We start from the raw sequence: 128,195 nt of genomic DNA, 5'->3' as shown, positions 1-128,195 counted from the left end.
CCGGAAGCTTGCGCTGCGCACTAAAATGCTAAATCCCAATGAACTTGTTCGTGTCATCAGTTTTCCCGTTGAAAAACAAAACATGAAAGCTGCTGAGCTGAAACCACGGGAGATCATCCCAATTGAACTTACTGCTCACCGCATGCGCAGAATAGAATGGCCTCTGAGCAGGGGCGTCAACCGCTTCTCAAAAGTGGGGGGATACCTTCACCAGCAATGCGAGCGCCAAGCTAGCGCGAAGCCCTTTCGGCGTGGGTTCGGGGCCCCGAAAAAAAGTGATTCTAACTGCGCTCTTGGTGGTGCGATCTGAGGCGATTTCTGACCACTATGACCTATTTTTGTTGGCAAAAGATAATCATTTAAACATCATTTAATCGAGGTTGGAGTAATTGAATCAGCTACTCTGAGCTATATGCGTGGGGTTCGGGCCCATTTATATTAAGGGCCCCGAAAATGTGGCATGGTGCGATCTGAGACAGCAAATGAAAGATACATTGTAGTAGTACACAGGGCCCTGTAAAATAATGAGACACACGTACGAGTTCAAAAATCTGGGGGCCGGGGGCATTTGAAGTTGTGTCCCCCATCCTTCAAAACGGGGAGGGGGGATGTCCCCGGTCCCCGGTCCCCCCAGGACACAATGCCTCTGGGATTCATTTACGGAAGGGACCTGAAACGAGGCAAGCAAATAGAAACAAAAGACCAACAAAATACCTATACAACACTGATTGTACTGGTTTCTTGGGGAAGGGGGACCCCGATATCTATCCCCCCGCACAGTTCTCGAGATTGTCGACACTAAACGATATTTGTTCTCTTTCAAATCCCCTTAAAAGTTGTTTTGTACAATCCAAAAGATGAAGAAATATAAGAAATATGCAGTGCAAAACGATTGAACGATTGCCATTTTTTGGGGGGGGGGGTCGTGATTTTTCAATTGGGATTTTTCTCCTCGTGACGATCTCATCTAGTGACGATCCCCTCCCCTTTCAACTTGTTACGTCATATTTTCTAATTCCAAAACATTCTTAGCACAGAAAATATCGCCGAGAAAAACCTCGGTTTTAAAAAAATAAAATAAATACTGTATAAGTGGTCTCAACGATCAAGTTTAAAACAAATAGCTATGCCAGGCTTCTCCGCATTATTGTTACTTTGCCATGCGACATTTATTCTGAATATTTTTTAGAATCATTAAATTGCCAATTTGAAAAGACCTAAGACATAATGACGTCACGCTTTGTTTACATGCACGTGTTGCTATGGGAGCCAGGTAGGATTGGCTGTCGTCCTCATCTGGTTCACATATAAAAAAGCGCCAAAACAAAGTGTGTCGGACGTCATTATGTCTAGGTCTTATGACATGTGATGCAAGCAATAATTAATACAAACATTCAGTTAGTCATGGACTAATCCTACTTTTGGTACATTACGATTTTAAAGGAATCATAAATTTAGAGATATATCCTCGATAAGTCCTTAGTTTAAAATTATAAAGAAAGGAAACTCACCCAAACTATAACTTTACATAAGAAAATACTGTTGCATTAGAAAAAAATAGCATGAATGTCATGTATGAAGACCTAAAAGAAGGCAACTCAATAATGTTCCCATTTTCTGCTAAAGCGAGTTTTTAGGGTTTTTTGTTAAGTCTCGCCACCCATGTTATTTTTAATCTTCTGCTAGCAGAAATTTGTATTTTAGCTCCACGACTCTTTTGGCACACCCCAAAAGTGGACATTTTCCCGGTTTTTTTGCTGGCAGAATTTTAGATGTTTATTTTTTTAAGTCACGCCTTCCTGTTTCTGCCAGCAGAAATTTGGATTTTACTTTGACGACACTCGGAGCGCCCCAAAAATGGACAGGCAACTATAAAAGAAAAATACTAACAATGTAATAAAATAATAATAATAATAAATGCACAAAAACAAATAAATCTCAAATTTCCACCAGCAGAACTTTACGAAGCTCCAAAAGTGGACAACCCAATATAATTTCCCATTTTCTGCTGGCTATACGATCTGAAGCCCTCAAAAGGGACAACCAAATTTCTGCAATATTAGTATATAGTCGCGTCACCCTTTTTTTTTCTTCAAAATAATGTCAAATTTTTTGCTAGAAATTTGGATTTTACTTTGACGACTCTCTCGATGCCCAAAAGTGGACAATTCTCAAAAGCCAATAGACAGACAATTGGGTTGAACGTATTGCAGAGATCCAAATCTCCTATTCAGTGCCGGGTGGATATTATTTTGGTCGTGGACCGAAAGCGGACAAACGAAAAAAAGGGAAAGTTTTCTAACGGCAAAAAAAAAAATTGGTTGAATAAAATGTGCATGGTTTCTTTTTCAGACCATATAACTCGTCCGTTGACTAATCGGTTGCGTAGTGGCTACACGCTTGCCCTGACTACAAACAGAAATATGAATACACTTGGACTGTATTCGGGGGAAATATTTCATAACTGTGGAATGTTTAGATGCTTTTGTCCACTCAGGGGCGGATCTAGCTTTCAGAATACAGGGGGGTTGATATAAAGGGGGAGGGGTTAAGTTTTTAAATCTATGACGCTTTCTCCTGAATTCGAGAATAAATTTAGGAACTTTAGCAATCAAATTATTATTTTTTGCCCCATTTTACACAGTATCAGCAAATGGGAAAATGGAGTTGTCCAGTTTTGGGGCTTCATAGGGCCTACTCCAAGTGGAAGATCTCATCGTGTACGGAGGGATGCAATATTATGTCGTGTCTTAAAAAAAACTACTTTCGGGTTAACAAATAGAAAATTCGTAGAAAATTTGAGAAGTTCTGGTTTTAGTAAAAGCGTTAAAAAATTTGACATTTTAAGTTGTTCTCGTTTGGTCCATCACACGACCCAAAATTTTCCATCAGCGCAATTGGATCTGAGATTTTGCTTTCTGCATGCAATACGCTCAACCCATATATGTCTGCTAGTACTGGGAATTTCAGATTTTTAGTTGTCCACTCTCCGGGCGCCGATATATAGACTCGTCAAAGTAAACTCCAAATATTAGGCAGAGTAAAAAAAAAAATAGTTTCTCGTCCGGGGTTTTTGAAAAAAGGGAGGAAGCGGGTTTTTTTTTTTTTTTTTTTTTTTTTTCAAGATGACCGCCTTTTCAAAATTTCCTGCAACCGTTGGTGTTCCACTGTTCAAAGACACTTTTAAAGATGAAAGGCAAGTTGGACAAGAGAACTGAACATATTTACAGTGTCGTGTAGAGTTGTATTGGTATTGGTATTTATTTTCCAATGAATTTGTAGACTCAGTTTTCGTTGTTTTTCTACTTCATTTTTCAAAAATTAAAAATAATAAAAAAATCCAGGCGGCCTCCAAAAAGGAAGCGGGCTGGGACGAGAAACTTTTTTTTTTTACTTCGCCTTAGGCTGCTATAGCAGACTTGCCATATTTCAAAAACAGCTGGTTGCGCACCTTCAAAAAGTTAGAAATTCTGCCAGCAGAAAATTGGAAACTCGGTTTTTTTTCTTTTTTGGGGCTCTATGTCATGGTTACGTCATATTAGAGAAACAAACTAAGATACAACGAGGTTTTGGACACCGATTAAGTTGCCACTGCAGGCTTTCATATCCAAATTCGAACGAAAGGCATAAAGAATCATTTGCATTTATCCCAAAAGTAACCGTATACCGAATTGTCATCAAAAGCTTACTTAGGTTAATAAAGATCGCATACTAGACACTACACGTGAAAATAATGATTCGTTCCGACATGGTGTCATTCAGAAGGAATCAAGAAAATGTAAATGACCAGTCAATATTGACTGATTGTTGGAAATAAATTTATATCTACTGACGAAATTGTGTTTTGTAATCAAAAGTTTGTGCATGCGGGGTTTTTTTACCATTTATTCTGAAAAATTTAATATCTACTAAGCTGAAACTTTTACATGTTAGGTTATGAACATTCTCGATTGGATTTTGAGTGGTGATATTATTCGAAACGAACAAAATGCATGAAATGCAAATGATGCCTTTAAATTTGGTATATACGTGCTTTTTAAAATTTCGATTTTCTCTTCCGAACGAAATTTAAAGGAATATGCCTACATGTCCTGTAACAAACATATTGTCTTGTTTGATTTGGCAGGCCTTTATACAGCTTTAAAATTGGTTTTAAATGGCGCGCTCCAGTTCAGAAATTGCGCACACTATTCAGAACGGATTACAGGAGGGTCCCGCTCTTAAATCAACATTTGAAATTAATTAATTGACTACTTGTCATGGACCGATTTTTTTTCGTGCGATATCTCATTGGAAAGCTCATAACTAATGCAATGCCAGAAAATTATCAATTGAATTTGAAAATCTGTTTTTCAAGGTGCACACCTAAAAAGCCTGTATACACCAACTTCAATCGCGTTTGACGGCGCAAATCTCAAACGGCAGAGGCGAGAAGGTGATGCTGGATTTTCCCTCCAGAGTATACGGCGGTGCGTCGGCAGGTTTCTGGAAGGTGAACTGATGCATGAAATAGCTGAAGAAGATGAAGAGCTCCATCTTGGCCAGGTGCTCACCCAGACAGATACGGCGACCTGCAAGAACAGAGTCAAGGCCCAAGACATTTATGGATGTACATACATGCATTTACCAAGCAATCACAAATCAATGCCCCGAAGTTTTTGTTACAGAAAAAATAAAGAGAATTTGGTTTACATGTACAAAAAAATCCACCCTGTAGCTTTAGGCAAAGCATTCATTTAAGTACTGGGAGCAACCTCCAATGGTTTCTGTCTACAGTTCCCCTTCCAAAAAAAAACAAGAATGGGGGAATACTAGTCTTGGCCCAAGAAGTCAGGGTGCACACCTGTAAATAGGCCTAAGCCCATCCGCCGAGCTTATGAATAAAAGTTATACCCTCAAAATATTCTATATTAGAGAGTTCCGAGAGCCATAACATTGGGGAATTGAAGAGATATGGCAATGAACCTCTGGCCCGGACTCGGGGCTTCCAATTCTGAGCATTTTGGATACAATGGGGCTCGAAAGTGGCGCTATTTTGCCATGTTGTGGAGGGATCGTAGTTTTCAAGATGGCTACCGTTCCGCTTTGGGGAAAATAGGGGTCGTCTTCTTTGGGCGAGAATTTCTCGAAAAGTCAATGGTCAACCCACCAAAAAATGAAAAGAAATTGAAAGATGACATGTCGATCATCATTTTTCTGTGTAGCTTAAATACCTGTGAGAGTTCTGAGTATTTTTAAAAGAATTTTGAAGCATGGGCATTTAGCACTAGTGGCTATGGGGATTTTTTTGCACTGTTGCACCTGTCAGTGATCGATGGTGATTTTAGTTATTGCTGTATATAGAGCGCCCTCACACAACTGTTTTTGACTTTCTCTGCAAACAGGGGCAATTTCGCCCAAGAACTATTGTGGACCATATTGGTTAACCATAGTTAGCCCGAACTCTGTCTAGTCAAAGGTGGTTGACTATTTGGAACCAACCTATTGGGGCTGGTTGAATCGCTGGTAACCCATAGCCGCGCGCATTCATAACGTACAGCAGGGAGTCAGGGTCCAGAAGTTTTGTGATGACATTTTGACCAGCGTTTGACTAGAGACGTTCGCACGTTGCTATTAGTGCGCTGTCGTAAGGTACGTCACAAATCAACCACTAGTCGCCTAATGGTCCTTGCCCGAACTTGGCCCAGGGTGGCGGTACGAGCGAAGAAGCGCTGGTCTAATTATTGTATCGTTATAGAGGGCACACTATGCACAACCCACTATCAAAAACTAGCGTCTTGGGCCAAGACTAAGAGAAGACCCCCCCCCCCCCAAGTCAAGCCATACCTGCCTAATCATAAAACAGTGGAGGATATACCGAAGAAAAACGCGGATGAAACTTGTGTATGGTCACAATAATAGCACAGCGCAAAAACTCCCTCAAAATAATTCTTACTCTAGCTAGTGGCTAGCTTTTAAAACAATACTCACCGACACCAAAAGGTATAAACTCTTCTGGTTTGAAAGCCTTGCCCTCGTCATTCAGAAACCGTTCCGGCTTGAACTTCTCCGGCTCCGGCCAAAGTTTCGGGTCCCGATTAATCCGCCACAGGTTGGACACAAGAATCGTGTCTTTTGGGATCAAGAAGCCTTGGAACTGCGTGTCGGAGGCGGCAACGTGAGGAAGACCCAAGGGGACGATGCTGGCCATGCGTTGGACTTCCCAGATCACGGCACGGGTGAGATTCAGCCCCGGCTTGTCGGCCAGCCTGGGCAGCCGGTTGCGACCGACCACGGCGTCGATCTCGGCCTGGACTCGCTGCTGGATCTCGGGGTGGATCGCCATGTAGAGAAGGCACCACTCCATCGTAGTCACCGTGGTCTCCGATCCCGCTGAAAACAGATCATTCACCGTGTAGAGGAGGTTTGTCTCGTTCAGGTGGCTGTACTTTTCGGGTTTGGCTGTCGCTCCGTTTGCAACCGTAGGAGTGGCATTTCTCGAGGCATTTCGTTGGACCGCCATGAGATAAACATCGATGAAGTCGCTGGGATTGTGCGGATCGAGTTCGGAGCGGTGGGAGTCGATGATGCGACGTATGAACGCATAGATGTCAGCGTGATCAGCTCGCATCCGTTTAAGCTTCGACTTGAAAAACGGCAGACGAGGGAAGCCTTTAGTAAACACCACGATTCCACCAGTTCCGGACGAAAGGATCACTTTGTTCAACAAGGCCAAAAGTCGCTTGAAGTCTTGATCTTCATAATCGTAGCGTTTCCCGAACACGACCGAACAGATGACGTTGGACACGGCGCTGCCGAACGGGGGTCTCGGGTTGAAGGGTTTGCCCTGGAACGCAGACATTTCCTTCAGTAGCTCCTCACCCTCGGCTCCGATCTTCTCTTCGAAACTCGACTTGCCCACGCCGAAACTGCGGAGGACATTCAGGCAGAATCGGCGCATCTCGATCCATTGCTCTCCTGAGGTCCCCGATACTCCTGAGAAAAAGAAAAAAAAATCAGAAGTAAAGATCAGTGAGTAACTTTAGAAAAGAACGTTCGTTTCCCGTACTGTAAATTTCCACTCAGCGTTTCTATAGAAGAAAGACGTTATTACCCTATCATGACCTGTAGCTCCTCCGATAACACGGAACACTGCAGAATGCCTCAGTCGATCGGCATGATATTTGGGGGGATTTACAGGCCGTCCATAGTTTTTAGGCCAAAAAAAAAAATAAGTCGGTCTCTGGTCAGCGCGCGCGTCGATTTTAATCATGCGCGTCGATCTTTTTTTTTCCAAAATGTTCCGCGGTAGCTCCAACAGCGCCCTCTATTTCCGCACCTCCTCATTTTTTTTTTTACCAAAGAGCACCAAGGAATGGGAAATTGAACCAAGGCATGATCGAAAGCACCAAGGCAAATTATGAAGGACACCAATGTACATGAGGGCACCAAAAAAGCAAAATAGTACCCCACCTTGTCTGTACAATCCAAGCTTGAAGAAAAAAAAAAAAGCCGCGTGGCCGCGTCAATTCCGGAACTTTGGTCTGACCAGAGACCGAATATTTTTTTTTTTGGCCTTATGGCAACCGATTCAAAACATGGATTTTGTCCTGAACCTTGAGTGATTACCTTATTCACCTTCCACGCGGTCACGCGATCAACTGCAATGATCCAATGAACCTTCACCTGCTCGAAAACACATTTATTTTGAGCATTTTCTGCATGATATACGCTGTGTTTGGGACAATTGGGACAACATTGCATATTATCAGTGGCGTAGCCAGGTATTTTTCAGTGGGGGGGGGGGGGGGGGGAGCTGGGGAGGCTGGAACATTTCATGGGGGGCGTCATGTAGATCAATGATAATTTTTTTAGAAACTAAAAATCTCAGTGGGGGGGGGGGGGGGGCGACTGGGGGGCGACAAGGTTTCATGGGGGGCTGTCGCCCCCCCCCCCCCACGCCCCCGGCTACGCCACTGCATATTATGAAAATCCAAACTAGTAACAAAAATCGAGCTATCATTGTAAGTTTCAGCCCAATTCAAATTTTACAATTTCGAAACATTGTGACGACACGCGAAAAACGCATGCACATGTCCAGTTACAATGCTATAATAGGACATGCGCATAAAATATTCACTCGGTACAAGGCTGCTGTGGTTAAAGGGCCTGTCACACTGTCACGTCCATTCATGGCGTTCATATTGCGTTGTTGAGATTCTTAAAAATGTAACAAAACGCCATGAAGACGCAAGACCAGTGGCTTGCAATGCGTCTCTGTGAAGTCCACCGAAAGTCTAAGACGTCCCTGTGGCGTTCTATAGCGTCCTTGCGGCGTTCTCTATGAGTTTCATTGAAGACCAATTAGAAGTCTGCGCTGCGTCCTTGCGTCCTCGCTGCGTCCTCATGGTGTCCAATAAGTTCGTACGACGTTCGTGGGTCCTTATCGCGCGCTTGATGCGACCTTAAAACGTATACGTGTGACTTCAGCAGCCAGAAGCGCGGCGTGTATACTCGGGCCAAAACGGGCGATATTCAGCATGAGTCTTCGCATTTTTAAAGGCAAAGACGCAGGGAACGCAGAGGAGACGCGCAGTTCTGATGCATGCACGTTCGTGAAGTTCTCACGACGTCGCTCCCGTCGGCCTGCACGTTGCCAGTGCGTCACGGCCGTTCGCGAGGAGTTCGCACAGAGTCTTTACCGCGTTCTTGTCAAAACGCCGAGGCGCGGCGTTTGTTTTGTGCATGTCCGAAACGAACGTGGCAGTTTGGCGTTCAGCGAAGTCGTTGGAGTCCCTCTGAAGTCCTCAACTAGTATCAATGAGTCCCCACGCCGTCATCAGCGTTCCCACCGCGTTTTAGTCGATTTTCTTGGTCGCGGTACGAACTCCATGCCAGAACGTGACAGTGTGACAGGCCCTTAACTCTTACAGGATGGGAGTCAATAAGAAAGTGGCCTGGATTAATTTTTTTTTTCTTAAAAAGCTACCAACTTTAAACACGAAAGAAGTATGTCTTAAATAAGCATGTTCTTCCACTGGTCTGAAAAAAAACCCCAAAATAGAATTACTGAAATTGATTCATGCTATCAGAAGTTATGTATGTTTTTACTAAAATAATCTATTTTTGTAGCTAGGGAAGCTATATCGAGCGAGCTGAGTGAGAATTACAGATTACACACAGGCATTCAAATACAACATAAGATTTTAATCGTTTCAGCCATTACTGAAACATTATTTGTACTGTCAGAGTTTCTGTTTGGAATAATTTATGAGGAACAAGTCCACTCTTTTTCCCCCGAAATGTTGAGGTCGCGGCGATTTTGGTCTGTTTTCCTTAACAAGTTTTCGTTCATTCAGGGAGGTGGGAAAACGTGTATGTTCACCAGTTCGCAGAACGGTATACGATCAGTGGTGGACAGCTGAATTTTTGTTTTTTATTTAACTAGTCACAACTTGGGAATATGCAACTTGCACTTTATCCCTATGTTATTTGTGTGAAAAAGACCTCATTTTGCCGATCGATTTAGGCGTGCTTACCTTTTCCCAATGCCCCAGGTGGTCTGTCATTCAACTGTGGGTGCTGAAATGCCGCCTTTGTCGACTTGAAATCATCCAGCATCACCACCGTCTTGTTGAGCAAGTTGACGCGGAACACCGGGCCGTACCGTTCAGCGAACCTCCCAAGAACATGGTGCGGCTGTAAGCCTCGCCTCATCAGCCCCCAGACGATGGCCGGAAGAGACCCGATGAACGGTAGCTCGCGGGGACCGGGTGGGAGGTTTTCTGACCGGCGGAAAAACCAGCGAAGAACCAGAAAGAGAAGAACGAACGGCGAAACCGCTCGTGCGACGCTTGAAAGAAACCACAGCAAATTCATAAGCACTCCCATTTTTTTCTTCTAAGACTTTATTTCTGAATTATAGCAGACTCTGCAACAGAACATACTATCACAATGAGACATGAGATTCAGAATCGTGCGACTTGTGTCATTGTGTGACTTTTATCGTTCAATTTGATCACGCATATGCGGCATGTCGATTATGTCATCAAAAAAGCAAAGATCGTTAGGGTTGCAGGCAGTAAATCGGTCCAAAATCGCCTACGCCGGCCAAATCACGATTTGCATGCCCTCAAATTCTTCGCTATTTGAGCATATTGTGAGCCGTGAACTTGATGGTTTGTAAAAAAAATATGGGTGGAAGCCGTGCACAGGACTGTGAGCTTGTAGTTCTGTGCAATTTGGATTAAATTTGAGCCCTGAAAGCGCTCAATTTTGCAATAAAGTGTAGGCGTCGTTTTTCAAATTGGCGATGGATTCAGGACCATTTTTAGGGGTGATCATCTTCGGATGGACATTTCTCCTAAAAGTCATCAGTTAACCCCCAAAAATTGAAAAGAAAATGAAAGATGGAATACCCTGGAGAGTTGTGAGTATATTTTTTCTGAATTTTTGAAGTGGGGCATTTATCATTGGGGTCTATGGCAGTTTATTTACTGGTCTGCAACCTTAGGGGAAGACATTTCGCTGAAAAAAGGTGCAACAGGAAGCACTTGCTCAGAGGTCAAGAGGGGGAGGGGCGCCCCTAGCGGTAGGTAGGTAAAAAGCAGATTTGCTCGGTGCCCTCGATATATTCGTCAGTTGTGCAAAACCGCTGAACTATTTTTTCTTTGGTTAAAGGGAAAATACAACATTTGCAAACATCAAAAAAACAAAAAAAAATACCAAATCATTTTGAAATACCTTGCTGGACTGTTGGTGAATGACAGTGTAAAGCATCCTGTAAAATCATGGCACCTGGTATACTGTCATTTTCAAGAAAAGTGGTATTTTTGTATCAATTTCCAACGTTGGTCGGCCGACCAGCGTTGGAAAAACTGGCTTTTTTCAAATACTGGCCCCAATTGACCATCGCACTTGTTTGCAATCGATTACACACCTATGAACGGGTACAAGCCAGCTAGACTGCTGGTTCCCTGACCTTACAATTCCCCAATGTATGTAAACTGCTCTGTTTCTTCTTATATGGAGTCAGGGAACCAGACTACAGGAAAATGATTGTTTTTCTTGGTTTTTATAGCATTTTCGAACCCAAAACCTCAAAAAAGTCAGTGTAACTATATTTGCTATATATTTCCAACCCCCCAATTCCATCCATTTCTGAAAATTACAGCAAAAGCAAATGATGTAAAGTAGTTTATTAGTCTGGTTACTAGTTCTCATGTGCTTCATGGGGAAATACCTAAAAGTGCCTAAAAACTTGTTTGACAGTTTACAGTATTATGCAAAGTACTGTACAGGATTCATCAGAGATATGGGGTGGTAATATAAACAACTTCCCCCATTCTTTCTCAAGTTGTTTATGGTATATTCCCAACAGGATTTTGATGGAAGTATAAACGAAATATTTTTAAAGTAATTGTTAAATTAATTAATTAAATTATAAATGACTTTATTTTTTTGGTTTTTTTTTTGGTTTCTAATGTACGGCACATTCTGGAAAAAGTTTTAAAAATAATGTGAATTATTATTACACTGTCACGAAATTGAAGGGGATTGGGTTATACATGTACTTGGAAAATGATTTATTCATAATTAACAATAGAAAATGAAATGCGGATTTTTTTTTTCAAGGCAAAACAACTTGAAGCTGGTTTCCATATTAAATTTTGTGAACAACTTCAGGAAAGTTGTAGACTTTTGAGCATTCGCCGCCATTGGTTACAGTATCTATAGTATCTGTCCCCCTCCCCCCCCCCATTTTTTTTAAATAACCTACAAGATTATTGTATTCTCTAATATTGATCATGCATTGCTAAATCTCAACATGTCACCATTTTCTCCGACAGGTCTTGTACCCCCCCCCCCCCATTTTATTTACTTATTCAGATTTTGCCACATGGTGCTACCGCAACAACCTACCTTCGATCTTTGGTACGATCTTTGGTAAAAGTCAGTTTGGGCCAATAGGCGACAGTATGGTCTCATTTTTGTCGCGCGATCGCGCTCGCCTGAACTTTGTTCGGGAAAGAAGAGAGATTATGCGATCATCATGTACGTAGCATGTACATGTATGTACTTGTATGAGGTATTTTGGTTAATGTTTCGTAACATATTTTAGTCTCATTTCAAAAGTTGAAGTCCAATTGTTACCAAACTTGAATCAAATAGGGCAAGTTTGCACAAATAGTTCGACTAAACTTAGCCCGAACTCCGTCTGTTCGACGATGGTTGACTACGCTAGTCGACTATTTGGAAGCAGCCTACTTGGGTTGGTCGCACAACGATTTCCCTTACAAAAAAATCAATGGTATACCAATGAAAATTACCATTCACTTTACCATTGATTGAGACAATGGTTTACCAATGATAATTACCATGAACTGACCGTAGATGTATACCATTGATTTACCATTGATTACCATTGCAATGGTGTTTTGGAACGCTACCATTGGAATACCATTGAGTTTACCATTTGTACCACTGATAATACCATTGGATTCACTATACAATGTAGCTGGTTATCAATAGCAATTTCCATAGCACAGTGCAGAGGGGACTAACTACAAATGTATCAACAATTTAATGGCCGAAAAGGAAACTGTGAGCGCAACCTTTGCATATAATCATGAGGTCAAAGGTCAATTACCACGGTCAAAGGTCATCTGAGGTGAAGTTGTAAAATATGCTGAACATGTAAAATTGGTCTCATTTGAAAAGTTGAATTCCAATTGGAACCAAACTTGGGTCCTGCAACGTAGCAACATTCATACTGATTAGTCACTTTTTAAAGATAATCGCAAAGCATGCAAGACGCATGGTTCAAGAACCATCTTGTTAAACCTTTGTGGCGAACTTCGAGAAGTGAACGGGTCACAAGCTTTTTCACTAACTCGGTTGGTTGACAATGCCCACGCCTGCGCATTGAAACAGTTTCGGCCATCTTTTATGGGTCACCATAAAGGATGCAGATCTGTAAATAGGCCCAGAATTGCCTACGCGGGCCAAATCAAATTTGTATGCCCTCAGATTCTCAGGTATTAGAGCATTTTGAGGGCCGTTAACTCGAGGATTTATAAAAGGCAGAGGCGCGCCAGCAGGGCACCGCGGTCGGGCAGCGCAGACTCAGTAGGGTTTCTTAGATAAAGCACGCTGTTGTGTTGTGAGCTACAAGAAGTGAGCCGCTTTGTGTAAAAATTTGGCCAGGCTGCAGGTGGAAGCCTTGGAACCCAGTCCCAACCGATGCTAGCAGAGGAGGGAACACAGACGGAGTCCCCCGCATCCCTCGAGACCCCCATACCACTGTTGAATGGGCGGACCCGAGTTTCGCCTGCTATTAGCCCGCTGGTCTCACCTGAATTTCCCGGACGGGACCAGGCTTCCGTTGGATACGGCCAGCACAATCAGGCAACCAAGCGCCACCAGAGTGGCCAACACACACACAAGGAGGTCCCCCTCTGTGAGCACATGGCGGCTGGAAATGACAGCTCACGGTGTGGACGCCGACAGCCATCGGTCGTCAGGGGCGGATCCAGGAAGTTTCGCAGGGAGGGGTTTCATCAGCAAAAACAATCTGAAAATGTACACAGGTTTTTTTCTCCGGACACTTGGCCTCCGTAAAATCAAAAACTGGGGGAGGGGGGGGGGGGGGAGGCTGGTACCATATTTCAATAGGAGGCGCTGTTCAAATTCCACGATTATTAACACTAGATTACAGAATGGTGTACCGTATTTTGAACAGGCGGACATTATACCAGTATAATTTTTGGGGGGCGTCACATTTTTTAGGAATTTGTATGACATTTTTTTTTTTTTTGACAGAGCTGTTTTTTTGTTGTTGACCCTCAACCCCCCCCCCCCCCCTCTGGATCCGCGCCTGGTCGTGACAGATGCAGGTGAACCACATGTACGAGGTCCCTATAGGCGTCAACTTCAGACATACCAGAGACAGCAGTACGCCGAGTATTACAGTGGACCCATTCGTGTCAACCCACAATTGGAAGATACTCCCATCAGGAGCACCACCGCCTCCACGCTACCCAGCTTATGTCCCTCAGGCCTTTTGGGAGCAACTGTTAGGCGGGCGGGCTAAATACCCCCTGTTCATTTACCGTGGGACGGTATTGTTACTGAGGAAGTGTGGGACCCTTCAAGCCAAAGCGGGAGACGGTCCACGCATGAACGCACACGGTACAGCCGTGCATGGTAACAGTTTGCAGTGGGGCTTGTATGTTTAGGGCAGACAAAAGATCAGAGGATTAGCAATGTACCAGGTCTTTGCGGTCGGTGAGTAGAAGCCGCCACTGATGGGTATGAAACCGCAGGATTCATTGTTACAAAAATGGTTATTTGTAGCGGGAGCCGGGAGTGCCAACCGTGGGACGGTTTGTAGAAACAGGTCACCCGCTTTCTTTTCAAGCGGGAGCCGATAAAAGAGGGGCTCCATTGAAAGCGGCTCCCGGTAAGTGAACAGGGGGTATTTAGCCTGTCCGCCTTACGGCAGACGGAAGTGCAGTGAGGACCACCGCCTACCACAAGGCCCTAACCATCTACGAACATTCTTGGTTTGTGGTTTGATTGTTTTTGTTGTTTTCATTTCTTTTCTCACTTTCTGTATGCACGGCACCCTGTTGGAGCCCCTGTTGGTCGGCCTGGGAGACCCGTTGCCGGGCGGCACCGACTCAGTAGGGTTTCTTAGAAAAAAATGAGTTGTGTTGTGAGCTAAAAAAGGGAGAGAGCCGAGCTTTGTAAACAGTGTGCTTAAATAAACGGCCTAGAGCCTGGAGAACCTGAGAATTAATTGCATCTGTGATTCCTTCTGTCTCGTGTGTAAGGACCCAGGATTTGGTCAACGTTACATTGGTGGCAGCGGCAGCACGTTTGACGAAGGAAAAACAGGTAAAACTTCTAGTGTTTTTCACCATGAATACAACAGGTCCAGTTAGTCTGGTGTCCGACTCGCAACACGGCGGGGACGCAGGCTGGATCAAGGTCTCGCAGAAGGTAGGCCAGCCTAGTAAGATGTCAAGACCCGAGACACCCCACATATTTTACAGCAGCACAAGTGTCAGGGCCCACGAGAGGTCGCCCCCCGGTGTTACCAGAAATGCAACCGGCACAGCCTCCCCCATGGGGTGCCCCTAAGCTGAATCTGCCAATGAACCGGGGGCAAGAAACTTTTCAATTACATCCCAGGCTCTGCACCCTGGAATAGGTGGCGGGTCCCCCTCAGCACAACCCTTGTTTGCAGTGCCCCAGTGTGGCAAGCCCAATTCTCCAGTCGGAGCAGGTACTCGCTGCTCGGGTTGTTGATACGGAGCCGACGCAGTCGCTCCGCACGGGAGTCTATAGAGCTGAGCAGGTGGAGCTGCCCCGCACGGGAGTCGCAGCCGGTGCAGTTGCTCTACATTGGAGTCAATGGAGCGGAGCTGGTGGAGTTTCTCCGCATGGGAGTATATGGAGCGCAGCCGGCGCAGTTGCTCTGCACGGGAGTCAATGGAGCGCAGCCGGCGCAGTTGCACCATATGGGAGTCAATGGAGCAGAGCCGGTAGAGCTGCTCCGCACGGGAGTCAATGGAGCGGAGCCAGTGGATCTGCTCCGCACAGGAGTCTATGAAGCGGAGCCGGTGCAGCTGCTCTACACAGGAGTCAATGGAGCGGAGCTGGTGGAGTTGCTATGCACGGGAGTCAATGGAGCGGAGCCAGTGGAGCAGAGCTGATGGAGTTACTCCGCACGGCAGTCAATGTAGTGGAGCCGGCGCAGTTGCTCCACATGGGAGTCAATGGAGCGCAGCCGGCACAGTTGCTCCGCACGGGAGTCAATGGAGCGGAGCCAGTAGATCTGCTCCGCTCAGGAGTCTATGGAGCGGAGCCGGTGCAGCTGCTCTACACAGGAGTCAATGGAGCGGAGCTGGTGGAGTTGCTATGCACGGGAGTCAATGGAGCGGAGCCAGTGGAGCAGAGCCGATGGAGTTACTCCGCACGGCAGTCAATGTAGTGGAGCCGGCGCAGTTGCTCCACATGGGAGTCAATGGAGCGCAGCCGGCACAGTTGCTCCGCACGGGAGCCAATGGAGCGGAGCCGTTGAAGCTGCTCTGCACAGGAGTCAATGGAGCAGAGCCGGTGGAGTTGCTCCGCACGGGAGTCAATGGAGTAAAGCTGGAAGCCCCAAACCAACAATCTTGATCAAAAGGGTTGGAGACCGCTGATGCTCCCTGATAAGTTCGACGGAAGCTCTGCATGGTCTCACTGTTTGTGCCATTTTGAGAGCGTAGTGGCAGTCAATCATTGGAGTAAGGCCGAAAAGGCGATGTTCCTCGCCTCCCATCTAAGGGGGACGGCCCAAGAGGCACTGGGGGATATGGCGCCAGAGACGCAGAAGGAATACTCCTCCATCCTGGACATTTTTGAATAACGGTTTGGGGTGACATAACAGATTCCACTTCATCAGGCTCAATTATCGATGTGCACACGAGGACGCGATGAGTCATTCAGTGACCTGGGACAATCAATTTGACCTTTGGTAGCCAATAGCTACCCAAAGCTACCCATGCAGTTCCGCAAAGATTTAGCGGTGGAAGCCTTTCGCAATGCACTGGGGGACGAGCAATTGCAGCGCCACATTTTCTCGAGGAGAACAATGACGTTGACTGAGGCAGTCACCCTTACGACCAAGATGGAGGCATTTCTGGAGTCACAGGCACAACTTCAATAAGGGAAACCAGGGGCAGTAGAACAGCCTCCCTGAAACTCAGCTGTTGGGGCTTGGAGCACACCGAGTGCCCGCCCCAAAGTACAGTGCGCTGGGTGTCATGAACTCGGACACATCGGACGCAACTGCCCTCACTAGAAGCGAAGGTAAGCCCCCGACCCACAACGGGAACTGACAGAAGAGCAGTTGGAGGGACCGCTGGTGGGAGCAGTCGATAGTACTAGACAAGACAAGACCACAGATCCGGACGGGCTCTTGGGAACCTGGGACCACGAACAACTGAAACAAGAACAACACAATGACCCTGAGCTGCGCAGAATCATGCGGTGGCTAGAAGAGGGAGTCCCCAGTCCTAGCTGGAAGGACGTCTCGGTGTTGGATAAGGGCACGAAGTATTGGTGGGCCAAGTGGGAGACATTGCGACTGTCCCAAGGGGTCTTGCAGGTGAGATGGGAACAGCCCAACAGTGGGCGGCCAGTGTTGAAGGTCGTGGTCCCACGGGGGAAGGTTGAAGATGTCCTGAGACTGGCCCATAACAATACGACTTCAGGCCACATGGAGATCGCCCGGACCGTCGCGCGGTTGTGGCAGGCTCCCATGTACTGGAGGAGAATGCGATGTCAGGCGGAGGAATGGTGCTGGAAGTGCCATAAATGCGGATCCAAGAAGCCATCGCCACATCCTCCGAGAGCTCCACTCCAGCAATACGTGGTGGGAGCTCCGATGGAGCGCCTTGCATTTGACCTCACGGGTAGGCTTTTGAGGACGAAGGCCGGGAATACAAGCATCATGGTCTAGATCAATGCGCATGTGCGTCTATATTTCATATGAAGCTTAAAGTGAGACATTCCGGAACCGTGCAAGAACTTATTGGTTTTTTTTTTTTTTTTTAAACCATATCGTTTGGAAATCAAGAAACAAACAGACACACTTCTTTTTCATTGTCACTTTTTTATTCATCGATGACATTTGCAGCAATTAGATCTCGCAGTTCAGTATACTTCCTTTCTTTTAAAAAACTTGGATAAAAAAAAATGCTTTCACACTTTTACACATTTTGTGTCAAGATGAAACTAAAAATCAAAGGAAAGCTTGTAAAAAAAAAGGGAAAAAAAATGGCCAAATAAAAAATATCAAAAACGAAATACATTTTCTTTCATCCATTAAAACAAAGGTTTGGAATTTCCTAATCCAGAAGCTGAATACAACATTCTTCAACCCCAGGCAGAATGGAACAAAATCCAAGAATAGGCAATATCTAATAAAATTTGGTTCACACTTCCTAGAAATTCATCCCCAAAAGAGCAACACCGAAAACAAATTGGGGGTAACAGTGTTAAAACTCATGTTGCCGAAAAAAGTACCCAAGTATTAAAGAAGAACACTTAAAATACATGTTGAAGAGATCACTACAAAACTACAAATGCAATTTATTTACAATGTTGGTGTAATGCTGACAAACAAAACAAACTAATAAAATCAATTAAAAAATGTGATTGAGCCCTGAAGAAAGAGTCAAAAATGAGTTTCACAACAGACTGCCTGTAGCTACTTGCATTAATTTTAACAAAACTTTTGACTTGAAACATCTACTGAGAATGACCTTACTGTACATGTACATATCCACCACTAAATCTATTAAACAGAAATTGTGAAGTCCACTTGTGCTTAATAAAATAGAAGCGCATTTACAGCTTCAGGACGAGAATAAATTTCCGGTTAAGCAATACAGTGGTTTTTTTTTTTTTTTTACATTCATTACCAACACTTTTAAAAACAGATTGTGACAGCAATATATATTACATAGACGCTTACCAGTTGTATGTCGTTAAACATTCAAGGTAATTGCCAACATGAAACGATCCTGAGAAATTTCATTTTTTAGGCTTGCGTTTCGTACTATTGGGAGATAGGGTCTGTACGGCAACAAGTGTAATAAAAGTGTCTTCGCATTCTGCGGATAAGCGTATTTGCCTGCTTGAGCTTCAGAACAGAATTGACTTGCGAGGTGCACGATTCAGAAATTATGTACATGAGGTCAAAGGGAACAATGCAAACCTCGACTTTTAAATTGAAGCTCACCGTGTCAGGAATATTTCATACTCTTTCAATCTTTTCAATATTTGAATCGGATGGCATTGACGGCAGCAATTTGTACAACACACCAGCCATGTCCACAAATTTCCTATATGCCCCATTTTTTTAATACTGAAAAACATTTGATTAATTGAAGCACTTTATTATTTTGACTCAACTCTCGTATTTAGAGATTGTAAAAATGTATCGTTTGAGCTTTTGCTCTCTTGCGCTCAAAATCGAAATTAAGGCCTATTAAATGTCAAGTTTGGACCAGTGTTCTTCGTACAAGTGTGAGGTATTTGCCAGAGTGGTATACAGGTTTGTTTGTCTCTTTTTATCGCCTGTAGGGGTGGAACGGCAAGGCAGCGTTGTTACCCCCGCGGGCAAAGTTACCAGGGGCGGCGGGACCCCCACTGTACATGTCTTGGGTGTTGTCTTGTTGCGGCTGGTAGTTCTGCTGCTGGGTCTGCTGCTGATGCTGCTGCGGCTGCTGTTGCTGCTGCTGCTGCTGCTGCTGAGGGGCTGGGGCCGTGAACCCGCCGCTCATGTCAGCACCATACCCACCGCCTGCAAAGGAGCACTGGTCAATTATTTACGGCAACAACACCTCGGCAATTTTCAAGAGGCCCGAAAAATGTTCCCGAGTCTGCTGTCTCTCGAATAGTCTTTGGAAAAATAGAAACCTTGTAGAATGCCATGGTCCACTGGTTACGGCGTTTGACTCATGTACAAAGGTGTGTGGGTTCGAACCCTGCCAGGAAGGTGTTTGTTCCCTGGGGCGAGACACTTAACTACAATTGCCTCTCTCAACCCAGGAGTACCTGTGAGGCTGCTGAGTGGTCCCATGGCCTGATGAATGGGGTAATAACTGTAAAGCGCTTTGAGATTGTTGATAAGATGTTAAGCGCCATACAAGCACAATTATTATTAACCATCAAACACTCGAATCAGAAGCTAAAGCCAACAGATGAAATGAAAATGACAGTTGAGTACATCTTCACGTCTTTTCTCCATCCGTGTTGAACTCATACATATTTATGAGCCAAACGCAGTCTCCTATTGGCCAAAATTCAATCAAGCTCAAGGGAAATACATGAATCTTTCATGCAAACGCGTAGCACCACGGAAGTTGTCCTCTACATGATTATCAAATTGCGAGACACAACATTCCATCGTTTGTTAATTACGCTAATTGCACAAAGTGTTGAAAGTGCTACACACTAACTTTTTCGTTTTGACGAAGTGACAGATCTCGATGTGTCACTTAGTCTCATTGATTTTACACGGGGGAGAAATGTAGATTAAAATGCAAATTGAAAAATCCACCAACTTCAAACGCAATTTTCTCAAAACTCGGTTTTCGACTGTCTGCACAGATGTGTCACTTCGTCAAAACGGTGACGATATGTAGGCGAGACTTTCCATGAGATTTTGTCAACTTTTGATCAGGAAGCTAAAAACGAAATTTCATCAACAAATACATGGTTAATTTCGGCAAAGAAAAGCAAAATTACTTGTCCAACAGTGAAAAACGCAAGCGAACTTGTCACAAACTTACCCTGGGGTTGGGTGAAGTTGGTCTGGGGTTGGTTGTAGTTGACCCGCTGCGGACCATAGCCAGAGGCCTCCTGGGGGTAGTTGCCCATATTCCCTGCTGTAAAAAAAGTCGCAATCGATAAACTTCATGTCAGAAAACCATTAACAGCAAAGCCTCTTTTCAGATACATTGTTTGTTTTATTCTATGGATAATTGTTCAAATTAACAGTTTTGAAAGTCAATAATAGGTTTTTGCCCTTCACCGATGCATTAACACTGTATACTCAGTGTGTTACCTCCAGAGTGAAAGTTGGGAAAAAAGCACTCGGTGGGACTCAAACCCACGGCTTTTTATTCTAGTGCAGATATTTACCACTCGACCACCAAGCCCGATGCAAATTCCATCTTATGAAAAGTATTGAGTGTGAAAAAAAATATTAAAAAATTCAAATAAACCAGTGTTTTTGGTCTTCATATCAGGCTATGGAGCTCAGTCAAGCGGATGGAATAAAGCCGTTCGTGGACAAACAGGTTTGGCACATGAACTTTTTAAAGTACCATATCTCAGAGACAAAATATGCATTTGCAATCATTTTTTTGGTCACTTATGTTTAAAGATCAATATTTTAATCAATTAAATTGAATTTTTGAAACATGCTCAACAAGTAGGTGAAAATTGCTGTCAAAAGTGGGTTTAAATTAACTTGTTTTTTTATTTTTTTATTAAATAAAACAAACACATCTTCCAAACTAATTTAGTAATGCTCAGATATACTACAAATAAGGAAGTCTTTTTCAGGCAAAACTCTTAACTATTCTACGGATAAATTCTAAATATGTGAAATGAGACTCACCACTTTGGGGATATGTACCTTGTGTCTGACCCCCATAGTTGCCGGTATTGTAACCCTGGTTGGTCTGGGCTGGGGCCTGGTTTCTGTAACTGTCCGGCTGTTGTTGCTGTTGGCTTGGCTGCTGCTGGCCGTAGTTCCCATAGCTGTTGTAGTTCTGTGGCTGGCCTGTTTGGGGAATTAATCAGAAAAAACAAATTATCAAATTGGAATTCGAGCTGGCAAAGAAACTCTCCACACCTGAAACAACACTGGTGTAAGTATGAAAAACAGCAAGCATGCAAACTCTGTGATTTATTAAAATTCTATTTTTAAAATAGAATTAATTTTTAAAATTCAAAACAAAAACAAAGTAGGCAAGCCTCGTAAAGCCGTTCCGAGACCAATGAGCTCCGTGCGCTATCAAAAGAGGGCGCCCTTTTACCTAGCAACAACGTCCCATGGGCGGGACATTTCGCTGGTTGACGCGCACCGTTCCTTGTGTGTGACGCGCGTACACAAGGGGATTTGTTCTATGTACACGCAGTGGCCGCGCTCAGCAAATGAATTGCAGTCAGGCAAGATGGCGTCGGTCGATCACCCCCAACTGTACTTCCTTTGCCGGTGAGGGGGTGCTTGTGAACAGAGCAGATACCCTTTGGGACTTAAATCTGAAAAATGTCTGGCACACTGACTCGCTCAGAATGCTTGGCACATTTTAACTTTGAACTCTCCAGACCAAAGACACTGTTGCTAATCAAATGATTCAGGGCAAGCTCTTGCACAGTTACGTAAGAGACGCTCAGCACCAATACATTGTTCACAATGGGCGAGAATGGCACAAAGACACCAGACCATGCAGGAGCTGGGGTTTGCTAGCATAAGGCTTGCCCCGACTCACGTGATGTAGTAACAGTCTCTTTGGTTGGGAGAATACGAAGTTAAAACATGCAAATCATTGGATTAAGTCAGTGTTCCAGGTTTTATGCAAATTTAACTCGCAAATGGCTCATTCGGTCTATAAAGGAACATTATGGGCTCGGCAACTTAGCTCGGCCATAAAACATGGAGTAAGCAAACCCTCGTGCAGACAAATTACAGAGGGGGAAAAAAACAACAGTGGACAGAGATTTCAACAAAGTTCAAATGTAGGATAATCATTGAAACCCACCTGTACAAAAGACAGTGAACTTTCAACAAAGGAAAGAATTAAAAAAACAAAAAAACAAAAACACAACTGTTGACAGTGTGTTCCGACTGCAAAATGTGGCGTGCAGAAATGTCACCAAAGTTCTAAATGTTGGTCAGTCGATGTAAAACCAACGTTACAAAACACACAAACTATCAACCAAGGGAGGAGAACTCACCAATAAATCATGAGATTATTCTCTCTTTCGGTCATTTACCTTGAAGACCCAACCATTCAATGCATGTTTACTTGAATTACTCTGGCATTCTAATCCTCCTTTCTTGGTAGACTCAAGAAAGGTTCCGAGTCCCAATTCAATTGCAGTTTAATAGTTAGGGTTATTAAAGGGTAACGTGTTAGTTGAACCAACGCCATCTACAAACGGGAAACACTTCAATGAGGAACGAAGTCCAGCGATCTCACCAGGCATGCCAAAGGGTGGCACATACCCCTCCCCCCTTCACTTGCTGTCAAATTTTCCCCCCATGCTCCAAAAAAGGAACTGTAAAAATAAACAGTCTTAAGTTAACCCTAACCCCCTAGTAGTTCCCCAGGACTACCCTGCTAACTCCAACAGAATCCCGCAGTTACTCGTGTGAGTTTCCTGCTCAATCCAACAAAGTCCCACACAACCCAACTTGGCAAGTTGCTTGGTACCTGAACATGAGAAATGACTGGCAAGCTCAATCCAACAGAATCCAACTGTGCCTTATTTTTCTGTTTCCTGTCGGATCCAACAGAGTCCAACTTGGCGGTATTTACCAGAACCAAATAGAATCTGACTCTGAAAGTTTTCAGTTGCCTACTGAATCCAACAGATTTCAACAGGAATATATACAACATGTACAAGGGGTTTACTGCTCAATCCAACAGGACCCAGTGGGTATGTCAAATAGTTGGATCCTGATGGATTGAGCACGGTTTAGGGATAATTCCACGCCTCCTTTAATACAGGCAAGTTCTCATCTCAATTCCATTAAAAGCTACCATTTTAAATTTGCCCCATCCCTAAATAAAATTCCTGGTGACACCGCTGGCACTGTCTACCTAAGGATTTAGCAAATCGTGGACTCTTGGGAGGATGGCCGTCACCCCTTGCATTGGGCCGTCCTAGAGAAAAGACAGGGAAAGTACATGTACACACCAATATAATACACACAGGGGCTAATGATCCATGCAATGCATTCATTCAAATCATGCACACGCAGTCGTGTTTTACTATACTTCACAGAGGACTCTTCCCTAAGGTTTGTACACGACAACCTTCTGAGGACTTAACTCAGGTCCTCTGAGTCATTGTTATCACAGATAACCTACTGTTCCGAGTCCTCAGATGTAAAGGATATCAAGATAAAGTACAGAGTACAGTTACAAGTATAGAGAACTTTAACTTTTTCTCGACATGTTCCCTAGGGTTTGCACACGAAAACCTTCCGAGGACTTGGCTCAGGTTCGCTGAGTTATTGTTATCAGAGGTAACCTACTGTTCCAAGTCCTCAGATGTAAAGGATAACAAGATAAAGTACACAGTATTACAAGTATAGAGAACTTAAACTTCTTCTCAACATGTTCCATAAGGTTTTTACACGAAAACCTTCTGAGGACTTGGTTCAGGTCCTCTGAATTATTGTTATCAGAGGTAACCTACTGTTCCAAGTCCTCAGAGATAACAAGATAAAGATGGTTTTGAAAATGCTGCAGTTCAGGACGATTGTGGTTATTTATAACAAAAATTAAAAATAAGTGTTTACAAATAATAGACTTGTTGAGATTTGGTCTAGAATAATAACTTTTTGAGATCGAGTCATTTTTTTGTCGGAGCAGTTTTTGTGTGATTTCACCTTTCGTGCAAGGTTAGTGACTCACGCCTAGCCAGGTTATGCTGATGATTTGAATTAACCCTCCTTTGCAAACATGTATTCTGTGCAAAGTTGTCCTTTCAGTCAAAATCAATCAAGTGGCCGTTTTTAACAGTTAAGAGCTCCCAGCCAAAAAGGCAGGATTGACTGGCTGTGGCTGTTTATGTCACTTGATGCAGCTATGCTTCGACTGCCGGTGATTTATAAGCCAGCTGTGGCTACCACTTGCCTGCTTTTGTCTCTGACTGAATTTGGCTGTTCACAGTGCTCGCTTGCAATATGATCCGACTGTTGGTGACTAGCCTGCCTAAACGGCATGGCAGGGGAGATGATTGAATTTTTTTTTATGTCGGTGGCTGTACAGACAGCAGGAGGGTTTAAGTACCTGAAATGTTTCGATTATATTTACAGTTGAAACAGTGTGGAGCAATTGTTACATTCGTTTGAAACGACTCCAGAAAGATAACCCCACACATGTGGACATCTTTACCGACCACTTACCATAATTTCCCTGCGGCTGTTGTTGCTGCTGAGGAGGTTGCTGCTGTGGCAGCGGTTGCTGCTGCTGCTGCGGTTGTTGTTGCTGCGGCTGTTGCTGGTTGTAACCATACCCCCCTTGCTGGGGCTGAGGTCGCTGTTGGTTGTACCCTGCGTTGCCGTTGTTGTACTGTCCCCCAAAGCCCCCCTGGTTGGGCATGGTTCCGCCGCGGGGCATGAAGCCGCCTTGCTGCTGCTGCTGCTGTTGGGGTTGCTGGCCATAGTTGCCTGTAGGTTAAGGGTTCATACAGGGTGAGTAAAAAAACAACCCAAAAAACCACCAAATGTCGGAACCATTGTTTTATTGAAGTTCTGCATGTAGCTCTCTCAAAATCTAGTATATGAAAGTCTAATTCATAAGCTTTCTTTTAGTATAAGACTCAGTCAAATCACTTATGTACTTTTCAAGTTACGGAATTTTAAACACAACCACCGTTTTAAGGTTCTGTCCACGGATCACCAAAAAGGTGTGTGTTCTTTCAGCAAAACGAAAACAATTCACACACATCCCTATGTGATTTGTTTTCGTTTTGCTGAAACAACACTGAACTTTTTTGCGATCCGTGGACAGAACCTTAAAATGGTGGTTGTGTTTAAACTCCGTAACTTGAAAAGTACATGAGTGATTTGAATGATTCTTGTACTGAAAGAAAGCTTATGAATTGGGCTTTCATATCATAGATTTTGAAAATGCTACATGCAGAACTTTCCTAAAACAATGGTCCCAACATTTGGGTTTCGTTTTTTTTTTACTCACCCTGTATATTTGAAATGCCCCAGTCAAAGTAAATCCAAATACTATGAGAACCTACTTGCTTGTATACACGACAGCCCTTTCTTTTTACCCTTGCTATACATATTTCCATTTTCCAGTGGTGAATAAACACAGGGTGAGTAAACAAAACCAACGCATCCCAAATGGCAGGACCAATTCTTGAATGAAGTTTTGCCTGTAGCACTTTCAAAATCTAGGATACATTTCAGAGACTAAAAGAGCACATATTGGACAACAGGGTTCCTTTTCAAAGCCTCTACTCACCCATGGGTGGCTGTTGTGGCTGTCCACCCCAACCTCCTGGAACAATAACAGAAAGGTTTAGATTAATTAGATAGATCAATGCACAAAAAAACCCCCAAAAAACCAACTCAGCCGAAAAATGAGGAATTCTTAACAGTATTATTATCCCTAAGAATTGACATTTTTCAACATCTGGTGTTGTTATTGATTCATGTGCACTACGTTTGTTTGACATTGGAATTTTAATCACGTGGGCAAATACAACTTGACCACTTTAACCCCAACCCTTCTTGGTCCCCCAAAATCAACCAGGTGCTTGTGGAGTTTTTTGAGGATGGAGGCTGTATGCCTGTATAGTGCCCGTTGTATTTGAAGGTCTTAAGCTGTTCCTTGTTGAGTAGTTTGTGCTTAGCCGCGCATACATTTCTGCCTACATTTTTCTGGATATCATCCGCACTGCTTCTGGATATATCATCAGCACGGCCTCAACGTGTATACAGTGATTGCTGGAGGATTTTGAAGAATTGAGGCAGTGGTAAACCCTCCACCGATCAAATTCAAGAAATAACGGCTGGTTTTGGAGGATTGAGGCTTAATCCAATCTTACAGAGATGGAGGGTACCAGCTGGCCCATGTGTATGACCGCCTCCCATCGTGTGACCAAGCTTGGTCATGTGACGTCACATGACCAAGCTTGGTCATGTGACGGGTCACGTGAGGGCCTCAACAACGCCAGTTGATAAAGACACCGTGATGTTGTCGCAAGCTCCTGATACGAGCTCTGTAACTTAAGTCCCAAAAATGTGTCTTTTATCTACTTGATATAATAGTGGGACTGGAAACGAACATTCATGCTCGATCCAACGATGTAGCTTCAGAGAGTGTTGTCACAACGTGCCCAATAGGGGCCAACGCCACACAACTAAAAAGCAAGTTCAACGCAAGTTCACCTTGTTGTCCATAGTTGCCGCCGCCTTGGTTGAACTGGTTGTTGCCATAGTTGGGGTTTTGGTTCCAGCCCTGGTTGTAGCCCCCGCCCATATTGGGCCCCCCACCGTGGGGCCCGCCCCTCTGCATCTGGTTGAAGTTACCCCCGGGCCCGCCAGGACCCCCGCCGTGGCCGGGCCCCATGTCATGCTTGCCGCCCCTGGGCTCCGCCTTCTTGCATTCCACCTGTTGCGGAGGAAGATTACAAGGGTTCTCTTCTTAATAATATAAACAATCTGACATTTCAGGGAACTTAATCTTAAAAAAAAAATACAGAGGGTCCCCATTTTGCTACTCAACAGAAATCCTTTAAACACTTTTTTTTTTCTGCAAACATTCTTGTAAAAAAAAAAATTGTATAAAAAAGGCTGCTGAAGCCAGATATAGGAATTAATTGAGCATAATTTTGTGAATTATTAGTAAAATAAGTGTTCATTTTTAACAAGTTTGAGAATGGCGAAATGAGAATATGTACAATGATTTGTTCGGTGGTAACCACGTTGATTTATAAAAAAATCCACTTTTTCCCCGAAAGAGAGAAAACAGTCTAGGGAGACGTGTCGTACAATTTTTTTACTTATGGTTTTTAGTTTTCAGTTAAACGAGGCCAAGACTGACTCCGAGACCAAAGCTGCATTGAAAGTGCGTGTTTCCTTGGCAACCAATGGTTTCTCGCAACGTTATCAAGAAAAAAGGTCCGCCATTTTCAAACAAGACTGTGATTTAACTAGCACCCATCTACGCACACACCAAAAAATAGCAAATTCAATACAGCTTCTTGTTTTGAATAAACTCATATGATTTGTGTAAAAAACAATTTTGGGTAATAAATCAAACTACTTGGAGCACAGAAGGCTTAAAGGTGCTTTATTTTTCCATTCTAAATTAAACATTACAAGCACACACACATGCGACTTTTGATAAAAATACTTTACATCCTATGATAACCTGTCTTCTATTCGGTAAATTTTCAAAGAAAACAAAATATCTACAAGCGATGAAAAAAAAACCATGCAGAAGTTTTAATCGCTATCTACCAAACCTTGGTTCGCCAAACAAAACATTACTTCAAGATTTATGTATCACTACAATTACTGCGATATCAGAGCCGTGCTATAACTAAGCTAATACCAAAATGTTTCCAGAACTCAAAATGTGTGTGACATATTAGAGCGTGGTCTACATGTACATACTGAATAATATACAGGTATATACCGCTATCTAAATTAAGTGCGGATATGTAAAGCAAATATTTTATTAAAAGATACTTTGATTTTACATTGGCTCCAAGTAGTTTGAGATATTTTTCAATAAAAAAAGGCCCCCACCCTAAAAAAAAAAAGGTAAGTTCTGCTAAAGATAGCTTAACACCGCCTAAATATATTTTAGGTACCGTTAAACAAATGCTAGCACAATACATTATACATAACATTCATCGGAACTACATGTACGCACACAACACAGCCACACACTACCTCACAGTATTTCGGGGATAACTTTTGTGACAAAACAAAGTCGTGCTTGTCTGTGAAAATGCAAAAATTTCGCTCATTTAACCCTAACGTACCTGAATCCATCAAAATCCTCACCCCTGTTTTGGAGGAACTCGGCGGATTCAGGATACCTCCATATTGAAAAAGTTGGGGGACTTTGATGGATTCAATATGTAAGCCTAGCAGAACTGCATGATTTTGATGGATTTAGGATACCTTCATATTGAGCAGTTGGTAGATTTTGATGGATTCAGGATCTCAACAGTTCAACTCCTTGGATATGTTTGGTGTACACGAGGTATGTACTACACTGGTAGATTCTGATGGACTCACTGTGGGTTCTGATGGACTCAGGACACCAATCATTTTTTTGCATGACAAAATTAGTGGATTTGGCGGATTCGGGATACTTTCTAGTAAAAGTGCTCAAGGAGGGTTAATGGTACGCATACTTGCCATCAGTACTTTTGTACGTCCATTATGAGGCGCACTGTCATTACGCATGAGCCACGTAAACAGGGTCACCTATAGTTTCTATATGGAGTTCATATAGTCTCATAATCACTTGATTACTTGGTTTGTTTTTTTCTCAAAAGTGTTTCCTTTTTGCAAATGTATAAACCAACCCAGCCTATTTCTGCACGAAGCAATTTTTTGAAATTTGTGATGGTAAGTTCAGACCTCTTCCCAGCTTCCCATCTTACCTCTCACCGCACTCACTCTACACTCATAGCACACTGGCTTGTTTTAGGGTGTACAACAAGAATGTCGACCTTAACCCTAACCCTCCACAATCCTACAGGCGGTTTTGGAGGATTGAGGCTGAATAACCAAAAAAGTGTCCGTTGAATTTGGAGGATGTATTCAGAGAACTGTGACTTCACCATATGATATTAACGTTAACCTGTCGGTGTTATTTTATATCTTCTTTGTTGCAGATGCTGTAGTCATTGCTTGAGCGCGAATAAACAAACATTGAACTTGAAGAGCAAATAGTGTCATACTTATTTAGTATTGTGTCGAGTTCGTAGGCTGTACATACTCAGCATTGTTTATGTTCAGCCATGCATAATCGAGCCCTGCATTATGCTCGATATCATCAGCACTGCTTCCGAATGTCAGCAACACTGCTTGAACCCATTAACAGTGATTGTTGAAGGATTTTGAAGGATTGAGGTGATGGCCACCCCTCCACTGAACAAATTCAAGAAATAACGAATGATTTTGGAGGATTGAGGCTGAATCCAAGTTTTACATACTGGCAATTGGAGGATATTGCAGGATTGAGGATGGTTCCTAGCCAAAAGGGCCTAGGGGGTTAGGGTTACGGTTTGCTTTTTTCTTCAAATAACACAAGGATTCTTTGGTTATAAAAACTCCATCCTCGGTGTACACCATAAAACACCCAAAACACATCGCAACACTAAAACACATTAAGAAGTTAAAATGGGAACATAGAACTGCACCGTTTTGTTATCAATGTTGAAAAATCGCTGCCTGCAGACACTTTCCACCGTGGCGTCGTCAAGGAAGGTGACAAACCCGAAACCTAGGCATGCGAGGTAGTAGTAAATGGTAGATACGTAGGGGCAGTTGCCAAGTATACGGCTGGTTCAACTCTCGGCTTTTTTCACGACAAATCAACCCTTTTTCTTCATTTTTTTTTTTATATAATGCAAATTCATTGTGACCATCAAAAGATGAATTTTCACGAACTTGCTTCTAATGCTAGGTTCACACATTCCCGATTTTTAAGCCGAATCGCCGCGAAGAGCAATTCTTGTGTAAATCGGGGACTGGTTTTTGGCTGCCTCGGGATGATTCTGTTAGTTCGGTGAAAGATCGTTAAAGATCGGGAAGCGCCCCGACAATTTTGGACTTGCTCAAAACTGTCGGGGTGATTCAGGAACCAATGTCAGTTCTTGGTTTATTCTTGTTGTATTTGTAACTAATTCTGGATATTTTTTACAGCATTCTGGATATTTTTTACAGCATTCTGGATATTCTAACAGCATTCTTACAAGTTTCGTTGAGTTATTCTTGGTGGTAACAGTCCAGAATCATGCCGAATCATTACGAATGTATCAAGAAATGTACGAAGAATAACTTACATACAATTTCTCCCGATGCCATCAAGAAATTTTATTCGGGATAGATCGGGGTATTCGTGGCAATAATTTGGGAATGTGTGAACCTATGCACATGTGACTACAATACATGTGACTAGAATACATGTGACTAAATCAGTCTTCGTGTTTTTACACATGTACCAATTTCAGGGGTTGGGGAGGGGGGGAACCAAAATTTGGTCTTTTCGTAAGGCCAACAGCAGTATTACCTAACAGGAAAATAAGGGAACTGGACTAAAATTCAGAGAATCTGGACGATAGATCACAAGCAACGAGTAACCAGCCGATACTTATTAACCGCACTTAGCTTATCTTACTCTGGAATACCTACACAAAAATACAATTTATTAATAAGGGGGAAAACAATGGTTAAAGTTACAATAATAAATACAGTTGTATACAATGTATACAGATATGAATACATGATCATGGCAATGCAATATTACTGCTGCTTAACTATTACCAGATGCATTACAACTTTTACTCGATATAATTTAAGTTTTTACCAATATGTCTTCTACTTGATGACAATGATATTTCGATGGTAGCTAATTTTGAAAACTAGAATTGCCCAATTTGAAAAATTGAACTATAAAAGCTACATGTACGTAGGGAATTTTCATTTCAAAATCTGGTTAGAAATGCAGCATATACAATGTACGTGCATTTTTATGTCACAACGAAAGTTTGTCTCAATGGCTCATACACACATTACGGTTATTGTAGTTTACTAATGCACTCTTCGTAATTTCAATTCTACACGAAGGTGGTATAGGGCAGCTACTTACGCAAGTTACATATGTACACCTTACACTTACGTTTAAGAGTAGTACTTTATGTACACATACAAGTAGCTACTATGGACGGGCTAGAAATACCACGTTTACTGCAAACACTACTGATAATTATAGGACAGAGCTGCAAAGGAATTTCATTTGCACTCGTAATTTTCTGGTTCATGGAAAAGACAATCTGGTGCGTTTTAAGAAATAGCCCTATTTTGCAATGGCAGCAATTTGAAAATGCGGCCGGAGAAAGTTGCGCATGCAAGTATGAGACCGGCACTTACCTCTGCTCTTCAATGTTAGGTTGTCATGCATGAGCACCACTTCTTTGACCTGAAGGCAAAAACACAAGATGCAAATTAAAAATCATTACGTTGCGGAAAATTATTGCTCACTTGCCGACGTCTAAGGCAACAATAATGATGATAATAATAATGTTGTGCGCTTTATACCAAAGGTCTCAAAGCGCTTCACAATTATTACCCAGGGATGTGATTGGTCTGCGACAAAAAAACCTGAAAAATTTACGCATGAAATGCAAACTCCGGCGAGCGCGAAGCCATTACGGCGTGGGGTCCGGGGCCCGCTTAAGGGCCCCGGAAAATTTTTGATTTTAGATGCTCTGTGGTGCAATTTGAGACAATTACTGGGCACTTTCCTCTGAAATTCTGAAGCAGAATTTGTTTTAATTTTATTAAATTTAATTTTTAATTTTCCTTTATTTGTTAAAATGTACTCTTATTCTAATAAAGTTTTTTCTGTACTCAAAGTTGAGAACCATGCTGTTCTCCCCAGGATTTTTTTAAACCTGTGGGGGAATTTTTGTTGTGATACAACAACCTGCGAAGCCACGGCATGGGTTCGGGGCCCGCTTAAGGGCCCCGAAAAATGTTGAACTTCAGAAGCTTTCTGGTGCATTTTAGAGCATTTCAGAGGAGATCTTGTAATATTTTTGTAAAAAAAAAATCAAAATTGTAAACTTAAATCACTTCTGCTTCCGATAACATGCCTTTCAAAATAGCGTCGGTAGTATTGTTGGAAAAAAAATTATTTCACCATTTCTATATTTGTAGTAAAGCAAGGAATCGTTTATATTTCATGTATTTTGTGCCTGGATTATTCTCATTTGCGCCACAAAAATTATCAAGACCAGCTATCAAAAGGATTAAAACTTGCCTCACCTAATTAAAAATATATTTGAGGTGGGTCATTCCACAATTATGCTTAACGTACATCACGGCCGCTAGCTCCGCAAACATTCAGTCTGGCCGGCCGTACATCGCGCCGTACACACGGCCGGCCCGTCGCAGTATCAGTGTGCATTGCTGCAATGTGTACGGCCCATCCCAAGTGGCCAAAAATTCTGCAGGACTGCAGAAACACGCTACGATGTTTCTCCACAGGTTCGAGTTTTGCAATCTCGTCATTTCAATGGAAAATGCATACACAGAAAATGAAGATCACGTTCTGTGAATTAATTTGCAGAAATCCTCTTTTTCCATCGATGGTTGTTTGGTATTTTTACTATTTTTACGATCCAACTTCGGCCGATTATACGCACGGAAAACGAACCTGTGAGTACTTGCAGTAGTCACTGGTTCCGGTCCTTCATCATAGCATTGATTCTGTTAGCACGCGAAGGGTACCAGTGTACCATGCTGCACTCGTCTGCACACCTGACCAGCGTAACACGTGCATCTCAAGTACCGACACAGGAACTAGACCTACATAACCACAACCTCGGCCCCGAGCGAAAAATCACATAATCGCACTAATGGCAACGCATGGTCTTCAACTTCGTTCTCACATTGGGTGTTCAATATGTGCGTGCGGCATACATATCGATCAACGAAGTTTATGTCCGTAAGTAAATTTCGGATATTTCGGCAAGCAAAACTCATTATGAATAATTAATTAGCACATTCTACCCCCCTATTTTCTCAACGGATTCACACGATTCACGTTGGTGGACTTTTGAGGCCCAAAAAAACGGATTTCCGGAAAAAAACGGAGAAATCACATCCCTGATTACCCCTGTTCATCAGGCCATGTGACCATTTTTCCCTGCGGTAGCTTGAGATCAATGCACTCTGGTCTCTACCTTCACAGGTACCCATTTATACTCCTGGGTGGACAGGCAGTTGTAGTAAAGTGTCTTGCCCAAGAACACTTGTTCCCAGTCAGGGTTTGAACTCACATACCACGGCACATGAGCACTGTAACCATTGGACCACAGCGCTCCAACACTGTTTCAACTCTGACCCTCTTGGGTGTTTTGGCAAGATACTCTGCTGAGGGGTGCGGAGGTACAAAAATATGAAAAGTACCATCTCACCGGATAATTGTTGCTGTTGAAATAATTCTTGAGGGCTGCGTCGTCGGTGCTCTGGGAGACCCCGCCCACGAAGACTTTCTTGTCCAGGCTTCTATTCTGCGGCGGCCGATCAGGGGGAGGGACCAGCTGTCCCCGCTGGACGCTAGGTTTGGGGTCGAGCTGCCAAGAACAAATGAACAAAAACAATGGACCTTTCCTGTCTGTGCATCAAACTGTGCATTGACCAAATTTGAGCATGACTTTCAGTGAAGGTGACCACTGTAGATCATTAAACCTAACCTTCCCAAATCCTCCCAAATCCTCTTTGCAAAATGGAGGATTTTGCAGGATTGAGTGTGGCAAAAATGTGTGGCTGATTTTGGAGGATGCACTGTGTCGAGGTCTTGGGCTGGACCTTGAGTTGTGAGCTCAGCCGTGCATACAGTTAGGCCTAGATTATACTTGAAATCCTCCGCACTGCACCAGAATGTCACTGGCTTTGCCTCCACATATTGACAGTGATTGCTGGAGGATTTTGCAGGAGGCAGTGGTCACCCCTCCAAGGACCACATGCAAGAAATAATGGATGATTTTGCAGGATTGAAGTTGATTGCAAGTTTTTACATCGAGGTAGTTGGAGGATTTTGCAGGATTGAGGTTGCATCCTAGCAAAAATGCCTAGAGAATTAGGGTTAAAACTTGGCCACATGCACTGAGAGAAATGGGCACAAACCAAAGATCGCAAGGGACAGTCAGTCAGTCAGTCAATCATTCAGTTAGCCTCTCAGTCGGACAGGCAGGGTTCATTTGGATTAACCCTAACTTCCTAGTGTCTTTTACTAGGAACTGGACCAATTCCATCAAAATCCATCAATCACTGTGCGTCTAATTACAAAACTGTACATGACACAATGAAATCCACCACTGACGCACTGGTTGACATTCATGCACTTGCTACACATGGCTTTTATCACAAAAGCAGTACAGGAAGCTAGGCAAAATCAATCGGATACCCCAGCACTGCTTCAGGCCATTAGGCCGAAGTCCATCATACTCCATCAATATTTTGTCACACCAGGCCTTCTGGACCGAGTCCCCCAAATCCACCAAAAATGTGGGGATGGATTTTGATGGAGTTGGGGTGGTTAGGGTTAAACAGAATCCTGTTAAATTCAGCATAGTTCGGGATTGGCTACCCCTGTGGAACAAGCCGCCCCCCCCCCATTTTTTTTTCAATAAAAAAAACCTACTGCTCGTCCATGTAGCTTCAGAGGTTGTGGTGACGAAAGGATTTTTGTAGCACAGGATGGGTCCTTGAAAGTGACAAAGCCAAACCCTCGGTTTCGATTGGTATCTTTGTCGATCATCAAGACGATGTCCGAAACCTCACCAAACTTCTCAAAGAAGGCTTGAAACTCCTCTGACCAAAGAAAGAAAAAACAATCACAGTTCATTACGTAATTACCCCTAACCCTGCTGAATCCAACAGGATCCAACTATATCACAAACCCGTTGGAGACTGTTAGATTAAGCAGTAAACCCCTTTGGGTTGGGTACTGATAAATCACGCCAAGTTGGACTATGTTGGATCAAGCAGACAACTAAAATTGGGCAGAGTTGCATTCTGTTGGATTGCGCAGAAAGTAACAATTGGTCTCTGTCGGATTTAGCAGGGTAGTCCTGAGGAACCCCGAGGGGGTTAGGGTTACTTCTTGGGGAGTTGTTTGTATGTTTGTTTTGCCTTAGTGTGTGGTTTGTTTTTGTTGTTTTGGTTCGTTTTTGTTTTTGGAACTGACATTTAGAGAAAAACAATGCAGCATTTCTACTAACTACATGTATACAATGTCATGAGTTCATTAATATTGAACTGATTTCAAAACAACAACATTTTGTAAAAGCCAAATACCAAACATGTCAAATTTAATAGTAGTACAATGTATTATGAATATTTATGAGTGCAATGGTAAGAATAACTTCTAGTGGTAATAAACGGAATGTTCCGCTCCACGAGGCAAAGCCGAGTGGAATGGACCACTCCATCCGTCAACAACTGAAATTATTCTTTCCATTGCACCAATGTAATGTTATGGATCCCTTCAATTAATCCTTGTCATCTGATTGGTACTACGAATGTAGACTGGTACTACGAATGTACAGCATCAGAGCCATCAGAGCTGTGTTATAAATACCACAACCAAAAGTGTGACCACGCAATGATTTTGCGGTGGGACCGTGTCGTGCATTTGGACGAATAATTCAATGACACGTGATCAACAACCCACCAATCAGACGATGGGGATTTATTCAGGCATTGTGTGATTCACAACAAAACATCCCTCTTGTTTATTAAAAACACAAATTACCCAATGTTTTTTTTTTTTCAAGATGCGACAACTCACCTTTTGAAACCTGGCTGCTGACAGCTCCTATAAATAACTTTCTGCAAAGTAACCACGAAAGATTCACATTATTACAGTAACCAATGTAGTTTTGGAAAGATTTCCATACACATACGTCACTTTTTTCAATCAATTTTCAAGAGCCAAAATCCTTTTTTGTCCATACATCCTTTTTGCCCATAATAAGACCTGTGGATTTTGAGTTTGTGGTGAACTTAATTGATATCTCGGTTCACCAACAAGATCAGCAGGACGTTGCGATCGGGGCCCAGATTTTCCCTCAAATTTCATTCAAATGCAAGATTTGGCGTACTGAAAGCAGATTTCAAGAAAGCTTCATATAAGAGTACTTATGTAAGAGTACTTATCACACGGTAAAATAATGTTCAGTTTGTCTCATGGCAGGGTTTTCCCTGCCCATTCAAACGTGAGGTGGCCCACCTCGCTACTTTCAGTGACCACCTCGCTCAATTTTTGCCAATATCACCACCTGGCTGCGAAAATTTGCACCAAAAGAAATACAAATTGAAAAATTTTGTTTTGTGTAATGTATTAGCATTTTCCTTGACCTCTATGTATCAAGAACTGGATGCGTAGATGAAATCATCACGCATTTTTGTGAGTGCTGCGTTTTTTTCACTTTGCAGACTGCGTCAATTTTATTCCAATCACCATTTGAATGTTTACCACCTCGCTCAGTTCATTAGCCAGGGGAAACACTGTCTCATGGAGGGGTAAATTCGCTAGTTTCAAAATGACAATGGAACAGAGGAGTGATAAATGATACATGAGATAATGAAACTAACTATTTATTGTCCCTGTCTTTAAAATGAACGTAAAAAGCACTGCACTATGAATGCACGACAACCGGCCAACTTCAGCTGCCGTTCCAGTACCGCAGCTGTGATGCGAGTGGTAAACATCATATTAGTGCATAAAACAGTCGTCGGGTGTTACTCTTCCGCGTAACGTCATGCGCCAGCAGCTAGCTAGCAAGAGCGACTGGTTCCCGCGCTGTGTATGGTAATCGACCGCGTATTATTGTACACGCAGTTTGTTTGTGGACAAATCTAGCTGCGGGCATCATCACGACTAGCTATTGCACATCTCTTTCAGAACCATGTCCTTTGCAATATATTCCTCAAAACGGCGAGAATTGTTTTAAAACCTGGATAATAATAGTTGCTGAACTTGTTCCAGTACTTGACTGATAAATAAAACCAGAAATGTTCACTACTTCAAATATTTTGGCTGAGACTGAGGAGACCTTTGTTACCAACATGTCAACAAATACGACTGCCTTTTCATTGCCTCATGCATACACATTTTCTTCCTGGCTTAACCCTAACCCACCTCACTCCTCCAAAATACTTCTGGCGGTTTTGGAGGATTCTAGAGGATTGAGGATGAATGGTGATTGAATCAAATGAGGATTCTGGAGGATTGAGGATGAATGGTGATTGAAGCACATGAGGATTTTGGAGGATTGAGGATGAATGGTGAATGAAGCACAAGAGGATTTTGGAGGATTGAGGATGAATGCATTTTGAGGCAGGACTGTCTGATGATTTTGAATGATTTGGCATTGGTTATCCTTCATTTAAACCCGAGTGCAAAGTTTTGGGATGAGGAGGATTTTGGAGGATTGAAGATGAATGCATTTTGAGGCAGGACTGTCTGACAATTTTGAAAAATTTAGGCGGAGTTGAAAAATTTTGGAGGATTTTGGAGGATTGAGGATGGTTGTAAGCAACAAGGGCCTAGGGGGTTAGGGTTAAATGTCGCCACCATGCGGTCACTTCAAGATATTTGGATCGTGTCCCCAACCCCACAATACAATCCAGATTGTATACGACTGTTTTATGTCATATTTTGATATATATTTATTTATTTATTGTGGTCCCCTGCCGTGTGTTGCGATACTCATCTCAACTAAGAGTAACATGTAACAGTCGTCTGGTATACATATTCAGCATTGAAACAACCTCGTCCCCAGTGCTTACTTTATTTCCAACTCGGTTCCCAATAGTAGAGAGCAGGTAGTGATGGGCGCGTTCTGCTCGACATCCTAGGGACGAGGTTGGCATTGAAAATATTGGCGGTGGAAGCGCACCCGACCATGGCTTAGCACTGGTAAACAATGCGTGCTACTTAATGCAAAGTACCTGCATTGACCTGTGACATGTGTTTACACTCGACAGTCATTTCGAGTGTGCTTCAGTGTGGGTTGATAAAAACAGACCTCCAAAAATTATCTGGAGAAACGTGAGTCGTCAGTATTTTACTATTCATCTTTTCATCATTTGGTTCATTATAGGTCTATACTACATACTGTATTACTATACTTCAATATATATTATAAACTTTTTCGTGTCTGAAAAAAAATTGCCAGTTTTGCTATTGTGAGTTTCCTAGCGTTATGCATAAACATAACGCTAGGATCATCCTAGCTACATCACGACAGCACGGTCTTCCGTTATCCCTCCTTTTTTCACTGCAATTGTAGGCTGAATCTTCATCGTGGATCGTTTTTTACTTCAAGGACCTGTACTAGTCGTGGTAGTGGTCATGCCAGGCAAGGACAGGTTTGGGTGAGTTCCAGTTGAAATTAGTGTGTAACGGGGACAAAATTGCACATTTTCGAAAATTTTTTTGGACCTGCCATTGCCAACGCTGGTGAAAAACTTCCTCCAGCCCTAAATGACAACTCAATCAATGATAAAATTTAGGGCTGGGTAACTCCACTCTCCAGCTAGGTGGCGTGAGGACAAGGTGAGGTGAACATTGACCGGTCATACTAAACAGCGTCAACACAGCGTCAACACACTCCAAAGCGTCAACACAGCGTCAACACAGCGTCAACACATCCAAAATGCATTAAAATTGACAAAAGCAGTATGTAACCCATACAGTATGGACAGAAACAAGATTTGTGCTTAAAATCAATAGGTTAAACGTCTGAAAATCGCGATTTTTAGTTCAAGAAAATTGGCTCTCCGTGCCGCTCCGAAATCGGCTGCCGAACACCCGCCATGTTGCCTCAGTGGCAGCGCGGACCATACCATTATTCTAAAGGGTGATAGCGTTGTACAATAAACCAACAGAGAGGGACGCGGCCGGGGTCGCCAGTGTTAAAAATATCTGCAAAGACTAACAATTTAATGCTGTGTTTACGCTGCAATTGCCTTTGTTGTTTAATTTTCTTTACTTGTTCGTTGGTATTTACATTATTGTATAAATTGCACTTATTGTTTTTCATGCAAGTTTGTCTGCAGTCTGCAGCAAGGCGCCCTCTGTTGTTTATGACAAGATAATGTCATTACCTACACACCCCTACTTGAAATGGTGTAGTCCAAGCTTTGTGCGAAGTCAAGATGGCGGACAACGGCCGTGCAAGTTAAGGTCATTTTTTTCGCGTGAAAAATACGATATTTTTAACAACGAAATGGAAACTCAATCCAATGGAAATTCTCTTTTATTGTATGTTTCACAATTATATGCCCCTTTTGTCAATTCAGAATGTGTTTTGGATGTGTTGACGGTGTGTTGACGCTTCTGTCATGTGTTGACGCTGTGTTGACGCTGTGTTGACGCTGTTTAGTGCGACCCACATTGACATGTTTAGTCAGTCAATGGCAGATAGGCCTAACTGACAAACCTTGTTTTAGCCTGCAAAAGTGGCTTTGCAGTGTGTCACTGTCACGAAAAGGCACACATAAATTGACATACAATGACAATTGACACGCATTTGGTGATCATGATCACTGGTTCCCTGGCCACAATGCCCTTTTACTCTCATTGCTGTGAATTACAAAACAAATCGCTCATCGAGAGGGTTGTCGTATACCAGCTGCGATTCAGTTCGTCCCGAAACGATAAACACGATGGGTAAAACCTTCCCTTCATTAAAAATTACAATTACACCATACCCTGGTTCTTCGCCCATATTGTCTCTTCCACGTCTTGCGTCCGGTTTGTTGAGAACAATATTCATGAACGAATTGCAAAGATGTTTGCAAATAATTTCAGCGCCACTGGCTACGACGCGGCTGCATGCACACCACTACATGTACACGGTCCGGACTTCATGCGCATGCGATAACCGTACGGGAACTACATACGTCTGGAACCAGACTTTTGTGATGCTTTAATTTAAAGCATGATCGGGAACAGACTACATGAGTACGGGTTTCCAGTAGATTAACCAGGGACAACAAATGCGTGCGCCGTGCGTCCCCCCCCCCCCCCAAAAAAACAGGGCATGGTGACCGTTTTCACCGATTTTCGGCTAACTTTGACAAATTTCTTTGTTTAAACACGGAGAAATAAAATTTTAAAAACGAGTTTGACAGAAAATTGGACAAAATTGATTTTTTTTGGGGGGGGGGGCAGATTTCTGGCAGAATGACAAAAACATATTTTAACGAAAATCGCTTGTAATTTCATACCAATGACGTCATCATGACATCAGAGTAATATGAACCACTCGGGATCAGGGTCAATATATATTTCAAGGTTGAAGTTCTGCTCTGAAACGCTTGCTTGCCATGCTTGGCTAATGTGTGAAAACTGCCCCCCCCCCCAAAAAAAACAACCCAACAACTATGTACATGTATAACAATTTGCATAATTTTAAAAGAAATAAAAATGGAAAAAGACACACAGCGTGCAGAATAATGAAGGAAAGATCACCTAAGTGTGACAATTTATTACAAGCTTGAACAAACACTAAAGGCATTAATAAATGGAACATTATAGAAAATAAGACATTCTAAGAAAAAAAGGACATCTCTAAACCATGAACAACTCTTTTTTTTGTTAAACCCTACATCCCATTTTGTTTGTAAGTCAGGAAAGCTGTGAGTTCTCTTCTTTTTTTTGGCATTTGTAACTGAAAAAGTTTGAGAATTAAAAAAAAAGAGAGACAAATTTAAAGGTTATTAGTTTTTTGCTCTTTTGTTAATTATTAACAGGAATCATTATTGTTAAACTAATAATAAACGGCAAAATTCAACAGTTCATGTCAATTTGACATCATATGCAACTTGGTAAATTTCATTTTTTTTCTCTTTCATAATAAGTGAACCAAAATAAAATGGTTGGACGTCACATCCGCGCCGCGAATAAACCTCTTTTTAATACTCAAGACAACAAGTCCCCCCTCGCTTCGAGGTATCACAAAATTACTCAGGAAGACTTCTTTTCTCATTGAAAAAAAAAATACGTGTTCTTAAATTGCTATACATTTGAATAAACATTACTTAATGTAACATTAAAACTGTAAACTGGGGGCGCGGATGTAAGGTCCACTGTACATGTTATAGTTTTCATTACGCTTTCAAATATAGCCTTATAAAACTTGTTAGTTTTAATGAAATCCATTCCTTTACGACCCGGTTTCTCAATTTCTCGCACACCAAGCACGCAGCTTTCTCTGATACACGTTAACACACACAAATACGCACCCAATCACATCTCTCGACACATCTCTCGCATCACGTTCACGCGTAATATCAAATACTTGTTTTTTATTTTAGTAAACTCGTTAAATCGACAAAAATATGCATAAAAATGACATTACCAGGAAACAATATTAAACTTTCTTTCATTAAATGTCACTAACCAACCGTCACTGCTGTGTAGAATTTGGATATGTAAACTTGACAGAGCGCACCCTGGCACCACTTCATACACCATTTGCATGCAACAAGTAGCCCCAAGGTTCAAAGGTCATACAAGGGTCACCGATTGACCTGTATTTGAGTAATCTACATAGTAAGGCCCAGACTTTGGCCCGAGAACTGGCATTTCAAATTTGTTTTAACCTACAGCGAAATGATCAAAACTGTACCCTTAAACCTAGAAGAATATTCTCCGACACGATGAGTATGTGTGTAAATGCTACTTAACATGGGTTAGCTTAAAACTTCCAGTAATACATGAACAGGCACGGACTGCATTTTTTTCATCAAGAGAACGGAAAATCTGTTACGGATGAAGCGTTATGGATTCTGAAACACTGTAACGGTAGTTGCAATTACATTGTATGAGCTTTAATTATTGTATACATGAGGATTTTGATAAAAACAAAATCCATAAATACAAATACACACGTACAAATTGTTTTTAATTTTTTTTTAAATTGGAGTGAACGAGACAACGGTACTTAGGATCAAAAATATAACAAATGGAAAAGCCGTTTGATAATAAATACAAAGTCTTGCCAAGAAATCTGTATAATTAACAGTGTAACTGCTGCGGTTGTATACAATAGGAGTATTCAATGGATATTTAAAACAAAACAAAAAACAAAATTACAAATAAATGCGAACAGCGTAAGGCAACTATTACATGTAAGTCAATGTTGTATTATACTGAATGTTCTTTTAAGTAAGCCTATAAATTGTACAGCGTCCAAATGTTACTCAAAAATGAAAATACATACACATTGTATGACCTCAGGACTGTTTAAGTGGCTTCAGCGGAGCATCTTGTGCATGTGGAGCTGGCATAAAGCGCAAGTTAAACCGGATTCACTCCTTAGTTGGCGTCAATCCAAAGAAATTGTGGCTTCTTTTGTGATAAATTGGAAGGAACGAATCGCTTCACTGCAGAAACAATACTGAAGTCTTTTTCATTTTAACTCTAAAGTGAGCCCTCAAGTTTGTGCAGTAAAAAAAAAAAAATTCAGCTGAAAAAAATTCCACAATTAATTCGACGACATTTGGCATGGATGAAAAACACTTGCAGCTGATAAAATATTCATAATCACATTCTTCAATGATGCCATCATTAAAAAAAAAAGCCAACACTACAGGAAAAAGAAACGGTTTTTAAAATTAGACTGAATAACTGCAATACTATGCATACATATCTTCCGCTTACTTTTTTTTTTCTTTTTTCGAGTATTATTAGATAAAATGAGATTTGTGTTATGTTGCAGGCGTGTATTACATACATGTACAACACAGTTAGTGTGCATGGATACAATTTGGCAGAAAGGTTCAACTTTATTTAGGAAAAAAAACTCACTTGAAGCCCAGCATCAACCTGAATACAAAACAGCGGACATATTCTGCACCAAGTAATGGGCTAGAAAGGTAACATGAATGTTTCGCGTCTCCCCAGTTGTTTTCAGTTACAGCTCAGCTACCGATGAACATTACAGTTTAATAATAAACGTCTTTCAAACCCTTAGTTTGTGCTACAGTTTACAATGATTCTTAACTATCAAATAAAACAATTGAAATAACCGTGAAATCTTCTTAAAAGCCCTGAGACCATTGTTAAAAATCTGTTTCACACATGCTTAGTAAACTTAGATTTCTTATTTACATGTGGGTTTCAAAAAGATATGGGTCTGAAATTTGAGGTCGCCAAAAAAAAAATATCCAACTTTTCCCTCCTATTTGTTAACTGTCAAGGCCTAAGGGAGACTTTTTGCTATTGTTGGCGTCATTTTTGAACGCGCGCACATTAGCTTAAACACGACGTAAATAGAAAAGGGCCGGTGTGTTTGCTGCCACCAATTGTCTCAGAAAGTCTCCCATTCTTAGCACAGGCACGCACAAGCGAATGGGAACGCGACTTGGTGATGTCAGAGCAAGTATCTGCGATGCGAATTCGCGAACGTTTCAGCAAACAACTCGTAACGTCAAATATCCTTTCGCGTGTATAGACCACCGGTACATGTATTTTGAAACCCACAGGCAAATCGATGGCTCGGTCTTATCACCACCCACCGTACACGAGTGCGTTTCTACTCAAAAAGGAAATTTATCAACATACATGTTATTGGAAAGAACTGTAAATGACATTCAAATGAAAAACTAAAAGCAACACGAAAACGTACCTAAAAGATTTCTAACGCACAGAAGTTGTAAAAACAATCGCACGGTTTACCCTACCTTCAGTAAATGTGCGCGAGTGTACACGCGAGCTACCAGGATACTAAGCACAAGTTATTGAATATAGAATTATCATACACCCACAAAAATGTACCGGTGAAATTCAACCATTTGATTGAGAAACCAAACACATTCTAGGATTCAAACTTGATGAATGACGATACTAGCACACCAAAAAGTCATTCATGTAGTAGTAAGCGAGATATGATATTAACCGATAGTATAACATCGCTAGTTTTCCACAAAACATTGGCGTGTGCTACCGTCATCCCATTTTTGCATATATCCATTTCTGAAAAATATCCTCTAGTACGTGGTAAATTATTATTACTAAAATTGTCTCCTTTAACGCGGACTGGATTTCACGAAGTAACAAAATAGGAATCTCTCTCTTTACTGAATGAAAGCATTAATTAATGTACAAGTGCATTTGAGATTGGAAAAAACGAGTTTACTTGAAATCAGGCACTTTCTCTATACGAAATAATCCACTAGATGCCTTAACTTTTTAATTTTTAAAATGTACCTGTACATGCTAATGAAAGTGGCATTTTTTAAGTGATAAAAAATAATGTGTCTTTTAATGTGGTTTTTAATTTTTTATAGTTCCCTATTCCATTGAATAATTGTTTTAGGCGATTGAAAACTATAACAGGAATTAACAAAAATAAATGAAAACAGATTTTACTATAAGGGTAGATACCTACCAAATCGCTAAGGGAAAAATCAAAATTAATTCATTATTTACAAGTGTGCTCTTTCTTCGAATGCTTCTTTCTCTTTTTTTTTCCTTTATATTTTTTTCGGTTACTTTGAATTAAATTTTTAAAACTGGAGTGAAAATTCAATGCTGCCGGCGAAATACCAGTTAATGTATTCCTCAATGTTTGACCCTCTCTGAAAGAGCAACAACGTCAAGTATGCACGTTTCTTAAAACTGGAAAAAATTAACCCAATGAATCACAACAAATACAATATTGCGTTGTTAAACTTTAGGGAATGAAAATAAAACCCACAAACACATAAAATTCGAAAAAAAATAAAAATTATTTACCCCTACGCCTTAATTTTCGCTAGTAATCTTCCTGGATCCTACAAAATCCACCATTTGTATTGGCTTTATAGCCACACTTATTGTGGCTTTGCCCTTGCTTCCTCAATCCTACGAAATCCTACAAAACGTGGATTTTGAAAGATCCGGAGTGTTACTGTTAATTCATGTTAATATATCCACAACACTTTTACCCATGCCACTACACTTGATTTCTAGAATGCCTTTTCCAAAATAACAGACAGAAATTAGAATTACACATCCAAATAAAAAGGAAAATATCCCGACCAAGTTAATTTTTCCTAATAATGCTCTTTAGTAAAGTGCAGATGAGCACCGTGAAAAATCATCAGGGACTACCATGGAAACAAGAATCAAATGTGATTGCATTTTTTAGATTGGAACTCCACTCCAATGTAACTGGTGCTTCATAGTGTTTTAGTCTTTTTCTTTTATCGTGAAAACAAACAGAGAGGAACAACAGACAACTCAACGGGAAATCAACACAGAAATTTCATTAAACATTCTCTAAAGAAAACGTAGACGAAGACAAAGATGATTATCAACAACAAAAAGGTTAGAAATTGGCGAAAGATTGGGCAGGAACCACCACGACGACAATCCAGGGAAATCCAGACGAGAAAAAAAAAGACGAAACGACGCCAGAAATAACTTTGGGAACAGTAGTCCCTGTATCATTTTATGATTCAAATGTATGCATGGTTTGCTGGGAAACACGTGACATTCCCGAAAAAATTCAAGGAAATAATTTCTTCAGTACAATCCGCCCCCCTTTTGCCTTTAAGATAACCTTAACCACTCACTTTGTTTAATTTTTATTTGTTTGGTTTTAGTAAGAAAAGGTCAACCTTTAATTACCGTATCTATGAAAGGATTTTAGTGCCCAAGACGTTGCGGTGGTTCCTGCACAGAGCACAATCATGAAACTTTTATACATGCGGTGGAACACTCTGACGACAGTTATTTCAAAAACCACCTCAGCTCAACCGTCTAACGGAAACTCCGAAAGGCGACTGGACTTGTCCCTGCACTAATCTCCACATATAAAACGCGCCACAAACTGTCACCAGACTGTTCCACCAAACGGCCAATAATAAACAGTCTCACTCACTACATTCTAAAGAAGTTTTTGTACTACCACGCTACGTCTACAATTTTCCCCATTTTTTTTTTTTTTTAAAAACCCCGGTTCCCTTAACTACTGGGTGAATATACACAAATCTTCAATTCCCGAATCACATCTTCACCCTATATCCCACAATTTGTAATTCCCTGGCAGGTGTACGCCGTTACAATATCCTCAAAACCTGCCTTTCCTTGACTTGCTTTTTTTTTCGGTCGAATACCTTGTTTTCAGAGGGTATCGACTCTTAATACCAGCTTGCACCTTCGCTTTGTCCCACGTTAGACTGGCCGCTGTAGTTCCCGTACCCCCCGCTTTGCCCGCTGTAACTGCCGCTCTGCCCCTGCACCTGCTGGCTGCCGTAGCCGCTCGTGGTGCCGTAGCCACTGCCGCTGGTGCTGCCTCCGTAGCCACTGGTGCCCGTGCCTCCATAGCCACTGGCGCCGTATCCCGAGCTGTTCCAGGAGGAATCGCCGCCGCCTTGCCAGGCGCTGGCTGGGTTCTGCCAGTTGGAGGAGCCACTGTCGTAGCCTTGGTTGTAGCCGTACGCCTGCATGTTGTTGTATCCACCGCCTTGTCCAAGAAACATCAAAAACTAAATTAAAGATGTGTGCCCTATGCTCTTAAAAAATAATAGAAAGTTCTCCAAACAGATTGTCAATATGTATGCTTTGTTTAAAAAAAACAAAAACATTAACGCCCCAATTTTTGGCGTCTGCATTCCTCTGCAAAAAGGATTGCACTTTTGCGCAGAAACGAACGCAGCCCGCGAGAGCTGAACTATTGGCGGGATGCGCAAAAGCCAACATTTTATAAAGAAATAATTCAATAACTAAACGTCGGTGGGTGTTTTCGTTTGATGTCTCATTTTCAAAAAGTGTATAACTTCTAAATTCAGGCGTGCAACTTGGAAGAAATTTTTAAAAAAGAGGAAACTCCAATCTATACAAGACTTTGTACAGTGTTTTTCAAGATGTAATGGCATAAGTGAAAAACGAGGAAATCAGCTGATCATGGCCTATTGTTCAATTTACGCTCCAGTGCACACCCCAGAGTATTGAAACATATGAGGTTTCTGCAAGAAATATTGTACACATACTGTTGAAAATCACTCTTGGGAATCAGTATTTGTGGCATTTGGCTGTATATCAGAAGTTGGCTGGCAAATTTTCTATTTTGAAAATTTCAAAATTTTCGGCAAAAATTAACCCGGCGCGAAGTGGTTAAGCAGACTGTTATCTTATTATTTTTTTCTTTTTTTCAAAATCACAACTTCCTGGGAAAGGCTTGATCTTATTCATTGTATTCGTCGTCTTTTCCGCAAACTGGCTATGTTGGACTCATGTGGAAAACTTCAGCCGTGGAAAACTTCAGCCATGATATCATCTTTTAAGAAGAATGGCCTTGCCTCATCAAAAATAAATTTCAAAGTCTCAGCCTAGGACCTTATTTATACTCGGTGACTACGTCAGTCAGTCATTGACCAACTTCGTAAAAGGACAGTACGCTGTCCTTTGGGGTCAAGCAAAAAATTAAGTCAAGTGGCAAGGTTTTATCAATCAGAATTGGTCAGGGTTGGCAACCGGGGGCATGACTTAAGACATGTCATGGTCAATACCTCAAGGGAGAATATTTCCTGATAATGCTCACCTTGGCCGTACATGTTTCCGTTGTTGTAACTGCCAAAACTCTGAGACTGGCTGCTAGCATTGGGGTTGACAGACTTGACTTCAACCTGTCAATTCAAAGAGACACGGATATTAAAGGCATATAGGATCATTTGCATTTCTCCTAAAAAGTAGCCTACCATATTATCATCAAAAAAGCTTACTTGGATTTAAGCTGCGCCCTATGTCTTTTCGACCAATTGCAGCCGTGATAAAAACTTGACAGAAGTCAGACTTGTGTGCGCTTATGCACAACGTGCACAAATGGATCATGTAGAGCGACACTGTAGAGATGAACAGTTGATTATTGCCAAACCAGGAACGGCTAAGACCACAAAGGTATATTCTCATTATTCATACTCTCATGATTCACATTCTCCAAAAGGCATATGTGACCTACTGTGGCAAAATGAGGAATGTCCCCCAAAATCATGTTTTGAGTAATCAACGCCTGAAGTTGGGTACACTAAAACAAAATTCTGTCAAAATCAATATTGTTTTTTTCTTATTTTTGAGTAGCCAAGGTATCCAAGATTCACACATTGCATTTTTGTTGAGAAAAAAATGTCCCCAAAAGTTGGAAACTGAAGAACGTTTTTCCACTGCCGTTGGCGGCGCAATGCGTATTTCTTTTTTTAAAAGCCGTTTTTCTTGGGGTTGGGGAAATTCGGCACGACACTGTTGAAGTTCCTGCACCATTTCTTTGGAATAAATTAAGCTACAGAAATAAATTTGTTATCATTGGAAATCCAATGATTTGTGCTCTAACATGATGTACGTAACTTGAAAAGTCAAAGATGGGGTTATTCCACATTATGATATGGCAGGTCACATATTCTCATCAACAGATTTCATGCTTCACAATGATAAAATACCGCTTGTTCAAAAAAGGGGAACAAAGGATGGCATGTGAAAAAACTGTAAGAGGAATGCAATGGCATCGGATGGTTTCTCACCTGCTTTTCATGGATCTCAACGTAATGGGCATCCATCGCCTTCTTGGCACTTTGCGGATTGTCAAATGTCACAAAGGCAAAACCTGTGAAAAAAAAATACACACACACACATAATGTTAGAAAGTGCAAACCGTTATCTACAACAATGTCCCAAAGCGCGTCAAAGTTCATCAGGCCACGCAACCAGTTTCTGCAGCAGCTTGAGATTGGCGCAATCTTGTCACTACCCAGGTACCCATTTATAATCCTGGCTGGAAAGAGGCACTTGAAGTAAAGTGTCTTGCCCAAGAACACAAATGCCATGTTCCCTGACAGGGTTCAAATCATTGGTGGTCCAACTTTAAAAAAAAAAATGTTGAATAGTATAAATATTCAGACCGATTAATTTTCGGCGACGTACCTCGTGAGCGATGGGTCTCTCTGTCCTTCTTAATGTTCGTGTTGATGACCTTTGGAGAAAAAAAAAAGAATCAATAAACAAGCAATAAGTAAACAAGAACACACTAATTACTCTCTGGAGACTGTTAAGCACTACCCTGTGTAAGAAAATCCTGGTAGATTTTACATGGCTGGAGAGCTGGATAGTGTGGTTACAACGTCCAGCAAGTTCGAGCTCCGTGGATCAGGAATCATAATTTGGGAACATTTTTTTCATGCCATGTTTCATTTGTGAGCAGCATTTTTAACTGCTGGAATCTGGCTACAACCATGCTCTATGCATTGATGTACCCAGGATGTATCATAATATACAATATGACCTTGCAACAACTTGTGGTCAAATGTGGTGCCATGTCTCCAGTGTCGTAGTTCCTATACTCATACCTGAGTATTTCTTTGTTATCTTTCTCCTTCTCATAAAAATGTATTCGCACTCGCAAGAAAAAATTCCTGTGCGTGTATACTTGCTCGTATCCATACTTATGCATAGTTTGACAAAAAACTTTTCCTTAGAAATGTGTGTGCCAATTAAAATGCAATTGTTTACTTTGTTCTTGTATTTGTACTCAAAGCAAAGAACACATACTCATACTCGTACTAAGGCCCCCCCCCCCCAAAAGTCTCCGGTTTCTGGTATGCGCGCGCGTCGCCGTAGCCATGCGCGTCGGCAAAATGAAAAAGTTTTTTTTTCAATGAAAGATGATGTCTAAAAACCGCCAAACTCACTGGTTTGACTGGAATCCTGCTGCTGCACAATTTTAACGTGTTTTTAGATTGGGTTATGGTCGAGAATAAGCTTAATGTGGCCTCTCTGGACTCCCATATATTTGCACTAAGTTTAGTCGGGCACCATTTACAGTCATCAGCCGACATTTGAAGAAAATAAATCAGGTAAAAAAAAAAAAAAAGCCGCATCGCCGCACCACTTTTAGGGCAAGCTCCATACCAGAAACCGGAGACTTTTTTTTTTTGGCCTAATGACAAAGTACTCGTACAATGTAGGTTTATGCCCTTCACCGAAGTATTTAAAAAAAAAAACCAATTATATAAACACTGTATACTCAAGTGTATACTCCACAAATTACTCGGGTGGGACTCAAACCCAAGACCTACTGCTTACTAGTGAAGACGTCCTAGCACCCGACCACCTAGCTTGCCGGGGTCGGCTGGCTGGTTCAAATCTGATATATGTAGCAGCCGGTACCACAACAAAACTACTTTAACCCTAACCGCCCTGAATCCTTCAAAATCCTCTTTCCCAAAGTGGAGGAATTTGGAAGATTGAGGTTACATGGCAAAAGTGCGTTACTGATTTCGTAGGATGCACTTGGTCAAGGTCTTGGGCCGGACCATGTGTTGTTTTTGCTCAGCCATGCATCAATATAGGCATGGATTATGCTTGAAATCCTCCGTACTGCTCCAGGATGTCACTGGCCAAGCCTCAACATATTGACAGTCACTGCCGCAGGATTCAGGCAGTGGTCACCCCTCCATGGACCATATTCAAGAAATAATGGAGGCATTTGCAGGATTGAGGCTATATGCTATTTTTCCATGAGGCCAATTGGAGGATATTGCAGGATTGAGGCTACATCCTAGCAAAAAGGTCTATACTAGTTAGAGTACTCGTACTCATGCAAATGTACTCAACGACAATACTGCAAAATTCAAGACACTAACCTTTCCAAACTGCAATAGCGCACTCTCAATGTCCTCGGGCTCCGTGTCGGTATGCAAGCCACCAATGAACACTTTCCTGTCATCGTCAGCTTTGTTGAAGGACGAGCCCCCTCCGAACCCACCCATGCCCCCACCCATGCCTCCGCTCATGCCCCCGCCCATGCCTCCGCCCATGCCCCCTCCCATGCCCCCTCCCATGCCCCCTCCCATGCCAAAGCTTCCCCCAAAGCCACCCCCTCGGGTCTTGTTGCTCTCCTTGGCCACAGAGCACGTCAACTGCAGAAATGGAGGGGAAAATATGAAGGCCAATGAGCCGTGATGGTTCCTAGATTTTTATCAGGGGGGCAAATTATTTACGCACAGGTCATATTTTCAAGCAAATGCTACGAGTGACGACGCCATTTTCTATGGTGGCGCTGAAGGGACATGGCCAAATGTGAAATTTGTGCTACCTCGTGAACTTTTTTCCGACTAGTTGCGAAATTTCTTGACATGAATTCCTTTTTACGACTAGTCGTGAAAATGTTCACAAAATGTTCGCCGACTTGTGAATTTTTGTGTGATGTTGTGTATATATGTTTTACAACCATTCGTGAATTTTGTTGCAACTACTTTTCTGCATAAATAAAATTCACGATGTCACAAAAAATTTCACAACCAGTCATGAAAAAAATTCACAACGTCACACCTAATTATGTCCTTTCAGGGCCACCATAAGCTTCCGGGTACAAACAGTAAAAAAATCACGTTTATTGAACTTTTTTTGAACAATTTTACAAACTTGATATTTACTTTGATTCAAAAGTTAAAGAATGAAATAATGAAATCGTCGCGTCAGTGCAACAAGGTCGTAACTCGATTCTGCAACAAAGTCGTATCTCATGCGAATACCCTCCGTGCTACAAGGTCATGTCTCACATATCGCGACGTCCATTGACTTTGTGTGCACATCCGGGTTATTTTAAGCGAGATACGACCCTTTGACATTGAAAACTAGCATTTCACAAACATAACGTAATTTTAGGAGATACTACATTGTACCTTGTTGCATGGACACGACGTGTTTGAATTACGAGCAACATGTCAACTTTATATTTATAACACACAATGATTTTCGTTGGACATCTTACCGTGCGGCCATCGAGCTCATGCGTCGGCACCTGTAACGCGCTGTTTCTATCCGCAACAGTGAAGTAGTTGACGAAGCCATACCCCCGACTCTTGCCCGTGATTTGGTCTGTGATGATCACGGCTGACTTCACCTTGCCAAACTGGGAGAAGTGATTCTCCAGTGTCTCTGTACGGCAGGAAAATTGTAAATGGGGAAAATGTCATAAGACAACCTGTAAACCTGCCCGATGCAACACAGAGCAACGGGGGCCGATTTCTTGGAGCTGCTAAGCACAAAAAATTGCTTAGCACAGAAAAAAGTCTGGCTTATTAAAGCAGGTTACCAGCCAAATTTGCATGTGAATACCAATCGCAAGCAATATACATCACATGGAAATTTTGATTTGTGCAGAGGCAGACTTTTCATGCTAAGCAAATTTTTGTGCTTAGCAGTTCCATGCAATTGGCCCATGGGCCCAATTTCATAGAGCTGCTTAAGCAGAAAATTTGCTTAAGCACGAAAAAACATCGCTTAGTAAAATTAGGTTACCGGCCAAAACTCCATGTGATGTACATTGCTTGTGACTGGTATTTAGCTGTTGTTTACTTAGCATAACAATCGCATGGAGTTTTGGCCGGTAACCTGATTTTATTAAGCAAGACGTTTTTGTGCTTAAGCAAATTTTGTGCTTAAGCAGCTCTATGAAATTGGCCCCTGGTGTGCAAGTCCGTGGCACCTTGCTGCATTTGGGCCATCAACACCAGTGCATAATCTGGCAATTCTGAGACAATGAGAGCTAGCCCATTGTACAATGCCACAGTTGTATCCTGCTGCATTCGGTGACCACAGACTCTGAGGCAGTTTGGCGTTGAGAATGTTGACCTGATGGATCTTGCTACACTGGGCAGGCTTGTCACTTTGACAAGTGTTGCATGTTGTTGTGTTCAGCAGGATTTCTGGGCAAAATATTCTGTTCGTTTGTTTGTCTGTTTAATTGTTTTTATTTGGGTTGTTTGCTTGTTTTCTTTTGTGTTTATTTTTATTGGGGGGGGGGGGGAAACAGGGTTGTCTAAATATCTTTGACATTGTACCTTATTTTTCTGTCATTTACACTTTTTTTGCAATACAATTAGGCCAATTAAACAAAATAAACCAGTTTCTCGTCCAGCCTTTTTCCCGCCTGAGAAAAAAAACGCCTCCTATATTTTGTTTAATTAACATGGATGAGAAACTATTTCTTTTTTTTTACTCGGCCTTACATACCTCTAGTTGTTTCAAAGTTGAGTCCTCCAACATAAACGTTTCTGAAGAAAAGAACAAAAAAGAACAAAAATCATGTAAATGTGTTGCTTGACCCTAACTGCCCTGAATCCTTCAAAATCCTCTTTGCCAAAGTGGAGGAATTTGGAGGATTGAGGTTACATAACAAAAGTGATTTACTCATTTCGTAGGACGCACTTTTTCAAGGTCTTGGGCCTGACCTTGTGTTGTTTTTGCTCAGCCATGCATAAATATAGGCTCGGATTTTGCTTGAAATCCTCCGTACTGCTCCAGGATGTCACTGGCCAAGCCTCAACATATTGACAGTCACTGCCGCAGGATTTTGAAGGATTCAGGCAGTGGCCACCCCTCCATGGACCATATTCCAGTAATAATGGAGGAATTTGCAGGTTTGAGGCTATACGCTATTTTTCCATGAGGCCAATTGGAGGATTTTGCAGGATTGAGGCTACATCCTAGCAAAAAGGCCTAGGGAGTTAGGGTTCATTGTTCTCCAAGGCTTATTTACATCAATCAAAAGTAATTTATACAAGGCTGGAAGTTTATTTGGCTGACAACTCAGTGTTTTGACAAAGTTTTCGTCTTCCTTTCATGATTACTGGGAATTTATCTGGGGGAGGGGGGGGGTTGAAGTCTGATGTTTTTGTTGGGCAATGTTGGGTTTTTGGGTCAAGAACAGAATTGTGTCGAGCAATGGCAGTGGTTTAGCTTGGACCCTACTATCGCCAGACCATGTCCGAATGTTAAAAAGGCGATAAGTTGGGTCCAAGTTACTGGGACTAGATTAGGCCTAGGTCTGAAACCCATATCATGAATACAAAGTCACGACAACGTAAGCGTGGAACCAGACGAACTTCCTCATGGTAAATAAAAACGGAAAGAAACTTGCAACCTGACGCCACTTTTTTCTTCATAATCATCTCGATGAAGGTCAGTCATTGGAAAATGGCAATAACTTGAATAAGACATGAATCTGGGCCTGAGAATCATTTCCAATTTTGTTAGGAAATAGGCTTACATAGAAAATGTTTTTGTCTTTCCATAGACTTTGTGTACACAACCACTGAAGTGGCGTCAGGTTGCAACATTCTTTCTAAGACCAAAAACGGAGCAACTATAGAATGCAGGGCCACCCCAGAGCAAGGTTTTTTTTATGACATCAAGGCCAGCGATGTGCGGATAAGAGTAATGCCATCAGAGAGAACGAGAGAATGTCAGGAATTGATTATCTAGGTCTAAGTATGGAAACAGATGGGGTCAGTGGGCATAAAGTACAATAATATGCAGACGCGCAAAAATTGCTAAGTACAGCGAATGCACTTGTCTTCTCAAGGAAGGGAGGGCGCACTTGTGACGGGGCACTGGAGCCGTGGAGGCGCAGAGCCTTTGAGCCTTGGAGCCATGGAGTCGCGGAGTAGCGCGCCGGTAGAGGGCGCAATTCTCGGCGGTAGGTCAACTGTGGCTCATATCCATATGAATCATCCTAGGACTACATTTTTTGAGAACGAAGCATCCATTTCCATATTTATTTCCTCGCAAAGGAAGGGAGGGCACGCTTGTGATGGGGCACTGGAGCCGAGGAGTTACGGAGTCGCGCGCCGGTAGAGTGCGCAATTCTCAGCGGTACCGCGGACTACATTTTTTTTGAGAACGAAGCATCCGTATCCATATTAATTTCCTCGCAGAGGAAGGGACGGCGCGCTTGTGATGGGGCACTGGAGCTGTGCAGCCTTGGATCCGTGGAGTCGCGTACCAAAGAGGGCGCAATTCTCGGCGGTAGGTCGACTGCATGGTCGACTGCGGCTCCGCCTCCAAGGCCCTGCATGCAAAATGATCCTAGGACTACAATTTTTTGAGAATTTCCTAGCAAAGGACGGGAGGGCGCGCTTGTGACGGGGCACTGGAGTCGTGGAGGCGCGTAGCCCCATAAATGTGGCCTATTTACTGGACTGCCTCCGTAAACATAGGCCACACATCCACATGTACAAAAATCGTGTCGACGGAGCCAAATTTTGATTTTCACATTTAGGCTTAGTTTGTAGGTTTTTTTTGCTTTAGAAGCATACTCACCCTCTTTACAGGCTAATCAGAAAGTGCTGCCTTTTTCAGATGTCTAATTTTTGTGAAATTTCATGTTGAAATTTTGATACGCAAACATGTAAAAATGAATCTGGAAATTTCACGAAAAATATACATCTGAAAAAGGCAGCACTTTCTGATTAGCCTGTAAAGAGGGTGAGTATGCTTCTAAAGCAAAAAAACCCTACAAACTAAGCCTAAATGTGAAAATCAAAATTTGGCTCCGTCGACACGATTTTTGTACATGTGGATGTGTGGCCTATGTTTACGGAGGCAGTCCAGTAAATAGGCCACATTTATGGGGCTAGGAGGCGCGGAGCTTTGGAGTTCTCGGAGGTAGGTCGACTGCGGCTCCACGCAGCCGTACGGAGGCACGGATACAGAGTGGAGTGGCCCTGTAATCTATAGTTGTGCCCCCAAAACAATCAAAACAATCAAAATAATCAGAGACTTGTTCATGGCGTAGCGTAGGGTCTAAGTTGGGCTGACATTAAAAATCATAAAAATGGACATGATCATCATGATGGTTTGTCATGATAACACATCAATACAAATATGCAGACAGATGTCCTTTAAAATTGTTAATTGGACTAGATGTTAAACATTATTCATTTAATGACGTTCGTACAAATTACAATACAAGTCAATGACCATGATGGCGATGCCAACATGGCCAATCGAAAAATGGCGTATTTGGCGCACGGCCATGACGGCCGGCATGCAGCAACGCCATGCAGATTGTTCACAAATTCATGCAAGTCATGCCCTTTTACAACACTACACCAAACATCAAATACCCAGAAATGGTAAATAAAATAATTCTCAATAGGGAAAGCGTGATCGAATCATACTTACGGCAGCTCTGAATGCTCCATTTTGACTGTTAAGTGGGACTTGTGTAACGGGGAAGGATTGAACACGCAAGGCAGGGCTACGCGGCGACAAAACGGCGTGTGTGCTGCAGCCGCCAATGGCAAACTTTTCGGATCCTTCTTCCGCAGTGACCGACGACTTTGAAGCATTTAAAATGTTTAAGTGGCACCGTGGTCGAGCCGTACGGTCGCACCATCAGCCAGAAAAAAATAAATATATTTTAGACATATTGCAACCGGATTGTGGAATTAGGGAGGACCAAAAAATAGGCCTAAATTGTGACATTTTCATTTGTTTTGCTTAAATGCATTGCCTTGGCAAATTGAAACGGGCTTTGTAAATTATGGATTTTGCTGTTATCATTCACCTGCTAGTACGCATGTAGGATTTCAAATGATTTGGTCATGTTTCTCCATAGTCATGTGAATTGCGTTGGAATAGAATACAAATGGTATTTTTAATTTTTGAATGACTACATTATTTGTGGGAGTCCTATGAGCGGTCCATCATATATAATTACCAGCCTAGCTCAACAACAGTCATCATTTAATTTACTTTTTTATTAATTTAATATTATTTATTTTATTTATGTATTTATGTTTTTATTTCCTGATGGCGATCGCGAGGCCCTATTTAAGATGTTTTGTGAAACGGCCCGAGAAGAAAACTTCATTTCACAAAAAAAGAGTGCTGAACATTCTGGAAGGCCATTAAACTTTAGTTAACTCTTTTCATTTTCCCTTTCTAACTTTCATTGTACGACTTGACCAAGTGTATTTTGGAGCCGTTTGCGAAAATCAAAAACCCTTTTAGTGTACCAGATCCATAGAGCTATATTAAGACCAGATCGTTCTTGTTTAATGCTTCAATTTGTGTGCGCGAAGTATCCGATATCCGAAAAGCAACTCGGAATCGCGCAATCGATCGTTGTTCTTGTTAGGGCGCCCTCTCTTCATGCTAATAACGCACGTGCACACGTGCGCGCATCATGTCGGCACGATTGTCACTCAAAGCCGTTAAAGCAATACCAGCAAGTTCTTGCCAAGACTGAAAATACACATTGGCCGTTCCGGTACTGAAAAACCTTAATTCCTTTGTTAAAATAAAAATAAAAACCCAGCAAGTTTAGCATAGGCCAATGCGCATAAGGTTTGGCCTACGTACCAGCATCACTCTGCGACGCGCCGGGCCCGCTAGACGACATAATTAGGCATAGGCCGCTTACCCGCAATTATAAGGTTGCTCATTGTTCGGTGGCAATGCAACTTTTGTGATCAATGCGAAGCATAAAGCAACATCGAAGAAGATGTGAAGTGTAACAAAGCAATGTCAAAACGTCTCCATATTTCAGATGTGCAACTGACGAGGGACGGCGGAACGGGGGGGGGGGGGGCAGATTTTTCCAGGCCAACAAAATGTACCCCCTCGAGATGGAAACAAACTGCCCCTCAAACGCACACGTAATGAAAGCATATGAGGTAATGCAAAATTAACTACCCGTCAAAAACACAAGTACTCCTCTCGCATTGATTGTGCACCTCAATTCTCGCGAGATGGAAAACTGCCCCTCGAAATTATTAGTGTCCCGCTCGCAACATTAAAATTGTGCCCCTTTTCAAGATGGAAAACTGGCCCCTATAAACAATAGTGCTCTTCATCACGCGAATAAAATGGTCACTGAACTAGCCATCAAACGCAACAGTGCCCCTCTAGCTCTCGCGAAAAAAAAAAGGTCTCTCTACACAACTATAATAAAGGAAACACAAAGAGCAAGATGGACAACGTATTCATAATAATGAACGGGACCATATTCTTTTCTCCATTTCCACACACTGACAGAAGGTGCCCCTTTTTCTAAGCGAGTGCCCCTTTTTTGGGTGTTCCCCCGCCCGCCAGTTTGAAAAGCGTGCCGCCGCCGCCCCCTGGACGAAGGGACGGTCCTCCATCCGCTCGACACTGAAAATATAAACGCGTTAGTCTGGCCGGTGCGGTATTTTCGTAACTTGTTTTGTGTGTAAAACTAAAATTCTCGAACTTCAGGAGCACATGCAGGCGCGGTTCTAGAACCAATATTTGGGGGGGGGGGGGGCTAGCACGGTGGATCAAGAATTTTTTTCAGGGAGGCGTGCTGAAATGTAGACCGGTTATTTTTTCCAGACACTTAGGCCTCCGAAAATCAATAGGGGGGGGGGGGGGGGGCTATATTTTCAATGGGGAGCGCAAATAAAATCCTAAAATCATTCACACTATATTAACTACAAATGCACCCTTGTCACGACTTTTTCTTTAGGGGGAGACCGTTCGCATGTACATCACAATCCTTCTTTTTGCTAATGCAATTTTTTTTTTCGGAATTTATTTTTGGGGGGCTAGACTAAATTTTGGGGGCTACAGCCCCCCCCCCTAGCCCCCCCCCCCCCCCCCGTAGAACCGCGCCTGAGCACATGGGGTGTAAGTCTGACTCTGTGAGGATCACCACGTGTACAGAGCCACGTACGAACTGTGCATGGGGATATTCAAGGGGTGTAGAGGCCGGGGAAAGACAAGGAGAAAAAGAACACAAAAGCCACTCGAGACTTACACCAGAAACATTACTTTTTACATTATAAACTTTCTGAAAGGGACGCTAAGGCTGATCATAAGCACAGGTTTACTTCAACACAACTCTCGGATGTTAATGTTCAACACGGGCCTCTCTCGTCCAAAAGCTTTTCAAATTTCCCTCTAGCGGAAAGTTTCAGGAACTTGCTCTAGGAAAAAAATATTCTCCAATAAAACAAAAATCAATGTATGGCTATGCTGCTATACCGCGTAAGCTATAATTGCCCAGCCAACCAAGGGATTACATTATTTTGATTATTCAATCCACACAGCCTGATAAACTGAACACTGAAGAGTTCACTTTCTATACAATGTTATCGCCGTGAAAAAGACACATTCCACGACAACACATTAGATCAAGCAATCCATGAAAAGTTTCCCTAATATTGTCCAGCTTTAGAAACAATACTAAACCTGTTGGTACATTTCCCTTTGGGAAGGGACTTTTTACTTTCAGAGTGACCATAATTTCTGCCCGTGGGCATGGGGGAGAATCGGCTGTACAAAACTGTAGGAACTAGAATCTCCCCATTATAAGTTAACCATTAAGGCCTCAAAAAGGCAAAATTCTGTTCCTCAACGTAAAACTGACTTTATCACATCTAACAAATTAACGAGGAAAATACTTATTAATACAAAATTCAACATTCATACAGCACACACGGACATTTTGTTCAACCAGGGTTCCCACAGAAATCTGAAGACCAAATTCCATGACTTTTCCATGACTTTCCAGGACTAAAATATAACAAATTCCATGACATTTAACGCCATTTTGCAGAGAAAAGTTGTGTGGTATTATAATACTGATGAACCACTTATGTTAGGCTAACCATTTGTTAGCTTTTGAAAATAAATTTTAATAAATAATGGTGAGATTTGAAGGTTTGCATGGTGGAAAGATACTAAGACAGGATAGGTTTGCGGTAGCACCATGTGCATAAATCTCTTTTGCGAGTATGTGTGGTTCTGAAAAGAACCGGAGGGACTCGACGTTTCGAACATCATCGTTGGAATCCCTCTTTCTCCTGACGACGGGCAGAGCATACTGTTCGAAACGTCGAGTCCCTCCGGTTCTTTTCAGAACCACACATACTCACAAAAGAGATTTATTCACATGGTGCTACCGCAAACTTATCTTGTCTTAATCAATAATGGCCTCCTCCTTCCCATACATACAGCCATTCTAAAAGCGGCCCATGAAAAATAACCCTTCAGTACATGATCTTGATTTCCAATACTTTTCCATGACTTTCCAGGACAAGTTTATTTTCCAGGATTTTCCATGACTTTTACTATTTTTTTCTTCCAATTGTCCATGACTTTTCTATGACTTTCCAGGACAAGTTTATTTCCCATGATTTTCCATGACTCTTACTTGTTTTTTCTTCCAAATGTCCATGACTTTTCCATGACTTTCCAGGACAAGTTTATTTCCCAGGATTTTCCATGACTTTTACTTTTTTCTTCTTCCAAATGTCCATGACTTTTCCATGACTTTCCAGGACAAGTTTATTTCCCAGGACTTTCCATGACTTTTACTATTTTTTTCTTCCAATTTTCCATGACTTTTCCATGACTTTCCAGGACAAGTTTATTTCCCAGGACTTTCCATGACTTTTACCTTTTTTTCTTCCAATTGTCCATGACTTTTCCATGACTTTCCAGGACAAGTTTATTTCCCAGGACTTTCCATGTCATTTTTGTGTGTGTTTTCTTCCAATTTTCCATGACTTTTCCATGACTTTCGAGGACAAGTTTTTCCCCCAGGATTTTCCATGACTTTTACATGACCGCGGGAACCCTGTTCAACATAACAGGTACATGTAGGTCCTAAATGAGTTTTTTTTATATCAAGAAACATAACTGATGAAGATTTCTTCCTGAAAGAAAATAAAAAAAATTGCACTGAGCATATATCTTCAAAATTTACTTCCAATAGTAGGCGTAATGTTATTGGTTAATTCCATACTGCACACAGCAATGGTAGAATTATGAGTCTGGCATATAGGTTCTGCTTTGGAGTTTGCTTGAGGCCTGTAGTGCTGTTGCACAGTGTGGAATTGCAGCAGTAGTAGCAATGACTTGCAATGTCCTTCACACATCCGTCCTCACAGTGTTCAACACACTCTCTAGAGATGGCGATTTTCTGGTCCATCATGTAGATTAGCACCTTCTGTGAAACGTAGAAAGACAGAGACTTTTTTTTAAAACTAATACAGTCATAGGTTTACACAAGGGAAAATAAATAAACAACCTGGTTGTGCTGAAAAGGGCATAAATGAAACAGTTGATTCTATTGGACAGTAAATCTTCATGTGCAAAACCATTGGTTGTGAAGGTTTGTGATGAACAAACTGCCTCAACCAATCATAGAGCAGCTTGGGTGAAGATTCATGACACAGACTGCCCATGCTGAAAATACAAACCGCAGTGAAGGTTTTTTACTATTTTGAAGACTGGCTAAATACTACCTAAATTTCAAAACCTGATGACCCCTCCTCCTTTGTTAGGCCAAGTGAAAAAAACAACAGTTTCCCGTACCAACCTGCTTCCTTTTCCCACCCGCCACCTTTGTAAAAAATTCAATTCGTACACTTGCAATATATTTTCCAAATTTTGCAAATATATTGCCTTATTTGTTTCCAACAAATTTTAAGGCGACGGCTCCTTTTGACACAATTTTCTATCAGCAAAACAGTCAAGAAAAGGGAAGAACCCATCCGCCATTTTGGAAAATCTGCCATTTGGGGGAAAAACAGAGCGCCTCCTTCATTTTTTCAAAAAGCGCAGAGAAACAATTTTTGTTTTGTTACTTAGCCTTACTGCTTGCTTGTAAGGTTTTCGGGGCTAGTGCAACTATTTATGTTTAAGTTGTCCATAAACTTACGGCGCAACTGTAGGCACAGCGTGTTGTATTGACAACGTCATCTGGAGAGAGTGTAGCTCCACAGTCTGTCCTCTCACCCATGACCCCATAGCACTCAAAACACTCCTTGTCTGTGGACAGGAAACAGGCAGTTTAGTTTTAATTAGGACTAAAGAACTAGAAAACAATTAGTGCAGGTTTGGCAACTGTCACAAAAGTGATCTTATCTGTGCACCTTTTTTCTCAAATTTACATTGAGGTCAAGTACTTTTAAAAGTTTTAATTCCATTAACCTGCGCCATTTTGTTTTTGCAGGTTTTTAGGCCTGCTTTGAGTTTGAAATTCTATTCGAGAAAAAGCCTAATTCTTTTGTCTGCCATTTCTTCTTCTGTTTTCCCTCTATAATACCCGCTTGCCAAACCAACAAACTCGGGAGAAATGCAGTTGGGGTAATTCCTAACCCCCAACAATTACAAACTGAAGTAACAAAACTGCTTACGGAAGTTACGGCCAGACAACATAACGTCATGCCTACCTGCGTTGTTTGTCGAAGTACTTGTGCACATGGTACACGGCGCCATCAAAACAAGAACTGACGTTGCAAGGAGTATCGAATTCATAATGCTCTTTTTGTTGTTGTTCAATATACAAGTAGATTTACCGCTTCACAGATAAACTTGGAAAGTCCTGAGTTTCCGTTGGTACTAATAACATTAACATGAAGGCGAAAAAAATGTGGCATTTCTCCGTCGACAAGTCATTTCTCCGTCGCTGTAAAATCCAACATTTTCATTTGTGGAAAGTTTCGCAAGTTGCAAGGATTGCCAACAGAGGGCGCTATGAAGAGTAGACGGACGCGTGCTCAAAACTCGGCGCGCGGTGTCTGTCCGAGTTAATTTTTGGCCCCCCCCAAAAGGTTTTAGCCCACGGTCGAGAAATAACGCGGGAATCGGACTCTAGACACTCTAAATTCAGGCCAAACTTGCAAGAGAGGCGAAGTACTAGCTCAAGAGACAGTGATTACATCCATGAAAAATAATATCGAGCTGTTTTTTTTTTTAAAGTTCCGACAAGCAAAATTTAACCCATTTTAGGAATTAAGTGTCTGAGTCGTGAAGAAGCTTAAATTTTGACGTAAACTCCCTTCCTGCGTCACTCTGCCCCTCTCATAGAGAGGAAGTAAAAACGGTTGTAAATATTTATTTACTATTTTTTGGACGGATTTTGTAATTTCCCCCCCACTTTTTAATGAAGGTTGATATTAATTATGTGTGTGTGCGCGCAGCAGATATAGCGCATAGGATGCGCGTCGCGCCTAGGCGCGAGCGTAAAATGGAATCATTCTCTGTGGGCGCTGATGCAGGCTAAAAAATGAAAAAGGAATCGGGGAAATATTTCAGCTTTTTGGTAACATTTTAAGGGGTAAACTTTTCGCAGTTGGGTTTTTGTGGTCGATTAGGTCTGTTCAGCTCCAAAGTTGACATGGTGGGGAAGGCCTAAAAGTCTGGCAAACTTCAGGTAAGTTCAAACGGTATATAATGCACTTATTAAACACTTATATTACAAAATATGTGATAGGTCAAATGTCTTAGGATCAGAGCACGTTTTTACTGATGCCAAAATGCCTCTAAATTCGAGAAGTGGAAGAGATTTGTACAGATTGCTATAGTCCCACTACTCACTCACTACTAGGTCACGGTTGATATAAAGCCACCATAACTTCAAGTTCTTCTTATATAGGCCTATTTGAATCACAACTTCTTGAGTAGAGTTGGTTGGGAGTTAGGCTAGCCCAGGTTGGACGACGTAGGGAGGAAAGGGAGTCCACCAGGGCTAGGAGTTAGGCCTTCTACTACACGTAGGGTGCTTATACAGTCATGCATAACATTAACCAGAAGCATCCCTTTTCGCCACAGAGCCAAGTTCTCCATTATTAAATAAATAAAGACCCTTGCATTTTTTTTAATAGCTCATTGTTGGTTGTGACAATACACTACTTTACTAGAATACAACTACTACTTTACTAGAATAAATGTTTCTCTGTCTTTATTTCCATATCAGTTAAATAAATCCAGGTATACTGCTTGTGATCTGGGTTGACATGTTGCTATTTCTGCTGATTGCCGGCTTTGCCTCGGCTATACAATCGGTGTCAGGTAAATAAACCACATGCATGCTGAATATGAAAAATTCCCAACTGTTGAAAGGGTAGGGTGTGGCCACTGGCGTGGGAGGGGTGGGGGTAGAGGTCAGGCGGGGGTGTCATAACCCTTATTAACCAACCAAACCATATACCAAGGCCAACCCGACCCATCCAATCCCACGCATCCCATTTCAACCCACCCCCAATCCAACCCAACCCACCCATACCCTACCCAACCCATCCAGCCCCGCCTACTTATCCCATCTCAACCCATCGCCAATCCAACCCAACCCGACACAAGCCAACCCATCCCACCCCCACTGAACCCATCCCCCACTAGCACTGAAACCAAACCAATCTAACCCAAGCTTTACTAAACCCAACTAAATTCAGCCCCAACCCATCTCAACCCAACCCAACCCAAACCATCTCAACCCAACCAACCCAACCCAAACCAAACCATCTAAACCCAACCCAACCCATCTTAACCCAACCCATCTCAACCCAACCCAACTCAATCCAACCAACCCAACCCAACTCAACCCACACATTTCAACCGAACCCAACCCAACCCGACCATCCCAACCAACCCAAACCCATCTCAACCCAACCCAACCCATTCCATCCCAACCCAACCCAGCCCAACCACCCCCCCCTCAATCTCACCCAACTTAACCCAACCCAACCCAGCCCAACCAACCCAAACCCATCTCAACCCAACCCAACCCAAATCATCTCAACCCAAACCAAACCATCTAAACCCAACCCAACCCATCTTAACCCAACCAACCCAACACATCTCAACCCAACCTAACTCAATCCAACCAACCCAACCCAACTCAACCCACACATTTCAACCGAACCCAACCCAACCCATCCCGACCAACCCAACCCATCCCAACCCAACCCATTCCATCCCAACCCAACCCAGCCCAACCAACCCCCCCCCCTCAATCTCACCCAACCCAACCCAACTTAACCCAACCCAACCCAGCCAACCCAACCCAACCCAACCCAAACCTCAAATTACAACAAACCATTAAGACACAAAAAAAGTCTTTTGAGATGATCTCTCTTTTCAAGTGTTTTGACCCCCCCCCAAAAAAAACCCACCCCAAATAATGAATTTAATATCTTGAAGGCAGGGCTTATAAAGTAACAATTTCCAATAGAAAATTTCTGCACACAATTTTAGCAAGTTTCAAATCCTTTTTTTTTTCAATTCTAAGAATTCCCTCTCCTTCCCACCCTGCCTGACTAATGCCATCTCTATTTTGCCCTCCCCGCCAGGTATTGAGTGCTATATGTGTCATGGCATCATCGCTAGGGCTCCGATCTGTGGTACGTATTGCGATGACGTAGTGGACGTCAACAAATGTGGCGAGGCTCTTGATCTGACACAACCACAGAACACGACAACGTGTGACGGCGTGTGCCAGGTATCAATGTTGGGTGAAGTTTGCTTTGAATGTTTCACTTTTACATTATTTTATATTTCAAAAGAGAACAAAATAAACTAAAGCACATAGGTACACCATCAGACACTAATTTAAGCAACTTTTTCCCTTGAGGTAAGCATGGTTTTTGCTGTGCTTACTGCTTACGGTCTCCGTGACATAGATGGAGGCTGTTAGCAGAAAGCTGTGCGCTTAGCAGCGCCATGCCAATAAGCCTCTGATGACGTCACACTTTGTTTACAATTGTGCTTTCCTATGGTGCTCGGTGGACTGTGGGCCCCCACTGGCTCCAAAGGAAAGTGCACATGTAAACAAAGTGTGATGTCATCAGTACAGAGGCTTATTGGGCCCAGATGTTATCACAGATCTCTTTTGTATCTATAGGTGGGCGCGGACATCCAGGAATTTGTTCACATTGGCTTATCTGGCTCCCAGACCTATGTTCTTGAAACTCAATGGTTCTTGAGTCTGGGGTGCTGACTGGTATCACATAGCAACCTATGAAAACTGGTGTGCAAATGAATAGATGTTTCCATCAGATGATGTCAGCCCGCCCCAACCTATAAGATTATTATTATTTATACGTCGGTGTAGGGCAAAACCTAATATTGATTTACATCAGCCTGACGCAAACATTCCATCTTATGAATACTTAAATGGCGTACCCACTGCTATGTACATCAGATTCGAACCAGCTAACCGATCCCGTTAGCTTGGTGGTCGAGTGGTTAGACGTCTGCGCTAAAAAGCAGGAGGTCGTGGGTTCGAGTCCCACCTGAGTGATTTTTTCCAACTATTACTCAGGAAGTAACACACTGAGTATACAGTGTTTATACGTCGGTGAAGGGCAAAACCTAATATTGATTTACATCACCCCGACGCAAAAATTAAATCTTATGAGTTATTTTTCTTGTACACATGTAGACTAAATCGACGTATCACATGGACGAGAAAATTTATGTGGACCGGTCGTGCGTCCCGAAGTGCGAAGAGGACTGCTTCCTGACCTTCGGCACCGGCGCCTGCTTCTCCTGCTGTGATTCTAACCACTGCAATGCAGCCAATGGGAAGGCTGCGTCTGTGTGGTTGCTAGGCATGGCTGCCATAGCAACGACTGCCGCACTAAAATGGCTGCTCTAGTTTCATTAACTCGTAAACATTCAAAATGAATACACCTCTTATCACTGGAAAATATGAAAAAAAAATGAAAACAAATATTAAACTTGTAACTGTTGCAAGCATAGAAGAATACTTTATTTGAGAATAATCATTTTACAAGGCTTCAATCCAAAATTAATGTCATATTTCATATTCAGTACAAAGGAGCAAACGTGAAAAATCAAAACCTGCATTTCAAAATATTTGTTCAAAAGAAGTTTATCATTTTGTTTTCGCTGTCACACAAATTATCAAGTTTCTAAGTGTGCGTTAAATAATAGAGGGTTATAAAATAAGCTATGTGATCTGTGAAAACCCTTGAGCCGTTAATCATAAGTTATTTCAGAGTAATCTTAAAAATCGATTCAAAAGTTTTGATGTGGGGGTTGTTGGGGAAAAAGTAACATCAGACCTAGCATAAATAAACATCAAGCTTTAAAGGTGGTGTACGGTGTATAATGTCAAGTGGAGGCTCTTCACAGATCACATGCTCAGTTCAAGATAATCTCTCATCTTGCTGCCAAATTTTTTTGTCTGACAAGACAATTTTCCTAAAAAATACGAAATGTTTTCACGTCAGTCAGTGTTTATGTGGAAATATACACAGCAAAGGTTTAAGATAGACAACTAGTTTACTGAACCTTTCATTAAGTGTTGTGAAACACGTTTGTTTAACATTTAGGCCAGGATTGCTATAAGACAGAAACGGTTCTGCTACGCATTTCAACATTTTTCTTGGACACTTCTTAGTTATCTATGTACAATCCAGTCATAATATTTGCATAGTAATATTTGCATAGCAATTCCTTTACTGTAACAAAAGCTGTGCTATTAAAATTGTGCATAGCATGTGACGCACTCAAAGTGCCAAATTTATATTTAAAAAAAATCATTTACAAAAGTCACATTTATTGTTTAAATCCCACTTCATTCAGATTGAGTAAATAAAATACAAGTTGGGATTGTATTTCACAGTTTGAAGTTGGCATTTTTCCTTTCCAACAAAAACTAGCGCTTTCCCCTGAAAAGTTACCCAAACTTATGAGAAATGTTAATGTGCTTTATTATATAAACTGCAACCATTGCTTTCATAGTGTACAAGCTACAATTTAATTAAAAACCAAACAAAACAAAACTTCAAAATTATTAGCTTTCCAATTCTATGCAATATATACAGCTTTGTAATAAGCTTTCCACACCAAAGTGTGCATACACACCTTAAAGATATAGTCCATCATTTGTCATTTGTGCATTTTGTTCGTTTGAAGCAACAAAAGTGCTCAAAATCTAATGAAGGATACTGAACAACTAACCTGATGAAGTTTCAGCTCAGCTTCAGCTGTATATTCCGAGAAAAACAGCATTCTAGGATCTCAATTTCAAATCAAAAGTTGCTGAATCATTGGACCTGAATTCAGCATCCGAGACGGGTTCTCACTGAGCCAATTGCAGCTACACGATGTCGCGCACTGATCCGATAAATTATAGCAACCGGGGGTGTGTGTGCGTCGTGCCAATGCTTGCGCGTGCTTCGCCGAATAATACAAATTTAAATTTTCCTACGGTGCGTCTTAAGAAGCACCGTTGGCAAGGCCTTCTTTCGTTGATTACTTCAAAGTGACAGCTTGCAAGAAAGAATAATTTCACAGGGAGTTTAGTCCCCTTACTATCTTTCAACCAAGTATGTTTTTCATCAATAATTATGCCGTTACTTTTCGGATAGCTGCAAATGATGGACTATAGCTTTAAAAAGCATGAAGGAACAATTGCAATTAATCAGAAATATGTATCGATTTAATGAGAAAAATCCTTGCTCAAAGTGAAGATAGGACTGGTACTAAATACCCTGTGAAATTATTCCACCTGAAATGGTATCATTCGGAAGAAAACAATCATTTCAGGTGGTATTAGAAAGTCCGCCCGCTGGCACAATTTTTAAGCTCTGGCATGAGCTTCTACATGTCACTTGGTGGTTGGTCGGTCCAATGGTCTGTCTGTCTGGCTTTCCCGAAAATGTGCCATCGGCGTCGCATTTTTCGGAGTCACATTTTTCGGAGTCACATTTTTCGGAGTCGCATTTTTCAGCTCGGGCAGGGATCATTTTGATCGATTTCACGCAAGACTTTCATGCAAGACTTCTTGCAACACGGCCAGAGCTGATTGTGCACTCACATTTGTTTTTACGTACGTTACTCGTTATGACACTCCCAAAAATTTGTGCATACATTTTCTCAAAATGTAGAGTATTCACTGATGTGAAACTTCAACAAGTTAGTTGTTATGCAAAAAAAAAAAAATATTCGGTCTCTGGTCAGACCAAAGTTCCGGAATTGACGCGGCTTTTTTTTTTTTTCTTTCTTTCTTTTTTTTCTTCAAGCTTGGATTGTACAGACAAGGTGGGGGGTACTATTTTGCTTTTTTGGTGTCCTCATGTACATTGGTGTCCTCCATAATTTGCCTAGGTGCTTTCGATCATTTGCCTTGGTGCAATTTCCCATTCCTTGGTGCTCTTTGGTAAAAAAAAAATGAGGTGCGGAAATAGAGGGCGCTGTTGGAGCTACCGCGGAACATTTTGGAAAAAAAAAAGATCGACGCGCATGATTAAAAACGACGCGCCGCGCTGACCAGAGACCGACTTATTTTTTGTTTTGGCCTTATGTATGTTTTATTACAAGACTTAGCTGACTGAAGCTGAGAGATGTAGCTGATATTGTCTGTCTGTAGCCAGTTGCTGGACTAGTGTGGCGGAGAGATGTCAACGAGAACCCCTTGCCTCAGAGCTGGTGAGGTGGGCAGTAGAATGGAGTCATCCTCATCTGCTTCCCGTTCAAAATGAGATTAAAAAAGAAGTCGAAAAATAATCGCAAGCAGACATCACTGATTTATACAGTGATTATGAAATTTTATCTGAAGGGTAAAATACCCAGATTGCAAAAATTCCATCCTGTGAAGTAATGATTCATACATGATTTGAAGCTTTCCATGGCGCAGAGATGCCAACTTTACAGACTACAAAATAGTAATGATTCTCCCTGCAAAGAGTAATGCTAATGTAAATACATAGGACAACAGTCAAGTTTAAAGCTATAGTCCATCATTTGCAGCCATCCGTCTTAAGACGCACCGTAGGAAAATTTAAATTAGTAGTTCATTTTGTTATTCAGCGAAGCGCGCGCAAGCATTGGCACGACGCACACGCGCGTGCGGTTGTTATAATTCGTCGGATCAGTGCGCGACATCGCGTAGCTGCAATCGGCTCAGTGAGAACGTATCTCGGACGCTGAATTCAGGCCCAATTCAAAACATGATTCAGCAACTTTTGATTCGAAATTGAGATCATAGAATGCTGTTTTTCTCGGAATATACAGCTGAAGCTGAGCTAAAACTTCATCAGGTTAGTTGTTCAGTATCCTTCATTAGATTTTGAACACTTTTATTGCTTCAAATGAACAAATGCACAAATTACAAATGATGGACTATATCTTTAAGAGTAACCACAGTACTTTTCAGAGTAACCACAATGTTGGCGTATAGGACAGCTGGAATTTTCAAGAGTAGTAACATGCCTCATAATCCTAGTAATTACTCCAAAAGAGTACTGGTTGGCATCTCTGCATGGCGGATGACATAAAATAGACAAAATTGCAGGAAACACCATTTTGAAAGAAATCTCTTCTTGGAAGAAGTGTGGTTCTGAAAAGAACCGGTTGGCTGAGTGTAGAACTCAACGTTTCGGACAGCGTGCTCTGTCTCCCGAGGACGGACAGCACACTGTCCAAAACGTCAAGTTCTACACTCAGCCAACCGGTTCTTTTCAGAACCACACTTCTTCCAAGAAGAGATTTCTTTCAAAATGGTGTTACCTGTTAATTTTGTCTGTTTTAATGATTCATCGTAGAGCCCAAATGCTATCGGCTCTGTACCCACTAAACAGAAAGAAAGGGAAAGTTGGGGGAGACCAAATGGAGAGACGTTCGAACAAATTGCCAATGCGCCCGATGCTCATGCGATGACGCTTTGGCTTTGTGAACATTCTGAAACAAATGAGTCGTGCGTACTTCACCCTACAAGGTGTATGTGTACGAATCAGTATGCACACGGTCAAAAAAGCGCCTTCTCTTGTTCGCAACCCGAGCCAATACCAGATTCGAATTTGGACAGGACTGAGTATAGTGCAGGGTTCAACTTTAATAGTAGCCCGCTAGCCAAATGCTAGTCAAAACAGCAGAGGGCTAGTCAAACTGTTCCTTGAGTAGCCCGGCTTGCGAGTCAAAAAAAAATTGGGCTACGGCAATGATGAAAGGACGGGAAGGATCAATTTATGTTTAATGTTACTAACTGTTTAGGGTTAAATTATTAGATCTGTTTATTAAAAACAATAACAAGATTGCCTCAGGATACACGTTTTACATATGCACATTGTTGTTAATAACACAGAAAAACATGCGGGCTGGTTAAAATGCCCGCGGGCAAGTTCAGAATCTGTTTTGGTAGCCCGGCTGGCTAGTGAACAAAAAAGTTCAGGTCGAACCCTGGTATTGTGTAGTTTATACAATTGCAATTTTGAAGGGAAAATCACAACAACAAAATTCCCTAGATGATGACCAAAAATTGATGCTGAATTGCTGAAAGATGCGACTAGTGGGATCACTGAAGAATAGAGATAAATGCCACGGTGAGTTGAAACAGAAACTATGAGTTGGCAAGTACTTACCCAATAGATCAAAGTTCATTGGCATTTCCACAGATTTATGGTTGGGTGTCACGGGCGTCATTCTAGAAAGGTGTAAATTGGAGAAGTCTTCTATGAGTGGGGAAGTCCCAGGTTTCAGGCTGAAAGCATCCCTCTGATGTGGTAATGACTCCATGAATAAACTATGTTCAGTATGTTGTGTGGATGATAGTCGGGATGTCTTCTTTACAGAAGGTTGTGATGAATTAGCCGAAGAGTGACGGGACGTCAGTTTGGGGGTCCTGGATGGTGTAATATCCGGAGAGATAGGCACAAGGAGGTCATCGATGGCCGTGGAGAGGTTCATGGAGAAGTCCTGGCCCAGGTCCGAGTCCGACAGCAGCTGGCCCTCTAGTGGGCTCGTGAAGAGAGTCTCGCTTGGCCTGTTAGGCGGGGGAGGGGAGTGCGCCAGGTAGACGTCACTTAGAAACGTACCACGATCTTTCCCTGGGATTTCTTGAGGGCTGCTGCTTGACGAGTTGCCTGGAGTTTGAAGGGACTCGTCGGGTCCTGGCTTGTCACTAGGAGTGCCAAGTGGACTGATGTAGTCCCTTGATGGAGAGTCAACATTTGACTGTTCAGAGTTGGTGATGCTCTGGTCCAAGAAGCTGTGCTCGTCGACCTGTTCAGAGAAGGTAACACTCTTCTGGGACCCGCCACTGACTTGCCGAACTTTGTTTAAACTGACGTCAGCTTGGTTCTTGCGTGGCTGTGAAAAGTTCAGGGGGTCATTCCTTGGATGGAATCCGATGCTCTCAGTTTGCCTTCTTAACCTGTCCTGTCTCAACAAATTCAGGTCTGGGGTCAGCCCTTCTGTGAGGTCTGTCTCTCTGTTGGGTAGCGATGGAGTCCCAAATGAGTTTGTTTCGTCTTCCTCTTGGAAGCTCGACAGGGACGACCCCTGCTTGCGAGCTGCAATCCTGGTCTTGGCTCTGGTGGACAGCTGCGGCGTCCTGGTCTGAAAGATCTCAGCGAGTGTTTGCTCCAGATCCTCTGAGAACTCCGGCCTCGTCTCCGGCAGAGTGGTGCCATCTCCAAGAGAAGCCAGCCAGTGGTCAGACCGTGCCTCCGCGGATACCTCAGCTTCATCCGCAAGGTCCAAGAGGTTCCCTGAAGGAAGGAGGGTACCGCCTTGCTGCTCTGGCTCCTCTAAATCAAGGAGGTTTCCAACAACAACTCCCGACATCAAGTCTTTGCTGTCTTCAATCGGACTGCCTTCCCTTGACCCAAGTAGCAACAGATCATTACCATCAATTGGAGATAACTTTCCAGGGTCACGACTCAAGACTGACGGCTCACCAGGGCTAGAGTCTGAATCAAACAGAGTCCTTGTTGGCATTGTGTGTTTAGGGGTGTCTCCCAGTCTTGTCGAGGCGATGTGACTCCTCTCCTCGGTGACTGGGGTTCTTTTCAGCTTGTCCTTGCTGACAAAGGCATGTTGATCTGAAAAACAACAATTCCAACTTATCAAATTATCCCCAAAACTAAACTGATGAATGAACATTCAACTCTCACGTAATTAATAATTTCCTGGACACCCTGATTGCATCCAAATTTTTGATAAAATAATTTTACCGAATTTTTGATAAAATAAAGACAACCCATGGAAGTCAGGTACCTGGGGCTTTTCTGAAGGTCAAATGTTAAAATCCTGTCTCTTCAATAAAAACAATTGTCCCAAGCCAATATGGGTCATCAGGTCGGTTTTCATCTTCAACTTCAACTTCCACAGCGTGAAGCAACAGTGGATTTTTCTATTTTCTAGACAGAATGAAGTGCATTGCAGGTTACTCCCCAGCAATACTTCTGTGTGGAGAGAGGCAAGTAGGGTGAAGTGGCTTGCCCAAGGACACAGCACACCCTGACCACTAGGTTACACTCTCCCACTTCATTAATGACAGAATAAGATAACTTGCTCACCTAATCCTGCTAATGGGTCCGCGAGAGCCGAGTCTAGCGGGGAATTCTCCCGCGAATGAGTCCTCAACAATTCCAGAAAGTCAGGCGTGATCTTTCCTCCTGTAGTCACTGCATCAGCGATCTGCACCATCAACCAAATACAAAAATAATAATCAATACAATAAGAGCCAAGCGAGGGAGGAATTTCAATTTTTCCAGTCAGCACGGCTGGAGCGCCAACCTTAGATAGGCCTAGTGCTACCACCGATTAGTTACAGTCCTAAGCTCAGTTTTACTTGTACAAAGTCTGACGACAAGTAGGCAAAGATATTAAAGTCAGATTTTTTCCCCGGAAAAAATCCCCAACGCACCTGTTCTGCTAGTATTTGATGTGCCCGGGGGGCAGTTTTGGATCTCATGGCGCTGGACATAGCACCTGCTTTGGCTGAAGCCACAGGTGTCCTTTGAAGTGATGGAGACGCTGTGGAAACGTCTGGAACCAACTTCTGAAAAGATAAAGAGAGAACATTATCAGGGCAAAAATGTGACTGGTGGTCAGGGAAAGTGATCAGATTTCAGACATGTCTTTCAAGAGAATTTTTCAATTTATTTCTTCCCCCAAGTCCCCAAGGGGCCAGCCTATTTTGTACCTGACTACCTGACTGACTGACTCAATGACTGTCACTTACGAATCAGACTTGCTTAATTCTCTACCAGGGGTGTGAGTGATGGGAGGGGTGTGACCACTGATAAAAATAGCTGAAAACAGCTGCTAAGGTGTAAAAAAGCTGAACTTTGGAAATCCCCTACTCTTTTGCGCACAACAAGTGAGGAAAAAAACCTGAAATCCTAAACAAAAAATGTTGAAATCGTCTTTAAAGCTGAGATTTGACACCCCTGCTCTACATAATTACTTATACCTAATACATCAATTACGGTCTATTCTGGCTTTGGCCATTAGCCCTGCCCACCTTTGGTTTGTGAACAAACATTTCTCACAGTGCTTTTGAACGAGTAAAGGCCGGTTCACACTTCATGTGAAGGCGAAGCAAAATTTGTGACATCAACAATAAGTTCGTCATAAGATGGAATTTTGCCCCGGGGTGATGTAAAAACACTTGGTATACATGTACAGTGTTTATACGTCGGTGAAGGGCAATACTTAGTTTGATTAACAATAAGTTCACAGCGTGTCCACCATTGTTGATGACATGAATATCGCTTCGCACTTGCTTTCGCTTGAAGTACGAACCGGGCTTTAGAGTGAGCTATCATGGTCACCTGACCAAAAAGAGCGATCTAATTGGTTAATGCGCACTGTATGACTGACAGGAAGAAAAGGCTAACCTTTGCTCTGGATGACGCCTTTCTCACACCAGGTGTCTCCGTTGTCCTGGGCTCTTTCCGTCCATCCTTGGGCTGCCTACTGAGCCTGCTCCCGGCACCGTTCCTGGGTTGGGTCTTGGGTACACGGGCCATGTCCCCGTTCACCTCGCCCCTCTTATGGGTGTTGGGTACCCGGGTACCCAGGTGAGGCGTCTGGGGGTCTGGGTGTCCAAGGTGGGTCCGGGTTGTTGGGGTCGTTGAGGGGACTACTTTGGAAGGTGCAGATTTGACCCTCTTCCGGTTCGGCAGGCTCTCGGAGTTGGCTGCCCCTGTCGGGCGGGGCAACTTGGAGGGGCTGGAAAAGTAAAAACGAGATCGGAACAATTAATTTAAGACTGGAATATCACAGCAAGTTGGATTAAACAATACATTCAACCACAGTTCAACCAATTCTTATTGAACACATGCTTGTCAAACCTGGTTGGACTAATCAGCTGTTTCAGGACGAGCTTACCAAGTTTGATTGCATCACTGGTTACCAATAGGTGCACACATTGTAATGTACAGCAGAGAGCCAGTGCCAAGAAGATTCACTTGGAAATCACAAAATAATAGGAAATTCCAAGATTTACAGGACTTTCTACAGTGTTTCCAAGTTTAAAATAAGCAAACTATAAAATACGGAAATCAGCTGATCCCAGAACCATTAAGAATGGGATTTGAAAATCACAGGCGTGTGGAAAAAAAGCACACTGAATTTTTCTAGGCGTGTGTTTTTTCTAGGTGTGTGATTTTCTAGGTGTGTGATCTGTGGTCCAGGGAAGTTCAGGCGTGCAATCATTCACACTTCTCGGGAAGCTTTTAGGTGTGCGATGGTGTGGGGGTGTGATCGCACGCTTCAAATCAGAAGGAGTGGATCACTTGCATTTATCCCAAAAGTGACCTACCGAAGTATTATCAACAAGCTTGCTTGGATTAAAGTTCTCACTGGTACTAAACACCCCAGGAAATTATTCTGTCTGGCTTGACGTCATTTGGAAGAAATGAGGTGGTTTTTAAGGATCAGCCAAGTGACTGATTTTTGGGATAAAAGAGTGCTATTGACGAAATCGTGTTTTGTGATCAAAAGGTTGCGCATAGTTTTTCACTGTTTTCTGGAAAAAAAGTGCAATATCCACTGAGCTGAAACCTCATCAGGTTAGGTTTTGAATATTCTTTTTTTTGATTTTGAGTGGTGTTATTATTGGAAAACAAATGATCCTACTAGTATATGCCGTTACAGAGACATTGCGTCCTTGAATGTGCCCAATCGGGCTACAAAATGCATTTATACGAAATGTTAATTGGAAAGAGCATTTTAAAGTAGGATAAAAATGTCCACACAACCATTCTTTAAAAGCTGGGTTTTTTTGGGTGTTATTATTGAGAGAACCATGCGAGAATGAATTTTGAGGGTTGAAATTTTGACTCTCAGAAATCAAGCTGTTGGGTGCGAGTTGTGAATCCTGCCGCACATGTTCCAACAGTGCATTGCATTCTGCGGACGTGCGGGAAACAACATTTGTGTATTGGTGCTGTGTGTATAATGTGTCACACACCCAATGTATATCGTGCTTTGAATGTAAAATACGTACGTGTATGCCACAAAATGTTTGCCCCATCAGAAGTAAACAACCGGGATTTTCGTCTTTTCTCAGGAACAGTGCGACATTAGGTAAATTTTTCTTTCAATCAGACCTTAGAAATAAGATAAGTAAACAATCCAAAACATAAATTTTGGGGGATTTCAGGACGTAATGCCCTTTAACTTTGACACATCAGATCACAAAGCCACAATACGTTATCAACCTCACCCCTGGGTCTGTTTCCTGAGTTCCCCTAGTGTGCTTGTGGGCGTCCCCTGCACCAGCCCCGCATGCCTCAGGGCGGCCTTGTTGATGGTATCACTCAGCATAGACACAGCCTCGGGGGTATCTGCGAACAATCGTGTAAAACGTTTGTAATTGAAAGTGAGATGTCAATATTCGGTGCAATTTAAAACCTTTCACGTCAAGGGTTATGAAGTGTAAAAGTAACTGTGTCACACAGAGTCACTGCACACACAAAACAGCACTGTGGAGAGCAGTGAAGCATGACTGAATCTGCCTGTTTGCCCTAAGCTCAACCACAGAAAAGAGTTGTGGAGTGTTTTGAAGTAATATCCATACTTCACATACAAATTCATCAAATGATTTGGAAGTGTGGGTGCTAGCTCTGTGGGCTATGTCTTATAATTTTATGGTAATTCTTAAGTAGTATTTTATAGCGAGCAATCAAGGAAATTTCTACTATTTGTATTTTTATGCACATATGAAGCAATAAACTATTCAATCAATCAATCAATCAAAATCACTTTGTAATAAGTAATGAGTAATAAGTCACCAGGGGTATTTTGGAGTAACAAGTCTTTAAGAGAATCTTACAAAATGGAAATTAATGAAAAATTTCTCGCTGGAAATCTGAATATGTTAAATTTCCTGAGCATTGTGTTCAAATCCACCTTGGCCATACTGTAGGGTTTCCCAATGTATATTATCTGAGGATAGGGGTCCTCTGTTCACATAATGAGCATCTATTTTCACTGTATAATTCGTCGCAGAGCTGACATACCAGCGAATCGACCATTCTGGCGATTTCGAGATTTTGTTAATTTTAGGGTTTATGAAGGTTGCTCTTTCAAGTATTTATGCCAAAATTCTTAATTTTTGTCTGGATTTTGAGATTCGGAGCCCCCCCCCTGTGGCAAATCAGTCACAAAAACAAATCCATAATTTGACATAGTGACGAATACAAAGTTTCACTGGTAACCAGCTTATCTAAGGTGTGCGTTTAAAGTACCATTTTTACTATTTTATTCCGAGTGTACACTAAAAGGGTTATTATCAAAACATTAAGGGTAAAATATGGCGCCCAGAAAAATGTCCAACTTCAAACGCGAATTACTCGAAACAAGGTTTTCGCTTATTCGTCGGTATGTCAGCTCTGCGACGAATTGTGTGGTGCTGCTAGTAGCCTCCTTACCAGTTGACATATTGTTCTTCAGCGTGCCTCCCGCAGGCAGCCTGATGGGAGTTTCATTCTGCGATCCCGAGGCTGGCTCGAAAGAGACTGGCGGAGTCGGGGGTAGTAGCTCCAGACCAAGAGACTGAAAGATGACAAATAAACACTAACTGTAACTGGACGCCATGACAACTATTCAAGACATGTGTTTGCCTGGTTCTAGAAATACCCGGTAAATGTCCACCCCTAAACTGTCTGACCTTAAAGCCTTTAGTCACTGAAGCGCCTACTGCCCTGCCTATTGACCCTCTCATAGACAGCCATCTTAGTAGGAAAATTACAACTGCGGGTTCAACGCCATCAGGTGTGTGCGCGTGCAGTGTGCAAAATGTTCAAAACACGCAAGCATGTTGCTCGAAATTTCTTCAACATACAGCGCAGCCGATGCGGGTCAAGAAATTTTGGCGCTCAAAATGCTGATGCACGTGACAATCTGTAGGAGGTGACGTCATTTGAGAGAGACCTATTACCCACTGTACAGCGCCTGAAACTGCCCGAGCACTCTATGGTTTTACTGATTCTTCAGTGAATAAACACAATGTAATACAATGTAGTACAGGTGCTAATGGGTTAAAGGTATAGTCCATCATTTGTAATTAGTGCATTTTGTTCGTTTGAAGCAACAAAAGTGTTCAAAATCTAATGAAGGGTACTGAGCAACTAACCTGATGAAGTTTCAGCTAAGCTTCAGCTGTATATTCCGAGAAAAGCAGCATTCTAGGATCTCAATTTCAAATCAAAAGTTACTGAATCATGTTTTGAATTGTTTTGAATTGCAGCTATACGCGGCGTCGCGCACTGATCCGACGAATTATAACAACGGCGCGCGCGTGTGCGTCGTTCCAATGCTTGCGCCCGCTGCGCCGAATAACAAAACGAACTACTAATTTAAATTTTCCTACGGTGCTTCTTAAGAATCACCGTTGGAAATGCCTTCTTTCGTTGATTTCTTCAAAATGACAGCTTCCCAGAAAGAATAATTTCACAGGGAGTTTAGTTCCCTTACTATCTTTCAACCAAGTTTGTTTTTCAACAGTAATTAAGCCAGTTACTTTTCAGATGGCTGCAAATGATGGACTATAGCTTTAAGATTGGTATTTTGGAAAGGAAAGTCTCTATCGCTAGGTCGGTCACACCACGAAGTGACATACTACGTTAGTTGCCACACCACAAAGTAATCCTGTTCACAAAGGCCATAGACAACCATAGAGCTATATTAAATTAATACTACAGCGCTGACTCGTGTACAAAGTGATGCCTGCTGGGCGCATCCATATTTGTGCACAAAGCTATGGAAAACTCAAAATTTTGTACGGCTTTTGTACATGTTTTTGTATATCTGCGTTTGTATTCTATACAGGTGCGTTACCGAAAGTTGAACGCCCAAAACCGAAACGCACAATCAGCAAATGAGCGTTTCGTTTTGCTCTGCGCAAATGTCTGAGCCCAGAACGGCTTAAAAGGGTCTCCGCGAGCAAGAATGAGCAGTTACCGCTCTATTAAGTTTTTATAGCTCTATGTAGACAACACATCACTTTGTGGTGTGGGCAAAGCTATCGTATTCGCCACTTTGTGGACCACCTCGTGAATACCTACACTGAGTTGGAAGGACCTGCGTGTGTCTTTCCTACTAGGCGTCTTGCCTTCCTGGATCTGCTTGTGGAGGCGACTCACTGACGACTTCAGCTCAGGGAGAAGTTTGTTGGTCAGAGTGGACCTGTGTGGATTCAAGGACAAATAAAGTGAAAAACCTAAAGGAAACATGCAGTCAAAAATTTTCATAACGTATTTTATTTTATATATACATTCATTTATGTGTATTAAATGTGAATTAAAAGCAGAACTGGTTCTGGTGTACGTTTAGTGTGGTAATTTGCCGTCCAAAATTGAACCCCCCTTTTTGATTTTCGCGGCAACTCCAAATGAGGGCGCTGTTCATGACGTAAACAAAGGCAGAGAAATCCAGAGCCCGTAAATGACGTCTGGGTACGAGACGGATTAGCGAAGCTACTGTGCTGTGTGTATGACACTGTATGTGCAGCCGCCGCGTACCCGTACGTGGCATTATATATATGCACACGTACGAATGTGTCTACATGTACATGTACGTACATGCACATGTGGACGTGCCACGGTGCCACCGTTGTCAAATGAAAACAACGACGACCGTCATGACCGTGAAAGTTCCAAAGACTCTTCCTCTTCTTTCCTTAGCGAATCTGATGAAAATGGTACAGATTCGTCCGATTCGAATCAGAGTTCTAATGATTCAGACAATGACTCGATGTTTTTTTAGGGGCATGCCCAAGTTGCTGTACAGTCCAGCATCAAAGCACGACGGCTCAAAGTGCAGCGCAGAGGGCCGCGAACTCACTGGGCCTGGACCACTTTGCTCTGGTATTTACCTTCACTTTGGCTCTTCAAATGCTCCAATATTTCGGATTTACTGGAAACAAATGAAGGCTTACTCCATCCTTGGTAGTTTTGCTACACCCAGCAGTCACACACCTTGTTGGCATGGCCGAAAATTGGGTGATATTTCTTCTCGATTCCGAACGAAACACCAGAAAAACTTTCAGTGCCGCAATGTATATGTACATGTACATTATGATGCACGCCACCGTGCCGGTGCCCCCCTGCAGCGCGGCAAGTCTCTCCCTTGATTTGCGTCATACCCCTCGTGAAGTTTTATGTTAATGAAGCTTCCCTTTGTGGGGCGGAGTAGTTTAACCAAACATGTTCACAAATTATTTTCCCCCATTTATCCCAGAAAATAAAGACCGCCATACACAAAATATTGTTAAGAATATCATCCTTTATTGATTTAAGCCAAAAAAATGCAATCAAAATTTTATTTCATGTTCCCTTTAAACACATTATACCGTAATACACAAATATAAATTGAGGGTGGATAGTCAATTTTAGCTCCCTGAGGTACTGGAAGTTGACAAACTAGTCTGTCAACGTACATTACACAGACAACAAAAAATTAAAAACCGTGCTGCTCGACTCATCTTCTCTGTCTAATGCGTCGTGGATGCCACCTCTCTCATCACCAATCTTCACTGGTTACCCATCGAGCAGCGGATATCATTGAAAGTTCTCTTGATGGTGTACAAGTGCCTAAACGATATTTCTCCTCCTTAATTGTGTGACTTACTCACTGTGCATCAACCAGGCAGTGCGAGACTAAGATCTTTCAATGATAAACCTTTTCTATCTATTCCTGCAGGTTCAAAATCCCTCGAGGATAAATCTTTTTCAACAGCAGGCCCCAAACTATGGAACACTATTCCCATCAACATCAGGGATGCTTCATCTCTCACCATGTTCAAGAAACGTCTTAAAAGCTTCTTATCCATGTTATCCTAGTCTTTCCTTGTACAGCACTTTGATCTATCTTGTAAAAGCGCTTTATAGATACATATACATTTATTATTATCATTACCGAGGGGAGATGATATCGACTATCCACCAGAATTAAACCATGTTATATTTGTTATATACTTATAACTCATACATATTCACCAAAATTTCATCAAGTTACGCATCAGAAATCTGGGTAAAACGTTGCTGTTCATGTGTTCCATCTTTTCATGTAGCTAGGGCAATGGTTGCGTGTGCACCATTCCCCTCGATTGTTTTGTAAAGCACATGCATAGCAGACTAGCTGTACTATCATGCATATTCACCTCGTGCATGAGTCGTCGTGTGTGCGCTTGGTAATTGTCTACTTAGTGTTGTGCCGAGTGATTGTGAGAAAAAAAAATTTACAATTATACAAACACTTGAGTGTACAGTGTTTATAAAACATACGTCATACAGCGGTAAAACCCAATACTGAAATGACGTCAGCCAGACGCATATTCTATTTTATGAAAGGATTCTTTCTGTAATTAGCAGGAAAGATCAGCAACAACTTCAGATGTAACAGAACTCAAGACGACAAACGGCTTACCTCATGGCCTGGGTGTTTGCCAGGTGTGCGTGATGGGTGTGAACCTGGGTCACTAAATCGGGGGAAAGGTCCTCAAAACTGGGCATGGGTGCTGAGGACAAACAAAACAACACACATGTAAATCTAGTGTAGTGTTTTTGGTCTTCAAATCAAGCTCCGGAGCTCAGTCAAGCGGATGGAATAAAGACATCTGTAGACAAACAGCTTTGGCACATGACATTTTTAAACTACCATATCTTTGAGACAAAATATAATCAATAATAAGATCAACATTTTAATACCATTGAATTGAATTTTTGAAATATGCTCAACAAGCAGGTGCAAATTGCTGTCAAAAGTGGGTTTCCTTCTTGTTTGCACCACCCTGTCCATCAATATCTTCAGCACTGACAAATCTGACAAGATTTTACCTTGTTGGATGGTCTCCAAGTAAAGATACAGAGACATGTTCCACAACTGGATTAGTGTCAGAAGACTCAACTTGCCTCCCTCGTAGGTGTTGCCAACATTCCGCTGTAAAAAAATATGAAACAAAAGAATTACACATCAAACGCAGAGGCTACTTCACTGTTTAAAACAAAATCTGTATAAGTGTGATTCTTTCCCCATTGACTGTAATTATTAGATGGACACACCGGTATATTAATGTACATGTATGTCTATTTTTTAATTTTTATTTTTAATTTTTTTTAGTCCCAGCAGACTCTATTTCTAAGGTTGGTTTTCCTCGAGTGTTGACAGAAGGGTGGATGTGGGGAGGGGGGGGGGAGGGGGGGGTAGTGTCGCATTCTCATGGTTCTCCTCTACCACGTTTTTAAATATCTCTATTTTACCTATTGTATTGGATGTGAACTTTTAATGTATTTTTATAGTTTTGATTTTTCTAGTGGCACTATCATTGTGAATTGATCTGTGTTTTGTATGTATGTATGTATGTATAGTCTTAATTAAGTCATGTAATTTTAATAATGTTTTAATTGATAGATGGCCCATTGAAAATCATCTGTCAGGTGACATGGCTACCATCTGTAAATAAAGCTATTATTATTATTATTATAAACAAGTTTCCATTCATCTAACCACCCTGAATCCTTCAAAATTGGAGGATTGAGGTTACACGGCCAAAGTGCATTACTGATTTCGTAGGATGCACTTTGTCAAGGTCTTGGGCCGGACCTTGTTTTGTTTTTGCTCAACCATGCATAATTATAGGCCTGGATTATGCTTGAAATACTCTGTACTCAGACCAGCAAAAATTGAAAAGCGTATTGATAAAAGAAAAAGTGGTATTTATTGAGCCCAGATGACCTACCCTTTGTAGCTCTTGTTGGCACTCTCGTAGCAGCAGCTCGGGGACTTGTACGTTGATCTCCCCGGCATCAAGTCGGTACTTGTTCTCAGCTTCTTGTAAGACAGATGACGTCACGTCCCGCTCCGCTGATTGGCCGACGTAGAATGCATCAACTGCCTTCCACAGTTCACGCACCTGAGAGTGAATGCGATTTGGGGCTTTACTTTGAGGATAACACAAAGTGGGAGAGGTCTGCAGATACGCCATGTGATATGACTTGCACTTGTTCAGGGTTCCCACAGAAATCTTACAATGAAATGCCATGTCTTTTCCATGACTTTTCCCAGGACAAAATAAGTGCTTTCCATGACATACTTCTAGACTGTTTGGGCATCTTAGGAGACTCTTTACAATACATTAGATTGAGATAATTAGTGCTGTGCATGGCCGGAACTAGGACATTAAAGCTATAGTCCATCATTTGCAGCTATACGAAAAGTAGCTGGCGTAATTATTGTTGAAAAACATACTTGGTTGAAAGATAGTAAGGGGACTAAACTCCCTGTGAAATTATTCTTTCTGGCAAGCTGTCATTTTGAAGTAATCAATGAAAGAAGGCCTTTCCAACGGTGCTTCTTAAGACGCACCGTAGGAAAATTTAAATTACATGTAGTAGTTCGTTTTGTTATTCGGCGAAGCGCGCGCAAGCATTGGCACGACGCACACGCACCCCCGGTTGCTATAATTCGTCAGATCAGTGCGCGACATCGCGTAGCTGCATTCGGCTCAGCGAGAACGTGTCTCGGACGCTGAATTCAGGCGCAACTCAAAACATGATTCAGCAACTTTTGATTTGAAATTGAGATCCTAGTATGCTGTTTTTCTCAGAATATACAGCTGAAGCTGAGCTGAAACTTTATCAGGTTAGTTGTTCAGTACCCTTCTTTAGATTTTGAGCACTTTTGTTGCTTCAAACGAACAAAATGCACAAATTACAAATGATGGACTATACCTTTAAACTAAGCACATGCACTACAGTGACACTGGAGCTAGAAATCTAGATAAATTATGCATAAAGAAGAAGTGTTGGAAGATTGTCATAATCAAATATTACGCATCATCACATATTGGATGTGCAGAATTTTATGAAATTACTTTAAATATCACTTTTTCCATGATTCTGTGAAAAATAACAAAATTCCTTGACCTTTCCAGGACTTTCAATGATTGCTGTAAATTTCATGACTGTACTGCATGACAGTGTTTCCCCTGCCCATTCAAACGTGAGGTGGCCCACCTCGCTACTTTCAGTGACCACCTCGCTCAATTTTTGCCAATATCACCACCTCGCTGTGAAGATTGGCAAAAAAGGAAATATCGATTGAAAAATTTTCATTTTGTGTAATATAAAAGCATTTTCCTTTACCTCCATGTATCAAGAACTCACAATTTTGATGTGTTTTTGGAATCATCGCGCATTTTTGTGAGCGCTCCATTCTTTTCAGTTTGCAGACTGTATAAATTTCATTTCAATCATTAACTTGAATTGTTACCACCACGCTCAGTTCATTAGCCAGGGGAAACACTGCTGCATGAACCCTGCTTGTTTCAGACTGGTATTCTGGAGTCGTGCTTTACTATTTGAAACAGTAAAGAGTATTTACTAAATAAAGCAGACCCATTTTTTGTATTCATATATTTTATGATGGGTATTGAGCTTTATCAAAATTTGTTCAACTATCAATAAAACTAAAGTTTTTGGGTCAATAGCCATACACTGAATACAATGAGAAAATCTCCAGATTCAACATTTTACCTTTTGAATTTTCTGTGTTCGTTTGACGGCGTGCATTTGGCGTTCGCCATCCGTCATGCCACCCGATCGCCGTCTCCTACCTACAGGGCTCCCTCTAGCCTGGGCTTGGTCGTAGGAGGCCGCGAGGCAGTCACGGATATCGTGCTCTAGGTCCCGTAGCTGTTTGGTTAGGCTACGGTGTTCCTTCACAAGTTCACTGCACGGGACATCAGATAGAACGAAAGTGCACGTTAGTACAGTGGAACGCCGCTATAACGAACTTCATGGGATCCACAGAAAGTGTTTGTAATAACGATCGTTCGGTATAGCAATTTTGAACTGCTGGTACCCTCTTTTGACCAACAGTGAACTGGCGAATTCCTCACATTCCGCGGCCGCACGAGGAGTCGTCAGGAAACTTTAGCAACGGGTGGTTTTCCCTTTTATTCCTTGGGGAAATAATAGCCATCTATCGCTCTTCAACATTCAAACACGATGTAACTATGGGTCGTTTGATGTTCGGGAATTAATAGTGTTTTAATACATGTACAACCAGTATTTTTTTTGTTAATCTATTGACTTTTTTCAACAACGATGTTCGGTATGTTTTGTACATTAAAACCGGGAGCCAAGCATGATGTTCGGTACAGCCAAAGGTTCGGTATAGCGGTGTTTGGTATAGCGGCGTTCCACTGTAGTTGGTTTGTAATTATGTGCATCTGTGATGGGTGCGCACAAGCGTTAACACGACGCACACGGATGCTTGGTTGCTATTATTTCATCAGTTCTTTGGTTGCCACATAGCTGCAATCAGCAGAATTAGAACGTGTCCCGGATGCTGATTTTGGGCGCAATTCAAAACATGACCCGGAAATGTTTGTATTGAAATCGAGATCCTAGAATATTGTTTTTTCGGAATATACATCATGCACAGAGCTAAAACTTCATCAGGTTAGTTGTTCAGCACCCTTCTTAAGATTCAAACGAAATATATGCACAAATGACAAATGATCTTCCCGACCTTGAAGTGTAAAAAAGGTAGGAGTAACGACACTGAAAGATTGACGGTTGCAGTTGATCGGAAATACTCCAGAGTCTATCGGATGGAAAACCAATTCACAAAGTTGGCCTGACTGAAACCAAAATCTATGTGGGTCAACCGGAGTTGCCCCTATTTGGTTCTGTGTGACTCTGAAATGCCATTTTGAAATGGGTGTCACTGACTGACTGACTGACTGGGTCCCTATGTATAACAATGTCTCAAACTAAAACTTTTGGGCACAGCTCAACGAAGCAAGCCTGTCAGGGCCCAATTTCATAGAGCTGCTTAAGCAAAACATTTGCTTAAGCACGAAAAAAATGTTGCTTAGTAAAATTAGGTTACCGGCCAAAACTCCATGTGATGTACATTGCTTGTGACTGGTATTTAGCTGTTGTTTACTTAGCATAACAATCACATGGAGTTTTGGCCGGTAACCTGATTTTATTAAGCAAGACGTTTTTGTGCTTAAGCAAATTTTGTGCTTAAGCAGCTGCCCAGGCTTGCTTCGTTGAGCTGTGCCCAAAAGTTTTAGTTTGAGACATTGTTATACATAGGGACCCAGTCAGTCAGTCAATCAGTGACACCCATTTCAAAATGGCATTTCAGAGTCACACAGAATCAAATAGGGGCAACTCCGGTTGACCCACATAGATTTTGGTTTCAGTCAGGCTAACCTTGTGAATTGGTTTTCCATCCAATAGACTCTGGAGTATTTCCGATCAACTGCAACCGTCAATGAAATTGGCCCCAGCTGGTTGTAGGTTATCATTAGTTTAGGACCCCATATAAGAGCGCTAACAGACACTTTTATGATTTGGAACTTACCAACATCGTTACCAGCAGGAAAATTACTTTACAGTTTTCAGTCCGCTAAAATACCATTTTGAATATCAGCAGGCTTAATTTTGTAGAAAGAGGGCAGGGTTATTATTGATGAGGAAAATTATGGGGTAAAATGTTGACCGCGCCTGAACTGCTGTGACTCGCGTGTCTAAGTGCTAAAACGGGTAAGAGAGTCACAATATTTTCCAAAGTGGGCCCACTAATCAAAATTTCAAAAACCTATAGTAAATAAAAGACTGCTTGGGGCTGCAAAATTCATTTTGGAAAATTTGACAGTCATTTGCAATTAAGTCATTTTTTGAATGGAACAAGTAAAAAACAGAGGTGTCCTAAACTGCATGTACACGATTTACTGCTTGTAGTTTCAAACTTGAAATCAAAATTTTACAGCAAGCATCAGAGGAAGAGTTGTGGACGAACAATCTCAACTGCTCTTACTTGGCAAACTGCTTCCACTCCCTGTGTAGCAGCACCATGAGCTGTGCCTTGTCTAAGAATCGCCTGCGGTGTCTGATGGAGGCAGCCTGAGTCGTCCTGAGCATGATGTGGCCCAGATGGGATACGGCCGGGAGAAGCTTGGGTCTCTGAAGAATCTCCCTGTCCTTCTTGCCTGTGAAGTAAAGAGTGCATAATGTCACCAAACAGGCTGTAAAATATAGCTTTTATCACATTCATACCCAGGTCCTTTTTGCTAGGAACCATCCTCAATCCTCCAACGTTTTCATACGTTCAAATGAAGGATACCCATTGCCTCAATCCTTCAAAGTCCTCCTCTTCTTGGTACTTGCTTGGTTCTTCTCCTAAATACTCTACAGGGGAGTTTTAACAGGAGGCCAGAAACACAGAGGCAAACCCCTTCTCTTAGCGATAAGTGTCACTGGGTTCTTTAACATGCATTACATTACACAACACCCGGGGCCTACCGCTTTACATCCCGTCCGAAGGACGAAGCAATAATGGTTAAGTGCCTTGCTTAAGGGCACAAGTATCCAGACCCAGGCTCGAACCCACATTCTGCTGCCTCTGAAACAACCTCCAAAATCAACTGGGACTGAATGTCAATGTGCCCTCAATCCTTCACAATCCTCCAAAATGGTATGTTGCATTCATCCTCAATCCTCCACAATCCTCCAAAACCGCCTGAAGGACTTTGGAGGATTGAGGAGGGTTAAGGGTTAGCCTTTCTACAGTTTTTCCTTTGCCTGGGTCAAAATGTGAGGTCCTCTAACTTCCTTTGATTTGTCAATCCTGTCAGTGAGCAGTTTGCAGCAGTTTTATTCATTTTTTATCTTTCTAAAGTTTTTAAGATTATAGAAAAGTACTAAAATCTACTCCGTCTCATATGCCCCGCTTTAAGTCTTTTTCCAAGACCAATAAGTACAATGGAATGTAACGTGGTAGATTTAAACTGTCTCTTCATTTAAAGGGAAGATACAACATTTGCAAACATCAAAAAACGAAACGATCAAATGATCACGAAATACCTTACTGGATTGTTAGGGAATGACAGTCCAAAGCATCCTGTAAAATCGTGGCTCCTGGTTTGCTGACCTTTTCAAGAAAACTTGTATTTTTCCAACGCTGATTGGCCGACCAGCGTTGGAGAAAACTGGCTTTCTCCAAAAACTGCTCCTAATTTAGTTATTCCGCATTTTCTTTGCAATTGATTACACACCTGTGAAGAGGTACAAGCCAGCTAGACCGATTCTCTGACCTTACAATTCCCCAAAGTCTATAAATTGCTCCATTTCATCTTAAGAGGGGTCAGGGAACCAGACTACAAGAACATTGTTGGTTTCTTGGATTTTCCAGCATCTCCGAACCCAAAACGTGAAGCAGGTCAATTTAACAGTATTTGCTATAACATACTAATCCATCAAATCCATTTATTTTTGAAAATTGCAGCAAAAGCAAATGTTGTACATTCCCTTTGAAATATGAAGCATCCAACTCACATTAAGCAATCCGATATTCAAGTGGTTGCAGATTTGAATTCAACTTTAAATATTTTTTCATTTAACACCCGAAAATAGAAACATTGCAAGTATGAGTTCCGCTTAATACAAAAAGCATTGCGCAGTAAAACAGTTCATTATTTGTGAGGCGTTCTGGCAAACTGAGACAGAACTGGGCAGAGGTCGCAATGAGGGTTTGCGGGTATTAAGAAAGAGAATAAATTCTCCTTACAATACTGTTTGTTGCACTTCAATCGGACATTCCATTGACAAGTTATGGCTGTTTAAAGTTCGCATTTATCGATGTGACAAAAAAAAAAAAAAAATGCTGAGAAAAAGACCTTTAAAGCTTCGGCCTGTGCCCAGTTCCGTCTCATTTTGCCAGAACGCCTCACATTTCATTTCATTGTATTCATCTTATTTTGTGGCCTGAAGGCCAAATTACATGAGACAATGACAGATATGTAATATCAAAAACTGTATTAACAGCACCATTATAATTGAGATTTGAAGGTTTGCATGGTGGAAAGATACTAAGACAAGATAAGTTTGCGGTAGCACCTAATCTCTTTTGTGAGTATGTGTGAATCTGAAAAGAACCAGAGGGACTCAACGTTTCGAACAGTATGCTCGAACTGTTTATGCTTATAACATCGCATCATCGTTGGAATCCCTCATTCTCCTGACGACGGGCAGAGCATACTGTTCAAAATGTTAAGTCCCTCCGGTTCTTTTCAGAACCACACATACTCACAAAAGAGATTTATTCACGTGGTGCTACCGCAAACTTATCTTGTCTTACCATTATAACCGAAGGATACTTTACCATTCTCTTGCTTGACGACTTTGAACAGGACGTACTGTGAAAAGTGCATTAGGAGAGAGTAGAACCTATCACCGCCAGGCGACATGAACAGCGATGGTACAATCCGAGGCAGGTTAGCAGATGGGTCCTCCTGCAATACCAAAACACATGGACATGATAAAAGGGCTCATGAAGTGAATATTTCTTAGGAACATATTTTTTTAATCCTCTTAAAGGCAATATACAATATTTGAAAACATCTAAAAGCAAAACCACCAAATTAGTATGAAATACCTGAATGGACTGTTAGTGAATGACAGTCTTAAGCATCCTGTGAAATCATGGCACCTGGTGTGCTATAATTTTAAAGAAAGGTAGTATTTTTGTATCAATTTCCAATGCTGGTCGATCAGCTGACCAGCGTTGGAAAAAAACTGGCTATTTTTCAAACACTGCCCCAAATTTACCATATTTTTAGTTTGCATTTTGTTTGCAATCGATTACACGCCTATAAACGGGAAAAAGCCAGCTTACAATTCCCCGATGTCCAAAAATTGCTCCGATTCATCTGAAGTGGGGTCAAGGAACCAGACTACAAGAACAGGATTATTTTTCTTGGTTTTTCCAGCATCTTTGAACTCAAAACTTCAAACAAGTCAATGTAACAATATTCACTATATAATACTTACCCCCAATCCATCCTTGTCTGGAAATTACAGCAAAAGCAATTGTTGTATATTCCCTTTAAGTGTATGAAAACTAATTGATATTCCTTTTTGGTGCAATTGTTGAAAAGTGAAATTCTTTCAACATTCAAAATTGTTCATGCTTTTCCGGACAACTGAGGGCGCAGTTGTCGTGACGTCATTTTTGGGAGACACTGTTCCGATTGGGTGTTTTTCTGTTAAAATAGTGAACCCCCAAAAAATGCTCATTGAAAACATTTGTGAGAAAAAGTGTGCTCATTGGCTTACTGCCATGAACAGGCACAGCAACGAATCACTAATGAAAAGAAAGTTTACGACGGCGAAATATCCAAAATATGTCTGATATGACATCACACTTTCGCTCATGAATATGGAAATTCGCATCAGCATAACAAAAGGGGTGTGAGTGACCACTGATAAAACAACAGCTGAAAAAGGTGCAAAAAAAGCTGAACTTTGGAAATCTCCTATACTTTTGTACACAGCAAGTGAGGGGAAAAAGCTGAAATCCAAAACAAAAAGAAAGCTGACATCAGCTTTAAAACTGAGATTTCACACCCCTGTAAAAACTAAAAAGGCACCAAAATACCCTTGAAAATGGCGAAATGAAAATTGAAAATAAAAATTAAAGGGACACAATGGTACATTTTCAAGGAGTGCGTTAAAAACATATACATTTCATGGGCCCTTTAAAGTTAACGCATTCCCACGGTCCCACTCTCTCATTGGGAAATGTTAGAAACAAATTCAAAAATACCTAAGACAGTTTACCCATTTCCATTGGTCGAGAGTCTGTCACACGGTCAGTCTTAAACAAATGATAAAGACACGGCTGGCTAGTCTTACAATGACATTTGGACTACTGTGAAATACAGTGCTTTTTACCGTTTTATTGGTTGAAATTTCACTATCCTCACGTAGGTACAATGTATGCGGGATACTACCAGTCAGTCAGTATCTCAAAATCCGAAATTCACAATGCACTCGCCATAGCGTCAAATGATGTGCAGTACGCGCGGCGTGCATGCCAATCTCAATAAAAAGAGTTGTTAATGTATTTATATTAACTCGCAAGCTAGACACTCCATTATATAGTTGGAGAGGTGTTTCGAAAAACAGAAACTAAAATTTTCAGACAAAATCGGTGGAAATTATAAATTTTTGACTTGTTTCGACTTTTGGAACAAATTGTTTTGATTTTTGTGACCGAAAAGGTATAAATACATTTATGAATGGGAATAAATACCCTATGTGCTTGGTCGGTATTAAACACTATGATCTGATACATGATACCCTGAGGAGACATGTGCATAATAGAACAAAAAGATTGTACACGTCTCCACCGGGCAATTTCTACCAAGGGCGGATCCAGGGGGGGGCAAAAGGGGGCCATGCCCTCCCCCCCCCCCCCAAAAAAACCGAATCCAATTTATTAATTTTTTTAGTGACTTCGCAATAAAGGCATGGCAATGAGTACACCACTTTCTTTTCCTCAAAAAACATTGGTTAAAGTGGTCAGAAATTGCCTCAGATCGCACCACAGAGCATCTAGAATCCAAAAAAATTTCGGGGCCCTTAAGCGGGCCCCAAACTCCACGCCGTAATTTGTTTGGACACACTTTCTGAGGATCAACATTTGTTTGCCCCCCCCCCCCCCAAAAAAAATTGAGCTCTGGATCCGCCCTTGATTTCTACAGGTGAATACATAGAACTACAGAAGGTTATCACGAAATAGATATTGTACTCCAGAATTGGGAATCTCCAGGGTGTGTTGATCAAGGAATGCTGAGTCAAATTTATCAAGTCATCATCCCCTCACGGATGAACGACGATGGGGATGAACAAGTCAAACATGGCAAGCCTCCTTTGTTGATATGTCATTGAAATGTTGATGGTTGCCAATAAAAAGTATTATATCTGGAGTCGTTAATATGAAGAGTATTATAAATAGTGTTTGGAATACATGTAGTAAATAAGAAAGTGCTAGGAAAAATCCAACTGATTTGCAACATAATAGTCGCAACATCTAAATTGCACTTCAATCCTACAGCCTATGTGTCAGTTGCGATTGTGTTGTGAACGCCTTAGATATCCACAGGTTCAACAGAATTTCTGCAACACAGCAATCGCTTTGAGACAATCTCCATAGCCCTGCGACGGTACGACTGTTTGAAGAGACAGTAAATGAAGACATTGAGGGCGCTGTTGCAGTAGACCAGCCACACCGCCACGAATTCCAGCCAGCCGGGAAGATCAACCCCGGCTAAGGATTCCACAGATCTGTACAGCATCGATGGCGTAAAACATCCGGCTAGTGTCAGGGTGACAACCAGGAAGGCCTTCAGGGCTCGATTGTCGTAAAAGCTCGGGTTCGCGTTCCGACGGTTGGGGTCGATTCGGCGGGCTTGCTCTCGGCTGATTTTAATCAAGCGGTGATAAACACGGATCATAATGGACACAGGCAAAATAACCAGGACTATCAGGAATATGACACCTCCATATTTACTTGTCATTCTGAGAAAACAGACAGCTGAGGAATCCAAATACTCTGAAGGTATCTCAAATATGAACTGGAGACTTATGGAGTTAAACACAGACAACACCAAGAACACGAGCACTAGTGCAAGAATGCGGTGTCGGCTGCACCAGACTGGGAACTGGAATGGCCGGGTGACAGCGATATATCGCTCGAGGTTTAGAAGGACCACCGAAAACACGGACATGAAGGAAACTACCATCTGTACGACTGGCATTAGTTGGCAGCAGATTCGGCCGCAGGGCCATCTATCCACAGCCGAAGCCACGACGCCGAAAGCTGACGAGAAGCCAATGAAGAGATCCGAAACTGCTAGAGTTATCATCAAGACCTTGGTGCTCTCTGCCAAGTCGGAGACGTGGCGAGTGACGGCAATGGAAAGGAGACTGCCAGCTATGATCAGAACTCCGAGACAGATGATAAAAGTGGTGCGCAGAGCAACCAGAACCGGCGACAGCGACAGCTCGGAGGGCTCTGTGGACGAACTGTTCATTCTGATGCCTCCAAACAGCACAAGTAGAAATGAAAATCTTTACTGTTTTATCTCCGCGTGCAGATGAGAGACAAGTTGTTAACCTGCTTGGCCCCTGATCATGTTCTTCCAATCTGAATCAGTTGTAAGTTTCCGATAACTGTAGATTGGAGAAATGACTTCAACTTATTACATGCTATAATCACTCGTACTCTCCAGTGCAAGTTCAAAACTCAACAAACTTGTAGATGTCAAATCCTAGTGTAACAAAAAGGTCCGGTGAGAAAAATTGCGCCTGTTTGTCTGCGAATGTTTTTCTCATGGACTGCTTTCAATTGTAGTGAAAGTGTCCCACTTGTTGTCTAGGCTCATCATATGATACTAGGCAAATTGTCCAATTCACACAGTGACAATATCACAGCTATCTGCGTGATGCTGCATCAGCAACTGTCGCCGTCAGAAAATCAGCGTTCCCAAGTTGACTGATAATGGAGTCACTGAACAAAATTGTGCCTGGCTCATGGACTGGCCTCTTACAGCTCCAACATGACATGCTATCAATCAAGCACTTCCTCCAATTAAAACTATAGTCCATCATTTGTAATTAGTGCATTTTGTTCGTTTGAAGCAACAAAAGTGTTTAATGAAGGATACTGAACAACTAACCTGATGAAGTTTCAGCTAAGGTTCAGCTGTACATTCCGAGAAAAGCAGCATTCTAAGATCTCAATTTCAAATCAAAAGTTACTGAATCATGTTTTGAATTGTTTTGAATTGCAGCTATACGCGGCGTCGCGCACTGATCCGACGAATTATAACAACCGCGCGCGCGTTGATCGTTCCAATACTTGTGCGCGCTGCGCTGAATAACAAAACGAACTACATGTACTACTTTAAATTTTCCTATGGTGCTTCTTAAGAATCACCGTTGGAAATGCCTTCTTACGTTGATTACTTCAAAATGACAGCTTCCCAGAAAGAATAATTTCACAGGGAGTTTAGTTCCCTTACTATCTTTCAACCAAGTTTGTTTTTCAACAGTAATTACGCCAGTTACTTTTCGGATGGCTGCAAATGATGGACTATAGCTTTAAGTGACACAGCTTTTTATCTATTATCCTCTGATTATCCTTTTTGGAGGAAAGTAACTGACTGATGGCAAATTATACGTTAATAGCAAAATGGCTAATGGGCGATTCCATGGAAAAGTAGACATGGCTGGAAAATAGAAAATTATATCTTCCAAACTACAAGGATCACAACATCAAATGTGGTGTCAAATTAAAGGGGACAACAAGATCTTTCATTTGAGTGATGAGAAGGAATCTCGGATCCTACACGCCAGGATCAACGACTCGGCCAACCTCCTGGTTAGATGCGTGATAACGGCCCGCACTGGTGGCAATTAAATGCCATGAATACTTGTCAACAAAGACCCCTGCGAGCGGTGGCTTTCAGATTTGCATGGCTCTGCGCCTGATCTGGTGTCGAAGTCTGTCAAGCCAGCTAATTATATTTTTGAATATCCATGAGTCTACATTTTTGGTCTTTATTATTGAATTCTGATTAGTGATAACTGTATAACCATGATAATACCGAGCACAATATCTTAAGCTTTAAAATGAACAATGAAATGTCGCTTCTGTTTCATCGGTTCGGGAACAAATCTGTCTAAAACTTCTTAATGAAAGCCTAATTAAAAACGAAATTTGGGTAAACGGTGTTCTCCTCGAAATTTGACATTTATTTTCCGGGTATTAAAAATACGTCATCTATGACGGTATTGTGCAAAAACTGCACAATACCATCTGTTATACCCTGAAGTATTTATTTCTTAACAATTTTGGAAGAATTATGTCCTACAGTACATAAGGAGTAGTTTTGCATACAGTTTTATGAATATTTCCGTTTAAGATGTCATGCAAAAAAAGGACACAATGGCACACCTATAAAATTCGCGATTGCAAGCCAACGGGTATTAATGCCCGTTATCACGCGTCTAACCAATTAAGGCAAGTCCGCTCAGTGCATTTTGTACTGGAGCTCAGAACAGTCGTTTATCCTGGTGTGTAGGATCCGTGATGGAATGTAGTTCAGTGTGGTTTAAGGTAAAAAACATGTGTTTTTTGGGCTAAAATCATGAATTTTTGGTTGTCATTTTGGCACCTTGTTTAAACATGCAAAATGTAACTGTTATTGAGAGTTTTTTTGTGTTTAAGGAAGAGAGAAAGGTTCATGTATTATAAGAAATGAGTTTTATTATGTTGCAGTTCATCAAACTCAGATTTTATGCCGTTAGAAACCATGAAGAGGAAGCAACATGAGTGACATAACATGAGTGACGTAACGTGAGTGACGATACCTCCCTGTAATCTTACGTCCCTTGCATCTAAAATACACACTTATTTGATTCAAAATGGGTTTTTTATATCTAGCTATGGTTTGAATGAAAGGTAAATTAATGTTACTTCTGAGTCGCAGACTACAGTTTGAGAAGACTGTAGCAAAATCGCAGGACGATTTTCCATGTCCTTTTTGTAACGTGAGTGACAACCAACAAAACACGTTTTCCAAAAGTGAATGAATGGCCTGAATTTTTCTCTCCATGTTTGAGTACCCCTTACCCCAAGGTTGTTGTATGGCTGGTTGGATTCAGCTTGATCAAATACTTTTGAAGCAGTGAGAGGTCAAAGTAGCCTCACGGCATATAAATGTAACGTGAGTGACAGTGAGATTGCCCTAATGCATAATGTCCCAGAAGGTATAACACCAGATTGTTGTTTGTACACATCAATTTCAGGAAATGATTTAAGTTCATTCACTAAGTTTGTAACTATCTCCCTATCAACTGATAACAGCGGGAAGAAATGATGACTTATTTATGAGTAACTGTTGATCAGAAAGTTATTTTTGTGACATTTGAATTATTTTACAGTGGTGTACAAAATTCCTCCTTTTGCCGGAAACAATCATGAGGTTTCATTTTAAAAAACAGCTTTATCATCAGCAATCAGATAACTCCTTTCTAACAACAAAACCCATGATCACATGACACATTTTGTCAATGATTGTGCCCCCCCCCAAAAAAAAACCCCCACTTGACCGACCCTAAATATTTGGGTGGACATAGGGTTGGCATTTCAATTTTTTTATCTTTTATTTTAATTTTATTTTAAATACTCACATTTCATGTATACATGTATGTTTTGGGAAGTGACAAAATACCCCAAATAAAAGTTTGAAATATTGTAAGTATGCATTAACCCTAACCGAACTCAACCCATCAAAGTTCAACAGCAGGTTTTGTTTAAATCTGTTGGGATAGGTACAGTACCCCTACACTGATGGTCTTTTACACTTGGTTAAAGGGGTCAGAAATTGCCTCAGATCGCACCACAGAGCATCTAGAATCCAAAAAAATTTCGGGGCCCTTACGCAGGCCCCGAACTCCACGCCGTGATTTGTTTGGACACACTTTCTGAGGATCAAATTTTTTTTGGGCCCCCCCCCCCCCAAATTGTGTTCTGGATCCGCCCTTGATTTCTACAAGTGAATACATAGAACTACACAAGGTTATCGCGAAATAGATATTTTACTCCAGAAGTAGGAATTTCCAGGGTGTGTTGATCAAGGAATGCTGAGTCAAGTTTATCAAGTCATCATCCCCTCACGGATGAACAACGATGGGGATGAACAAGTCAAACATGGCAAGCCTCCTTTGTTGATATGTCATTGAAATGTTGATGGTTGCCAATAAAAAGTATTATATCTGGAGTCGTTAATATGAAGAGTATTATAAATAGTGTTTGGAATACATGTAGTAAATAAGAAAGTGCTAGGAAAAAAACAACTGATTTGCAACATAATAGTCGCAACATCTAAATTGCACGTCAATCCCACAGCCTATGTGTCAGTTGCGATTGTGTTGTGAACGCCTCAGATATCCAAAGGTTCAACAGAATTTCTGCAACACAGCAATCGCTTTGAGACAATCTCCATAGCCCTGCGACGGTACGACTGTTTGAAGAGACAGTAAATGAAGACATTGAGGGCGCTGTTGCAGTAGACCAGCCACACCGCCACGAATTCCAGCCAGCCGGGAAGAGCAACCCCTGCCAAGGATTCCACAGATCTGCACAGCATCACTGGCGTAAAACATCCGGCTAGTGTAAGGGTGACAACCAGGAAGGCCTTCAGGGCTCGATTGTCGTAAAAGCTCGGGTTCGCATTCCGACGGTTGGGGTCGATTCGCCGGGCTTGCTCTCGGCTGATCTTAATCAAGCGGTAATAAACACGGATCATAATGGACACAGGCAATATAACCAGGACTATCAGGAATATGACACCTCCATATTTACTTGTCATTCTGAGAAAACAGACAGCTGAGGAATCCAAATACTCTGAAGGTATCTCAAATATGAACTGGATACTTATGGAGTTAAACACAGACAACACCAAGAACACGAGTACTAGTGCAAGAATGCGGTGTCGGCTGCACCAGACTGGGAACTGGAATGGCCGGGTGACAGCGATATATCGCTCGAGGTTTAGAAGGACCACCGAAAATACGGACATGAAGGAAACTACCATCTGTACGACTGGCATTAGTTGGCAGCAGATTCGGCCGAAGGGCCATCTATCCACAGCCGAAGCCACGACGCCGAAAGCTGTCGAGAAGCCAATGAAGAGGTCCGAAACTGCTAGAGTTATCATCAAGACTTTGGTGCTCTCTGCCAAGTCGGTGACGTGGCGAGTAACGGCAATGGAAAGGAGATTGCCAGCTATGATCAGAACTCCGAGACAGATGATAAAAGTGGTGCGGAGAGCAACCAGAACCGGCGACAGCTCGGAGGGCTCTGTAGACGAACTGTTCATTCTGATGCCTCTAAACAGCACAAGTAGAAATGAAAATCTTTACTGTTTAATCTCCGCATGAAGATGAGAGACAAGTTGTTAACCTGCTTGGCCCCTGATCATGTTCTTCCAATCAGTTGTAAGTTTCCGATAACTGTAGATTGGAAAAATGACTTTAAAACTCAACCAACTTGTAAATGTCAAACCCTAGTGTAACACAAATGTTGGGCGAGAAAAATTGCGCCTGTTTGCGACTTCTTTATCTCATGGACTGCTTCCAATTGTAGTGAAAGTTCATCATTCATTCATTTAAGTTTAACTCTAGCTGCATACAGCAGCTGTTGAGCGGGCATGGAGAGTCAGCCCAATGCCCAACATAAAAAACCTTCAGTATTCCCTCCGAAGCGCTCGCTTGAAGAATTCGTCAGTGGTGTTGGCATGGATATTGACTACTTGCTGCAGGAGAGTAGGTAACCGGTTGCCAGATTTCCGCTTCTTGTCCTCATTGAACAAGAGACGCTTGGTGAGGTACATTAAGTGTTTGGTCGTCTGACAAGATGAGCTAGGTACTTTGTTTGCTGACGCTGTACGAATTCAGCAAGCTTTTCGCATCTGCAAATCCGCAAGATGTCGACATAAGTCAGCTTTAGTTTGAACTCGTCATCCTTCCTTTTGTATCCTCCTTGCAGTGAAAGTGTCCCACTTGTCTAGGCTCCTCGTACGCTGCCGGGCAAATTGTCCAATTCACACAGTGACAATATCACATCTATCTGCGTGATGCTGCATCAGCAACTGTCGCCGTCAGACAATCAGTGTTCCCAAGTTGACTGTTGATGGAGTCACTGAACGAAATTGTGCCTGGCTAATGGATTTATTGGCCTCTTACAGCTCCAACATGACATGCTATCAATCAAGCACTTCCTCCATTTAAGTGACACAGCTTTTTATCTATTATCCTCTGATTATCTCTTCAAGGAAAGTAACTGACTGATGGCAAATTGTCCGTTAGCAAAATGACTAATATGCAATTCCATGGAAAAGTGGATATGGCTGAAAAATGGAAAATGTGTTATATCTTCCAAACTACAAGGATCGTAACATCAAATGTAGTGTCAAATTAAAGGGGACAACAAGATCTTTCATTTGAGTGATGAGATGGAATCTCAGATCCTACACGCCAGGATCAACGACTTGGCCAACCTCCTGGTTAGATGTGTGATAACAGCCCGTACTGGTGGCAATTAAATGCCATGGGTACTTGTCAACAAAGACCCCTGCGCGCGGTGGCTTTCAGATTTGCATGGCTCTGCGCCCGATCTGGTGTCGAAGTCTGTCAAGCCAGCTAATTATATGTTTGAATATTCATGAGTCTACGTTTTTGGTCTTTATTATTGAATTCTGATAAGTGATAACTGTATAACCATGTTAATACCGAGCACAATATCTTAAGCTTTAAAATGAACAATGAAATGTCGCTTCTGTTTCATCGGTTCGGGAACAAATCTGTCTCAAACTTCTTAATGAAAGCCTAATTAAAAACCAAATTTGGGTAAACGGTGTTCTCCTCGAAATTTGACATTTATTTTCCGGGTATTAAAAATACGTCATCTATGACAAAAAAAACTGCACAATACCATCTGTTATACCCTGAAGTATTTATTTCTTAACAATTTTGGAAGAATTATGTCCTACAGTACATAATGAGTAGTTTTGCATACAGTTTTATGAATATTTCCGTTTAAGACACGTAAGATGTCATGCAAAAAAAGGACACAATGGCACACCTATAAAATTCGCGATTGCAAGCCAACGGGTATTAATGCCCGTTATCACGCGTCTAACCAATTAAGGCAAGTCCGCTCAGTGCATTTTGTACTGGAGCTCAGAACAGTCGTTTATCCTGGTGTGTAGGATCCGTGATGGAATGTAGTTCAGTGTGGTTTAAGGTAAAAAACATGGGTTTTTTGGGCTAAAATCATGAATTTTTGGTTGTCATTTTGGCACCTTGTTTTAACATGCAAAATGTAACTGTTATTGAGAGTTTTTTTGTGTTTAAGGAAGAGAGAAAGGTTCATGTATTATAAGAAATGAGTTTCATTATGTTGCAGTTCATCAAACTCAGATTTTATGCCGTTAGAAACCATGAAGAGGAAGCAACATGAGTGACATAACATGAGTGACGTAACGTGAGTGACGGCACCTCCCTGTAATCTTACGTCCCTTGCGTCTAAAATACACACTTATTTGATTCAAAATGGGTTTTTATATCTAGCTATGGTTTGAATGAAAGGTAAATTAATGTTACTTCTGCGTCGCAGACTACAGTGTGAGAAGACTGTAGCAAAATTGCAGGACGATTTTCCATGTCCTTTTTTTGTAACGTGAGGGACGACCAACTAAACACATGTTTTCATAAAGTGAATGAATGGATTGAATTTTTCTCTCCATGTTTGAGTTCCCCTTACCCCAAGGTTGTTGTATGGCTGGTTTGATTCAGCTTGATCAAATACTTTGAAGCAGTGAGAGATCAAAGCAGCCTCACGGCATATAAATGTAACGTGAGTGACAGTGAGATTGCCCTAATGCATAATGTCCCAGTAGGTATAACACCAGATTGTTGTTTGTACACAACAATTTCAGGAAATGATTTAAGTTCATTCTCTAAGTTTGTATCTGTCTCCCTATCAACTGATAAAAGCGGGAAGAAATGATGACTTATTTATGAGTGACTGTTGATCAGAAAGTTATTTTTGTGACATTTGAATTATTTTACAGTGGTGTACAAAATTCCTCCTTTTGCCGGAAACAATCATGAGGTTTCATTTTAAAAAACAGCTTTATCATCAGCAATCAGATAACTCCTTTCTAACAACAAAACCCATGATCACATGACACATTTTGTTAATGATTGTGCCCCCCCCCAAAAAAAAAAACCCCACTTGACCAACCCTAAATATTTGGGTGGACATAGGGTTGGCATTTCAATTTTTTTATTTTTTATTTTTTTTTTATTTTAAATAATCACATTTCATGTATACATGTATGTTTTGGGAAGTGACAAAATACCCCAAATAAAAGTTTGAAATATTGTAAGTATGCATTAACCCTAACCGAACTCAACCCATCAAAGTTCAACAGCAGGTTTTGTTTAAATCTGTTGGGATAGGTACAGTACCCCTACACTGATGGTTTTTTACACTTGGTTAAAGGGGTCAGAAATTGCCTCAGATCGCACCACAGAGCATCTAGAATCCAAAAAAATTTCGGGGCCCTTACGCAGGCCCCGAACTCCACGCCGTGATTTGTTTGGACACACTTTCTGAGGATCAAATTTTTTTTTTTGGCCCCCCCCCCAAATTGTGTTCTGGATCCGCCCTTGATTTCTACAGGTGAATACATAGAACTACACTAAGGTTATCACGAAATAGATATTTTACTACAGAAGTGGGAATTTCCAGGGTGTGTTGATCAAGGAATGCTGAGTCAAGTTTATCAAGTCATCATCCCCTCGCGGAGGAACGACGATGGGGATGAAAAAGTCAAACATGGCAAGCCTCCTTTGATATGTCATTGAAATGTTGATAGTTGCCAATAAATACTATTATATCAGGACTTTCAGGAGACGTTAATATGAAGAGTATTATAAATAGTGTTTGGAATACATGTAGTAAATAAGAAAGTGCTAGGAAAAATCCAACTGATTTGCAACATAATAGTCGCAACATCTAAATTGCACGTCAATCCCACAGCCTATGTATCAGTTGCGATTGCGTTATGAACGCCTCAGATATCCACAGGTTCAACAGAATTTCTGCAACACAGCAATCGCTTTGAGACAATCCCCATAGCCCGGCGACGGTACGACTGTTTGAAGAGACAGTAAATGAAGACATTGAGGGCGCTGTTGCAGTAGACCAGCCACACCGCCGAGAATTCCAGCCAGCCGGGAAGAGCGACCCCCGCCAAGGATTCCACAGATCTGCACAGCATCAATGGCGTGAAACATCCGGCTAGTGTAAGGGTGACAACCAGGAAGGCCTTCAGGGCTCGATTGTCGTAAAAGCTCGGGTTCGCGTTCCGACGGTTGGGGTCGATTCGCCGGGCTTGCTCTCGGCTGATTTTAATCAAGCGGTGATAAACACGGATCATAATGGACACAGGCAATATAACCAGGACTATCAGGAATATGACACCTCCATATTTACTTGTCATTCTGAGAAAACAGACAGCTGAGGAATCCAAATACTCTGAAGGTATCTCAAATATGAACTGGAGACTTATGGAGTTAAACACAGACAACACCAAGAACACGAGTACTAGTGCAAGAATGCGGTGTCGGCTGCACCAGATTGGGTACTTGAATGGCCGGGTGACAGCGATATATCGCTCGAGGTTTAGAAGGACCACCGAAAACACAGACATGAAGGAAACTACCATCTGTACGACTGGCATTAGTTGGCAGCAGATTCGGCCGAAGGGCCATCTGTCCATAGCCGAAGCCACGACGCCGAAAGCTGTCGAGAAGCCAATAAAGAGGTCCGAAACTGCTAGAGTTATCATCAAGACCTTGGTACTCTCTGCCAAGTCGGAGACGTGGCGAGTAACGGCAATGGAAAGGAGATTGCCAGCTATGATCAGAACTCCGAGACAGATGATAAAAGTGGTGCGCAGAGCAACCAGAACCGGCGACAGCTCGGAGGGCTCTGTGGACGAACTGTTCATTCTGATGCCTCCAAACAGCACAAGTAGAAATGAAAATCTTTACTGTTTAATCTCCGCGTGAAGATGAGAGCCAAGTTGTTAACCTGCTTGGCCCCTGATCATGTTCTTCCAATCAGTTGTTAGTTTCCGATAACTGTGGATTGGAGAAATGACTTCCACTTATTACATGCTATAATCACTCGTACTCTCCAGTGCAAGTTTAAAACTCAACAAACTTGTAGATGTCAAACCCTAGTGTAACAAAAATGTTGGGCGAGAAAAATTGCGCCAGTTTGCGACGGTTTATCTCATGGACTGCTTCCAATTGTTGTGAAAGTTCATCATTCATTCATTTAAGTTTAACTCTAGCTGCATACAGCAGCTGTTGAGTGGGCATGGAGAGTCAGTTTCATGCCCAACGTAAAAAAACCTTCAGTATTCCCTCCAAAGCGCTCGCTTGAAGAATTCGTCAGTGGTGTTGGCATGGATATTGACTACTTGCTGCAGGAGAGTAGGTAACCGGTTGCCAGATTTCCGCTTCGTGTCCTCATTGAACAAGAGATGCTTGGTGAGGTAAGCATTTGGTTGTCTGACGAGATGGGCTAGGTATTTTGTTTGCTGACGCTGTACGAATTCAGCAAGCTTTTCGCATCTGCAAATCTGCAAGATGTCGACATAAGTCAGCTTTAGTTTGAACTCTTCATCCTTCCTATTGTATCCTCCTTGCAGTGAAAGTGTCCCGCTTGCCTAGGCTCATCGTATGTTGCCAGGCAAATTGTCCAATTCACACAGTGACAATATCACATCTATCTGCGTGATGCTGCATCAGCAACTGTCGCCGTCAGAAAATCAGTGTTCCCAAGTTGACTGATGATGGAGTCACTGAATGAAATTGTGCCTGGCTAATGGATTTATTGGCCTCTTACAGCTCTCCAACATGACGTGCTATCAATCAGGCACTTCCTCCATTAAGTGGCACAGCTTTATCCCTATTATTCTCTGATTAACTTTTCAAGGTAAGTAAGGAAAGTAACTGACTGATGGGGCAAATTGTCCATTAGCAAAATGGCTAAAATGCATAAGGTCCTTGTAGGTGATACCAGATTGTCGCTCGAAAGTTCATTTCTCTGATGTAAATTCTGGCGTCCATTACCAAATTGTGCACATCAATTTCCGGCAGTAATTGAAGTCGCTTTCACTCTGTTTGTTACTATCTCCCTATCAACTGATAAAAGCGGGAGGAATGATGACTCATTTATGAGTAACTGTTATTTTTTGTGACATTTGATATCATTTTACAGTGGTGTACAAAATTCCTCCTTTCGCCAGAAACAATCACGAGGTTTCATTTTTAAAACACAGCTTTATTATCAGCAATCAGATAACTCCTTTCTAACCAATCACGTGGTTGCTAGGGCAAAGCTTCTGGCATTGTTAGGCAAAGCTAATCCCAATTACGTACTTAGGTAATAGAGCAGTCAGTATTCCGAGTGGCACTGCTATAATAGAGCAGTGAAATCCATGCACCCCAAAAAAACATGGCCTTTTGAACGTTTTCTCAGTAAATATGCCCAGTATGATTGAAATGTTAAATTATAATGGAAGGTTACATTCTAAACTTCATGTCAGTGAAAAAAACAAATTTCGGTCATCGATGCCGAAACGTCAATACTCGTTACTGGTAAAGCTGACCTTCAAGTCTGGAAGACATTGTTCGAAAACTTCCCCAAATGCATGTACATGTACTAGCCTCAATTTCTAGGACTCTCTCCAAGTTTGTTATTTCACGAGTAGTTCAACACTTATATCATCTAAAAATACATGTACACAAATGTATTCTGAATTTCAGCTTAATCTGTCGTTGCAAACGCTAGTATATCAACTAGAACTATCTCCATGGAAAATTTTGATGAGGATTTTCTGTTGGCACAACTGACGTGCACTGTTCAGCAAAGCGCCATAGGCGCTACAGTTGACTGAGTATGGTAGATTAGCATATTCATTAGCATCACTGCGTGTCACTTGGCATGGGTCTCGGTATCAACCAATGCAAGCCGGCGAAAAGGGTGATATTTTAATTAATTAATAACTCGTGAAGCAGGCTTTTCTCCAAATTTATACTGCATACCATAATGAATAGGAACCTTATTAATATCTGTGAGTCTTGAAAAGATTGACAGATATTGCAAACGCTAGTCTACCAACTTTCAAAAGTGCACGTAGCCAGGCCTATTTTTCCAATTTTAACGAAAAGTAATGAACACATCACAACGGTTTTTAGCACACACTTTGATCATTATGAAGGAAGTAAACGCTGAAAGTTGCATGAAGATATACGGTCTTCCGAACGGGAGAAATTAATTTTCAAAGATTTCGCCCGCCAACGTGAACATGTGTGTGCACATGTAGTTTCATTCAAAATGAAGTGTTACGTAGCCATTTGAAATCGCCCTTAGCAACCACATGACTGTAACAACAAAACCCATGATCACATGACAAAACTATATAATGATTGGCCCCCCCCCCCAAAAAAAATTGTCCGACCCTAAATATTTGGGTGCACATAAGGTTGGCATTTCAATTTTTTATTAGTCTGGAATGCTGACAATTACACTCGGCTTCGCTTCGGGTAATTATCAGCATTCCAGACTCCAACAAGTTTTAAATTTAAACGTAGTGTTTAACACCTCCAAAACACATATTTATTCCCTTATTAAAACACAAGCACAATAGGACAAACTACATGTAACCATCTCAGACTACAACAAACTACATGTAACCATCTCTGACTATGGGGAGACAATATATCTGGATATACACACTACTTCTTTTTTGAAAAATAAATTGTTTAACCCAAACCCTGCTAAATGCAACAGAAAGCAACAAAGGTCAAAAGTTGTTACATACTGTTGCATTTAGCAGGCGACCTAACTCCCTGTGCTTGTTGCATCTTGTTGCATTTAGCAGGATAACTGCTCATAGTACCAAGGTGCTACAACATAATCCACTGATGCATTATGTTGCATTTAGCAGGGTAACTGCTTGGTGCCAAGACTGGTGTGCACTGGGTTCACTGCACAATGCAGCAGAATCCACTGTTGCAATTTGTTGCATTTACCAGGGTTATATTTCAGACGAGTTGCATTTTGTTGCAAGTGCCAGGGTGCCTGTTGGGGGTTAGGGTTAATGAAGAAATATATGAAGTTCATATTCACTTACAGCTGCAATCTCGGAGAGCTGGTTGCTGACCGTCTTTCGGAAGGCTTGCTCATGTTTCTTGTCACAGATGGGCCAGCAGTCCCTACAAACAACCAAAAAAAGAACAGAAAATGATATTATTAGTTATCTTGCGAGCGCGAGTGGAACTACATTTTCCGTGTTCCACGAGCGCGAGCGCGATAACGAATTTATCTTCAAGCAAACTTGACGCGCAGTACAGTTGGAACTAGCACGCTTTACAAGGACATTCAGCAGCTTAGCGTATGCAGCTGGAATGTCGCTCGAATCTTGGAATAGCGCAATACGCAGAGTGCGGTGTGGACCGTGGCCGTGCGGTATGGTTATATGTAGCACGGCTTGTTGCCATGGATCGACCAATCAGGATCGAGGATTCAAGTTTGCAGTCCCTACAAACAACCAAAAAAAGAACAGAAAATGATGTCATGTGTTGTCCTTGACATTGAAAAGTTACATTCTGTTGATTCCATTTTTTTTTCCCGGTAAAGTTAGAAATCAGTGGATCGTCTCAAGCTTAAGACAACTCACCTGAATTTGTCGTGCGCCTTGGCTGGGTTCAGTCTCTCAAACAAGAAATGCATGATGACTTCAAACGCTTTCTTGTTCGGGAGAGCAAACATATCCCTGAAACAGTAATAAAGAGACATTATTTTCTATGCATCATCTCAAATGCTGAATCATAATTATGATCTTTATTCATCATTACTCCCTAGGCCTTTTTGCTAGGATGTAACCTCAATCCTGCAAAATCCTCCAACTGCCTCCATGTAAAAATAGCATACAGCCTCAATCCTGCAAAATCCTGTTTTTTTCTTGAATGTGGTCCTTGGAGGGGTAACCACTGCCTCAATCCTGCAAAATCCTCCAGCAATCACTGTCAATATGCTGAGGCAGAGCCAGTGACATCCTGGAGCGGTGCGGAGAAGTATATAGGCCTAAATGTATGCACAGCTGAGCATAAACAACACAAGGTCCGGCCCAAGACCTTGGCACAGTGCATCCTCCTAAATCAGCAACACACTTTTGCCATGTAGCCTCAATGTGTGTGCCCTCTAATGGCACAACAATTAGACCAGTGGGCCTACTTGCACTAACATCTTGGCCATTTCATTTCAGCAGTTTAATTTTTTCTTTATTTTCTCCCTAGGCTTTCCTAGGGAACCAATCAGCGATCAAGAAAAGGTTCAATGGCTCGCCCAACGGTTGTAAACATACGCACTACGTGCGATACGTGATCAAGCATCATCGCTTTCCTAGGGGACCAATCAGCGATCGAGAAAAGTTTCAATGGCTCACCTGACGGTTGTAAACATACGCGCTATACGTGCGGTGATCAATGGAGCTATGAAAAAGGAAATGTATTTGAATTTATACAGAGGGTCTTATTTACATAAAATGGCCCCTCCCCCATTGCTACGAAATGACCAAGAAATGACCAATCATGCAAGGGCGCTATACAACAGTGCAACTATCACTCTTCATCACTGATGTCTTGGCCAAGACTACTTTACACCTTGCGTCCGGATTCATTCAATTGACTACAATTACAAACTACAGTCGGACCCTGAAAAGCAGGGTCAAGACTCTACCACTGGAGAATGCTTACGCCAAGACGAATCAAATTCAGTCTTGGAAACTTTGCCACTCAGACCCATGAAAATTCTGATGATACCTCATGTGTGTCATATTCGAGCTAATGCGCAAGTGTGAGGTATCCAGTCTAGGACCTAGACTGCTACGTGTACAAACCTGTTGAATGGAATAGCATGTCTCCTCTCTGCCTCTACGGGCTCGAACCCAAGAAGCAACAAGTTGGTGAAGGAGATCTCCCTAGCTTCCAAGACATCTGGTGACAGACTCTGAGACGCGTGGTGTTTGCTCTTCTTCTTACTCATGACGAATGGATTTCAAATAAAAGTTGTCAACTAAACAGGCCTGGAGTAAAAAAAAAAAAAAAAAAATTCCTGAATCCTAACCACCATAAATCTGCCAATATGTTAGGTGACTTTAAGCAAGGGCTAAAGCTAAAAAACAAAAAAAGGATTTTGGCTATCATTACAGTAGCCCCATTCTGTGGCCAAGATAATTAATGGACTCCCTTTGTATCCTTTAAAGTCCCTTCGTTACTCATATCCTTAAAGGTATAGTCCATCATTTGTAATTTGTGCATTTTGTTCGTTGGAAGCAACAAACGTGCTCAAAATCTAAAGAAGGGTGCTGAACAACTAACCTGATGAAGTTTCAGCTCAGCTTCAGCTGTATATTTCGAAAAAAACAGCATTCTAGGATCTGGATTTCAAATCAAAAGTTGCTGAATCATGTTTTGAATTGGGCCTGAATTCAGCATCCGAGACACGTTCTCACTGAGCCGTTTGCAGCTATGCGATGCCGGACACTGATCTGATGAATTATAGCAACCGCACGCGCCAGTGCGTCGTGTCAACCGAATAAAAAAAACGAACTACTAACGGAAATTTCCAAAGGTGCGTCTTGGAAAGGCCTTCTTTCGTTGATTTCTTCAAAATGACAGCTTGCCAGAAAGAATAATTTCACAGGGAGTTTAGTCCCCTTACTATCTTTCAACCAAGTATGTTTTTCAACAATAATTACGTCAGTTACTTTTTGGATAGCTGCAAATGATGGACTGTAGCTTTAAAGGGACCATTTGATAGGCACATAATTATAGCTGTTGAAAATCACATCAGGGTGGAGCTAGAGGTGACCTCAGTAAAGCCATAATAGGCTTGAGATGGAAAGATTCCCATATCTGGCCATCACTTGTCAACCTGTGCACAAACCCTATGATACTGGTCTGAAAATTCCTAAGTGTTTTCTCAGTAAATGCTTCAAAATTGTCCCTGCTATTTTTGACTTTTTAGGACATATCACTTTCTGATAGCTGATAGGTCACTGCAGGGAAAAATTAGTGATGGCCAGATATGGGAATCTTTCCCTTGACAGTCCTTCTGATTTGAAAATCACAGGTGTGTGGAAAAAAGCACACCTGGATTTTTTTAGGCGTGTGATTTTTCTAGGCGTGTGATTTTTCTAGGCGTGTGATTTTCTAGGCGAGTGATTTTTCTAGGTGTGTGATTCTATGGTCCAAGCTGGGATATATTTCATAATATTCATCTTAGTTTACAATAAAGCCATTTTCTCTTCACTGACGTACTTTATTTTTCACAAATTATGAAGTAAAATTATGCTGTAAATGTACTGAGGGATTCAGGCGTGCGATTATTGGCACTTCTCGGGAAGCTTTTAGGCCTGTGATGGCATGGGGGTGTGAACGCACGCCTCAAAACAGAAGGACTGCCTTGCGTGAGGATTCTGCACCCACTGACGATCTTGACCGACATGAACATTCTTTGGGAGATTTGGATAGTCAAGACAAAAATCAGAGAAAACAGTAACGTCAGACCACATCGACTTTGTGTATGTGCTGCCAGGCTGGTCATTAGTTTGTTCCCTTTCATTTTGCGCTAATTAAAAAGCACTTACAGGTAACGTCAGACCACACCAACATCGTGCATGTGCTGCCAGACGTTTTGGTTATTATTAGTCTGCCCCCTTTTACTGCGCTAATTAAAAAGCGTTTACAGGTACAGGTTCCAGATACACGATCCATCGCTTCCTCAGTCTGGCTTCCAGACGCACAATAACAAAATTACAACACCATCTGCAAATGGCATGAATGGTGCCCGACTAAATTTAGTGCAACATATATGGGAGCACAGAGTGGCCACATAGGCCTAAATAAAGCTGAGTTTACTTGATCGTATTAAACCCCATCTAAAAAACATGTTAAAATTGTGCAGCAGCAGGATTCCAGTCAAACCAGTGAGTTTGGAGGTTTTTAGACATCATCTTACAGTTACATTGAAATTTTTTAAAAATAATTTTGCCGATGCGCATGGCTACAGCGCGCGATATGCGCGCAGACCAGAAAACGGAGACTTTTTTGGAGGGAGGGGGGGCCTTAGGTTGAAAAGGTCATTTTTTTAGTGATACAAATACACCCTTTGCTCTAATTTGATCTAAACTAAACAAGGGCCCTACACTACACGATCGCAGTAACAACAGCCACTGCACTCATCATCTAATGGGCACTGCGACCAAAAATAACACGCAGTGGCTATCGTTATGGCAGCCATAACGCATTTCCCATTTTCTATCGTTACGGTAGTACTGCAACTTTTATAAAAACATGAGAAGAAAATATAAAGGTAGTGGATATTTTGCCGGAGGTAACGCCGGCAAACTAACGTTTACTAAAGGTTTGCCGGCGGCAATCCATATCAACAGAGGGCGCTGTACTCTTTAAGATAGGGCTGAATTATAATATGTATTAAATTCCCACCAAAGTTGTGTAGCACAATCGGTGCAGTGGATAAGCAATTGCTCTAGTGAGTGGGATGTCCCGACTTCGAATCCTGATCCTCGCCACATTTTTAAGTTTTTTTTTTCCATCCCCAAATAAATAAGAATATTCTTCTTTTATTATTTTAAAAACATGTCTCAAACATTTTATTGCAGAGTATTTTCTTTTTCAGATTTGTGGCTCTGGAGGATTTTTTTTAAAAGGGAAATAAAGTCCGAAATTATAAAATGGTCTGAATCCCATCTTGTGAATACGAGGTTACAATGATAATAACAGTAACTGCGCATGTTCAGTGCATATCCGGCAAACTAACGTTTACTGAAGGTTTGCCGTCTCCGGCAAAATATCCACTGCCAAATATAAAATTAGAACTAGAAAAAAAGTAGAAGAAGGAAAAAAGTGAGTTTGAACTTTATGAAATTCGGACTTTATTTCCCTTTAAAAAAAATTCCTCCAAAGCCTCAGGTTAGAAAAGGAAACAAATTCGAGTGCAAAACTGAGATGCGAGCCCGCAACCTCGCGCCTCGCGGTGCAAAATCCTACCCTCTAATCGACTGAGCTGTCACACTGCTCGCTAAAACGTGGGGAAACAAATAATTATATACCTGCGTGCGTATCCAAAAAGTATCGTAGAGGGCGCTAAACACTGGCTGCCGTAATGATAGCCACTTCGAAAATAAAAAAAAGCTCAAATTCTGAATCTGATTTGTTGTGCACTTTAAAACATGTTAAAGGAAACGAATTCTGTACTGAAGTCATGGTAATTATGATTACAACCTAGGCCTGTCGCATTTTGCAATTTATATTTTGTGAAAAAGACGACAAATAACATTACCAACTTCCTCCATGAGTTGACTGACACATTTTCCCTGCACTCGCTCAAGTACCAGTGCAAAAGTTCAACAGACCCGCCAATGTATACTTAGTTATTTTTAGTTCCAAAATATTATAGTATAGTAATTATATAAACACCACATATTACATTTAAAAAAATATTTTTATTCCAATTTGTATTATTTAATATCAATTGCATATATACATTTGATTCAAAATTGAGTAAAAAATTTATTTGATGAGCATTATCCTACGTATGTCGTTGTAAGAAATAAATAGTTGATTCACTAACAAGATTACCCACAATTCATTTTCAATTTCATAACAAAATGGCGGCGCCCATGGTCACTCGTTTCGTTGGACGTGTGCTACGTTTTAACCCACTAAAAACCTCTGTAGTATCAGCCAAGTATGGTATTGAACGTAGGCTCATAGATGGTACGTTTATAGAAAATATATTTCAGCGTTCATAATCCCAATAAGAAGCTTTGGTAGTTGGTTGTACTCAGCCCGCTAAAACTTCCTACGGGGGGCTACGCTACGGCCGGCTAGGGCTAGGCTACGCGCGATCGGTCGATCTGCGCGATGATGCATGATCGGTCGATCATGACGAATTATAACTCGGACTTTATTTACCTACCTTAAAAAAAAAAAAAATCGGAAAAAATGTTGCAAACTGACGCCACTTTTTTTCTTCATATATCATCTCAATTGAAGGTCAGTCATTGCATGCATTGCAAAAAAAGGTGATAGGCCTAAAACATGAATTTGGGACTGAGAAACATTTCCAATTTTGGAAATACTTTAAAAAAAGTTCTTGACTCTCCATAGACTTTGTTCATAACCGCTGAAGTGGCGTCAGGTTGCAAATTTTTTTCCAAAAAGGATCTGTGCTGTGCCTTCTTTGTGCTTTGATTAAATGTTTTGTTTTCATTGATAATTGTCTCATACTAATAGTAATACTAGTCATACAGTACAAATGTATGGTTTTTTTTCCAAGATCCATATAAATATTAGTACACCACAGCCAGACTCCCACTAGTTTGGATATTAAACTACATGCATGAATTTTGTGGTAAATTACTGATTATGTGATAAAATCTTATTGTGTATTTATATTTTTGTTCTGCAGTTGGGCATCACCACCAAAACCTAGCAGTAACATCAATAAGTTGTGCACAGTTGCAGTACAGACTGTACTCCCAGTCATCCCCAGGAAGTGGGAAGCCACCCCTGAAGAAACCGTACACCCCTGTGGGCAAACACGACAACCCCGCGGAGAAACACCGGGATGCAGAGAAGGAGCCCTTGGAAGCCTTCCCAGATGACATCAACCCTGTCACTGGAGAGAGAGGGGGACCTAAAGGGCCAGAGCCTACCAGATACGGGGACTGGGAGCGAAAAGGACGATGTATTGACTTCTAAAATGGACGACATTGAACCCCCCAAAAAGTCCAACGTTTGTAAAAAAAAAAATGAAACCAGATGAGTGGAGGCAACTGTGTTTATCCTCCTGGCTTTCAAGCCAGAGTGGGGGATATTGCGATTGCGTATTCCTTCTGTGTGTCGGTGTGTGTGTGTTCCATTTCACTATAAAGTTCAGTCATCAATCTCAACCAACCTTGAAAGGTGCCGTGGTCTGTGGAGAGGAGGACGACGTCCAAACAAACAAATCCTTTCCAGTATGGATGTTTAAGAGGTCTCTGGAGAGCTCAGCTCAGTATTACTAATGACTAACATACATGTATGTTAGTCGGGTGTCTCACCTAAACTCCTCATTCAACTGAGAACTGGTACCTGCCGGGTGGACAATCAACGCCTTCACTGAAAATTAAACTGCCTGTACATACAAACTGCCAGGACGCAGGGGGATTGCTCAAGTTTTACTTGCAGTATTTTCTCTGTTTCCGACCAACCCTTACAGGTGTAAGCACGACCCCTTTCACAGGAAATGTTTCCATGTTCTTGTCCTCCTACCCCTCCCTCCACAAGATAAAATGTTGTTCTGGATTGGACAGTGTCATTATTGTTTTAATTGAGTTTTTTTTTGGTTTGTTTTTTGATGTAGATTAGCAATATTTATTTACTGGTTGTTTAAAGGCAGCAGCCCACTCTTTAAATTTCAAGTTTAATGCTTGACTATGGCCTAGATTGAACTGGCATACATGATGAGGTTTTACATCTGATCAACTGCAGAATCCATTTTGATGTTGATGTAATGAATTTATTGACTGTTTTCAACACGATGTTTGCCATAAGATGTTTGCCATAAATTATAGAATCAGTCATTCATTGGGTATTTTTATTAACAAAGGCTGATAACTTTACAATTCTAAAATTGTACTATGTAACAATCACTTAAAGGGAAAATACAACATTTGCAAACATCAAAAAATAAAACTACCAAATCATTTGGAAATACCTTGCTGGACTGTTGGTGAATGACAGTGTAAAGCATCCTGTAAAATCATGGCACCTGGTATACTGTCATTTTCAAGAAAAGTGGTATTTTTGTATCAATTTCCAACGCTGATCGGCCGATCAGCGTTGGAAACAACTGGCTTTTTTTCAAATACTGGCCCCAATTGACCATCGCACTTGTTTGCAATCGATTACAAACCTATGAACGGGTACGAGCCAGCTAGACTGGTTCCCTGACCTTACAATTCCCCAATGTATGTAAACTGCTCTGTTTCTTCTTATATGGAGTCAGGGAACCAGACTACATGAAAATGATCGTTTTTCTTGTTTTTTATAGCATTTTCGAACCCAAAACCTCAAAAAACTCAGTGTAACTATATTTGCTATATATTTCCAACCCCCCCCCATTCCATCCATTTCTGAAAATTACAGCAAAAGCAAATGATGTATATTCCCTTTAAAGTATTATATGATAACTCAACTGCAAAGAGAATAATTCATAAACTTGCGAGTTTGGAAATGGTAATTGACCAGTATCTTTATTATACACTGCAGGACCATGTTGGGACTATAACTAATTGAAACCGATGTGATGATAACTATTATTGTTATGGTTATAGTATACAATATAGAAAAAAATAAAGGTATTAATTCACTTCTATTGGTTACTCATATTGTTAATTAAGTTTTTGTTGGTGATAAGTTCAACTTAGTGTTTGATATATTTGCAAATGGACAACATTGCAAATGTATAAGTACCTGTATGTACTATCTCTATGTTTTAAATTGCAGTGCTGGTGGATAGCAAATTTCCGCATGCTTATTGTGGACAATAAAATATATATTATTATATCATAATTGGGGCAATAAGGGTCATGCCATAAATTTGGGGTCCACTTTTTTCCTGCAGTCCCTGTCCACATCTGACATCTATAATTTTGAAATTGTTGATGCAGTCATTAATGCAGGGGTGTGAAATCACAGCTTTAAAGCTGATTTCAGCTGTTTTTGTTTTGGATTTCAGCTTTTTTTCCCCTCACTTGCTGTGTACAAAAGTAGATTACCAAAAATCATCTTTTTTTTCCTCTTTTTTTTTACACCTTTTCCATCTGTTTTCAGCTATTTTTATCAGTGGTCACTCACACCCCTGTTAATGTACAGTATGATTCCACCAAGAGTATGTTAATCAAACGATGTAGCAAACAAACAAAAAAGTTTGAAATATTTTTCAATGACACTTGAATGGCAAATTACAAACTTCCCAGTTAACAGGGACAGAAAAAGCTCATATTTTGGACCCTATTTCATTGATAACATTCTTAACATAAACAAATTGTATGTCACTAGAACAGTAACTTTCTCAGAGTTCCTATTGGAGATAATACATTTTGAACTGTAAAACAGAAACTACTCCATGATTTTGTTCATCCGGAATACATCCCATTATTGAGTCTGCAGTCTAGGAAACACTCCAGAAACTTTGGGATGCGAAATCATCCAATTCGCTCTTTGCACGCTTCCGCCATAAGCATGCAGAGCCTCGATCTGGCAACTTTGCACAATAAATATAGCCGGTTCAGTGATTCCCGTGTTGGGATTCAGTGATTCCCGTGTATACACGGGAATCACTAAACCGGTTATTTTATTGTGTAAAGTTGCCAGATCGAGGCTCTGCAATTACTCTGCATGCTTATGGCGGAGCATGCAAAGAGCGAATAATAAGGTCATCCTTTTTACAAAAATATAATGTTCAAAGATGAGGCGCGCGCTGGAGCCAGTGGCGTTAACTTGTGCCGGCCAGTGGGGGTGGGGGTGGGGGTGGTGGGGTGGGTGTGGTGGGTCGGTGGGTTGGGGGGGGGGGTGGTTCGGTGGGGGGGGGGGGGTTTGACCAAAATACAATTCGAAAAGCGTGGGTGGGGGAGGGGGCTAGACACCACATTATACCAGGCGCTCTTCATGATATAGATGTACATATTACTAGCGCATCAAAACGGCGCAAGTTTACTTTGTTTCTCTACATTTCAGTGCCATTGAATACATTTTGGTTGTTGGGATGTTCGAAAAATACCACGAAATCCGCATTTTTTTCATCACGAAAACGCGGGGATGATTCAATAGCCCACCCCACTACCTAGTCAGAGAGAGAGAGAGAGAGAGAGAGAGAGGGAGAGAGAGGGGGGGGGGGGTTATAATCCCCAAACCTCCCCTGGATTTACGGCCCTGGCTGGAGCATTTCATCTGCGAAGTTTTCTGTCGCACGTGAATAGGGTGGTTGCAAACAAAATATTAAATGGTTTATTTCACTCGCAGCCCGAATGCTAATTGTGGGCAGATTGACACTTAAAATGTTAACCAAAAAATAATAAAGACGGATGTAAACACAGTATGCATTACAATTAAAATGATTACACGGTACAAAACACCATAAGGAAAGTTAGAAAAAATACATGTAACAAACGAAATTGAATGGCATAAGTGAAGAATATAAAAAACAGTGCGATAAAAATCGGATGGAAAATTGATTGAAGAAATTTGAAAAAAAAACGGAAAAAACGGACCGAGTCCGGAAGATTGGCAAAAATTCACAAACGAGAACATTTTGAACTTAACTTAAATTAGCATACGGTTGCTAAAAAAAAAATGTCAATACAAAGTTTAACTAGAATAAGTGTAAGACCCCCTTCCCCTCAAGGGCGGATGCAGTTGGGGGGACACAACAAGGGCCATTTCCCACCCCACCCCCACTATTTAAAGTGACGTCGCAATAAAGAGAAGCACTGCTTACACCACACTCATTTCCTCAAAAACAAATGGTTAAAGTGGTCAAAATTGCCTCAGATCTCTCCCTAGAGCATCCAGAGTCCCAACTTGGCCCTCGAGCGGGCCCGAACCCCACGCCGTAGTTTTTTACCCATTTTTTTTTTGGGGGGGGGGGATGATTTTTTTTTATTTGGCCCAAAAACGTTTGTTCTGGATGTGCCCTTATCCCCTCCATATGCGTGAACAGATTCGCTGATTAATGAGATAATACCTTCTAGATTTTGACCAATCAGCGGGCGCTTTTTAGATTGGGTCTTCGGTCATTGCCCTTTTCGCGTCACAGAAAATGGATTTAAAAAAATGTGTCGCGCTCTGTATCATGCTAGGCGACATCGCGCCCTGCTGTGTTGTATTACAAAACGTACACTGCAGTCGAATTGACCAATCAAACCATTTAGTCCTGATTTAGGAATGAAATGACGTCACGATTTCGTAAAGTCGACTCCGATTGGCTGGCGCATAGCTTGTACGGGTGATACTCGGACTATACCTTCCCCCTTCCCACACCTTTGTTTTTACGGAGGCCAAGTGTCCGGAGTAAAAATCTTGTCTATACATTTCAACATTGATTTGCTGATGACCCCCCCCCCCCGCAAAAGTTCCTGGATCCACGCCTGTACCCCATTGTGGCTACCGCATCTTGCATGACATGACGCAGGACCGAATATCATGCAGGCGAAGATAATATCATTAGGCACTGTGCCTAGGGCCTACAAAAAAATAGGGGCCCACAAAAATACCGCTCCCATTCTGTAATTTGTATCTTTGGCCCTTTGTTCAGAAAGGACAAATTAACCCGTCAAAAATTGAAACCAATTCAACGACCCGATAAGAATACAATATTAATGGTTAAACTGAACTTTACTTACTGAACGTTACTGAAACTGCTAGTGGGTTAAATTGCTGACCTACGGGTGGAGAATCGGTGGTTCGATTCCCGCATGCGTCATTTTAGTTTTCAACGCGCTGTCCGACACTTCCTACTAAAATGATTTAATTTTACCGTCCTAAAAATACCAACAGTATTGCTAACCGCTGCTGCTAGTTTCTGCGAATTCCAGGTTGGCATCTTCGTACAGGTTCACGGCATTTGGCCACTCGAGGTCAGGGTTTAGGGTGCCGCCTTGTTCATATACGTCCCTTTACCCCTGAGGTAATATGCATGGACCGGGAAAGAAGTGTGTGGGCTGGGACCGCCGAGATCCCAGAAGAGTCCTAATTAAGGTCTATATATACCGTGTACCCCAATACCTAGGTTTCCCAAAATCCTTAGGGTAAGCGTTAGGGCAAGGGCATTAGGTTAACTCTTTAAGGCTACTCTTTTTTTTGGCCGGGCCCTCAAGCGGGCCCAGAATAGTTTATTCAATTCCTCCAAACTCGAAAATGGTGTTTAAAATGGTGATCTTTTTTTTGGATAAAGTGAGATCGCACCACCGATCGTCTAGAGCATCTATAGAATCCATCCCCCGGGCTCTCAAGCGGACCCCAAAACCCATGCTGTTGGGATTTGCACTCGCATTACTTCTGATCAAGATACACATGCATAGGCCAATGTACCACCCCCTACTTTTGAAAAGCGACTGACGCCTTTAGTGCCAACAGGCTTCAGAGCTAGGACCTACAATGTATACCAGTTTGCCCTAGCCCTTGATAAATATGTACAGTGCTGTACTTTACGACCTAATACACTTAACCAAAATAGAAAGTCCCCCTTAATACTTTTTTGTCAAACTCAAAAAACTACTGAGCACATTTTGCTCAAATTACGACTGATCAGTACAGAAATTCCTTAGCAATCCAGCCATACTCTTCGTTTGGCCCAAAACAGTGACAATACGTACACAATTATGAAATTTATGACAGGTGGTACTGAAACAAAAGTTGCACTTTTGTATGAGTGCAAGGTGAGTGTGAACCACAACATGCACGTATACAAAAGTGCAACTGTTTGTAAATTGCATAAATTCGTACACATTATCACCGTTTTGGGTCAAATAAAGAGTATGGCTGGATTGCTAAGGAATTTACGTACTGATTAGTCGTTATTTGAGCGACAGGTGCTCAGTAGTTTTTGAGTTAAATAAAAAAGTATTGGAAGGGGTGGGGGACTTTCTTTTTGGTTGAGTGTAGCATAAATTTTGTGCCTGCGCACAGGGTACAGTACACAAAACACTTACCCATGCCTGCTGCATGCAATCCCTTTCTTCACTCCTTTCATGCGTAACTGTACTTTTCCTGCATGATAAATATTACTTCTAGCTACGTCTTTGCGAAGAAAATATCTCAGGAATGTTAATTCGTAAGGAAAACGGTGAGATATTTAAATCAAGATCCACGCGTGAATAGCAAACGAAGCGCAAGCAATGTGGGATATTTTGAGTCCTGGTTTTGCAAGAGCGATCGTCCCACTCGGTGTACTGCAGGCTCACAGACGACAGTGTCTCCACGGATCGGCAATAATATCCAAGGTAATTGCATTTTTATCATGACGAATGTTGGTATAAAGCTGGAATAATGCAATATGGAAAGAACAGAGTGTCCAGTTGCCGCTTTCTTGACGGACGATAAAGAGTCACAAGTCAGTGGGAAACCATGGACATGAGTTCTGGATTTCCGCATAGAGATATGATGATGATTTCCTAACCTCGGAAAAAACCCCCTCGGAAAAATCTTGGTATGAAAAAGTGCGATAGGTGGATTATTGAGGAAAGAAATGTTGCAATCTGACGCCACGTCCGCGATTGTGTACAAAGTCTATGGAGAAGTAGGCTATTTCGTAACAAAATTGTTCAGTCCCAGAGTCATGTCTTGTCATCCTTTTTGCAACGAATGACCTTCATTGAGATGATGAAGATAAAAGTGGCGTCCGGTTGCAACATTTTTTGTGCCTTCATTTTTGAAGCTTTTTGAGAGTACCAGTTCCTGATGATGCTTGTCTGTGTACTCTGTGAGATATACCAATTATAATTTGATCCGCAGTAACTGAATAAAGGCTACTTCATTTCAATGATCTTGTTTCGGAACTGATCAGGGAATGTCGAACGAGAGTGTAAAGATGTGTAAGTCTATAATATTAGTTTAAATCAAATTGGCTTGATTTTAACCCCTTCTCTCTATCTCTTCCATGCCAGCCACAGACCCACAATGCCTCGTTTCGTCAGGCAACCCGCCCTCCTGCTGATCCTGAGTCTGTGCTTCGCCGTCCAGGTCCTAGACGCCGGTGACGTCTTTCGTTTCCGGTCGCGGCAACCAGACTATCTCCAGCCGGCTGTGCGCACCAGAGTCCGGCGCCAGGCCTTTCATCAAGGACCACCAACGGTCCCTCCCCCACCACCTCTGCGAGACTGCCCATGCAGGTAGGTCCGTGCAGAGAAAGGCAGTGGCGTAATAGGGGGGTGCACGAGGCTCGGGAAGGGAACCCCACTCAGAATTCGGCTAGGGCACAAACGATCTTTTTGTTGTTAATGCGTTAATGACCCGCACCTGAAAATGAGCCATGCCGCCCCTGCAAATTTTAATGAAATATCGCCCGAAGAAACAGTGTCAGCGGCTAGACCTACAGCTCATACAGGTTACATGTTCTTTAACTGCACGCATGGCGATGTATAGATCGAAGAATAATAGTCATAGTCACAATCTGAGAAAATACTTGTATGATAATTATTTAACATTGAATATGTGGTTATGTTTTGTTCTCAGCTCTAATCCGTGTTTGAATGGAGGCGTGTGTATCTCTGAGCCCGGTAGCGTACCTAACACCGTGGACTTCAACTGCATCTGCCGGGAAAGCTGGAACGGCACTACTTGTGACGTGTGCCTCACTGGAAGTAAGATAACAAAACAACAATAGTAGAAGGAAAAGGCCCTGTCAGCGCTCGTCTTTGTGCTGAGCACAAAAAAAATTGCTCAGCACAAAAAGTCTGGCTTATAAAAGCAAGTTATTAGCCATAACCCAATTTGGTTGTCATGCTAAGCAACCAACAGCCGAATACCAATCACAGGCAATATACATCACATGGACATTTGGTTGGTAATCCTGTTTTCGCCAAGGTAGACTTTTTATGCTAAGCAAATGTTTGTGCTTAGCAGCTCCATGCAATTGGCCCCGCTCTGCAAGGAAACTTCCCGTGTATACTTTCATTATCGATCTCGATAACGGGGGACGGGAACCAATTTCATCTGCTAAAACTAAGTTTGTATTTTCAATATTTTTTTCATGGATGGGAAAACGAGCCCAATTGCCTCGCCTTATAGTGGTTTACAGAATTCTAAATTTTATCAAGGTTTTCGTGGTCTTGTTTCATTTTGTTGCCAGGCCCGCTTTGCAGCAACTCTTGCCTGACTCATCGCAACAACGACATCTGCAACGACGGTGGTGTGGGCTCCTACGACGACAAGTGCCCTGCGGGTACCGACTGCAAGGACTGTTTCTCCCGGTGTATCTGACTCGAGCCGGAGGGAACTGCAGATCTCGCGGAGGTCTACCCAGCGCCTCCATTGGGAATGATAACTACACTATCTTTTTTGTTAACTTAATTTAGAACTGAACGTGGAGATGATTAAGTTATGAATGACAGTATATTACGATATATACGTTATATTACGATGTGACTTCCATGGTCCAATACATGTATGATTGAATGAAATTATTAATGTTATTTTTTTGTAAGATGTCATTCAGAAAAAGCTTCGCGTCCTTGCATGATGTCTCACACTAATATTTTTTTCTTAAAATTGTGGTGAACAGGCGATCTCGGGAACTGTTAATAAAACCGCAGAAATGAAAACTGAAGGTTTGTTCATGATGTATTTAAAGTATGGAATCCAAAAGTGAGCGACGTCCCCATACAGAGAAAGGGGAAGGTTGTGGTGTTGGGTTTTTTTTTTGGGGGGGGGGGGGGGGCTGGGAGACCTAGCTGGGCCCGGGGGTGCAACTCTAACCCCTGAACTCTCACCAACCTCCGTCCCACCCATACTTAGCCCTACCTACCCTCAACCCTTGCAATGACATAGTATTGGGGAGAGGTGTATTCCCATCCTCGAAAAAATTACTCACGAGAGCCCTTTTTTTTAACATCGAGCGAGCCCCGTTGTCCGATAAAGCCATTAGATAGAGCCCGCTTATTAAGTGCCCCATAGGAAAACGGTGTCTATACCGCCCCTCTTCCCCCAGCGTTTTTTTTTTTTTTTTTTTTACAGAGGCTGAGAGACAAGTGAAAAATATGTCTAACTTCAGCACAGATGAGGTGTATGCCCCTTTCACGTCTCCCCCCCCCCAAAAAAAATAATACCTCAACTCACTGATTACAATTAAATCACCATCGATCTTAATATGCATCCCTCCCCACAATACACCTAAATTAAAATTCCCATCCCCCAAATGTATTAATAATAATAAACATGCACATGACACGTCGGGACACTTTGGGACTAAATTTTGTAGGAATTTTAATATAAACTGACGTTTATGTATTTATTTAAAACATAAAAGGGGTGTCTTAGTATTTGTTTCACCCTTTGTCGCTGTAAAGATTTCGATTGCGTGCTACTGAAACAAAATAAAACATTTTTCTTACTACATAGTATTCGCTAGCTAGTTATCATGCATGTCTTGAAATATTTACAACGTTTCACTGTGTCTGAAAAACAAATAAAATGGGTTACTGTGAGCCGGTATCTAAAGACATGCTTTAGAGGAGAAAATTTATGTTGATATTGGGAGTATGTGTGGACTGGCAAAGAACGTACGGGCTCACAACAAAACTAAACTCGTATCCTAGTATACACTATCTGCACCTATTTAGCTCTTCTCTTTTAAGTGCATTATAAAGTCTTGACTTATAGTCTAAGCGCTACAACTAACTTGTTTCCAGGCTGCGAATCGTATAAACCCCTTGCATCTCACATCACATTGAGAGCAGGCCTTTTTTTCTGATCCTCTATGATATAGGCATAATGCACTTTCACAGTCAATGTATTTGAATTAACAAGAAACTGCCCTACTGCCCTCAGTGAGGGCGCACCCTGCAAAGGGTCAATTTGGGAGATATATTTGTATTCTTATTATAGCTTTGTATCCGTGTATAGGCCTTGTATTCCTCCCAAAAGGGACTCGGCAACAACACTGATGCACAGTTACAATTTCTTTACTCGGGGTAAAGGAGGAAGCCACTGAATGAGGTCCAGCGGTAGGTGGAATGACTAAACACCTTACCGGACATTGTAAGATACACCGTGTCTCCTCGCTGCAGGACCAGCACCGCGCTTCCAGACACCTGCTCCTCATTACCTGGATCATCGCTACGGCCAGAAACAACCCAATCTGTGTTTTTCCGAAGATGCACGGCAAGGTCGCCGCTAGGACGATATTTGAACGCAGAAAACATAAACACATAGGTGCCTGGCACACTACACGTGAATGCACCGGTCTCTAGATCGAAGCTGGTACCCGGCAGAAGCGTCTCGGTTTCCTGGAAGGGCAAACGGGTGTCGTGACTCGACGAGGTATCCGAGCTGCTCGTCCTGACCACGGTGAATGCTACTCGCTGATTGGAGTCGTCTGGTGTCTCCCCTGGCTCACCCTTTTGACCTTTGACACCGATTGTTCCGACCAAACCTGCTGGACCTCTCGGACCTATCTTGCCAGGCAGGCCAATCCCGTCGTCCCCTTTGGGCCCAGTGTTGCCAGGTGCTCCCCGATCACCCATAGGTCCAATAGGGCCAATCTCACCCTTCTGACCTGGATCACCTACATCGCCCTTTGACCCCGGCTGACCGTACGGCCCCGTCTGTCCCACCGGTCCAGGCAGACCTGGTATGCCGGGTATTGCAGCAGGTCCCTGGCAGCACTGCTGACACACCTGAGACGCAGGACCATCGCCATCCGAGGGAACCGGCCCAGTAACGGAAGCTCGGAGCTTGACAGAGTTACCCATAAGGAGGGCGATTGACAGAATGGTGGCCACGCAGATCTTCATCTGTTAAAAATGTTAGGAAAAAATAGGAAAAGTGTCAAGCTTGAGAAACTTGCGGATCGTCCTCCGACGGCGGAAGCCAGCCAAGATTTGATACAGATGCATGGTATGTAATAACTATTTGTGAAACTAATTGCCGTCGATTGTTGCAGTGTTGCGATGCAATCCAAACATTGAAATAGCTTGATATTAACCATTTCCTGTGGTTCAAAACTTCAAAGTGACATAATTCTCCATTGACGGAGAATTAATTATGACGTCAGATCGAGGGGAGAGAATTTTTTTTGGGATCTAAAACTCATTTAAAAGCTTATCGTAAAACGGTCCGACCATTAACTCGGACCATAAAATTGTGCCAACTTGTACCATTTGCTGGCACAACATTTCTGGCCACATGACAACATTTTGCAAGTTCAAAATACATTTTTGTTTGCTGATTAAAAAAAAATAAAAAATTCGCCTGAACAAATCATTGGAATAAAAAAAGAAAAATCCGTACATAATGTGGCCTATGTTCGTGACATCAATCTTTTGTTGCTTACATCGTTTAAAGTCAATGGACACCATTTTACAAAAAAATGATGGTAATTCCTCTTTTCTTCAATATTAGGCGTAATGATTTCATGATGTTGCTTGTTCGTGTTTACTTGTCATATATGATATTTAGGGATTTTTACAGTTCAAATTTTTTGAATATTTGCAAATGATGTGCATAACTTAAACTTCTATATTTAATACCTCGTCTTCTGATAAGCAATTTGATGAAGTAGCTGTGCATATTCGTTTTTATTGTCGCAATCAAATTGCTGCAGATCTATGCCGCTCTTAATGAGATAAGTTCGAGCCGCATTCGTATTAAGCAATATTCCATGTCAATTAACACACAAAGAAAAATATGATTGAGATATGTGTTATATTCATGCACGGAAGTTGATGAATTCGCGGAGAAAATAAAACAATCAATTTAAAAGTGAAAAAGGGGATTTTTTTTTATTTCATTAATAAAAAAAGAATGCTTTTTAAATTTCAATGCTAAAGAACGGTTAAGGTCTGGATAGACAAGGATAAATTATTTATGTTAGAAAACCTTTAAGTCGTACAAGGAGAAAAAACTGTAACAATATTATTGAAAAGATTCTTTATAGGCATTGTGGCGAGCAAATAATGAGTATTTTGTTTTGAATGGGCGCACGGGGAGCAAGCACCGTCTGGACCACGCCTATGTTGGGTTTCCGCAGTCACTACTTTTGTGAGTTCAACAGTGCACAACATGCAGGTTAAACGGTACGGTACAAATGTCAATTAAAAAGCAGAAAAACAGTTTCACCACATACGTCCTTGACTTCACCGTTGCAAAACTGTTCAAACAAAGAACTTTCGCATTATACCAACTTTTAAATTATATAAAAAATACCTCACCTTAATTGTTCTTTCTTGAACTTGAGATGAGGCCAAAGAAGAGATGACGTTAAGTGAAGACTGAAAACTGAACCAACGAAAAAAGTACAGTTTGTTTATAATTATGTGACGACTAACTTGCATGAGTTTTGCGATTAATCAAATAAACTCAACTATTTTCTAGCAATTTTCTGGCAATATTATTATGACTCGACTGCATTGTATATCGTTCTTTTCAAAAGTTTGTCACTTTCGAGACAGGCATCAAACAAACACAAACAAATCGGAAATCTGCTTGAATTTCAAACTATTTGAGGCCCGAGGATATAATTACTTTCGCGCATCCCGCCTCCCTAATTGATGACGTAGGAACCGCGAACCAGTCTACTTTACAGGGCGGATCTCTCTGTGCGTCTTTTTTCAGTGGGTTTCAAACGCCCAAAATATAATATTTTTCCTTTAAAAAAATAATTCGAACTTCACGACTACGAACCATAAAGTGAATATAAAACAAAGTGAGTAAGGCCAAAAAAGTCTCCCGTTTCTGGTGTGAAACTTGCCCCAAAATTGGTGTAGCGATGCGGCTTTTTAGCTGTTTCGGCTCTTCAGCCGAAACAGCTCTTGTTTTCGATAAGAATTTTTTTCTCCTTTTTTCAGACTTTTTCTCCATAGGTTTTGTACACGTTTCTTCTATACCAGTCCACTTTGGCACTTCGGTAAATCCGATCGACTTCAGACTTGGTACATATTATACCACCATCCACAGATGGTCCTAGAAGAAATTCGTGATCGTGACGTCATCGGGTGTCAGGTTACGTTACATTAAAGATGCATTTTCCCCATAGTGTATGTACACGTTTTAAAACGCTCCACTTTGGCACTTTCGTAAATCTGATCAACTTCAGCCTCGGAAAAAACTTAAAACACCACCCACAGATGGTCCTATAAGAAACTCGTAATCGTGACGTCATCAGGTGTCAGGTTACGTCACATTAAAGATGCTTTTTTCCCCATAGGTTTTGTACACGTTTTTCTTCAAACCTTACACTTTGGCACTTTCGTATGTCTGATTGACTTTACACTTGGCAGACACTTAGACCAGGTACCGAAGATGGTCTCTGATGATTTTTGTAACGATGACGTCATGTGTCACGTGACGGCATATTAAATGTGCATTTTACAAATCGCTGTAACCTCCTCAAGTACAAGTCCGATTGGGTGGAAACTTGATCGGTACCCATACTGTCAGAGTTGTGTTATAGATGAAAATTCAAGTAATGTCGTCATCAACTGTCATGTGACATCCCATAAAGGGGCATTTTTTTATATTATAGGTCTATAGCTACAGAACTATATCTTCCATTTGGTTGAAACTTGACATGTAGGGAATATGCTGTAATAGATGACATTTGTAGTGACGTCAGTAGTTGTTCATCACGTGCACAGAGTATTTCAAACATCCGAAACAGCTTGTGTTTGTCCACAAACGCAATTTCTAGTTTTTTTATTACCTTTTTCCCCTTCACATGTCGGTTGATGACTGCAAAATGGTGCCCGACTAAATTTAGTGCAAAATATATGGGAGTCCAGAGAGGCCACATAAAGCTTATACTCGACCGTAACCCCATCTAAAAACACGTTAAAATTGTGCAGCAGCGGTAGGATTCCAGTCAAACCAGTGAGTTTGGCAGTTTTTAGACATCATCTTACATTGAAAAAAAACTTTTTCATTTTTCCGACACGCATGGCTACGGCGACGCGGGCATACCAGAAACCGGAGACTTTTTTTAGCCTAAGCAGATTTGGAGATTATTTTTCAACACTGTATTTAAAAATATGTTAAACTACCACATATAATTATTCATGTTATGTTTGATTCCGCAAGTCCAATACCCCTGGGGAAGGGTTACAACTATGGATTAAAATAATTATATGGCCAGCGGGTTTACTAAGGGTATCGCCAACTGAGATTACATAATACTTTGCCTACCCTGAGGTTTTGTAAATTGTAACAAAGATGATATGTTTTATCTGTAGACGTCATTAAAAAAATTTACATCATTTTTGGTTAAACCAAAGCCAGACTCCATTTCTCAAATGTCACTGAAAAGATTGTTTCAAAGATGCATATTGCAAAGAAAAATGCATTTCGGTTTCTTCAACCGTCAAGTAGACAATGCGGACAAACAGTGTTTCTACCAACTTGCAACCATCAACTTGTCATTATTATAGGACTCATGGTAAACTCAAGGTAGACTCAAGGAGGCCTAACTTGCGGAATGGAAGTAGTCCCTGCGACATGTATATAGTGGAGGAAAATTTGCAAGCGAACTTCCCACCATGAAATTAAACACTGGTGTGCAAAGAAGGTAAAACTGATCCCTGTACTTGCTCAAAATCGAGTCCGGCATTTTCAGCCTTAAATGCTGGTTTTTTTAAGGTCTATGCACTCGGGCAGCAAAGTACTCGTACTCGACATGTCGAAATTGTACTCGATCATTAAAGTACTCGTACTCGAATAGCAGTACTGGGGGGGGGGGGTATAGCTTCACTTACCATGGCCTTATTTGATCGATTCTTTCAGTTGGAAATTGTTGATTGGCTTGTGGAGAAATCGAGATTTTTTGATTTTCCTCTGTGCAAGTCCGGACAAACATATTTAACAGCTAGCCGCGAGTGGGCCTGTATATTGGTCTGACTGGGCCTGGGAATCCCGGGACATACCGTTATTTCGTTTTACCGTTTTGGATTTCCTCAAAAACAAAAACGGTAAACGAACCATTGACCGTTTTGTCGTTTTACAGTTTTGTAAAACGGTCAAACGGTTTTAAGTCACAAAAAAACAATTATCTTTTTATTATTTTTGTAAATTGTAAAAAGTTGCTTTATATTTAGAGTGTTGCTTTACAAAAACATGACAATGTCAAAACGGTCAATAGTCTTATCGACCATTTTTTTAAATTCAGGTTTAAGTTGGCAATTATAGCAATGCACCTTGGAATGTTAATGTGACCGTGTCCTTGGGACGGTCACAGCCTGTGAAATTGCCCTCCTTACATTTATGTCGTTCTAGTTCTCGCAACAGAATTTGAGAATATTAGCTATTGAAGAGCCGCGCTGGACTTCACTTCCCCCAACCATGGAGCAATAATTGCTCCATGCTCCAACACATCTGCAACTTCTTCATACATCTTACCATGGACCGTCCTGTAACCATTGTGAAATGCCCCCCCCCCCCCCCGCCCCTTGAAATTTTTTGCTTGCAACTCTTCAAGCCCAACTGAATCGCAGTAGATCTAGATGGGGTTCAGGGTCACGCCAGGAATCACACACGCACGAATTATGCCAAGGTAACACTTCTTCGGGGCCGTCATGGTCCCTCTCCATCCCCTTGCCCACCATAAGTACCGCCACAAAATGCACAACGGACTGTTAACTAATACAATGAAGTAACAGAAAAAACAGTCTGTATTGAATACTGACCGTTTTGCTGTTTTCAAAGTTATTTGTGTAAAACTGTAAAACAAAAATCATTGATCGTTATGCTGTAATGAAATTTATGAAACTGATAAAACGGAATAACTGTATTTATCGTAATACCGTTTGCCGTTTTACAAAACTGTAAAACGACAAAACGGTCATTGGTTCGTTTACTGTTTTTGTTTTTTGAGGAAATCCAAAACGGTAAAACGAAATAACGGTATGTCCCGGGATTCCTGGGCCAATTACGCACAATAACCATTTGCCGTATGGCCGCATTCGGAAATGCGAGTACTCGTACTCGTTAGTACTCGTACTCGTAAGTACAAGTTCTCGTACTCGGAGATCCGTTCTTGTACTCGGAGGTACAAATA

General features: G+C 41.8%; 10 protein-coding genes across 21 annotated transcripts; 3 read left to right on the top strand and 7 right to left on the bottom strand.

Moving 5' to 3' along the window:
- Positions 1–3,177: 3,177 nt before the first annotated feature.
- Positions 3,178–10,111, bottom strand: LOC119744351 (cytochrome P450 2J6-like). The gene is made up of 3 exons (XM_038220230.1): positions 9,519–10,111; positions 5,971–6,975; positions 3,178–4,571 (listed from the first exon to the last, which is right to left on the bottom strand). Exons 1-3 carry the CDS (start codon positions 9,868–9,870, stop codon positions 4,390–4,392), a joined length of 1,539 nt encoding a protein of 512 aa, XP_038076158.1. The 5' UTR covers positions 9,871–10,111; the 3' UTR covers positions 3,178–4,389.
- A 7,513-nt stretch (positions 10,112–17,624) lies between these two features.
- Positions 17,625–39,975, bottom strand: LOC119744349 (RNA-binding protein Musashi homolog 2-like). 8 transcript variants are annotated; one of them, XM_038220224.1, is made up of 13 exons: positions 39,776–39,973; positions 35,847–35,887; positions 34,698–34,867; positions 33,469–33,627; positions 31,418–31,466; positions 29,686–29,768; positions 26,690–26,912; positions 25,761–25,796; positions 24,686–24,949; positions 23,373–23,435; positions 21,179–21,325; positions 20,328–20,423; positions 17,625–19,336 (listed from the first exon to the last, which is right to left on the bottom strand). In XM_038220224.1, the coding sequence occupies exons 1-13, from the start codon at positions 39,838–39,840 to the stop codon at positions 19,104–19,106; spliced, it is 1,629 nt and encodes a 542-aa protein (XP_038076152.1). In that variant the 5' UTR covers positions 39,841–39,973; the 3' UTR covers positions 17,625–19,103. The 8 variants fall into 8 exon arrangements, with proteins under 8 accessions (XP_038076152.1, XP_038076153.1, XP_038076149.1 ...); XM_038220225.1 differs by having other exon boundaries at positions 20,328–20,420; XM_038220221.1 differs by having other exon boundaries at positions 21,161–21,325; positions 39,776–39,972.
- Positions 39,976–40,513: 538 nt separating this feature from the next.
- Positions 40,514–56,169, bottom strand: LOC119746547 (glycine-rich RNA-binding protein 3, mitochondrial-like). Its single transcript, XM_038223527.1, has 8 exons — positions 56,016–56,169; positions 53,064–53,104; positions 51,820–51,986; positions 50,690–50,965; positions 48,972–49,020; positions 48,572–48,654; positions 47,599–47,683; positions 40,514–46,521 (listed from the first exon to the last, which is right to left on the bottom strand). The coding sequence occupies exons 1-8, from the start codon at positions 56,033–56,035 to the stop codon at positions 46,196–46,198; spliced, it is 1,047 nt and encodes a 348-aa protein (XP_038079455.1). The 5' UTR covers positions 56,036–56,169; the 3' UTR covers positions 40,514–46,195.
- A 4,366-nt stretch (positions 56,170–60,535) lies between these two features.
- Positions 60,536–62,332, bottom strand: LOC119746330. The gene is made up of 3 exons (XM_038223214.1): positions 62,039–62,332; positions 61,525–61,634; positions 60,536–60,810 (listed from the first exon to the last, which is right to left on the bottom strand). Exons 1-3 carry the CDS (start codon positions 62,121–62,123, stop codon positions 60,595–60,597), a joined length of 411 nt encoding a protein of 136 aa, XP_038079142.1. The 5' UTR covers positions 62,124–62,332; the 3' UTR covers positions 60,536–60,594.
- A 511-nt stretch (positions 62,333–62,843) lies between these two features.
- Positions 62,844–66,295, top strand: LOC119744283. The gene is made up of 4 exons (XM_038220153.1): positions 62,844–63,021; positions 63,565–63,659; positions 64,937–65,085; positions 66,028–66,295. Exons 2-4 carry the CDS (start codon positions 63,605–63,607, stop codon positions 66,241–66,243), a joined length of 420 nt encoding a protein of 139 aa, XP_038076081.1. The 5' UTR covers positions 62,844–63,021; positions 63,565–63,604; the 3' UTR covers positions 66,244–66,295.
- A 2,525-nt stretch (positions 66,296–68,820) lies between these two features.
- LOC119744812 lies at positions 68,821–118,222 on the bottom strand. 4 transcript variants are annotated; one of them, XM_038220963.1, is made up of 18 exons: positions 110,730–110,825; positions 107,263–107,448; positions 106,042–106,137; positions 105,496–105,577; positions 89,028–89,157; positions 86,685–86,856; positions 84,383–84,578; positions 82,588–82,761; positions 81,686–81,788; positions 81,276–81,366; positions 78,914–79,034; positions 77,279–77,402; positions 76,072–76,192; positions 74,240–74,573; positions 73,264–73,395; positions 72,914–73,034; positions 70,976–72,436; positions 68,821–69,080 (listed from the first exon to the last, which is right to left on the bottom strand). In XM_038220963.1, the coding sequence occupies exons 2-18, from the start codon at positions 107,406–107,408 to the stop codon at positions 68,998–69,000; spliced, it is 3,687 nt and encodes a 1,228-aa protein (XP_038076891.1). In that variant the 5' UTR covers positions 107,409–107,448; positions 110,730–110,825; the 3' UTR covers positions 68,821–68,997. The 4 variants fall into 4 exon arrangements, with proteins under 4 accessions (XP_038076891.1, XP_038076889.1, XP_038076888.1 ...); XM_038220961.1 differs by lacking the exon at positions 110,730–110,825 and adding an exon at positions 118,147–118,222 and having other exon boundaries at positions 68,822–69,080; positions 73,264–73,398; XM_038220960.1 differs by having other exon boundaries at positions 68,822–69,080; positions 73,264–73,398.
- LOC119744814 (histamine H2 receptor-like) lies at positions 101,200–103,867 on the bottom strand. The gene has a single exon (XM_038220964.1). It carries the CDS (start codon positions 102,295–102,297, stop codon positions 101,359–101,361), a length of 939 nt encoding a protein of 312 aa, XP_038076892.1. The 5' UTR covers positions 102,298–103,867; the 3' UTR covers positions 101,200–101,358.
- On the top strand, positions 111,040–112,953 carry LOC119744817 (succinate dehydrogenase assembly factor 4, mitochondrial-like). Its single transcript, XM_038220969.1, has 2 exons — positions 111,040–111,166; positions 111,861–112,953. The coding sequence occupies exons 1-2, from the start codon at positions 111,058–111,060 to the stop codon at positions 112,151–112,153; spliced, it is 402 nt and encodes a 133-aa protein (XP_038076897.1). The 5' UTR covers positions 111,040–111,057; the 3' UTR covers positions 112,154–112,953.
- Positions 118,223–118,297: 75 nt separating the features above from the next.
- Positions 118,298–120,761, top strand: LOC119744816 (delta-like protein C). 2 transcript variants are annotated; one of them, XM_038220967.1, is made up of 4 exons: positions 118,298–118,437; positions 119,101–119,325; positions 119,669–119,796; positions 120,285–120,761. In XM_038220967.1, the coding sequence occupies exons 2-4, from the start codon at positions 119,114–119,116 to the stop codon at positions 120,413–120,415; spliced, it is 471 nt and encodes a 156-aa protein (XP_038076895.1). In that variant the 5' UTR covers positions 118,298–118,437; positions 119,101–119,113; the 3' UTR covers positions 120,416–120,761. The 2 variants fall into 2 exon arrangements, with proteins under 2 accessions (XP_038076895.1, XP_038076896.1); XM_038220968.1 differs by having other exon boundaries at positions 118,315–118,437; positions 119,107–119,325.
- A 106-nt stretch (positions 120,762–120,867) lies between these two features.
- Positions 120,868–122,946, bottom strand: LOC119744815 (complement C1q subcomponent subunit B-like). The gene has a single exon (XM_038220965.1). The coding sequence runs from the start codon at positions 122,944–122,946 to the stop codon at positions 122,116–122,118; it is 831 nt and encodes a 276-aa protein (XP_038076893.1). The 3' UTR covers positions 120,868–122,115.
- Between the last annotated feature and the right edge of the window lie 5,249 nt (positions 122,947–128,195).

This window comes from Patiria miniata, unplaced genomic scaffold (assembly GCF_015706575.1).
Source record: "Patiria miniata isolate m_02_andy unplaced genomic scaffold, ASM1570657v1 HiC_scaffold_7, whole genome shotgun sequence".
Lineage (NCBI taxonomy): Eukaryota > Metazoa > Echinodermata > Asteroidea > Valvatida > Asterinidae > Patiria > Patiria miniata.
The sequence above is the reverse complement of the archived record's forward strand: the minus strand, read 5'-3'. Positions and strand labels throughout refer to the sequence as shown.

Excerpts from the sequence above, each read along its gene's own strand:
- LOC119744283 (XM_038220153.1), top strand. The coding sequence starts at position 63,605 with ATGTTGCTATTTCTGCTGATTGCCGGCTTTGCCTCGGCTATACAATCG. Across the intron at positions 63,660-64,936 it reads GGCTATACAATCGGTGTCAG|GTATTGAGTGCTATATGTGT; the intron begins GTAAATAAACCA and ends CCTCCCCGCCAG. Across the intron at positions 65,086-66,027 it reads CGTGTGACGGCGTGTGCCAG|ACTAAATCGACGTATCACAT; the intron begins GTATCAATGTTG and ends GTACACATGTAG.
- LOC119744349 (XM_038220221.1), bottom strand. The coding sequence starts at position 39,840 with ATGAATATTGTTCTCAACAAACCGGACGCAAGACGTGGAAGAGACAAT. Across the intron at positions 35,888-39,775 it reads AATATGGGCGAAGAACCAGG|AAAGTTATTTATAGGAGCTG; the intron begins GTATGGTGTAAT and ends GTTACTTTGCAG. Across the intron at positions 29,769-31,417 it reads CCTAACATTGAAGAGCAGAG|GTTTCGGGTTTGTCACCTTC; the intron begins GTAAGTGCCGGT and ends TCGCATGCCTAG.
- LOC119744816 (XM_038220967.1), top strand. The coding sequence starts at position 119,114 with ATGCCTCGTTTCGTCAGGCAACCCGCCCTCCTGCTGATCCTGAGTCTG. Across the intron at positions 119,326-119,668 it reads CTGCGAGACTGCCCATGCAG|CTCTAATCCGTGTTTGAATG; the intron begins GTAGGTCCGTGC and ends TTTTGTTCTCAG. Across the intron at positions 119,797-120,284 it reads TGACGTGTGCCTCACTGGAA|GCCCGCTTTGCAGCAACTCT; the intron begins GTAAGATAACAA and ends TTTTGTTGCCAG.
- LOC119744351 (XM_038220230.1), bottom strand. The coding sequence starts at position 9,870 with ATGGGAGTGCTTATGAATTTGCTGTGGTTTCTTTCAAGCGTCGCACGA. Across the intron at positions 6,976-9,518 it reads ACCTGGGGCATTGGGAAAAG|GAGTATCGGGGACCTCAGGA; the intron begins GTAAGCACGCCT and ends TCTTTTTCTCAG. Across the intron at positions 4,572-5,970 it reads GTTTATACCTTTTGGTGTCG|GTCGCCGTATCTGTCTGGGT; the intron begins GTGAGTATTGTT and ends CTGTTCTTGCAG.
- LOC119744817 (XM_038220969.1), top strand. The coding sequence starts at position 111,058 with ATGGCGGCGCCCATGGTCACTCGTTTCGTTGGACGTGTGCTACGTTTT. Across the intron at positions 111,167-111,860 it reads TGAACGTAGGCTCATAGATG|TTGGGCATCACCACCAAAAC; the intron begins GTACGTTTATAG and ends TTTGTTCTGCAG.
- LOC119746547 (XM_038223527.1), bottom strand. The coding sequence starts at position 56,035 with ATGGAGCATTCAGAGCTGCC. Across the intron at positions 51,987-53,063 it reads CAACTTTGAAACAACTAGAG|AGACACTGGAGAATCACTTC; the intron begins GTATGTAAGGCC and ends CCTGCCGTACAG. Across the intron at positions 47,684-48,571 it reads TTGAGATCCATGAAAAGCAG|GTTGAAGTCAAGTCTGTCAA; the intron begins GTGAGAAACCAT and ends TTGAATTGACAG.
- LOC119744812 (XM_038220961.1), bottom strand. The coding sequence starts at position 107,408 with ATGAGTAAGAAGAAGAGCAAACACCACGCGTCTCAGAGTCTGTCACCA. Across the intron at positions 84,579-86,684 it reads GAGTGGAAGCAGTTTGCCAA|TGAACTTGTGAAGGAACACC; the intron begins GTAAGAGCAGTT and ends TGTCCCGTGCAG. Across the intron at positions 76,193-77,278 it reads GAAGAACAATATGTCAACTG|ATACCCCCGAGGCTGTGTCT; the intron begins GTAAGGAGGCTA and ends GATTGTTCGCAG.
- LOC119744814 (XM_038220964.1), bottom strand. The coding sequence starts at position 102,297 with ATGAACAGTTCGTCCACAGAGCCCTCCGAGCTGTCGCCGGTTCTGGTT.
- LOC119746330 (XM_038223214.1), bottom strand. The coding sequence starts at position 62,123 with ATGAATTCGATACTCCTTGCAACGTCAGTTCTTGTTTTGATGGCGCCG. Across the intron at positions 61,635-62,038 it reads TACTTCGACAAACAACGCAG|ACAAGGAGTGTTTTGAGTGC; the intron begins GTAGGCATGACG and ends TCCTGTCCACAG. Across the intron at positions 60,811-61,524 it reads GCTGTGCCTACAGTTGCGCC|AAGGTGCTAATCTACATGAT; the intron begins GTAAGTTTATGG and ends TACGTTTCACAG.
- LOC119744815 (XM_038220965.1), bottom strand. The coding sequence starts at position 122,946 with ATGAAGATCTGCGTGGCCACCATTCTGTCAATCGCCCTCCTTATGGGT.